Source organism: Rhipicephalus microplus, chromosome X (assembly GCF_043290135.1).
Source record: "Rhipicephalus microplus isolate Deutch F79 chromosome X, USDA_Rmic, whole genome shotgun sequence".
NCBI classification, from domain to species: Eukaryota; Metazoa; Arthropoda; class Arachnida; order Ixodida; family Ixodidae; genus Rhipicephalus; species Rhipicephalus microplus.
In genome coordinates, this window is record NC_134710.1 from 353006808 (window position 1) to 353150986 (window position 144179).

General features: G+C 43.6%; 1 protein-coding gene across 1 annotated transcript; it reads left to right on the plus strand.

The window, feature by feature from the left end:
• The first annotated feature begins 45871 nt into the window (after nt 1–45871).
• LOC119161998 (nose resistant to fluoxetine protein 6) lies at nt 45872–112100 on the plus strand. Its single transcript, XM_075881598.1, has 15 exons — nt 45872–46798; nt 50017–50228; nt 53369–53480; nt 59053–59137; nt 61825–61913; nt 71185–71364; nt 72566–72659; nt 79892–79978; nt 82150–82315; nt 94413–94495; nt 98092–98214; nt 100085–100205; nt 106945–107134; nt 107734–107876; nt 111603–112100. The coding sequence occupies exons 1-15, from the start codon at nt 46138–46140 to the stop codon at nt 111903–111905; spliced, it is 2649 nt and encodes an 882-aa protein (XP_075737713.1). The 5' UTR covers nt 45872–46137; the 3' UTR covers nt 111906–112100.
• Nucleotides 112101–144179: the final 32079 nt, after the last annotated feature.

The window sequence follows — 144179 nt, forward strand, 5'->3', positions numbered from 1 at the left end:
GCCCCTTGTGAAGTATATCATTATCAAGAACCGATGTCGCTACAAGGCTTCGATCACTTGCACGAAAACTGACACTTGCTCAGTAGAATTCGACGACATTTACCAACGTCCGCCTTCATAAATTGGACACACGCCTGCAGCCCCGTCTCTCATCAAGAAAAAAATCACTGCACTTCAAGCTGCTTGAAGATAATTATAAGGCGAAGCTTTCGGAGGTAATTATTGTGATTAAAGTTCAGATAGTACTGAGACTGATTGTGGTTGTGATACTTATATATTTTTTTATTCAAGGAGAGAGTGCTGAGATCGATTGTGATATAGCGGTGATTCTTCTTTATAGCTGATATGAAGTTCCGAGTTGCGGGTTACGTTTTGGCTTCATAATCACAGCTTCATTAGCTTCCGTCTCTGGTGTAGAAGTTTTTTGTTGTATTGCCGCCTTGCATCCGCTTCAAGTTGTCTCAACTGTGCGTCAGCTTGGTGTTTTCCCGCTTAGCTTTTGCTTCCTTAGCCCTAGTCTGTGGTGTAGAACTTTGTTGTCGCCGTCGCCGCTTTGCATCCGCTTCCTTCTCTTTTGTCTCCCGGTAGCTTCCCGTCGACGGCGACGCTGATAGTCAGCACGTCGCGCTTTCCTGCCTTCGTCTTGGTCCATATGAGAAAAGAGAATGTGTGGTATGAAACGTGGTTATACATATATAACGTTGACAGCAGCGCCATCGCATCTACAATGAACCACAGCACCCTCTGTTGCTTATATGTTGAAGATTACAATCAAAACGGTTACCACCAACGCCCTTTGTTGCTTATAAGTTGGAGGCTACATTGTGTTACGGACAGACGGGAGACATAGCGTTGACAGCAGCGCTATTACATATACAATTAACCACAGCGCCCTCTCTTGCTTATAAGTTGAAAGTTACATGCAAAACGGATACCACCAACGCCCTCTGTTGCTTATAGGTTCAAGGTTACATGGTGTTACGGACAGACGGGAGACGGTGGACATCGTGAGGTCTTAAGAAGCTTCGCCCCTAATAACCAGAGAAGAAAGGCACTCTTGTGCCGTCTTTGGATTGGGTGGCCTTTACAAATGCTTATTCGTTTCGAATCGGAATGGCCACCAGCAGCCCGACATGCGACAACTGTGGCTGCGCGAAGTCATTTTTCTTTCTGCTCTGCGAGTGTCCTCACTCATTATGCGTTACTCCGCACAAAATCAACAGCGCACCGCCGGAGCGTCATCCGCGTTGGACCATCTATGGCGGTGGGCTGGATGGTTGCGGTATGTTTACTGTTCCACTGACTTTGTAATTGCCTTGATGCGCGAGCTCCCCTTCAGAGTTCGGTCATTCATTGAAAGGGTCCACGGCGCCTCGCTCAATGTCACCTAGATAATTTCAGGTCTGCTCACTGTGTCAGCCACGGGCTTGGACGCCACTCTATTTTGGCCAGTGTGTTTCGCTGCGCACACCTGCTGATTGAGTCACATAAAATTTACAAGAGTGGTCACTCGGGCCAAAGAGTGGCCGAGCTACGCAGCTTCATCCCAGCCATAAAATGGTAAAACATCCCTCACTGCTTCAAGGAAACACGCGTACTAGCTATTTACTAGAGTACCTTTTGAAGTGCAATATACGTCTACGTGTTTTTGAGTATGTGATAGTGGTAACGTCAATCTAAGTAGGTCACAAAGTTCGGAAGAAAAAGTGTTCCGAAACCTATTGCTACAGACGTCAACAACCGCGTATCATTCACCGATTTTCTTGCGCAGAACATCAAATAAACGTTTTGTTCACTCTCGCCAGACGCCAGACTACCGTCCTTCGACGACATTTATAGTGTAGGATGCAGATTTGGGCCACTTTTTTTTCCGTGCCGTTTACTGGCGTGACGTTTCAGAGCTCAACTAACTCACAGAATGTGTAGATAGCCGCTCCTATAACTGCCGACTGCTTTCGCTGGCGCACGGCCAGCGTGCCCTCGCCTTTGGTGACTGTAAACGCGACAGGCTAAGCAATGAGAAGCTGTACTCTACGGCTACTAAAGCTATTTTTTCAACGTTGTTGTCTCACTCTAGTGGTTTTCAACGATTGGGCAACGCGAGTTTTCGAACTATTATGCTATTGTGCTCGTGAACAGTGGTTTCACAATTGCCTCTGCGAAGTTTCTTGTGCTTATTGCAAGTACGTCATTTGGCAAATAATGCGACTTTGGTTGTTTTATATTTGGTGTTTTTTGTTTCTTTTCCCCCCGCATGCAAATAGCAAAGCATAACGCACAATAAAATCGCGTATGATAAAGGCACGCAACAGGACAGCAGTTAGAAAAAATTTCATTTTCGCGCCATGTCAAATGCGCCACATTGCTACCGTCTCCGCTTGTGACGTCATTTTTTGCTGGTAGTTGTCTCCTTCTCACGTAGATGGCGACGCTGGCATCGAGGCGCCAACTACTGGATCCATGAGCTTCCATGGAAGTTAAGCTGCCTGTTTACATATACCTTAATGATGGCATGAATCTGTCTTTATTGCCTGCGATTGTATAGTGCGAAAACATCGGGCAGGGATCATGCATGAATAGGATGCGAGAGAAGTGTGCATGACGGCGACGTGACGGCAACGTTGTCAACTTCGTGTTCATGAGTTTTTATTGCAATGAAGAAGTATGGGCAGCAGCAGGGATATGCCACAAAAAACTGTGTGCGTTATTGTGCCCGGCTGCGTCGTGGTCTTCGCTTGTTTCGTCTGCCTCGCAGCTTGGCTGCTGCTAGGTATGAACGCCGCCGATAGTATGCCGATTGCGTATTACATTTGTCATTTAGGCCTTAACATAACGTTTCTGGCATTGTGCTGTTTGGCTTAGAGATCTTTTTTGTGCTTTTCACTTCGCGTACTGTTTTCGTGGATTGCTTGACACGAAAGAAAACTTTTTGGAGTGCTTCGCAGCACGTTTGCGAGAAAATTCTTTTTAGCTCAAGAAATCAAGTCGCTGCTCACATTGTTACGTTTTCTTTGTGATGCTAAATGTATTCGAATGCACTGCACGAGGGAAAAGTTTGTGAAAAGTGCAGCTATGCTAAGTGTCGTTAACTGTGCCATTCGCAAATCGCTTGAAGCTCTACGAGCACAATAAGATAGTGAAGTGGTGAATCATTAAAAGTTGATTGATTGATTGATTTGTGGGGTTTAACGTCCCAAAACCACCATTTGATTATGAGAGACGCCGTAGTGGAGGGCTCCGGAAATTTTGACCACCTGGGGTTCTTTAACGTGCACCCAAATCTGAGTACACGGGCCTACAACATTTCCGCCTCCATCGGAAATGCAGCCGCCGCAGCCGGGAATCGAACTCGCGACCTGCGGGTCAGCAGTCGAGTACCTTAGCCACTAGACCACCGCGGCGGGGCAATCATTAAAAATGTTCGCTAATCAAAGTTTAGACGTAATCTTTGAGTAAACATTCCTGCCTCATTAACTGCTTGCATGGCAGCTAAAATTGCTTTGTTTTTGCTGCTGCAACTCCCAGTGAGTGTTTTTCGAGAAAGAGCGATGTAAAGTGTGTAGTAGAAAATTGATGTGAAGGTGGGAAGGAAAACGTAGCCAACATTTTTCTTTCTTTTTTTTTTTGGTTCATGCGGGAGTCATATGCTGAGGCAACTACGGCCGTGTCACGTTGTGCACTGTATGTGTAGTTGTGCATGTTTATTGCAGTTTTCTCTGGTGGGGTTCTTCTTGTACTGTTGCCTGTATGTTTCTTTCTTGTATGTAATTTATAATCATGATATGGCACGTGTATTTTCGCGTCTCGCATGGCAATGAACCTCTCTTTCTGTCTGCGTTTATGAAATATCATCAAAGTGGCCATGGGCTTGCCAAGGGCTTGCATGGGCTTGCTCCTCCAATGATTCTCATATTTTAATTAAAATGCGTTCATTGACGCACATTGGCACCGTGTGCTTGCAATTCTAGCGGTGTAGCTTACACAAATTTCATCAATGCATGGAAACGACGCGTTAAAAAGTATGGCCTCAGAGATGAGAACGCGCGTAAAAATGGTTTTGGAGGCTGTATAATACTTGTAATCACCACAAAATGTCATTCGAGACAGTTTTTTTTTCTGTTGTCTGTCATTTCTGAGGCTTCAATAATTCCACACGCCCGTTTGGTGCGCTGCGAACCCAAATCAGCCGCAAAGCCTATGGAAGTGTTTTCTCTTAACCTTTTAGATTACTCAATGAAGTGCGTATACGCTTGCTTTCCGCGCTCTACAGCCAGATCGCCAAGCCCGATGAAAGTTTTGGTGGCGTGCCAGTCTTCTTATTGTTGTGTACGTGAACTGCAGCGTAGATATGTGATGCATTTTGTGCGCTGGATATTTGCAATCTGTACGTCTGCAAATCCGTATGGTTGGGCGATGCTGCGTGGCGAATTGTCGTGGCAAAAGGACAGATGCTGCAAGTGTTCTTGTTTTCCAAGGACAACCGAAGAACGAAATGGGAGCATGTCGTTCGTCAAGCTGACGTCGACATCCGTTTTCTTTCTTCGTGACCCGAAGGTACGGGTGTACGTGCAACGTATTTTCAAGTCGTTCCGATGGCCCCATCGCCACCATGCTCCAAAATGAAGGTGGCCCCGCCGCGGTGGTCTAGTGGCTAAGGTACTCGGCTGCTGACCCGCAGGTCGCGGGTTCGATTCCCGGCTGCGGCGGCTGCATTTCCGATGGAGGCGGAAATGTTGTAGGCCCGTGTGCTCAGATTTGGGCGCATGTTAAAGAACCCCAGGTGGTCAAAATTTCCGGAGCCCTCCACTACGGCGTCTCTCATAATCATATAGTGGTTTTGGGACGTTAAACCCCACAAATCAATCAATCAATCCAAAATGAAGGTGTCATGTGTGCTTCAGACTTGTTTGCGTAGGCCCTGGCATTAATAAATAAACGTGCGTAGCAAAACATTTTTAGAACAGGCTTTTTTTTTTGCAGGGTCAGTAATCATTTCAAAACTGGCGATTAGCGCCGCGGCTTGTATTACCTGATAATGATAATGATTGATAAAAATGGAAGGAATGTTGTTTCATCACTTAGTGCATCGATTTGTGTATAGTATTTTCTTGCCGGCGTTCATGTCACGTCATTGCAGTATCAATGCGGTCAGCATTTTAGTATAATACGTTTACTTGAAATTAAATGCGTGTAGACAGCTAAGGCAAAGCGCTTTCTTAATTGATTTGAAGGTGTCTAATCTCTACTTCTAGCTAGAATAATTAGGGAATCACTACCCAAAATATAGTGATTAAAGAACCAACAGTTCATTGGAAGCGCCCACTGGTGCTACATGGTTCAATATAGACGCAGTACTAACAGCTTTCCCAGACCCTAAGTTGTATGACCGACTACGCAACACTTCGAGAGGTGCCAGAGCAAAAGGGGAAACGGCGCTTCTTGTGTCGGTCACAATAGAGTTTTTCGAAACGAAAGATTGTTTTCTCTTGCCATGGTCATCACCATAATATTGTGCTGAATACTAAAATTGGGAGACCAGCACACACTCTCCTCAATCGCTACGTGTCTATGACAATAGATGTTAGAAAGAGTACAAATAAAACTGCAGAATCTTTGCAGATGAGCTAGGAATAGTTGCTCTGCATGCTCTAGATCGTGTGTGTGTAATTAAACAAAGAATGAATAAAATTCACCCTATTTATTTAGCAAGTATGTTGGTCCATCAAATTTTGCTCTTATAGATCGACTACACGTTCTATAGCGTCAATCTTTAAACTTGTCGTGGAAGAAATGGCTTGTAGGTGTGTCTCAAAATGCGTTTATGCGCAATGAGTTATTGAAACCAGTGCGTTTTTTTTTACCCAAATGTCAGACTAAAGCTGTTAAGCATGTAAAACTGTGCACGAACGCTTTATCTCTTAACGGGAGACAATTGTGGCAATGGATTCACAGACGCCCGTACACTCGCTCGGGCGAAACGAGGGACGTCACAGCGGCAGTGAGCAGGCCTGATAATCTTCTGGTTGGCATTGTCTCGCTGCTCGCGTACACGGCGCCCGCTGCCTTGTTGCCCGTCTGATTTGTTGCAAGATAACTGCATGACGCCTGCCACAGAGTGCACGAGTGATTTGATGTGTGCGGTTTAACGTCCCAAAACCACCACATAACCAGGAGAGACGCCGTAGTGGAGGGCTCCGGCAATTTTGACCATGTGGGGTTCTTTAACCAAATCTGAGCACACGGGTCTACAACGTTTCCGCCTCCAACAAAAATGAAGCCGCCGCAGCGGGGATTCGATCCCGCGACCTGCGGGTTTGCAACCGAGTACCTTAGCCTCTAGACCACCACGGTGGGGCTCAGTGGACACCGAGGGCAGCACAGGAGATAAACTCATCGTATCGTTTTAGTGAGCATATGAAAGCGTATTTAAATATACTGCTAATACGAAACATGTGCAAATGCTGGAATCATACAGCTACGCTACGGAATCTCTTCTGTGCATACGTACAAGATAAAAATACGAGGTAAACGTGAATATATATGCTTTGAAGAAATGTAATTTTGCCAAGTGTGCGACACAGGGTATTTTTAAAGGTAGTGTCGACATAGTTCACGTCATTCAACTGAGTGCTATGACGTTTCTACGGGTCCGCTTGTGACTTCAGACGTAAAAACTTGTGCTTAAATTTTTATTAAATTGAGCGCTCTCGGTTGCAGCCAGCCAGTAATTCCTGTTACTAGAGCATACAGAACAGCGGTGACCTTGAATGTTTCTCGAGCTGTACTGCACGTGTAGCAAATAATTTACTGACTGTCTTATGCCACGTACAGGCGCATTGCGCTATAGAGCAGAGGCTTGATAATGTAGAATGGCGACCCCCCCCCCCAATAAAAAAAAACTAATCCCGCAGTTACCCACCTTATCATGGAACCTATTTCCCACAAGGTAGTTCACTAATAGAAATGCTAATAAAGCCAGTGCACGCGAGGGCCTCAAATGGGAGATTTATTGTTTTGTAGTTTCCCAGGTTCTCTATGCATGATTACATCCTGCTGATGTTTCGATAGAAAGTGCTTGGCAACTGTTCTCAGTATTGCCTCAGCTAAATATAACACAAGTTATTGGCGACAGTTGTCGAACGTCGTTCTTCGCCGTTACTCTGACTTACTTTCACAAAAGTCAATGTTTCTGACAAAACACGCAGTTGGTCTCTCCAAATGTATTAGAAAACACAGGCATTTTTGAAACGGCACTTTTATATAAAATCTTACCCTGAAGGAAGAAGCGAACTATCTGAACATATTACTGGTAGAATCAATCACGTCAATTGACGTGACAGATGGTAAAGAAAGTTGATGAAATAATACTTCTTCAGGCTAATTGTGAATGTTCCCATTTAACTCGATCACTTGTAAACAGCTGCCACACTGGCCCCGAAGCATGGGCAGAATAAATTGTAGCAAATTTTTTTTTCAATATAGGATAGAAAAAAAACCTACGTCTGTATATGTTGAGAGAAAGAAAAAAAGAATGCGCATTAATTTACAAGAAGAAAACCTAGAGGGCAAATGTGTAATTTTTCATGAGTTCCAGCTGCATACATAAGCTTCTCGTATAATGTTTCATTTTTAAGTGAGAGATGAATCAATGCATGTATGAACAGAACTTGATTAACAGCAACAAATATTATCCCACATATCTGCTTCTCGTGTTTCAATATCTACCAGATTCATGCATTCGTTAAAAAAAGTTTCGTTGTGCTCCTTTGACTCGCCCAGAAAGCTTTACATTGATTTTCAGCTTTTAAGAGGTGAGGCCTATAGCATCTGGGCCAAATGTTTCTTCACTTGAAGTCACCATTTCCTGCATAGCATAAGGTGTAAAGTCACCTGTTGACTGACTATACGTCAAAATGAATGAATAGTGTTTGTTCGCACATTTCTCTCTTTCTATGACTTGGATCTGGAGTCGTGTGCGTGGCAATTACTGTTGTGTTAATGAGGTACTTCGACAAGTACAGGGGCGTTGCAATAGGCATTCGCTACGCCGGCTACTCGCTCTCGTCGCCGTTTCACCGCATGCTGCTAGCACTGTTTGGAGCAGTCATTTGCGTTTCGACAAATTGATCTGCTCTTCGGTGGCATCTTCCTAAACTTGACACCACTGGTTCTCGCACTTCAAGAGCCTCCGTGGTAGAGACACTCAAAACAAGTGAAGAAACCAACCGTGGAAAAAGCCCTTTCTTGTAGTAACCAATGCTTCTCTGGGGGCCGTGAAAAACGTTTGACAGAACAAAAAAAAAAAAAAACGGTGCAAATGCGGCGATTAGGGGCTCCCTTGATGACTCGCGCCAAAAGATGATGGCCGCTGACGAACCAAACGGTGCAGACGGCCACTGTAGGCTTCTTGAGCTGCAAATATATTCACCTGTTCACTGAGTCCACTTGACGCTACAGTTTATCCTCAAACTACGAAGGCAACATCAGCACGAAACTGTGATATGGTGAATCCCAGAATAGCAGTATCAGTAGAATCTCGTTTGAATAACAATGACATCCGTGCACGAAATGAACACAACTATGTAACGTCCAGAAAACGCCAAAGTGGAATAGCACGTGGCAGCACGAACCCCATTTTCTTGGCCAATTCATTTGCACAGGCCGCAGTGGATACCAGAATAGTTACGAGGCCAAGCGAAAACGTTGATGTCACTATTGAAAGACCTTCGGTGTACAAGCCAAGTGAAAAGCTGCAGGGGACGTGCTGCATGCCAGTGGTATCGCAATCTCACAAAAATGCCGCCAACTGCGCTGGTAACCACAAAGCAGGCCAGAATTAAAAGCATGGCGCCCACTTCGCTCAGCTTTTAGTGAAGCCTTCGTACTGGGTTGTGGTTATAGGAGGCGCTTTAGCCGATTAAAGCGATTGAATTATGATGGCGACTTAGGTGGACGCGGCGTTTGGTCGCGGAACAACGCGCGTTCAAGTGGACCTTGCAATAGGCAGTTATAGTGCACCGTTAGCGTGATAGCGGAGGTCAAGAGAATGGCATTACCGTGAAGCAAACATTCATTGTGGACAGCGTCTTATAGTTTAGCGGGATGGCATTTACGTGGTTTACGTGCCCCAGCTGGGATGGTGGCGCCACCTATAGATTGGTTAATAAGCTAAACAGTGAAAAGGTAAAAAATATGAGTATGTTCACCTATGCCACCACGCGAAGCATCGTTAGAAGTTTATTTTAGTAATAATAAGAGTACATAAATATGAACCACGCACAAAAACGGGAAAACATTTATGTTGCCGATTTGTTTACATCGATCTTGTAGTTAGGCCTAGACGCGTTCGAAATGGGAAGCTATCTCAAAAACTACGCCAACTTATCCGTTAATACTTGGTCATTGAAGCTAACTGAAGGGAAGTGAAGCCAGTTTAAACAGTCATTTGCTGTGAACAAGGTGAATCTTTCAACAGCTACGCCGAAATCACTTCGAAGCGGGCGTCCGAGAGCGCTGCCATATTTACGTACACTACGTACACCTATGCAACCACGGCAACGTGAAATCTGAAAAATACTGTGCGTACGGGAAGCGGTACGGGTGACGTACGTATCTGCGGATGCGCACCTCGATAGAGCTACCACGGTACACCCGGTATCCCGGTAAGCCCGGTATACTACAACTCTCTAATAGCGTGTTCTGCGCCAGCGCAGCTGCTCAGCCGCACGGTGGTTCCCCTAGTTGCAAGCATCGGCTACACCAACCGCACGACACTCACTTGCACTTGCTACCTTCTCTTCGGTGTAACCGTAGCGATTCTAGCCTTCACGCACAGCTACGTTGCCTACGCACTTTGTGCAATGGTCGCCTCCGTCTTCACGGGCTCTTTGAGTACAATCAAACATGCTGTCAATGCTGACTACTTCGGGGTCGAAGCCATTCCAGTGACGTGGCTATCACAGGCGTGATAATGCTACCAATGCTCCTATGCAATCCATTCGTAATAGGTACGTTCCACTGTTAGAAACCCGTCTATAGCGTCATTTAACAAGGCGAACAAAGCACCGGTTTGGTAATGTTTCCCATATCACGGCGCTTCAGCATATATCTAACCTTGTTAACAAATATATAGATTTGTGCAATATTTTTCGGCACGCCTTTAGGTGGTGGACAAAAGGTCAATGAATCTTTGTCGATGAAAGACACTTTTTTCAGCCATTGTAATCGCGACTTCAAGTCACTTTTGCACATGAGGGAGAACCTCGTGTTTGTACTATTGAATAAAAAAACACACGTATTTGATGTAGCATGCAAGAGTAAAAAAAAAAAAAGAGAATGGTATATCAGCTTAGAAGCGGGTGTCACAGCCAAGGTAATGCGTGCAGCACGATCTCGCAGTGTCCCAGTAGTAGCTCAGCGATTGCACGAGCCGCATGACGCCATCCAGTTCTTTCTTGCATGGGTGAAATTTTAAATACTTCGGGGAATGACCTCTAACAACTAATTGACACTTCTACTGCAGCGTTCGTGGCTTGACTTTAGCTTGAAAACTATGTAAGCATTGTTAGACACCTGCAACATTCTTACACTAATTGAAGGCCTATAATCAGAAGGCGTTTCAGTTCTTTACATGTTATGGTTCCTCTTTCTTGAAAATTTTACTGATCTCCTATCTTGACTCCCTCCCCCCACCTGCAGTGCAAGGGTACAAACTAACAGTTTGCTCATCTAGACTCCTTCACTTTCTTTTTTATACTTTTATCGCCCAATTAGTAATTACCACTCTTGTGGAAGAACATGACCCCCAAAGTTTTACCTCGGCTACTGCGACGCGAATGCTGTGATAACTAAATGAAGCTATTGCGGTGCACATGGCGTGATGATGAATTATTAGAATAGAACAGTTTCGGTATATTGTGTTCTTTTCACTGTTGCAGTAGCCATAACAGCGTGCTCTGCATGTGTCGTCTGTTTGTGGTATATAAATAAAGACATACCGGTGCCTTTTCAATCAAAACAGTTCTTACACAGGGAAGGAAAAATCAAGAACTACGCAAAAATGTTGGAGGTGTCATTGTTCAGCGATGTGGCCAACAGCTTTTTGTTCCAGTAAACTCATATACAGTGTTATGCGAAAGACACACAGTGGGAATCCACAATTTTTTTAGGTATCCTATCGAAGAAAGGCGGGATTTTTCGTTAAAAATAGCAGAAAAACCTGTTTTGCCAGTATTAAAACAAAACGAGGAATTTGGTATGAAGTGGTGGGAAAGCGTCTAATGAGGCCGCTTTGTCGTCACTTTGTGGCAAGAATCACTTGCTGCGTATGAGTACAGTGACGGAATCAGCCCCAGGCATGTAATTAGGCAATCAAATTCGCATAAACGAGAATTTCAAGTGTGCCAATGTCTGCCCTACCTATTTGTCATTATCGAAATGATGTTGCAGTAGTACACCTAATAGATAATGACATCGCTGCAAAAAAGAAAAAAAAAACTGTTGTAAAGACAATAGCATACGGCGCGAGCAGTTTTTTAATGTATTGCGATAACTAGCACAAAAATAAACAAGAGGCACAAAAAAAAGCATGACTTATCCCTCTGTCACCTCAATTGGTATCACCAGCAGAGAAAACGTGTCTTAGGAAAGGCAGTTTATCATTTCTTTTTCATTCGTTTCGCGAATAAGTCGAATGATTCAGTGCTATAAGAACAAATTGAAATGCCATGCTAAAAAAATTACAGCATATCAACGGAGTGAATGGTGATGAGTGGGGCGAAGCGTTGGAGGGTTTTATCGGTAAACCGTGATTCATCCATCTATCCGCCCGTCCATCTGTCTGTCTGTCTGCACCCGCTGAGTCAGTCACCTGCTGAGGTGGCGACGAACCACGACCAGCTAGGAGGGACAGGCCAACAGCTTTAGGAGCTTCACCCCTAAAATGGCAAGCCACTGAAATGTTGCAGCACGTGCCTCAAGAATGAATGACGCGCGAAAAGATCATAAAGATGATGAGTTCCAACTAACAACTGCCACAGCTCAACATAAAAAGCGCTTAATCAAACACAACGAACGACGCACAGAATTAAATCTTTCGTTCCATCACTCACCGGTACTTTCTGTTCTAGTTTTTAAATGCGAAGTATCTTAGAGCGGTGTGTGATCCGGTCTTTGGCGTTACTACCGTTACTGGGCATGCTCGTCTCCTACGCTTTCTATCCTCTCCTACGCTCCCCCCTCTCTCGGCTCGCAACGCCGATGAAGGCAGCGTGTGCTGCCTATGCTTGCTCCCACCTCTCTCTTCTCTAGGCATCCCTTTGTTTGTCGTTTACACCCCCATTCTGCTTGTGCATCCCCTCTCCCTATTTTCCCCCCTACGCTCCCCCATCTCTTGCCTCACAATGCTACCGCAGGCAGCGTCTGCTAGCGACTTTCTTGATTGAAAAACCGACTACTCGAGCTACACAACCATCCACTGGCCACCCCGTATGTACAGGTATGTAACCGATTGGATGAATATTGTACATAATAGCGCTATCTTGGAAAAAGACCAATCACTGAAAAGAAGTAGGAGGCAGCTGAAAGGTTGGGCACTGAAATTTATTTGTTTATTCAAAGGAACAAGCCACAAGATTAGAACGCTCTGTGCATGCGTGGATAAAGAAGCTGCTGCTAATTTTAGTAAGGACAAGAGATATGACATCAACGAAAAAGAACGGAGGTCATTATGGTAAATTGACACATAATAATCCTAACTTTATCCGTGCCCCTCTCTACTTTATGTGGAACGCCTCCAAAAACTTTCGCGTTAATGCGTAGTTGCTTCTGCCTATTATCTTGATCTTATGAAGGCCAGGATCACATGTGCAGGCTGCTTACATGTGCAGGCTAAGTGCAGGCTCAGTCTTGCTCCATGGACTGCATGTGTTTGCTTGTATGTGATTTCTTTCTTTCGCTTCTCACTCTTTTCACTTCCACGTTTGATCTCCCCGCTGAAACGTGTAGGGTAGCAAACTGGCTTTCCTGGACTGGTTAACCACCATTCTTTCTCCTTATCCACCTTTTTTACCTCCGAAATAATGCCAGTGACAGATTTCCGCTGTGCCTTGTTGAACAATGAAAATTTGCAGGGGGTGGGTTAGCTAAAAGTGGGCTGAGGTTTTCCGGTTCTAATCGAAGTCTTCTGTGTCTCATTGCTCTTTAGCAGCTATTTACATGTTACAGTAGGAGTCACCACTCTATCACAGCGTGCTTTGCACCTCCCCAGGCTTATTCCCTGCCAAACACCGTGATGAACGCCAGCGTTCACGCTGCCGCCAGTTTGAGCGATAGCGCCCACTGCTTCGCAACTGCACATGGTTTCCTTTAGCGAGAGATATATGTCATCATAAATACATAATAAATCACTATATAAATATATTATTATAATATATACGCGATAAGAGCAGTGGTGGACCACGGCGTAAAACTCTAGGTAAAATGAACAAGAACAAGCGAGAACTTTGTGGGATTCGTCTTGTTTTTTTTTTTGCGCAAATAAATGGGACACTTTTCGGGTTTTCGTTGGTGCCGTCGCGTGCCGTTGATGTATATTGATATACTTATATAGATAAATCCCAGAAAGAAAATTAATGCAAAAGAAAAAATTATCCAAGTGCTCGGCCGGGAATTCGAACCTGTGACCCTTCGCTTCGCAGTACACCACGTTAGAAATATCTACCATGATCTATGCATCTGGCAGCGTATTCACGGCGAGCGCTTTATATAAACTATTTACTTGTGGAACAGAGATTAAGGAGTTAATGCAACTTGGTCTCTATCACCCGAAAACTAACGTGAAGGTCGCGTTTTGGAGTAAAGCTCCCAGATTTTTTGTCAATTTGAAAACGGGCCTTGACATGCATGTGTAAAACTGACGCCTTTCTGTAAACACTCGCGACGTGGGACGCCGAGCACGAAATACGTCGAACGCCAACTAGTTGCAGGAGACAAAAAAAAATACTCGACACATCGCAGTTTTGAAAAAAAAAAAAGACGACAGCAATTTACCCTAGTGATGCCAAGCATGAACTAAACGAGGTGCTGAGCAGCCTTCTATGTTTCCCTTCAGTTTTCTGCATGTTTCCTCCTCCTGTTCTTCTATATATATATATATATATATATATATATATATATATATATATATATATATATATATATATATATATATATTGTCACGGGGTCGTGACGTGGCCAAGGACAGAAAACTTCGTGTTGGGATTTAACTGTTTATTTGGGCGAACCTGTGCCCGGTAAAGGGAAAGTCTAATTACAGCAGCAGTCTTGCACAGATAGCAGTGCAAGACTGCTGCTGTAGCACTGCTATCTGTGCACTGCTATCTTGCAAGACTGCAGCAGTCTTGCAAGATAGCAGTGCACAGATAGCAGTGCACAGATAGCAGGCCTTCGATCAACAACTGACAAGCGGCGAAGCGCGTCGGCATTTATACCCTTGCCGTCGAATGTTCTAGCGTTATCGCTGGCGGTGGCGTAGGTTCCAGAACAATCTGTACCGTTCGCACAGTGGGCGTGATCTTATCGAAATGATCTACTACAGTCCGGAACCTTCTCGAAACCTGCAGGCGCGGTTTGCGCCGAGAATCGTGTGGTGTTTCGGAACGATAACAAAAACTTGTGAAATGAAACGTGGCAATATATATATATATATATATATATATATATATATATATATATATATATATATATATATATATATATATATATATATATATATATATATAGTGGTAGTAATTCCTGTTTTTATGTCAACATCACGGCGCTAGAAGAACAAGACGAAGAATACACTATTGAGCACATGCAGGTGCTCCATATGCGACAGTCTGCTGTTCAATATCTGGTTTTGCCTGGTTAATATTGTCATACAGGCCCTCAAACGACAAGAGGAAGAAGGCGTTTCTTTGGTGCGAGCATGAGTGCGCTCTCTGTATACAGCTGGGGCTATGCTGTATGTAGTTTTGCGTGCGTTGCACCTGGTGAACACAACAGCCCTAATGTGTTCTGTACTAAAAAATAACCATAATTAGTAAAGAGCACTGGGTTGCGCATAGTTGTATCTGGCAGCAGCCTGCTGAAATACAGAGACGTACCAACTGTTCCACAGCTGTTATATCGCGCTCGTCTTGTGTATACCTGTGCATTATTTTCGAACGTTGTTATGAGTGCTTGAGCAGCGTGCTGCAAGTGTCGAGGTGTGATGGCGCTCACTTAGCAATCGTTACTTTTTTGGGTGGCGAAATTTGCAAACCTGATCCCCGCCTAAACGTCGCCCAGAATATAGCCCGTGATATACTGGCGGCGTTCACAGCCACCTGAACGGCCTTTATAGTTGCTCTTCCACTATGCAGTTCGGTCTCGCAGTGCGCCTGACTAACTAATGGCGGCCCTATCGAGACACTTGGTGGCAAGGCCACAGAATATTTCACAGATGCGTCCGTTTCCTGTATAACTGGCATTTGCCATTCTAATGTCCTTCGTCACTCTGCAGTGCAGCATCCCTGCGCAAGGCTTTTCAGTGAAAGCTGTTATCAGATCAGAACACGGGTCACGTTCGTCGCCGTAGTTGTCCTCCACCACCACCGTTGCCGATGTCCGTAACCGGTATCGCAAAAAATAAGAAAACTCAATAAAAAAAAGCACCAGGCCTGCGCTGAAGGTGCAGCAGTCACCGCGAAAGCTAGAAGAGCGCCCTTTGAGAGGCCTTTTGTAACACTCTTTGGGTAAATGCTAGAAGCAAATTTGCTGGATACCTACAACACCATGAATATTCATAACTTCTGCACAGTATGTCAGCATTTATTATGCTATCCTTCGTCATTTTTTAGAGAAGTGTCTAATGCGTGAAACAATTTTTACAGATTTTGTGTTGCATTAAGTGGCTGACGATGATGAAGACTTCGGTACAAAGTGGATTTGTGCCACAGTTATTAGGTGGTTAAGAACAAGCTTTTGTGATGTGTTGAAGCACTAAATGAACCACTCGTTGCGCTATTCGTCTTGTGTGACGCCGTGCTGTTGCTTTGCTGGTCTAAAACGCTTTAATACTCATATTAACGCAATTCCTTTACCGACATATAGCCGAACCAAGGCAAGTTTGCGAACGAATGCCAAGCACCAGTGTCGCTCAATGTTAGAATACACGGCTGGCATGCAGTGGACCTGGGTTTGAATCTCACTCTGCCACCACGTCTCTTCGGTTTTTGTTATTTGAGCTTTTTTTCTCGTTTTGTGCGATAGTGGTTACGGACACAAATGGCGGAGGCGGAAACTTATGACGCTGCACGTGACCAGTGCTGTTGCTTAATAGCAGCTTTCACTGTAAAACAACAAGGAAGCAATAGGAATCCAACCATGGCTCACTGTATGCCAGCCCAGGAATCTACCACTGAGCCACGCCGGTGTATGGAACTCGTTTCGAAACTGGCCTTAGGCTGGCTTGGTATCGAGAAAGGAATCGCAGTAATATGAGTAACAAAGCGTTTTAAAGCATCAAAGGAACAAACAGGCGTCACACAATGCGAATAGCGAAACGAGTGGGTCACCTATGCTTCAACAGAATACAAAAGCTTGTTCTTGATCACCTATTAACTTTGGCGTCTGCTCTCTTCAGGTATAATTCTTCATCGTTGTCAGCCACTGTATGAAAAATTGCACAAAATTCATAGCAAGTGTGTAGCGGGTACCATGCTTCTCTGAAGAATGACGAAGGATAGCATGGTGACTACCTGCCTACTACACAAAAACTATGATTATTTATGTCATAGTGGGATTCCAGCAAGTGTGAATGTAGCAGTTACCCAAAGAGTGTTTAGAAAAGGCTCTGAAAAGCCGCTCTTACAGCTTTCACTGCGACTGTCCTGCGCATTCCAGGCAGGCTTTGCGTTTTTTGATTTTTTTATTTTTTCTTACAAAACCACATAATTTTGAAGCGGAATACAAATGATAATTGTTTGTATTGACATACAAAATCTTTATCCTATTAGCTGAGACGCCGTAGTGGTGGTTTCTGAAAATTTTGGCCACCTGGGGTTCGTAAACGTGCACCAAAATTTCAGCACAAGGTCCTCTAATGCACTTCCACCTGGTGCAAAAACCCGTCCGCCGCGGCCAGAATTCAACACCGTGACCTGGCACATCACTCCTGCACCATAACCGATAGATCATTGTGGCGGCTAATATCAAAGTGCTTTGATAGTCGAGCGCATCTCATCTTTACAGTTTATGAAGTCTACGTCAAATTGTGTATACTGTACCGTTGCTGAATAATAAATAAAGTGAAATATTAACAATACACATTTATTTACAGCTTGAGCAAAGTTGTTTATTTCTAAAAAATTGTGGGGCGATGATTTTAGTGGTATGTCATATATTTTTTAGAAATCAGAAAAGTGTATGTAACATGATATATTCATAATTATATTTCGACGACGATGTCAAAACCAAACGCACGGAAAAGGGTTGCCGTTCTGTTACGTCCAACTGGTATTTCCCGTAAAGGGCAAGTGAATGATTTTCAATGAAGGCTTGTTGCGACGCTATCTTGTTGTGGAAAGCAGCAAGTCTATTGACTTGCGTATAGGACTTGCCTTAATTTTGAGTAAGATTGATGGGGATTATGTGTTTCATGCAATGTGAAGAAAACCGAAATTCCTACCTGTTATTTTACTGTACACAGTCAAGCAGTGGCGCAGCCACTGTTGCGCTTCTCATTAGAGTTCTTCTTAACTGACTTGCACGAAAAAGGTGAGGTACAAAAGTAAGACACCTGGACACAGCGCGGTGTCAGTTAAGATGAATGGCCAATTTGCCCAGCAGTCCGTGCCTCTTTTATTGCAGGAAGTCTGGTAGATAAAAGAATACTTGGCTCGTATAACTGTGATTGAATATAAACCTATACATTATATACCGAAAAAGAAGTTGCGTTCCCTGAACCTAACACTGAGTTGTACGGGGGCGAATCTCTGTACTCTCAAGGCATGCTCATTAATCACTGGCAATTCGTGCCTTTCTTGTTTACGCCACTGAAGTTGAATTTTCGTACTCATGCATCCTACAAAGCTTTCCTCTTAATAAGTGGTTCACTAGTGTATATCAGATCACTTGCTCGTTTTCCCAGTGGCTTTTTCTGCGACAAGCCTTCACTTAAAATTATTCTCTCTTCTGCCCCGAGGAAGTAGGTGTGACGTAAATGAACGGCAACCTTCTCTGCGCACCCTGCCCGTTGGGTTGCGATACTGCCATTGAAATTTTGTGATGCACATTTTAAATGAGGCTTTTTTATTTACAAAAAGCAGCGAAGCCTTGAGTTGAGATTCTCCACAACGTTCTGATATAAACGAATGTGGTCAAGTCGAACTATATTTACCATACGAAGCAAATTGTTTGTCTTAGTATTTCGCTCAAAGTAACTTCAGTTACGGCATTGTATTTCTTATTCGACGTAGAGTTCGTGTAGACGGCTAAAGCTGCGTCACTGCAGTAATGTATTTATAAAAACCATGTGTATTTGAAAAAGAAAAAAAGACACACAATAACATCCTGCGTGGTTGTGCTTAGATATTATGGAATCACGAGTTTCAATACGTATTTTATTGCGCAATAATGGTAAACTTTGTTTCGGCCATAGCTATAATAACTTCTAGTCTCTTGTTGGTAAAGACATTTGAGAAGCAGCATTTGGTGCCTATGTTACACAAGCGTCATATTCTTCGTATTTAATACAAGTTACATAGAAAATGCAGCGATTGTATCAAATACGAAAAATAGAAAGCTTTCTATGAAAGATGCATAACATTATTTATAGGAATGCAACCTTAAAATGTGAGACATAAGTCGACTGGTGAGCTTAGTCTTCAGGACGAGCAGTTAGTAAATGAGTAAACGTTCATGAAAGTCTGGTCTTTTTCTTTAGGTGAGGCGAGATGAAGAGAGAATTAAAGGCAGTCCCACTCCACTCTCCGTCGATTATGATGGCGATGCCTCGCACGTTGACTTCCAACCATCATGCGAAGTCATTGGAGTCGGGAGAAAAATTCGGCTTGTCGAACGGCTTAAAGCTGGTTAGCCAGCTTGTCGCTGGTAAATGCCGCCTCCCAGCGGCAGCGACGCTGACGCGGCTGAACTGCAGCGGTGACCGCAGCTCCCGCAGCGGCCGGCCCTTGCCCTCATGTAGTGGCAGATTGGATAATTACTTTTCTCTAAACTTATGATGAATGCTGAAAGAAAATTTCACAAATTGACGTGGGCCGGACACAAGCGAATAATCATTTTCTCATCATCGTATCTCTTTGCTCTTTTTATAAAGGAAGAGCGTTTCTTGGCTAGGTTGGCGAAAAGGCACACCGGCTGCCGTCCATGAAATCCCTGTCCGGAAAGCGTGTGACCTTCCTAATCAGAAGTGAGAGACGCAGGCGCCAACACCTGCCTCGAAAACTTTTAGCCATAATTTAGGAGAGTGGGATCCCCACAGCACAAGGGGAAGTTCCGGCACCAAAGTAGTACACCATTGTAAACCATATCAGTTGGCGTTCAATTGATGGGTGGCCGTGCCGTAGCAGCGTGCATAGATGCAGTTATTCTGATGCTGATGATGTAGACCTGGAGTCGACATCGGCAGAATATTCCGAGACAAAGCGCTCTTTTGACGATGAAAAGTCGAGGAAATGCGTCAATTGAAACGCGTGTGCTCTAGGTTGGGGGAGCCAAGCGCACTTGGCTGATCTGCAAATATCAGAAGGACCGAGAAAGGCAGGCACGGGGAACCTGCTCGGCAGGATTATGTTGTTTATGCATTTAATATCCGCACGTGATTGAGCGCAACATCTGTGTAATCGATAGACTTGCCGATGGACCTGTTAAAATGCTGCAGTACCTGGAGAAGACGTTTACGGAGAAATAATCTGTGGTTTTGATTCCCATCGCGAACCTGGTATGTCACAGGCAGAAGAGTGAATTATTTTAACACTTCCTTGTACTAGTACTTCCTAATAACAACCTAGTAAACATATAGACTTCACGTTGCAAACCTGTAGGTATATGCTGAGGTACCTTTTGCAAGTTTTCTGTTTTCAGTTACCTTGGTACGAGCTGACTGGAACACACTGTAAAGGAGGTATATTAGTATCAGTCGAGGAGCTTTACCTGACATGTTACTGCTCTTTATACGGCCAACTGCCGGTAGTATTATCTACTTATAGAAAAAAATCATTTCGTGCAGCTTCATTGTAGTCTTCTCTACATAGCATTAGCATTGTCTTCAGCAAGTTTTAACTTTCTTGTCCAAACAAACATCTTACGAGCTGATACCAATTTAGAAAGCAACTTAAATACTTAACACACAGCGGTGGCTTAATAGCCCACTAAGCAGAACGGAGATATCAGGGCAATGTCAACTGCTTTCTAGATATCTAAAAACACTGCTATTGTACACATTCCTAGACACATTCATGTCTTACGCACGTTAAAATATGCAGTATGGCGTTTGCCGTGCATCTGCATTTCATAAAATTTTTCTAAAACAAGCACACATCAACACTAGTTTAGTTACACCACAACTGAAGTGCGACCTCAACAACAATTCTTTGCATTAGCAGCTTCTGATTCGACTTGCATTATTAACGCAAATATTCAAAGCTAAATGTTATTTTACCCGCTGTGAGAACTGTGATGACATGAGCCTAATTGAAAAATTCTAGTACCACTGTTTCTGTCCACGGATCAATAGGAATTTTTAGACGGGCATTTGCACACATCAGTCAAGCACTCCATGGCCTGTGTGCGTAATCGCATCTGGCGCAACAACATAAATTTCGCAACACATCGCAATGAATTGGCGCCACTTGCATGAAAACATTAAAGGTCTAGTTTAACGTTGTTCACAGAATATGAATTTCCCAATCCCCATTCAGTTAAATCGAGTGAATTTTTACTCCTACACGCAATGTGGTCAAAAACTTAGTTGCTTGCGAGAAGATTGCTCAATATAGAAACAGATGCTATTGTCAGGAATAAACCGATATGCCCATTTAGTTCTCTGACTGAGTCTCGGTCAATGTCACAGGCGTTACTTATCGCAAGCTCGGGTTTTTCAATTTACGGAAGATGGTACGACCAGCCCGTCCCAGTGTCTGTTCACTGGCGCGCTTTAGTTATATTTATTTGCAAGCTTTGATTTATTCAAGGCATAATATGCATACGCAGTTTGCAGCGTTTTAGCTATACTGTGCTTATAGAGCGCGTTCGAATTCGCTTATACGGAGTTTTTTAAACTTGCTAACTTTTGTACAGCGGAAACCTTAGAAAGAAATTCGACTTGATTTTTTCTCACGACTTATAGATTTAGCCTCACTCTTATTTACGAAAGTGTAATTTTTCTTGGCAAGCTGGAAACCATTGTTCAATACATGTGCACTGAATGGTTTTGTGATGACAGAGTGAAAAACTCAAAACTCTGATTGTCTCTCTTTTCATAATCCTTCTTGGGCAGTATGTGATCCCATCTCATTTCTCATCAAGAATGAATAATTGCTATGTTTTACTGCGTAAAATAAAATATAAGACAGCGCACCGAGAGTTTGCTGAGGGGCCTGCTGTTTTTGTATACCAATATTTCACATAACAACCTGTCATATTTTGAAGAAAGTTTGATGGCCAAGGCGTGGAATGTTAATGCTCTCTGACGATGTTTGTAGTTGTATCTTCTCCACAAGAACCTTGATGGTCATGTCACTAGAACTGGCTTGTCACAATTAAATTTGACTTTCACTGACTAAAATACCAAGCTAAGCCCAAAAATATGGTAACCATCACTTATTTACTCCTACTTTCATAGTAAGTAATTGCATGTAGCGACATATGCAGAGAAAAGAGTGGAAGGGAGGCGCTGTCAAATACGCATCGGGCTGTATGAGCTACACTAGGAGAGCCTGTGGTCAAGTGCAGTACAAGTTTGTACAGTGGCACCATTTATGACACATTTTTGAATTATCGAGAGAGCGAGTGATTGCCTCTACCAGCGCGCATTACCCCCACTGGCTTGCTTACATCTTCGAAGTTGTCATTTGCGAAGGTAATACCACAGTAGGACCAGTACAAAGTGAGGGCGTGCATGAAAGCGAGTTAAGCCAATTCGGACTCGCAGAAACAGTCAAACCCTTCCTTTAAAATAGAAAATATGTCACTATTGGCGCTACTGTATATGACAATCTAGTGCGTTTGGCCATGCTGTTACGCGGTGGAGCTTATATTGAGCGTTAAAATACGCTTACTCGACTTGTGTACACATTGATTTTCAGCGCTTTAAAATGGATAGATAATATTAGTATTGCTTTTTAATAATGGTGCACAAATTTGATTGCCGGTTTTTTTTTTGGGGGGGGGGGGGATCAACAGTGTTCTTACGACTACTTCTACTACTCATTGAGCTGCCTGCAGTTCCTCATGGGTGCAGCATTTTCATTTCTGAGGTGTTCTGCCTGCAGAAGAGAAAAGAAAAAAATATTTAGCATCGAGCGCATATATATATATATATATATATATATATATATTGTAGTGGAGCATACGCACTGACGTGTATGCGCCTTCCAAAGAGAAGGAAAAACCCCGTGCTCTGATTGCACGAGAACCTGGGCCGCCTTTGCGAGACTTGTCGTACGGCTATTTTTCGTCGCAATATCGTTGCGACTTCTCCGGTTCAATAAACGTCATCACATTTGGTGGAGGCTGCTGAGATCCCCAAGCAGACCTGGAGCTCCGCTCTCGCAAGTTGCCCGAGAGACCACTGCAAAACATGACTGACGCAGTCGCCAACCAGCCCATCCCAGCCCAGCCAGCACCACCGGCTGTCCCGTCTACCGGCCCCGGCGCTACTCGACAACGGGACCCACCAATCTTCAGCGGAAGTGGTGAGCAAGATGTGTAAGACTGGCTCTTTTTGTACGAACGCGTAAGCGCCAGCAACAAGTGGGACAATGACTCTAAGCTCGCCTACGTTATCTTTTACTTGGCAGACGTAGCTAAACTTTGGTTTAGGAACCGCGAAACCGCCATCGTCAACTGGTCCTCCTTTAAGACACTCGTCACTGAAGCGTTCGGCCGACCAGAGGTCCGCAAGCTCCGCGCTGACCAGCGCCTGCGCCACCGAGCCCAGCAGCCTGGCGAGACATTTACCAGTTTCATAGATGACGTGCTCGACCTCTGCAAGCGTGTGAATCCATCTATGCCCGAAGAAGAGAAAATTCGGCAGATTCTCAAGAGCATCGAGAATGGCGCATTCAAGATGCTGCTAGCGAAAAGCCCGAACATGGTGGCAATCCTCGTAAGCCTCTGCCAGAGCTTTGATGAATTGCGCCGTCAGCGTTCCATCGCCCGACAGAGTGTCCCACCGCCGGATTCGATCTCGGCCGTCGCACTCACAAATGCCAACGGTTGCCAAGAAAGTCTGTCCAACCAGATCAAAGACTTCATCAGGGAGGAAGTCGCCCGACAGCTCTCCCTGCTGCCGCATAGCGACGCGCCCACCGCAAGCCTGCTTTCGACACTGCAGCAGGCCATACGCACTGAAATTTGTGATGTCCTCCCTACAGTGGCGGCCCCTTACGCATGCACTTCAGCAGCACCTAATCTCTCAGTGGTCGGCTACGCACCACCTGCACCACCTTCACCTCTCAGCTACGCAGCTGTGGTCGCGCGGCCCCCACCGCATCTAGTCGCCTTATCAGCTCCACCTCCTCCGGCCTCGCCTCCAGTTTACAGGTTCTCACCTCGCTTTTTCCGTCGATCTAATGAGGGGCGCACCCATGACAACCGTCCTATCTGCTTCGCCTGTGGCATCGCTGGCCACATTGCACGCTTCTGCTGCCGTCACCCCACACCTGCAAACGCATACTTCGGAACTCCTACCTACGCGCCGCAGCAGGCCACCGCATCTGCATATGAACAGAGGCACTCAGACTCGGATCGCCGCCCATCGACTGCTCGTTTCCCATCCCCTCGTCGCCGATCGCCATCGCCTATGCGTCGTCGACCACCTCCTGAGGAGGAAAACTAATCAGTGCGGTTCCGGAGGCAAGAACTGCAACTTGTGCGCAATTCCCAAGGCCTCCGTTTTCGTCACAAAATGTTGTTGATGTCGATGCTGAGGGAGTCGCCACATTAGCGTTAATTGATACCGGGGCCGCCGTTTCTGTGATGGACGCCAAATTTTGTCGCAAACTGAAGAAAGTGACCACATCTCTGTGTGGCATGGTGCTGTCCACGGCTAGCGCGCAACGCATTCATCCCTCGGCTCTGTGTACGGCGCGCGTCGTCATCCAAGACGTTTTGTACGTCGTACAGTTTTTGTTCTGCCATCTTGCTCTCAGGACCTTATCCTCGGTTGGGATTTCTTATCACGTCATGAAGCTATCATCGATTGTTCCCGTGCCAAAGTGTCCCTTGTGCCAACATATGAATTTCCACCACCCGACCGGTCTCCTCGGCTCTGCAAACTCATCGCTGACAACGACATCACCTTGCCCCCGGAAGCTTCGGTCCCTATAAGCCTTTCATGTGTGGTGCAACCTGACGCCACGGTGGTGTTTACGCCATCTCCTGTTTTTACTGAACGCAAGGGCATCGTTCTCCCATTTGCCGTTCTTACAATTGCGTCTGGTTTAACCGTAATGCTGGTTACCAACCACTGCAACTACCCCATTGGCTTACTTCGTGGTGAAACGTTGGGATATGTGCAACCTGTCGACCATATCGATGATATTATTCTTCCCGACGAAACGCCATGTCACATTGCCAAAATAACTCATGCGTCTGAGCCATCAAGTTTGTCAGCCTTCGACAATGCTATTGACGCAGACCTTCCCCTCTCGCATCGCCGCCAACTTGTTGCTCTCGTTAACAAGTTTCGCTCTTCTTTCGACTTTCAAGAACCTGCTTTGTGCCGCAGCACGACTATCACTCATACTATTGACACCGGCTCACATTCGCCTCTGCGACAGCGTCTTTACCGCGTTTCCGCCGAAAAGCGCCGCGTCATTACGGAGCAAGTAGACGACATGCTTAAACGTGGAGTGATACAGCCTTCTCAAAGCGCTTGGTCATCACCTGTGGTTCTGGTAAAGAAAAAAGATGGCACCGTTCGATTTTGCGTGGACTATCGCCGCTTAAACAAGATTACGAAGAAAGATGTCTATCCGTTACCACGAATAGACGATGCTCTTGACTGTTTACAAGACGCCCAGTACTTTACATCCTTGGATCTGTGTTCTGGGTAATGGCAGGTGCTAATGGCTGAATGTGATCGCCCTAAAACAGCCTTTGTAATGCCAGATGGCCTATATGAGTTCAAAGTGATGTCATTTGGGCTCTGCAACGCACCTGCCACATTTGAGCGCATGATCGATACCATCTTGCGTGCCCATAAGTGGAAAACTTGCTTGTGTTACCTGGACGACATCGTAGTCTTTTCGTCTGATTTCCTGACACATCTTGTTCGCCTCCATGAAAAACTGACGTGTCTAACTTGTGCGGGCCTACAACTTAACTCCAAGAAGTGCCATTTCGCAGCACGAAAACTAACCATCTTGGGACATGTCATCACAAGAGACGGTGTTCTTCCGGATCCCGAAAAGCTTCGGGCTGTCGCTGACTTCCCGTTGCCCACATCACTGAAAGCCCTAAGAAGTTTCGTCGGTCTCTGCTCTTACTTTCGTCGCTTCGTGCACAACTTCGCGTCCATCATCGCACCTCTCACGAGTCTGCTTTCCAACAGCAAAGGTATATATCTGCATGGTCACCTGCATGTGACGACGCATTTCGCCAGCTGCGCCGCCTGCTGACCTCACCACCCATTCTTCGTCACTACGACCCCGCTGCTGCCACAGAAATTCACACCGATGCAAGTGGCATCGGTCTTGGTGCAGTTTTGGCACAACGGAAAGGCACTCAAGCCGAATACGTAGTCGCCTACGCAAGTCGCGCTCTCAAGAAGGCTGAATTGAATTACTCCGTGACAGAGAAGGAGTGTTTGGCCATAATCTGGGCCTTGACGAAGTTTCGCCCGTACCTTTACGGCCGCCCTTTCGACGTGGTCACAGACCACCCCGCTCTATGTTGGCTGTCCACATTGAAAGACCCGTCTGGATGCCTGGGACGTTGGGCACTTCAATTGCAAGAATACGACATCCGTGTAGTATATCGTTCCGGTCGCAAGCATGCGGATGCCGATGCACTTTCGCGATCGCCATTAACCCAAGAGGTGGCTTCTCTGTCACCACTTTTTACCACCTTGTCACCAATAGACACCACTTACATGCTTTCAGAGCAGCGTAAAGATCCATACCTTGCATTGTTACTCGACTACCTTAGCGATCCGTCTGCTGTCCCTTCCACGAGAGTGGTACGCCGACAAGCAACCCACTTTTCCGTGCGAGAAAGCATTCTGTACCGCCGCAACTACATGCCTGGTGGTCGGAAGTGGCTCCTTGCTTTCCCAACTCATATGCGCTCTGACATCTGCATGAATTTTCATGCAGACCCTCAAAGTGCTCACGCAGGTGTCCTGAAAACCTACGAAAGGCTCCGCCAACAATATTACTGGCGAGGAATGTATCGCTTTGTGCAGAAATACGTTCAGTCTTGCACCACTTGCCAACAGAACAAGACACCTCCGCAGCACCTTCTGGCATGTTACAGCCGCTCCCATGCCCGGCTCGCCCATTCGACCGCGTGGGTATCAATCTCTATGGCCCCCTTCCATATAGTCGATCTGGAAACCGGTGGAATATTGTCGGCGTCGATCATCTGACACGCTACGCTGAAACTGCAGCTCTACCGGCAGCGACCGCCCACGGAGTTGCACTCTTCATTCTGCGCAGCTTCATTCTCCGCCATGGGTCTCCACGGGAATTACTCAGTGATAGGGGTCGAGTGTTCCTGTCGGAGGTCATCCAAGCTATTCTCGCTGAATGCAACATCATCCACCGGAAATTTACCGCATACCATCCACAGACGAATGGTCTCACTGAACGGTTCAACCGCACAATTGGCGACATGCTGAGGATGTACACCTCCTCCGACCACACTAACTGGGACGCTGTCTTGCCTTTTGTAACCTTCGCTTACAACACCGCGACGCAAGCGACTACCGGTTTTTCCCCGTTCTTTCTGTGTTACAGCCACGAACCATTCCACCCACTCGACACCATACTCCCGTACCGCCCTGATGCATCGGAGTGCTGCCCGCTTTCGGAAGTCGCCAGATACGCTGAAGACTGCCGTCAGTTGGCTCGGTCTATCACAAGTGAGGCTCAAGGTCTACAAAAAACCCGACATGATGACGCTCATCACATAGCGCCTACGTTTCGTACTGGCTCCCTCGTGTGGCTTTGGGTGCCCCCGCACGTTCCTGGCCTGTCTTCTAAACTTCTGGCCCGGTACCATGGTCCATACCGTGTCATTGACGCAACCTCGCCGGTGAATTACATCATCGAGCCTCTAACACAATCGCCAGATTTGCGCCGTTGAGGACGCGAGACCGTACACGTCAACCTTCTCAAGCCCTACTACGACCCCCTCATTGTGCCTACTCCCTGAGTCGCCAGGATGGCTACTCTTCAACCCGGGGGGTATTGTAGTAGAGCATACGCACTAACGTGTATGCGCCTTCCAAAGAGAAGGAAAAACCCTGTGCTCTGATTGCACGAGAACCTGGACCGCCTTTGCTAGACTTGTCGTACGGCCATTTTGCGTTGCGACATCGTTGCGACTTCTCCGGTTCAATAAACGTCATCACAATATATATATATATATATATATATATATATATATATATATATATATATATATATATTCTCTTAACGTATTCACTTGAAGTTTTATACAACTGCTCAGAATTGTTTGGTTAGTGTGCTGCCTCAACCAGTTTGATTCGCCCCGTGAACTATTTTATGAACGTTGCCCTAATAGTGCCATATTTTGCTTCAATTGTGTCATTCTGTACAGCGAGATTGTGAATAAAAATTGTAGTTATAATAGAATAGGTGTTTTTTTATGTTTCTTTTTTTTTCTTTGACACGAAATTGTTATATGCAGGGGATCACTGACACATCACTGGTGTGTTTTCGTCATGAAAACGAGGTTGTTAAAATGCAGACCAGCGGATGACCAAGAAAAATTACAAGCAACAAAACTTAGTCGGCTTTATACTAGGGGTGCCAAGTCTGCATGCTGGAATTGTGGATGTTGGCGCCGTTTTTTCTTTCGCTTTATTTTTATTCCTTCTTCCTTCCTCTCTGTTCTCTCTACTTTTTCTATTTATCATTGCTTATATTGTTTCTTACTCTCTACATATTCCTTTCTATTCATCACTCCTTCCTTTTTTTTCTTTACCTTTCTATCTCACTCTCTGTTGCTTTGTCTTTCTTTTTGGGTCTTTGTATTTTTCTTGCTTTAAATATTCTCTTTATTTCTCCTCTCTATGCAGTTTACTCTATGCTTCATTGTGTCCCTCTTACCCTCACAGCCCCTTCCTGACCCCCCCCCCCTCTTTCTTTCTAACTTCCTTGGTATACTAGCCTACACAAGGCTATGTTTTGCTCCCAGCGATGCTGGCTTTTGGATTGTGGGTACATGGGTTCAAATCCCACCTTCGCCAAAAAATGTTTTCGCCTAGCATTTCTTCCTTTCACTGTCTCTACTCATTCTTTAGCTTGTGATGGTTATTCCCAGCTACGCCGGAGCAATCAGTGCAAGTGTTTTGTGAACGAAGTATATATGGAAGCCGATGGTGAAGAGAAAGAAGAGGACAAATATAATGCGTACTGGTTCGTTATCACCATATTTTTTTTCTTCACGGATCAAGATCAGTGGCTGGCATAAACAGCTCTTCTGTTAAATGTTTCATTCATGTGAATAATCTGGAGATTGAAGCCTTGCCAACTTGGTTCGCGACTCCATAGTTCTGGGTGCTCTATTCACTGCACTATACTGGAGCACATGTACGAGGCTAAGCAAACGTGCTTAATATCTTTGATGCCTTCTCACACGAGGTTCTTAGCCTGTGGGGTGGTAGTTGTCTTAGAGCAGTGAAGTGAAACACTGCATCATGGCGCTAACTAGTGTCGATTGGGACTTATTTGGTGACAGCATGACACTGCAGTTAGGGTGACCTGATGCTGGAAAAGAAATGCTGGCCGCGCTGGCACCGAGGAGGCGCCCTATACACATGTAGTTACGTGTTCAGTCTTTTGCGTTGTGTTAGCAAGTAGCATCTTGTTGGAGTAGTGCAGCTTTAACGTGCACCAATGGCGTCGCTCTGCCGCCTACTTCCAGTGCCAATAGGACAGAACAAGAAAGTTTTGCAATAAGCTTCACAGAATGCCAACGACGTCGACGGACGTATGCCGAGCCTTGCCAGAGCAAGACACACTCCATCGAGCTTCGCACACTGGCGGCTCACTCATGTTGCGAACCTCGGCCTCTCGTGTTGGTAAAGCTCAGTGTGGTAGTGTATGAATAAACACAAGTGAATATTACCCTATTACTTGGAACGCATATCGTCTGGTTTTTCTCCTCAACTGATGATGCTTAAAAAAGTGCCTAACGAGTACCTTGCAGTCTATTGCGTAGTTGATGTCATCTTTGCGCAGAAATCACCGTGTATGTTCTATGTATGCGTTAAGTACTTCAGCTACCGCAGTTAGTCGTCAGTAGGAAGATCTGTCACTAGGAGTCAAGTTGTATGAATACTCTTCAGAGGGCAGTATAGCTGTCAAGCCCCTCTAGATATTCAACAAGTAGAGTAGGTTGGGGTAAAATGAAACACGAAGCAAAACGCGCCATTTTTTTTTGCTGGCCTCTGCAGCTAATACAAAAGCTACTTTTCTTTGTTTCTCTTTTCTAACGATAAGTGTTGGTCCTTGTAACATTCTCATGTGTAAAACTTGATGTTTGCTCACGGCGTTTGCGCGAGAAAAATTACCCGGCTGGTGTTAGCATGTTCAAGACCAGTCAAAAAGGGGCGAAATCCTTCTCGGCCAAATTTTTGGATCTGTGCTTGAAGCTACTCCTGCGTCATTACAGCGAATTGAATATTTATTTTGTTGCTTTAAACTACGAGCTACGTAACACCAAAAGTTTAGTTCGTTTGGTGCCCAGGAACAAAGCGAGATTTTTTTTTTTTTGAATTCTTGCATGTGATAAGTGCAAAGCACGGCAGAAAGGCATTCAATTGTCTTAGAGAGTGTGTTATTAATTTAGCTATAAACTTACATATTACATTTATTACATATTATATTTATTTGGTCGGAAGGGTTCAGACATACAAGGAAGTGTCATATAAAGCTTCCTGGGAGGAAAACGACATAAAAAAGCACAGATTGCCGTTCAAGATATCACACTCTTCAATCGCACTGCATGAAGGTTTTTTGGTTTTCTTACAAACGCATGAAAATGGCGTAATATCTAAGTGGAGTCATTTACATAGGTGTGTTGGAATTGAGTCTCCTCGCCGTTTTTCCAGTACACTAATGAAAAAATGCAAGCGATAAAAAATCTGAATTTAGGACAGTTTTAAATTTATTGCCTCACAAGGACCTGCGGACAAAGTTAAAAGCCATAAAATTCCTAAATATTTTGGCATCGAAACTATAAAAAGAGGCTAAAAAAGTACGTGAAAACGTAATACCACCTCACCCGGGTATAATCGACGCTGTTGGAGGGTTTCCTGCACCGCATGACAAAATAGCTGAGAGGTGCTTGTTAGGTCTCTGCGCCTTATACCGACGATTTAACGCCAACTTCTTGTCTATATGCGGCACATTTGACACGGTTCAAGCAAAAAGATGTTTCCTTTCTTTAAGGCGAAAAGGAGCAAATGACATTCAGTGATATACGCCAACGCCTCCAAACACCTCCAGTTCTTGAGCACTCTGACCAGGAAGCGCCGAGAGCACTTCCCACGGACGCCAGCAAATTAGGCGTGGGCGCAGCACTTATACAGTGGCAAGATGGCTCTGAAAATATGATAGACCATGCCAGCAGAGCTCTGTCTTTCGCGGAGGAGAACTATTCAACTACCGAGAAGGAGTGCTTCACCGGGGTTTGGGAGGTTCTGAAAATTCGACCATATTTCTACGGCCGCTCATTCAAGGTGGTCAGTGATCACTACTCACTTTGCTGGCTCACTAGCTTGAAATACCTATGTGGCTGTTTGGCACGCTTGAGCCTTCGGCTTCGAGTGTTTGCATGACAAAGTCAGGGAAGAGGCATATCGGCGCACACTGTCTCTCGCGATGTCCTTTGAGCCTGGCGTAATTGATGGCGCGTCTATGGATGGCGCATTCTTAGGATTCGTCAACGTGGCCACCATTTCACAAGAGCAGCGCAGTGACCCCGGCCTGCTTCCGCTTATCGACTTCTTAAAAGGATGACGTGAATATGAGCGGCGAGTGTTTGCCAGAGGACTGCCGTCTGTTTGTTTAAGGAACGACGTTCTATACAAGAACAAATTTTGACCCACTGACGGCCCATCATTGCTCGGCATCGCTGCATCACTGCGAATTGAAATTCTGGTAGCCTGTCATGATCAAGTCACATCCGGTCATCTCGACTACACCCGGACATTTTGCTGACTGCAAAGCAATTACTACTTGCCAAAGCCACCTGTTGCTGTAAAGCATCACGTGGGAACATATGTTTACTGCCAAAGACGCAAAGCTCCCCGCGGCAAGTCGGCGGGACTATTACATTCCTTCGAAGTACCAGTGAAGCCATTCGCCCAAAGTGGAATGAATTTTGTGAGCTCATTGCCAACGTCTGCTGCAGGCAACCGGTGGATCATTGTCGCCACCAATTACTTCTCACTACGCTGAGACTAAGGCCATGTCGAGGGGTGCAGCAGCAAAAGCGGCTCATATTTTCATAGAAAACGTCTTCATAGGAGACTCCAACAGTTGTCACCACTACTACAGAAACCGCGTTCCCGGCAGAACTTGTGGAGTCAGTTATCAGGCTAAGCAGTAGAGCTCACTGGAGAACTGCGTACCATCCCCAAACACGGACTAACGGAGCGCTTTAACAAGCTCTGCATGGGCGTTGACACAGAACAGAAAAACTCGGTCAAACTCTTGCCTTACGTTACCTTCGCCTATTATACCACTCGGCAGGAAACTACTAGAATGAAACAATTCAGTCTAATCCACAGTGGCGAAGTCACTGGATGCTGTGCAGCCGCACGATTGTGATGACAGTTATGCCACCGCTGAAGAACTTGCTCATCATGCCAACGGAGCCTAACAGCTTCCCTGCATGCGAATTTGTCACCGGCCACATAAAGATGCGAAGCGCTACGACCTACGACACAAATCAGTAACCTACACACCAGGCGACAAGGCATGGGTTGGTTCCCGATACGCCAACGCGAACTTTCCGAGAAAGTGTCAATACTATACTTCGGCCCATACCGAATCACCCGACGCTTTAATGACGTCAATAACGAAGTGATTCCCGACAGCGATTGCAATTGCAATCACCGAAAGTATTCACTCGAAATCATGCCTATCATCCTGATCAAACAGGACAACAGCACGTCCAGCTAAATATCCCTTGTCGTGCGGGTGCCAGTGCATATGTGTGCGTTTTTATGAGAGTGCCTACGCTTGGCATCGAGACGATGCCATTTTTAGAGGAAGGCGGATACCACCAGCGTGCTGCGAGGAAGACGAAGACGACAGCGCACGTGCACATAGGACTTAGTAATGATATATAAAGAAAAACTTAATATTAGCCCACACATGGAATATATAACAGCGAAGGCGCAACGGACGTTAGGTTAATTACGCAGGCTAAGCAACAGAAAATACGGGATGCGCAAAGACACAATGTTAATGATATGTAAAATTTCCGTGAGAACAGTATGGTAATTTTGGTGTGCATTATTCTCGGGGGCCACTAGTTATAAAATCAAACCTCTCACATTGTTAAAGCGAGAAGCCGTGCGAATATTCCTGAGACTTGCCAGGTTCGTGGCGAACAATGTATTGTATCAGGAAGCGAGATTGCTAACACTCCTCTGTCAATTCCGCATCCTAACAGTTCAAACCTTCTTGAAGTTGTACAGTTTACCGGCGTGAAGATCATAGTACGCATTTCTCAGTGACCCATACTTCTTCTTTCTTGCACATTGGCCATGATTTCATACACCTCAGAGAATTTTTCTTAAATAGAAACTAGATTGCATAAATGTAGACATTAGCACGGTAATTGAAACTGATTCCTCAACCCTCCACATTAGGATAGAGTATGATGAAATCTTCCTCTCACAATCGAAGTTACAATCTCTTAGATTTCTGACCAATATATTAAAAGATTACTTGGTACATCTAGAAACAAATAATGTGGTATCTACAGATGCTTCTGCGAACAATGAAAAGGCAGGCGTAGGAATCGCTTCTGATTTCCTCGACTGGTCTTTCTCAGTGAGGCTTCCAGATTTCACTCCTATATATGAAGCCGAGCTAGTAGCTATTATTTTAGAACTTCGAAAACTTTGTACGACCGAAACCAGTGCAATCATCCTAACAGATTCACTTTTGGTGTGTGCAGCTCTGACAAACTCGGAACAATATCAGGCCCTATAGCATCGTTTCGAACAATAGCACCGCTGCATTTAAAACTCCTTAAATTAGTGTGCGTCCCAGGTCACAACGGATAAGAATTAAATGAACGTGCAGATGCCTGGGCGCGAGCATCACTCGATGGACCATTAATTTCGGTATTTCTCGAGTTGGAATACTTAGCAGAGGTTAGATATAGGAAATGTGCTATTTTTACAGGTAGTTTGAAAAATATGCCAAGATGAACAGATCATCAGCACCTCAAATTTATATGGAAGTCTCAGTGGAGTCAGTAAAAAAACTTGAAGTTATTATCTCCAGATTCTGGTGCAGCGTTCCCCCAATAAATTTTTATTTACACAGAGCTGGTCTGACACTCTCCCCTCTTTGTTCGTTCTTTGCAAAATCAGAAACTGTTGAACATACTTTTGTTTTATGACGTAACTATGCAGTATTTAGGAAAAGACTTCTAGCTTCTCCGTTCGCGAAGCTAGGTTTAAATTTAACCACAGAAACTGTTCTAACTTTTGGTGCCTCCACTTTGGGCAATTGCCACAGAGATGTATTCGATGCGGTTTGTAATTTTATTCGAGACTCTAAACATTTTTAAACATAAGGAATGCCCACTTCAACAAATACTCAAGAGGAAGCGGGTCGAGAAGTAATTTTCGAAATATTAATAAATCTGAGACACACAAATTAATAATGGTTGGCAAACTCAGCTGCCTGCTCGGATTCGAAAATCAAGGTATAGTTGTTATATTAGTGTCTATTTTCTTGTTATTTTTACTCTCACTTTCTTAATCTTTGTCGTTTTATTACAGCGTCTCCCTTCTACATTTTTCTTTTTCTTTTTATTGTAAGCAAGATTGCAGTTAAAGTCTATATGAGACTATATGTTTTCTTGGCCAATTCCACAGAGTGGGTATGAGCCGTGGCTTCTAGGCTATAAACAAATAAACAAACAATGGCGCACATCTGCACGCTTTATGTTGAAGGCTGTAATGAGAAAAAAAAGAACGCTCAAGCGCGAGTAAATAAAACGACCAATCTGTGGTTTTTCTACCTGTTTAATACGACCTCGGTCTTGGCGTCGCACCAGTATCTAGCCCCTAACTGTTAAATAATCCAATGAGGTTCAAGCGTTCAACAAAACACAACATTAGCACAAAGAAAGACAGGCGGTGCTTGATCTGCAAAGAGTTTTGGAGCATCACACCACCACGTTCTGTCTAGATTCAATGCGGTGAGTCCAAGCACTGGGCTCCTTAAAACTGCGTAAGGGCTCACAGAGTGACTTTCAAGTCGTTCTACTCAAAACTGAAAAAATGAATTTTTTTTCACACTGTCTCGTTTTACCGTGCAGAATGGGAAAAAATGTGACATATTGAGAATTTTTTATTGAATTTTAGACTGTTGTTCTGAACAGTTTAAGTGTAGCAGACACCTTGTACCCCGAAATACATTAATGTAGCACACACCTTGAACACCGAAAAAAACATTCCGGCATCAACGTTGAATTGTAAGGAGTGAAATAAAATGAATCTTTGTTTTTGATGTTTTTCCCCAAGCTTTTCAACGCAAACCCTGTCGGGATATAATGTCATTTTTCGTTTTTCCTGCACCAAATTCTCCAAGAATCAAGCGAATCATTGACGTAAACAGCCCTAAAGAGTACATTGATTGCAGCTAAAAAGCTAAGAGTCTGTACTTGATGAACTGTTGTGATTTCACCGTCCATAGCCTGTCACTCGGGGACTCCTGGTTGTGAATGAGACTTGCGCTTGCCACGCAGAAAAGGGGCAATGATTTTCAGTTCCGGCAGCCAAATCTGGCTAATGGCGACACGCGCGAATCACAAAGAGCCATGCATTTAAAAGCGGGAGAAAACTTCTTTCTTTGTCAAATTTGTGCCGATACTATTACGCGTATGTACGCGCGTGTAGCCCTAATTTAGGTGAACACTTCCTTGTGTACGGGTCTCCAGGCACACTGAAGCTGCATTTTTGCTGTTTTCACCTGGAGTGCCCCCCCCCCCCAACAACCGTAAGAAATAAACTTTCTTGATTCTTGATAGAAAAGTTACAGTGCATGCACAACTCTGTATCTGCTGGTCCACTTAGTGGCCTCCTCGAACAATCACCGAGTGTTTTGATAGAATGTCACACTGAAATCATTACGTACAGCTCTTCCCCCTTTCCTTATCGCCAAACGTAGAAGCAATTATCTCAAGTGACACGGTTGTAAGATTTTCTGATTTAGATCTCAGATTTCAACCACCGAAGAGAAATTTCGTCCTTCCTTCAGCTTTAGTTAAACTACAAAACCGGCGGGTGGCTCTTATACGGTGACTCGTGTGCTCAAGCATAAATTATTAGGAATCCTCACAAAAAACAACCAGTTTCTCCTAGCGACCATATTTACCCACCAGTGCACCTGAACGCCCACGTTACTTCAGGATTTGTGGGAGGTTGTGACAAATTGAAGCGTTAAAATGGGGCTATTTGGTCATGAATAATTATTGATTGTGGTGCGCTACTACACTCTTATAAAGATGTGGTAGTACTTACTAACTTTAGAGTAGTAATGGTTTGTCACATGCGTTACAGCCCAGTTAGTAAGCGCAGTTAGTAATCACAGGTGGTCAAAATTTCTGGAGCCCTCTACTGCGGCGTCTCTCATAATCTTATGGTGGTTTTGGGACGTTAAACCCCACATATCAATCAATCAGCGCCGTTAGTAACGGCGAGGGTGGTAGCAGTTAACTACCGTTGCTGTTACTACCAGCATTTAGTTACTGTTACTACCCTAGCCGTTACCACCCATGGGTAGTTAGTTACTTCTAAAGCTTTCAAGAAAAAAATTAGTAACCTATACTCTGTTCGTTCATTTTGGTGTATGATTTCTCCACTGCTAATGTTGGTCAATCAATGCCTCAGTACTACACATTTGCGAGTAAAGAAGCGTGGTGTGCCATGAAGGCGAAGAATACATAGACCTAACACGGTGACAAGTTTTACGCATAGAGTATGAAGTAAGCGCGTGGTATATATTGCCTGTACTTTGCAGATGCACGTATGGCACAGAGGAGAACTTGTGTTTCAGGATGAATTATAAGAAATATAAACCTACAGCACTAAATTACACTACTTGGTTGCGTATGTTTGGGGCTGTAGCACAAGACGTTTAATCGGCCCTAATTATAAAAAATATATGTCATATATTTTTATTTTAATTAGGCCACAAGAAGGCAATATGTACGGTGGCCGGAACAAGAAACCGAAATCAATCTGAGTGCATTTCAATGCTGCACACGTATAATATATCAGTGGTCAAAAGGTATGTATTGTTTTAGGGGTTTGACGCGCCAAAATAATGACAAAAGTTGCAGACACGCCACAGTAGAATAACTGTGACCGTTGTCGGGGCTGAGTGAACGTCTGGTTATTTTTATCCGCCGATCTTGTAAATTTACTGTAATTTACTAAGTTTATTGTGACTGTCTAAAACAACGTGTGTAGCACTTGCTTATGGTTCGTTAACTTGTAGTTCTCCGTTTCGACAATATACGAATTACGTTTACATATCTTGGTTACGTGATTGAAAATAAGACGTATTTTCTTGGCCTATGAATATTTTCTGCGTCATTTTTCCGTTAATTGATGATACGTCAAGACAATTTCTCTAATAAACTATCAGACACTATTTTGTATTATATAGTTAACAGCTGGGTAGAAAAAATGTAGTAAAGCGCAAGAAAGGTTGTGACGCCTGCAGTTACAACCTCTTTCATTCCAGTTACTAACTGTTTACAAACCTAGGTAGTAAAAAGTTTGCAAGAAATTAGTAACGGTTGCAGATAGTAACTGCTTACTAACGTAGGTAGTGAACAGGCAGCAAGAAGGGTAGTAACGGTCCAAGAAAGGTAATAACCACTTCACTTTACACCTATTTGCTTGCAGCTGCTACCTTTTTATTAACTTTTTGTAAGAGTGTAAGGCGCACTTAAATAAACCTCGAAGAAAACCTGATGATCAAGAAGCTCTTTTTTTAGCTGGAATTCGAGAGAAAACATAAATAAACGCAACGGGTCAGGACATGGATAGATTTTCACAACATTTTAATACAAAAAACACTTTTTGGTCGTTGTTCTCATTTGTTTGCGTTTCTTTTGCTTGTGCCTGAATTAGCAAGAGCATGCACTACAGAAACCCTTGTTTTTTATTGTTTGTGGTAATGATTGATCTCAAGCATACTGACGTGGGAAGACGTATGCCATGGAGACATGGAGAGTAAGCAAACAATGTGATGCTGGCGCATTCATAACCATGCACACTCAAAACGAATAAACACCGCACCATGCACTTGCTTTCGTTTTGCTTGCCTTATACAAGCATGGCTTCGTTGACTGTTTGGTTTCAACACGAATTTCAGGTTTCACTTACTTGAGAAAGTGGCCTCTTTTCAATGACGTAAGGACAAAAACAAGAATAAATAGACTTTGTGATCTGTGTGTGTAGTCCAGTTGGTAGTACATGATTTCTTCTTAGCGCACGAAGTTCAAATGGAGGTCAGAGTTTCAAACAGACTTCGCCGGCTTTGGTTGGGGGCTGCCTTTACGAAGGCATACATAACCCTAATTGGAGTAAGCGACAGCGCATCATGCGAGGTGTCAGGTACTAAACAAGACATCGATGATCTGCGGTGCCATGGTCCTCAATTTGCCTCCGAGAGACAAAAACATTGTGATGCCTTGCATCAATTGGACGATTGGCCACTCTCCGTGCAGATGCTGCTACGGCACTCTCCTCGTCTTTTGTAGGGTCACAAGACAATCGAAGCCCTCTTGCACTTTCTGCGGACTATGGACCTATGTGAATACCGTTGACAGTTGTACAGTGCCACCACTGCATACGCACCAGCACATTTACTGACATCTTTATTGTCTTCTCCCTACTCGCTCCTCTCTCACACATATTTATACTCGCCTTTCCCATTCCGGCCGCGTAGGGTAGCTAACAGGGCAAGTACCTGATTAACCTCCTTGCCTTTTCTCTCGTTGTTCTTTCTCATTGAAGTGTCGGCAGATGGAACCTGACGTCCCGCTGCTAGACAATGGAGCGAGACGCGACGGGCGCCAGCGTGGCCCGTGACACGCAGCAGTGAGTCCCGTTCTCGCCGCCGCCTAAACAGTGACTGGACTGACTAGTGACCCTTTATTCACACATCATACAACATACACGCATCTGCACACGGAATTGGCTACAATACAAGTACGTGTGCTGTTACACGACGACATCTCTTACAACAATTCACAAGTGCATGCACCAAAAGTGCGCGTGCAGCTCCCAGGTGACGTCACCAACACCACACTCCTCCTCTTGTTAGCGCAGAAAAATTCTGCATTAGGAACGAAGTGAATGTGAAAGACACAAGCGCTGAAGACAGGTGCTAAAATTTAGCGCTTGTGTTTAAGGCAGCCATTTTGAGCTTCCTTGAAGCTTATGGTCAAAAGTTGAAAAAAAGAAAAAAAACGTGCCTGATACCCCATATAGAAATCGGTATAACCTGAAAGTGAAACGTGTCTATGCAGAGGTAGTTGAGTGTCTACTGTTTATTGTCACAACAACAGCAACAAATGGAAAAGTCGCGCTAAGAACGAGAAGCAGCTCGAAAACTGCGGCGCACGCCTCAAGAAGAAAGCACGCACGAAAACAGCATGCACAGGACGAACGACTACTAACAACTGTCACAGATCGACACTTACAGCACGTTGTTCAAAGAGAAAGAAAGACGCACGAAACGAGCGTACAAGTATACGCAGCTCAAGCGTGAACAATTGTGATAATTCTTCCTGCTCGTGTGTTAGCAGCGCACTCATTTTGTAATGTGGCTGTGGCATCATGCGAAGTGATGTTCGTCTTCTCGCGAATTACGAGTCTCATAAGCGCGCGCAGGAGAGACCACGCTCCATGAAAGAGGCACTTCGGGGAGGCGATGAGCTTGAGAGTGTTCTCAACGTGAGCCTGCCAAGCCATCTCACCACTGGCAACGAAAACGCGCAAAAGTTTCAGAGCTCTGGGGATTTTAGCAGCGGATAGTGTAAATAAATGGCTTGGTGTTAGCACTCCAGGATTTGTGGCGTAGTGGTTAGCGCCGCGCGCTCAGAATTGAGGGGCTGCTGGGTCGATTCTGCTAGAAAGATGCTTGCATTTTGTTTTTTTAGGGACGAAGTTCCTCATAGCCAAACCACCTTGTCCTGCGTAAGGCGTGTCCGAGAGAAGAGACGAAAAAAAAAAAAAGAAATACACCGTCTCCCGAACAACATAATAGACGGCAATGTCTCATAGAAGTACGTAAAAGCTGCAGTTGAGTGAGTATATTCTAGATGGCGCTGTACCACTACTCTCCGATCGGCTGGTTCACGGGTTGGGCCTGGGTGCGTGAGGAAGGTGTGCCTCTCCCAGTCTCCTGGATTGTCGCCGTACGTGGCATATCGTTGGTGGGGTATGAACGAAGCAGAGCAGCCGGCGCGGAGCACCGCGGCAGCTTGTGCTCGTCACTTCGTTGGTGGGACATGGACGAAGTGCAGTGGAGGGCCTCGGCTGCTTCTCCACGGAGAGCACGGACCCACGGACAGACGCAAGGACACAGAGATGGACAGACAGATGAACACAGAGAGAGACTGACCCACAGTGAGACAGATAGACAGAAGGACAGATGCTTCGACCCACTCATCATCATTTTTTTCGTGGATATGCTGTGATATATTTCCCTGCAATCTTCTAGTACACTTTTTTATGGAACTACGTCATCGTAGCTATGGTGAATGCTGGCATAAGACACTTTTGTGGTAAAAAAGGCTTTTTTTCTCACGTGTAAAACCTAGGAAGCAAAGTGACTGCAATGACGACAAATTGATTGCAAGTTATCCATGACGATGCCTTTTACAGGTCTTTGGTAGCATTGGGTTGTCAAACTTTACCAGCTGCTGGTCCCTACGGTAAAATGTTCTTTATCTGTGCTGACAATTCTGCTGGACACAACGGCATGTGGTTTGTTGGAAGCCTATAAAGGTAAAAAAAAGAGAAAAACAATTAGGAGTACTCCCCTATTCTCCCTACTGACCACTGCTTGGAACTGATGATTCACCTTAGTGTACTGAAAAACAAAATGCAACAAAAATTACAGCGTATCCACGGAGTTAATGATGATGAGTGGGGGGAAGCTTCGAGGGGATTTATCGCTAAATCGTGAATTCTCTGTCTGTCGCTCCATTCATCCGTGAATCCGCACCTGATGAGCTAGTCATAGAACTAGGTGGCTACGTACCAAGAGAAAAGGATGTAAGCCCCTGCGCCTTTAGGAACTTCGCCCTTAAAATACCCATGCAGGTCAAACCACTCCTGAATGTTGTGCACTAAATACAAATCGCATGCGGCAAAGAAGACAAGACGGGGCCTAATCGGATAAGTGTAGGGAGCATAATCTATGTCTATAAGGGAGAGGCTGTCTGTACTTTTCGTCTGTATCTTCTTTTATCACTGGAGTCTTTTCACACCATTACATAAGGCAGGCCAGAGTGATGTAGGCTAACCATCTTTTGAAGTGAGAGTCGTACACATTAAAATTTATTTCACAGGGAAGCTGAATAAGCAAAGCCTAAACGGATGTACATTGGACAAGTTTTCTTTAGCACAAATATGTGCCACGAAAATTCTACAAGCACATCTATCCACATTATTACACTGAAAATGAAGCGTTTGAGGGAAAAAAAGCGTATGCGCGACATATATTCATACGCTAAACTAATAAGGCTAATAAAAATAACAAGCATCACAATTACAAACTCGGTAGATATGTAGCACTGGCTGCTTTCCCGCCCCTCATTATTGGATAGTGCCTGATGAGCAATACCAGTGGTGTGTTTAGGTGGAAACATTACAGGGGTGAATCCATGAAGTAATCTTCCTCTACGTAGGTGCTTCCAGTTTACACCATTGTCAGTGAGGGATGAAGAGTAGAGTATAAATGTGACCGCGGGAAATTACAGTGAAAAACGCGCAACTCTACACTGTTGTTTAATCTCGGCTATACTGGTTCAGCTTACCAACGCGTATTAGCATTGACGCTCTTAGAGTTATTTTTTTTTTCGGCGCGGTTAGTATGGAAACACCATACCATCGTTGTCAGAACACATTTTTTTAGTTGAACTTGTTAAGCATGCGAGCTGCTCACTGCGTTAGGTAACGTGATGAGATTACTAAAGCGTCTAATAGAGCCCTTAAGACTAAAATAGTCAAGTCTTGACCACGATGATACTTACTCACTTACCGTTTGTTAAATCGGCCCTGCTAAAAGACCCTCTTGTTGCCATGGCTCCACAATCATTAGTTTAGGCAGCCCGCAAGTACCCAGTGCAATGCATTGTAAAATCAGAAGAAAAACAATTTTTCATAAAAGACGCTCTTCTCAGAAGGCCTATTACGCCACATGCACAAGACCTTCTATAAAATAAGCACGTACGCCTGTGGGATTTTGGTTCATAATCATATATGGTAATGGAATGTGTGAAGGACATAATATCTGTTATCGCTGGAAAATATGATCTCGGGAGCGCCAAAGAGACAAGGGCAAATTTACAATACCTTTGCTAACCTACTGTAGACGGTGCCTTCACTTAAATTCTTCTCTCAGTAGATTGCTGTGAAAATAATACTTTTATAACAATTACAATGACGAATGAACAAATTAGTGTCAACAATCGGAGATGGAAGTAGTACCGTCCTACATCTTCTCACGATGCGAAGCCATGGTGCCAAGGTTTTTGGGGAAAAAATACTACAAATTGACAAAAAGCTCATTTGCCTCTCTCACACCCCATGTATTATAATTTCACTTCCTCAAAATATTGCAAGTATTGGATCGAAATCAGCGTTCCACAAACAATTTCCAAATATGGATGAAAATGCTTCATAACTTGTTGATCCTTTTTTTTTCCTGTTTTTTGAGCTGGCTGCCCTCATAATTTAACATTGCGTGTTTTTGTAGAATACGCTTTTATGCACATTTTTCACGTGTCACTATGTGCCACGTTAAACAACGATAAACGTGTCTTCATTATAATGCACCTAAATGAATTCAGAATAGGTAATAAATTTGGATTCAGATGAAGTAGGATTCTTACAGCAACGTAGAAGTTAATTTAAAGCACATAGCTGGACCACGTGGCTTCAACAGGAATCACTATGCTTGATGCTCCCGTCTCATCATCAAAATTGTAAATTGCTTACACGAAACGACTACCACATGGATCTGAATTATTACGCTGAAGTTGGTCAAGATACACTCATTCAAGTTGTTTTCGGACCCGCATTTTAAACATCGTACATTTTTTTAGTTTGCAAGCACTGCTCTGATATTGGCATGTTGTAAAGAGAGAATATTGCAAAACTTGTAACCCAAAAAACTTTTTTTTCGTTACATAATATTACCTCAAATTGCATATGCAAGGAAAAGTGTTGCAAAAATAATGACAAATAGCATTTAACAGTTGCAATGTCTACGAATGTATAGCAAATAGACTCCTTATCAATCACTGGTATACTCTGTGGTGGTGTATAAGACATAGTTTTTGTTTGCTTTATTTATGATATTAAGCACTCTTTAAGAAATTATTGTATATTTTTTTCTTGACGAGGTACCAAGTGTGAAACATAACAGATCGAACTCCTATTTTTTTCAATTCTTTGCGATAATCGTAAAAGAGAACCTGCTGAGAGAAAGTAAATGTTTTTCATGTATATTTAATTCATAGTCTTCGTTTTTAATCAAATATAATATTGTATGTCTTAGTTCACTAGCCGAAATTGTTTCTCAGTTACAAATTTTTTGATAAGAGCAGTAGAGAAATGGTGAGACTCGAACATGGTGCACTTCTGCTGCATGAAGTGGCTACTGAGCACTGGGGAATCAACAATTTCCCGCCTACAGATAAGAATGTGCATTGAATAATACTTTTTCAGGTCAGGGACAACAGCTTGTCAAACCGCACGAAAGGCGTGAGAGCAGCATCGCCAGGAGCAACAGTGCTTTTACCTGGGAACTCCGCAGGCGTATAACTCTTTCTATGACATGCGCGCATCCACAAACACCTCTTGTTTGGCCCCTCGACACCGGGTGATGACCTCCGCACCGAGGAAACTTTTCTGTACCAAAGCCACGTTTGGTGATGCGTTCTGGAGTGTTTACCAGTATGGAGGTGGCGTATGAAAAACAACGTTAAAAAATAAAGCGGAATGTATGTTGCTTTACTTTGGGTAGCATTGGTCCTTGCGGCACGTACTGTGCTCTCGCTCCTCGTGTAGGGACCACGCTGGTTTTCTTGTTATTGGAAGAATGAGGGACATCGTGACGCGTGTCTTCAGCCGAGCGTTAGCAGGCGCCTGGGTTTTTGGTCTCTAATTTCCTTAGAGCTATCATTTTTGATGCAGCCAACTGACATGCGTCGAAGGCATAGCACGTAGACGGGTTATCGGTTGCACAATTTAGCAGAGATGAACTCGGTGGGTAGTGGTGCTTTAGAGTAAATGTACTAGCGTGTTAGAGATTGCGAAGAAGCCGCGAAAAAGCGCAACTGTTTTTTTTTCATGGCTGTTATAGCAGCAGACATTGGTTTCATTTCGAAGGTTGAAAGTATGGCAGTCAATTGTTTTGTGAAGAGAGAAAATGATTGCGGCAAAATACTGAGCAGGTGCTCCTGCTCTTGCACGGTGTAAACTGCTATATATATATATATATATATAAAAAGATGTACGACAACAATCATCAATGCTGAAGCGATTACTTGAGCTCATATTTCGCGGTTCTTTACGGGTGGTTTCACCCACCGTGGTGATTATTTAGACTCACAAAGAAATAAGACTAAACAAAAAACTTAAGGCTACGTATAAAAAGACAGCTTATATCTGAACTATTACAGCGCTAACATCCGTGACGAAAACAGCGAAAGCAGTCAACATGCGTTCATTTCCATCCACCTCTACATGCCGTGGCAGCTGATAAGCTGTTCCAAATAAATTGCCATGATCTCGTCCTGCTGTGAATCGTGTTTAGCTATAGCAGATGCTTGCCTATAAAAGATGATTTAATAATCGTTGTTTGTGTATCCGGTTTCTATTTCCCAACAATTGTTCACACTGAAGCATCTTTCAAATTTCCCTCGCTATGGTTATAAAAGCTACCTCGAGAGATGTCATCAGAAATGTTGTTGTGCGAACCATAGGTGGCAGAAGCGTTTCGAAGACGCGACCCATGACGCGTGACCAAAAAGCGAGAGTTGTGATAAACGCAATAGCTACTCTTGCCGGGCCGACTATACAATTTGGCGAATTCACAACCGCCAATTCGGTACACAGACACATTTCCAGAGTGACGACATTTACGTCATAAGCGTACTGGCCAGTACCTATACTGGGTACTTAGTGGGTTGTTAGCAGAAACTGCGAGCTGGTTGTCTTCCCTCCCCCAGCTTACCGAACTTCTATTTTTTACATTGCGATGAGCTCAACGCTGGTAGGAAAACCAGGAGCGACGAGCAGCTCTTGTTTCCCTTTCCACCAATTATATCGCCTCTTTTATTTTTTACCCGCAAAGCCCTCAGCCCGCTCCTACGTCTTACGCCCTCACGATACGCGTTTGTCTGGATACCAATAACGCCTGGCAGAGACTTGTCAAAAGCCCCGCCTTAAGCCACATGCAACGGTGCATTACACGTGACGAAAGCTTGGACGGCGTATGAGACGAGCTCCCTTCTGACCACTGCGATGGCTTGCGGGCTCAAGACAAGGAAATTTATATTCTTATCTCTTTTACCCTTGATCACTTTTTTATTGCTCCCCATTCGTATTGCACAGACTCGCATGGACAAAGCCGGTCTCGCGGTCAGTGGAAAGTCGATATTGGCCGTCCTCCTCAGAAGCCATGCGTCGCTCATTTTTTTCTTCTTGCGCTTTTTCTCTTGTGCGACTGTTCAGCGGCTGTTTGCTTCTAAAGAAACACAACAAAAAGTAAATCCAAAGTGAAAAAGGAGGAGAGGCATCGCGCTGAGCGGTAAGATCTGTTCCAAAAAACATTCTGGCGCAGTGTACCATCACGCGGGGCTTCCGAGTGGCAGTTCGTGACGACCCCGGTGAGAGGTGGTACTCGCGCTAAAGAAAAATTTTTCATCGAGTAGTCCAGGCCAGCACTAAAATTTTTGATGTTGTAATCGTCTTGCTTAAGTCTACGGGTGTCTTATCAGTCCAGCGGTCATCTTGGTGTCCTCGGAGTGCGACAGTATATCGCCTAAAGCAAAATTTAAACTTGTACGTCTGTTAGTCGCTATCCCAATTTAGCTACCGTTGTGGCGGCATTACGATAGACGTGCGTGGCATTGGACAAGGAGGCGCCATCTTCGGCTTTCATCACTGGAACAATGACTCGGACAAACGGACCGCTAACATTGCAATTTTTCTGCTGCTCGCTGCTTCTCTTTACTTGCTCTCTGAAAAATCAATACGCGATTGCTGCTGCACAGAAAACTGGACTCCCAGGATTACCGCCGAATGATAAGGGCCAATTCTCAACAGCACAAGCTACAACAGCGCCTTTACAAGTTGCAACTACCATGTCGGCGCTCCTTTATAACAGTTTTACAGTGCATAGGGAAGACCATTCCAATCGTGCTGTGACAATTGCAAAACAAGAAGAACACATTGACGGACAAGCATTCGAAGATAACCGGCGCGAAGAAATGTTAACTCCTGCGAATGGGGCACCGTCAGTGATGCCTATAACAGCGCAAGAGAGTACTTCCGAATTTGAAGCAACGACTGATCCTACGGAAGTTATCACCGGTAGCCTGGTTGAAACGTCGCTCACAAGCTCCCCGGCTAGTGTAAACGCATCTCATACTCATCGTCCCAGAAAGTCTAAGTTTCTAGAAACCATTCAGTCTGCAATCTCGCGGCTCATGTCAAGCGCAGCGCCGGGGCTCCGAAGTCGGTTATTCCACGCAGATATATCTCCAGAATGCACTTTCGGCCTGTTAAATTTTATGAGCGCCCTCCAAACTCTCGAACCATGGGCTTTGAGACGTAAGTATGCTGACTTTTGACTTGCCTATGTTGGTGACGTCTTCTTCGATGCTCCGTTAATCTGGCGTATAAGTTATTTTTAGTACGGTTGCCTGTCCTGCCTTCATAAAATAGCTTTTATGCCAGCATTACTATAATCGAAGTATTAGCGAGTGCAAAAACATCGAACAAACACGCCATGGTGGTCTGGTGGCGGTGATGCTTTACTGCTGACCTGCAGATCACAGAATAAATCCAGGCTACGGCTGCTACCGCATCATCGATGCAGTTGGAAGTGTTTGAGGCTCGTGTACTTAGATTTAGGCGTACGTTAACAAATCCAGGAGGACAAAATTTCCAGAGCCCTACAATACGGCTTCTTTCGTAATTGTATGGTGGATATTTTCCAAAGTAAAGTTTACAAACGCGTTTGTAAGGCCTGTATAACCAAGGAGCTGAGTTTACAAGGATTCGTTTCCAAAGGCATCTGAAAATCATGATGGGATAAAAATACGGTGAGTTAGGGAGGTGAGCGATAAAAAGGGGACTCTATTTTGCAGTTCGGTATACTGGGACACATTTCAACAAGCTTACACGGTATAAGAGCATTTGTTCATTGGCGAGCGTTCAGAATAACATCAGTCATAACCGCTGTGGTAACGCCGCGAACATATGTATACAGCCGTCTAAAGCTCTAAACAGAGTTCCCTAGAGGCAATTATGAAGTTTGGAGCACGTTTTCGGGTCAGGCTGTCATATGCCGTCGTCACCTAGCGTAACACAGGGAAAACCACATGTAGCATTGCGACCTGTTGCGCGCTCACGCGTCAGAGCGGTCTTTTCCACCTTGTTCTTTGAGAGCCTTGATGAATATATTAAGGGCGGATCACTTCAAATTAAATCACGCATAAGAATAAAAAAAGGAATCAAGCGAAAAATACAAAGAAAGCAAACAAAATAGAAAGAAAAACAGAAAGGAATAGAAATAAACAGTAAAGACGAAAGAAAAGGCTTGAAAAAGCAAGAAATAAAAATCAGTGGAGGAAGGAAAAAAAAACGAAAGAAACGACATAGGCTACCCAGCTCCGAACTTCCTTCAGGCTTGGCAACACTTATGGGGAACCTGTATTAATTTTTTTTCTGTATTTTCCCCATATGACTGAATTGAGGTACACTTTTTCCCGATATGACTAAATAGGTGCATTTTTACATTGCACATAACCAACAACATTTTTTTTAGTCTCTTCGTTCCATCATATCGCGCTGAAAAAAAGAAAAGCCTTGGATGTGCACGCTGGTTAAATATTTGGGCCCCTGGTCCAACCCGAGGGACCAGTCGTGAACAGCGCACGCCCAAAAGAATTTCTGTGAATAATTGCATTGGCGTAGAGTTCTCCCACTTTTTTTTTGAAAGCATTACAAGTCATGGCAGACTGCCTGAGCTTCAACACGTGCGACATTACGATGCACCTGCACCTTTTTTGATGAGCAGTTCGCATGTGACAACGATATCCTATTTGAGATTCAGTTTGTAGTTCGCTTATAGCTCAATGTTAAGATTTAAAAATAACAAAATCTTTTACGTAAGCCAACGTCTAGAGCAAGAAAGCGCAAGCTGCTGGCTGGAGTCGATCAGGACGACAGCCGTTTGTAAGGGATCTTCAAAAGCACGTACCTTCCTTTTGTTTCCGTCTGATGAAAAAGGGACCTTTGGTGGAAGTCCTCAGATGCGCAATTGATGCAACTGTGATGTTGCAGACATTGTTATACAAAATCACTAACCAATAAAAAATAGTTTTACAAATGAGGTCCTTTAGCAGCTTGGCCCGAAAACGGAAAAAATAACCTTAGCAATAGTTATCCGCTTTAGACCATTGAGGTGTCTTTATTGTCAATATTATGCTGATCTGCATGAGTGACGGACTCCCGGAATTCAAGCAAGAAAAAACTGCTGTCATGTTTTCGAAATGCTGGTTTAGGCCCATATGCAAAGTTGTATTTTCACGGAACTGGCATTTAAAACTGGCTACTGCTTCCATAGCCTTTTGTTACAACAGTTATCGCTATTATGAGGAAACAATGTCCAAACCTCAACCAATATCGATATTGTCTTACATATGAGATAATTTCTGAGCGGTGTTGTGAACCTAATTGTTGAATAATCTCGTTCGTAAAGTTGATTTTTTACAGCCTCACTACAATCAGCCTGCTGTTTTTTATTCACAACAGCCTCCCAATTCGTGTTCAGAAATGACCTTTTCGAAACCGTTCCGTCCATATTTTTTTTTGTCTAGAGAAATCTCCTTGGAAATGCTGTCATACTTGCTAAAATGGTTCACCGGTTAACTACAATGGCGAATATATATTTATAGTGACGGTTTTCGCAAGTGGTGATTTTCACGTGCGACTCAAGCGCAAATTTGGGGTTTTGTGCGGAGCCGTTCTAAGTACCGGGCACACTGATGACTGTTTCAATTTTTTTATATGCCTGGGTCACGCGTTGTCAATCTCATTTATTCGCTCGGGTGTACTCGGTATGCAAGACACTTTCAAATCGTTCGCTCACTCATTATTTACTTGAAATGTCGAACAGTATAGGATTGACAGCAAATATAGTTGTTGGCTGCGCACCGAAGTCGTCTTACCTCACATGCCATCAATGGTATCTTTATGTTAGTGAACACAATATCTATGTAGTCTAATGATGCAATTTATAAGTCCGTCTATCTTTTCGTGTTCATTAAAGGAACGAATATTGCTATACAAGTACGCGATCACAAGGGCCAGGGTGCCGTAAGCAAGGAAGAGTAGAGATCGATTTCTGGCCTTCTTGGTGCAGCATATTCTCATTCTTTAGCGCAGTGCCTTCTCACTTACTGTAATAAGAAGGGGCGTACACCAGTGGTCATATGTGACCTTCTTGTTTCCACCTGGATAATGTTTCTTCACTAGATTATAGATGGAAAGTAGCCAATGTGGATTCGAACACGTGGTATCTGTGCTTCAAACTTACCGACAAAATAGTGAACAGGCTAATAATCTAGGGGCCAGAAAGTATCTGCATGCAGCGTTCACAATGTTCACACGCTCGATAAATTGGGTGACAACTTCGATTGGCAGTGGATGGCATACTTTACAGCCAAGGCGTATTTAAATTGGCTGAGAAACAAAATATGTTACATACGCTATAGGTGGTGGAAACCATCTTTTGTTGCATCTGATGCTACAATACGGTGCAGTGGTCGATGCTACGGCGAAGTATCCGACGGGATTCCTTCAGGTTTCCATGGCCGAAATCGGCGCCTACGACGAGTGCATCGAGACCGTGGTACACGATAAGCGCGGTGCCGAGGAGGTCCGTGGCCAGTTCTGCAACGTGCACGTGCTACTCGGTGACGACCTCTCTTTCGTCGACAACGTCGTGCCAGCCATGAGATTCTCTCACAAAAGGGTCAGTGCACCTTCTGATAAATATGTTTTTTTCTCTTGTGTTCAGCAGTGTTTTGTGCATTGCGCCAATTTTTTTGTATGAATAATAAGTGGCCAGCAGGTCGACGTGTACTCGCGAGGAAGACAACTTCGGTGAAGCATTCGCCTAAATATTGCCTAGAATTTTAAGCTTGTGAACAATATGGCAGAGTATGCCAAACTCTATTTCGCCAACACGTGTTAGTGCAGTGCTAAATCGGAGGTAATGAACAGTTGATCTCAACGGAAGAAACGCCCAATTATTTGCACAACAAAACTCACGTGTTAAGCAAATAAACAGCTTAAGTATTCTTAGCAAAACTGAATAACCTACTTTTCTGCAATGCTCGTTTGCCACTATGGCTCATTGATAGTAAATTCGGTTGTTCTCTGTCTCTCATTGGCGATGAACACAGAACACCTATTATTGCTGGAACTATGCAGCTGCCCATTGCGGGTTGTAAAGATACCTAAGTACACTTTAGTGCGACGTCGAACGCCGTCTACGAAAGCGATTATGCGTTGAAATGCTGGTCGGAGAAGAAGAAATGCTGGTCGGACAAGAAGAATGGAGTACTGAAGATTATGACCGTGTGTCGCAGTTTCAGAAGACATTTGTGAAGGCTATTGCACCAAACTGTTCTAGCACCGAAATTGAAGTAAAATAACGGGTTCCTTTTATATAAACAAAAAATGCAAAAAAGTAAAATGCCAGCCGTGTCCACTTGCGACCAAGTGGTGCAATGACGCGGAACTTATAACAAAACTACTACTGACTAGAGAGTAAATTTTAGGCACGTGTCTATTTGGTTCCTTGCGTCAACGTTAATCGTTTATATTTACACACACACACACACACACACACACACACACACACACACACACACACACACACACACACACACACACACACACACACACACACACACACACACACACACACACACACATATATATATATATATATATATATATATATATATATATATATATATATATGTGTGTGTGTGTGTGTGTGTGTGTATATATATATAAGAAAAGGCTCATTTTTTCGTGTTTTGACACAATATTGATGAGATATAACAGACAATCCTGCCAAGGAATGTACAGGGGAAGTTATTAGACCCAATTGCAGTGTAAATGTGAAGAAAGAAAAGTGGGTGAAAAGATAACTTGCCTTGAGCAGGAACCGAACCTGCGACCTTCGAATAATCTATCTATCTATCTATCTATCTATCTATCTATCTATCTATCTATCTATCTATCTATATATATATATATATATATATATATATATATATATATATATATATATATATATATATATATATATATATATATATATATATATATATATATATATATATATATATATATATATATATATTTATATTTATATATATATATTTGTGTGTGTGTGTGTGTTCGTAAACTTTCTTTGGAGCCTATATTTGCCTGTTCTGGCATTAGCGCGTATTATTATTGATTTTCAGCCTTCGAACCTATATGAACTCTACTTAGAATTATTATCACTTCCGAGTACAATTCATGAATTGTAAGTTTATAGCAAGTTTCTGTTCGTAAGAGCTTTTTTAACTGCATTGTCACCTTCAATAAATTACACTTCATTATAGAAAACCATTTTATTTCCACTTGAGATGCCGGCATGCGTCATCCTGGTGGGGCCCATGTGTATGATACTGTTCCCCTCAGTAACATGCGTATGTTGAGGTATCGAAATAATTCGGAGGAGGAGGAGGAGGATTGAAAGAGGAAGGACAGGGAGGTTAGCAAGTTCTCAGACTGGCTGGCTACCCTATAAAATATTTCGGACTTTTTAGAATCACTTGAGCCCCACTTTCTCAAACTGTTAAGCTATACTGTGAGCAGGATTGTCTCACTATGATTAGGGATATAGTCTGGTGAGTCTGTGCTTCAACTTGAGCGGTACTATACTGGACGCTGTCCAATACCGAACTGCACATCACAGTTGACACCGAATATGCAGGCACACCAAACTCTCAGAAAAGAAGACATGCATTATGCGCGGAATTCCGTGCTTGATAATGTATATTTTTCACTCTGAAGATAGATACCATTTCTTGTTTCGCTGTGCGATTGTTTAAGTAATAGTGTTGCCAATAAGTGCAGTTGTAGACGCGCTTCAAATGAAGGCACATGAACTACAGGCGTACCCAACGCAGTTAAGTGGCTTTTCATGCAACGTTGATGGGCACAAGCAGTGCAGCTGAGAGATTTGTATCTGTGGCGTTCGAGCGTACGAGAGAGTGAAGCATGCAGACATCGAAGCATCGGTAGGGCAAACACGCTCATGGAGGTCAAAGTTTTTCACCTTGGACGGCTTAGCGTTTGACCTTAGAGGATGGACCATTGGTCATTTGTTCACCTACTTAACGCCAAGGCCAGAGATGTTGCCTTCAGTACGAACACATGCTCTGCGTTAGCTTCGAGGTGTCTGTGATTGAGTGAGAGCCACTCTGGGCGCGCGACAAACAAATCACTCGGTTGACAAACGTGATTGAGCTGTGCATCATCAGTGCGTAGAAAGCGAGGTTCACTGAACGGTGCCTGCCAGTTGAGTATTTCACGAAATACTTTGAATTAAAGACTACTCAGTGCAATCGGACAAGTATAGGGACTGAAGATTGTTATGACCTTCGTGACCTTGTAGTTTGCTCGTCTTGGACATCAAGCAATACACGCTATCAGCTGCATCGGTGAGCGTGTGCGTATAAAAGACATTGAACTGGTAAATATCACTAAAGAGTGTTATTTACATTTAACCAGTAAAGGCCTCTTATAGCGTCACGCAAGCTTCAAATTATCGCCATGCAATTTTAATCTTGTGATGTAGGGGAATAGAATTGAGTGGCTTCATTATTTCAGAAGTAAAGACGCTGATATCACGTTATTACAGATGTATCGAAAGCTTTTACAACTCAAATTTCCAATTGACAATAGTTGAGGCATGTAGGCCAAACAAAACAACACTCATATGTTTAATGTTGTCTTCTCTAGAGCTTTTTGAATATTTGTGACCAATTTATGTGACAAGTCATTTAGTGTTTGTGTGGTAACATTCTTTTTTGTTTGTTGCCATAGGCCGGAAACTTCAAGGGCTATCTCGCGGATAAGAAGTTGACTGGTCTTCGCATGGGCGTGTGTTTCATCAGCTCATGCAGTGAACAAGATCTGACCAAAATTGGCAGCACGCGTAAGTTTATAGAGCCGCATCTTTGTGGGACAGTGCAAAACGTCTTTAACAAAGTGCGTGACAGGGATAGGTGGCACGATCAACAAGCTAAATCAGCCATCTGCTTCTTCTGGGAAGCCAAGTTTCACATGCACTGCCAAAACGGCCAGTCTTTACACGACCTCTCCTTTTAGGCCTAATACTTTTGCGTTGTTAATTTATAAGCTTGATGAAGTCATAGCCCTCACCATAGCCAATCGTAGGTGTCACTTTCGCGCTAAAAAAGATGGTAAATTTGTAGTTGCAGACTTGAAGAAGACAAGTTGGCTAATCAAATAATCAACTACAGCGACACCCCGCGTTCAAAAATTGCCATACTGTCTACTTCTCATTTTCCCTGAGCGTCTGCTTTTTTTTCGCACAAGAAGTTTCATAAGTACGGCTTTTATTTTATTAGACCATTGCACTTTACAGAAAGCCATGTCTTTGTTGTGGACATGATAGATGGCACGAAAAGGACAGAACAACGGGACACGACCATAACAGAAACGCACTGTACGAAGTGCCACTTAAGATTTTTTTTTCTTTAGTAAAAAAACCATGTTTTTGTTAGCGCCCCAATGCTTGATCAGCACACCTTTACCATCTAACTCAGCGTTACGAACGAGAAAAGATATATATTATATCTATGAATGCTACGGTAATTAAAGTTATCTCTCCTGGATAGTTCACATAGATACCTACTGCTATTCGCCTTCGTAGTTTATGATAGCATCGACTCGTATATACTCTATTCTCGTTTGAAGAATCATTCATTTCTACTCCTAGCAACGTTATCGTGTGCTTTCACTGTAACAACAGGTGACATCAATGAAGCGTAAAAAAGTTAAAATAAAAACTGAAGGCATATTTGTATACGTATGATGCCATGACGGTTCTTTGATTTTTTTTTATGCTCAAGCCTGATTTGTGTTCACCTCTTTACTCGTCAACGACCGATACCAACAACTGCTATCTTCGCAGTCATCGTGAATATAGGGAAAGGTAGATTGACGGCAACTTTTAACAATACTCCTGGAGATTATTCTGATTTGGAGCCCGGAAGCCCCGCCACGGTGGTCTAGTGGCTAGGGTACTCGGCTGCTGAGCCGCAGGTCACGGGATCAAATCCCGGCTGTGGCGGCTGCATTTCCGATGGAGGCGGAAATGTTGTAGGCCCGTGTACTCAGATTTGGGTGCACGTTAAAGAACCCCAGGTGGTCAAAATTTCCGGAGCCCTCCACTACGGCGTCTCTCATAGTCAAATAGTGGTTTTGGGACGCTAAACCCCACAAATCAACCATTCAATCAATTGGAGCCCGGGAATGTTTTGTAAATATTGGGGGATGACAATGCCATGTACAATGAGAATACATGCACAGAAATAATACACACTGTCACAAAAATATTCACACAAAACAGTAATACGTTGTGTTTCGTTCAGGTGCACTGTTCTTAAAACACCAATACACATTTCGTGTTGCGTATCACGCATGCGATGCATTCTCTTAAGCCGAAGAGCTGCTGCAACTCTAAGCTGTCTTCGTCTGTTCATGTGCGTTTTTCTTCTGCTCTAAAACTACAGTATTACGTTCTAACAGATCCAAAACAATACGTTTCTTAGCTCAAGCCACGTAGTAACTATATTATTATCTTCAGATCCGTAGAAATTAAGTAAATATAAAGTTAACCAAAAACAAAAAGTGTTACAAGTAATGTGTTACAACTTCATGTTATAAAACCCAACTTGATGATGCAAATGAGAACTGACTGAGAATAATGCTAAGGAAATTATACGGGTTCCTACTTGTAGTAATTCTGATATAAGTGAAGATAAACTAAAGTGGAGGAATGAACGAGCAGGCAGAAAAAATAACATACATCTCGCCGTAAAAATAACCCTGGGTAGTATTCAAAGATGCCAAGGGTTGACTTGAAGTTCTGTAAATAGGGGGTCTATGTTCGTCCCAATAGACGTTCATGGTTACGCACGCAGCCGCTAGTATGAACGTCTTCAGTCATACTTCTATGATGTATGTGAGAGAAAGAGCAATAAGTGTTTTTACTATACAGAACAGCGCAACACCGCTAGCGGTGTGTTCTCATCACGCTTGACTGAATCGAGAGCTCTAACACAGAACCACCAAGGAGGAGTGAGAGATCTTCTTTTACAGAACAGCGCAGCCACGCTAGGGGTCTTCACTCATACAAGAGCACGCGTAAGAGTGGAGCGCTCACTCTATTGCAGAGTCATATAGAGGGTGCTCTGAGTACTAGCTTGGATATTACGACAGACAAAAGACAAGCCCCGACTATAAGCTGCCTCGCATAAAAAAAAAATGACTTCCCTTGCCGCTATTGCACATCTATACGAAATGAAGTGCGCAGAGGGGTGACTACCGCTGTATAGCTCGATTCGGAGAACGTCGAAAGCGTCATTTGAAGTTTCCAGGTTCGGTTCCTGTCGGCGGCAAGATGTATTTTGTCTACTTTGTCACATTCATATTACATTTACTACAAGTAACATCATTATACTTTCCTTTGAATTACTTTCTGTTGGTTGTCATAAATATTAAATGCGAAGCATTTGTAAGTGCACTGCAAGCACTATCATCATTATTTTCTATCTATCTATCTATCTATCTATCTATCTATCTATCTATCTATCTATCTATCTATCTATCTATCTATCTATCTATCTATCTATCTATCTATCTATCTATCTATCTATCTATCTATCTATCTATCCATCTATCTATCTATCTATCTATCTATCTATCTATCTATCTATCTATCTATCTATCTATCTATCTATCTATCTATCTATCTATCTATCTATCTATCTATCTATCAATCTATCTATCTATCTATCTATCTATCTATCTATCTATCTATCTATCTATCTATCTATCTATCTATCTATCTATCTATCTATCTATCTATGGGGTAGATCGAAATTAGTGTGGGGTGGCAAGAGAGTATGACGAATATATCTGGCTAATCCAGACATAAAAAATTTCGTAGATCGCACGTACCATGATAATTAAAGGGATATGAAGAGTGCGGAGGAAACATGACTGTGCATTATAAAATTATATAGATGCACTGGAACTACAGCTGACATTTCACTAACAGTACGCCAGCATAGGATCTTTTTCAACGGCAGTATCAAGACCTTGCGTGTCCACGGTATAAAACTTAATTTCCACGCAGAATGCTAGGGTTTGATTTCTGCTGGTACGCTGACATTTATTTGTTAAATTTGTCAGGTGAACACTGCCGCTTTCAGTTTTTCTTAATGCTCTCACATTTAAATTAGCAAGGTGTATTCTCACCGTTCGTGGGTATATCTATTTCGGCACAAACCCGCATGTTGCGACCTAAGGTATACAGCTGCGTGCCATACGTGTCTTGGGGAATTCGTTTGACGACGTACGTGACGGAATTTTCACGTTATTCATGGCAGGGCTAGCGAGACGTGTCCATCATACCCTCTTCCCCCATCCATACTAATTTTATGGCGTAGTGGATTGGGCGTTTACGAGCGCTTTGAGATGTGGCTGCGCGTTTGGTTGGCACATTTCTAGCGCTTCGACTACCATGGGTTGGTTCTTCAAGAGCATTAGCCTCTGACTCGGAGTGCTCCCAACCACCTTGACTTCGAAATAAGAGCATTGCGCGATCTGAACGAGAGAATAAATCACGTGACACTCGCCGGTAAATCACTTGCTAGTTGAACCAGGTCAACAGGCGAACTGCGCACACAACGCTAGCGTGCTTTTCGGAAGTGAACTACGCTGGGCAGGTAATACTTCGTGAACCTACGTTGTTGGTGGCGTTTTTGAACGTGTGTGGGGGGAGTTCACATGTACGAAGCCATAATTGCACCACGTGAAAAAGGAGCCAGTGGCTTGCGAAGGCGGAGGAAACGTCAATGCTATCGTTACACCAGCTCGCAGACTACCACGTGATTTGCCTTGAATATATTGGCTCAGACGATGCGCTGAACTAAGACGGCTCTCACTGCATCCAGACATGTCGGAGATGAATATTGAGCTGATCGGCATCGTTTGTCGATGCGGTGCAGGAATATTTACCCGGAAGCTTACCACGCTGCAGCTTCACGGTGGTGCTACAGGTGTGCTGCTTCGAGATCGCCGATGTATTCTGCTGGTACACCGCCGGTCGCACTCTGATTGCGAGCTGCCTTAACCTCGGGCAAGTCCAAGCCAGAGGACCGGAACGGTCAGCCGAATACGCCATTAGTCTGTCTTAAAATAAGCAGGCGATCATGGGAGTACTTAGACGTAGCTTGACAGATAGATATATATATAGATAGATAGATAGATAGATAGATAGATAGATAGATAGATAGATAGAAATATAGATAGATAGATAGATAGAAAGATAGATAGATAGATAGATAGATAGATAGATAGATAGATAGATAGATAGATAGATAGATAAAAACGCTAGATATGCCTGCAGATTGCTGAGAAATTCCTATATAATAACGTAAAAGTTCCACCGCATATCCTTCAAACTTTTTCCTCTAGACACGTGGGGCAGATAGTGGTTTACCATGGACCGTGGTATGTGGGCATGCGTGCGTCCCAGATAATATACAGTTTATGCGCACCACGGAATGATGAAAACAGGCATTCCCAAGGAAAATGAGAGAGCGTGTAATAAACTGACCTTGGCAGCACGGACCCGATGAATGCAAATAATAATTATCCGGGTCCCAGGAAGAATTGAACTCAAGCATCCTGCTTGGCAAACAAGTCTGTTAACACAGAGCCACGGCAGGTTTCTGAACTGTTTCGAAAAAAGACCTTATGCAGGCCTAGCGTTGGTGAAACGTACATATGAATCTTATATTACAGACATCACGACAGGTTAACATAGATAAAATCTAAGCACCATCCATTGCAGTTGCTCTACGAAGCACTATCCAGTGCTACCATATTCGAACGCACAAGCGCTACATGTCACCTTACCTTCATTGGTGTTGGTAATAACTTTGCTGCTGTGGACATCCTTGCACAACAGTAAACAAATGCTAATATAATATAGATGTGACTGTTCGATGTTTGTCTCTGCGAATTACATTTGTGCATATGTTTAGCAGCGTTTCGTAACGTTGCACGCATTAAAATTACGCACAGTCACCTTCGTTCTTCATAACATAGATTCCTGTGGTACGTGGGAAATGCCGTATTTTTTGTATATAACAAAGAAAAAAGCCAGCGCTTGAAATTCTCCTATTTAACTGAACGATGCTGTACAGAAAAAGTGCTACGTATGGGGAGCTTTGCTTGGTAACAGTAACCTGCTTTGTATAAGACCTTGCTCGGTAAGGGCAAGATAATGTGCAATCTGCGCAAGACTTCGAAGAGCTCCGTCGTTTATTTCGACAGAGGTGAAAAGAGCACACCATTGACGCAATCCGTAACACCACCTTGCAATAACATTCTAGGGGACGTGTTTAGAGAGACAATGAATGGACCTGAATAGAATGAGATGATAAACGTGCGTCTTTCTTTTTTTTCAGTGTTTGGAAGTGCGGCAAATATCGTCGTGAAGAATTGCGTCACTAGCGTGTTCGAAGGGATAGACAACACTCAGGCTACCATAATGTAAGTGCATCGTAGTGACCATTTGGCATGCGTGAGAAGAATATTCTTGTCAGCTGACCAAAGCCTATGTGCGTGGTGTGGAAAATATCTTTAAGTGCGACATGTGAATTGTACGGACTATTCAAATCATTATGCTGATGTAGTGTTCATGAAGTCTGCATGTCTTCTCTTACTTGAATGCATCTGCTTTTTTTTAAAATTTCGCTGCTAATATGATGAAACCTGTAGGCACTTGGTTGCCTGCAAAGCATTTCTTAATATAGATAACGAAAAACATGAAATGCTGATGAAAATACTGTCCCTCAATCTTCCCATCTTTATAGGACTTCTTTTTTTCCCTAGTTCTGCCATCATTAAAAAGCGACAATTCCACCGATACTTTTCTGGATGTACATGACGTTCAACTATGAATGCTTGGCTATATTTTATGAACAATCCCAGTTTGTTTATTGATTTTCATTGAGGCATGAGAAGCTGTAACAAAACGGTATAACAGTGACTTTATCCTGCTTGCGGTAGCGGAAGAAAGTGTTTTCCAGACTAAGTAGCAGGAGGGTCAAAATTATTTTAACCACGCACAGTACATACGTAAGACACTTTCTGGCATCACTGTAAAAAAATAATTAGAGAGCACTCTGGTAGTGCTACAAATTGGAAGCCACAAGCGTGGAGGCGTAGCAAGCATTAAAGTTACAACTAGTACAACAGTTTGCTCAATCTTTGCCTCTAAGTCCTCACGAAATGTGATTAGATTTTAAAATATCCTGTACCTAAAAATAACAGCTTTGGCGTTGCAACCGATCAAATCTGGTGACTCGGTGCTAAAAATACAGCCACGAAAAAAAAAAAAACACCTGTGCCGATTCTTCACGTATTCACGAAAACTTCGTCAGATTAAAATGTTCATATGAGAACATTGTGGGAGGGGGGGGGGGGGTTATGCTTGAGACTCACATTCTTAGATATAGGTTTACGTTGCAGAACACCGGGTGGCGGAAAGTTTTTAGCCCTCCACCACAGCATCTCATAATACCATTGTTGTGTGACTCATTCCTGTTGTTTTCCCTTGACATTATTGTGGTTTCGGGTTGTGATAACGCAACAATTGTTTTTTACGGAATATCTCAGGAGTCTTGATGCTGGGCATGTTTTAAAAAAAGCCATTCATCCAATGGCGAAAAGCAAATATGCAATATAAGCTTTGTTGCGTGCCAGGAGCATGCCCATGCAAGGGTAATTCAATACATTTCTAAATGAGATCGTGGAAATCCCTTCGTGACGCGCTCAATAAGCGTGTACTTTAGCTCCCTTTACCTTCCTTGGCGTGAGGGAGACCTGGGACACGTACCGCATCTCCACTTACGCACCGACGAGGAAGCAAAACAGACTTTGCATGTGTCTGTGTGGAAGAGGTTAGTAATAAAGACGATAGTGTTTCTTGGGTACCTTTGACGAAAAAAGTTTGGTCTGTCTGTCTGTCTGTCTGTTTGTCTGTACACCTGTATGTTTGTCCGCCCTTAACGATACCTTAAGCGGCACCAAAGGATACATCAAACGGCCGACCCCATCCACAGCGCCCACCAATATTGCTCAAGATTCAATTATCATACTTGTGCGATTGTCGATGAAAAAGCACTCATTGCACATATGTGAGGCACCATAACAACACATCAATAATATGTGAGTGTGGGTTTTTACTATAAAAGGCATGCATAAGTAATCCTAAGAACCGTAGAGTTTATCACGCTGCGCTCACAACGCAACGCTTGCACGAAAAGGCAAGTGTTTCCAACGCTTTGCTGAGACGACACTGTGGTGGCAACTACCTTTCGCGTTGCGTTCTACACCTTAACACCTCCGAGATGGGCACGCACGCCGTGCGCTTCGTTTCCTAAGATAACTGCCAGATAGCGCTGATGTCTCACGTGTGACGTGACTTCATGCGCTCGTTTGTCTCTGCTGCAGCCTCGAGGCACTCTAACGCAGCGCCTCCAGAATACCATTCACCTATTTTCTTGCGCAGAACATCAAATAAACGTTTTGTTCACCCTTTCCAGGCGCAAGACTATCGTCTTTCGACGACATTTGCAGTGTAACACGCAGATATAGGGCCATTTTTATAACAAAGATCGACTGTGTAGAGGGGCAGAAGTAAGGCGCACTCATTTGCCCCGCTACCTCTGCCCGAGCACGTATCAGTCTCAACACAACTTGTTATGAACACCTGCACCTGTATCTTTAAGACATACGTAATTACGTAAGAGATTGCATTTGTGTTTATATACGTTACATTACTAGGCTGATGCAAAACAGTTTGTTGTCGAAAAATGGTTACATAGAAATCGTGGTAACTGTGATGCTAGACAGCTTGCTACGCAAAATATGGTTCCATTAAAATCATGTTAACTGTTAAAATGTTGTTTGTCGATACAGTTACTTTTAAAATGGGACTAATAGTCACAAAAACTACTGCGAAATTTTATATTTATTAGGGATGCTGAATTGCCTTGGACAACTAATATATATTGGTCGGGCCCCATCGTCACAAGTCTTTCACTGTTCATGTTTCAGTAGCCTCTAACGTTCCCAGAGGTAATCATAAGTATCTGAGTTGATCATACGTTGATACTAACGCATTTTATTTCGTAGAAAACGTACATTTTACGTGGTTTCCTACATTTTTCCAGAGCGTTCTTGACTGTTCTCGCGGGCATCATTGTAGCTTCAACAAGCTTCGACCTGCTCACCAGGAGCTGGAACAAGAAACGCAAGAACTGTAAGTAAAAACAATGCAAAGGCCATGGTGGTCATAATTTTTAGATGCGAAAGATTTCTTTGCGTATAATAAGCACTTAGAGCATGCATCTATCTATCTATCTATCTATCTATCTATCTATCTATCTATCTATCTATCTATCTATCTATCTATCTATCTATCTATCTATCTATCTATCTATCTATCTATCTATCTATCTATCTATCTATCTATCTATCTATCTATCTATTTATCTATCTATTTATCTATCTATCTATCTATCTATCTATCTATCTATCTATCTATCTATCTATCTATCTATCTATCTATCTATCTATCTGCTTACGTCTCGATGCTCTCATAATCATCCCCTTAACTTGGGGTAAACCAAAATTAGTTCGAGAGAGTAATATGGTTTGACGAATACAACTCACTCATCAACACATGAATATAGAAAAAGAAAAGACTTTATTGAACTATCAGGTGGACAATTATGAATAATGTCCCTATCCTGTGGCCTATGTCATCGAGCACATTCCAAGAAACAGTGGCAGTTACCCGGTGGCGGGTATGTGCCAAAGTGGTTGACACTTCAGGTCTACCCTGGAATGGTCAGAAAACACATGTGTGATTTTAAAGTTTGATGGTTAGGAAAAAGAAGATATTTGCAGTACTTACCGGACAAACGCAAAGGATTATTGCTTTTGTCCTCGCAGGGATTGAATCTTAACTTTCTGCGTGTCAATCAAGTCATCAACAGCTGTTGATATAAAAGGTGCAGCTGTTTAATATCTCTCTGTGCGAGCATTTGTACATGTCTTTAGCACAACTTAGTAAACTTTTGCTCCATAAAAATTGCAACACTGTTATCTTAAATGCACATGTTTGGCATAACATAAATTACCAAAATACGTGGCATCTGCTGATTTTAAAATTTTCTTTTTCCCAAAATTGTCCATTGCTGTTTTGATTGATAAGTATATCCGTCAGGCAGTCTAGTACTTATATTTTACTACCAATGATATTGTCAGCCATCCGAAGGTGTGCGAGGCTTCAAAAGAAGTGACTGTGAAGGCATCGAACAAATACCGCATTTCCTTCATCTTTGAGAACTCTAGACACGTTTCTTGAGATAATCTGTATAATACACCAAATCGTCAAACGATCACTTGAATATAAGTGAAGTACTATTCCACAATTCAGCAAACACCACGTTGATCCCGAGACGATGCTTGTTAAGCAAAAAGAGATTTTGGGTGCAGACGCCAACTCTAGATTCACGCACAAAAGAGCATGGAGTCATAGATCTTGAAGATTTCTACTTAGCTCTCCGTTGCTTTTAATCGATAAAAATGAAGTACATTCTTATCTGTGGGGGCCACTGACTTGGCATACGAAATTCAAAAAATTTTATCGAGTTCATGTTGCAAAAGTACAAAAAATGCATTTTAAATTTCTGACATAACGTCTGGAGTTTTCGGTGCGAAAATAAAAAATTAAACTTCAACTTCGATTTTCCCCTTTAATACTAAAATTATGATGATGAAACTTACTGGAATAGAGTTTTCAAAGCATAGTTTTTAAATCCAAACTCAGTCACTGATTCACTTGATTGTTCCTGGAAAATGAACGGTTTCCCTCTCATAATACTTGGTAACGCCGCATTTCGATGAAGTGGGAAAGGTAGCCACGCCGACACCGAGCTGCTTCTAAGATAGGCCACTTCGTTCTTTTCTTCCTTCATTCACACGTTGCAGCTTTAACGTAAACACTCGCCCTTTCACAGAAGAAACCCGCTAGGCCTGCATCACGTGTGTTAAGTTTCACGATGATGAAAGCGCTTTAGGCGGGCGATGGGAACAAGCTGCGTTTGCCTAAAATGGTCACCGCAAGATACAAGACCAGCGATTGAAGATGTCACTTCTATTAGGTGATAGACGATGACAAAAAGACCGGTGTAACGAGCCAGGAACATCAGGTACTAGCCACGCTTACGAAAGGGTTACCACGGCCATAATTGTTTCTCCTTTTTTGTACAACACAATATTGTGCAGTAAATCGTAGGCGAAGTTGGAGCAGTCTTGGAGTGCCAGCGTACGGAGCTGAGCTAGACGACGTGCTTCCCCTGTGCGGCAGAGAGCCTGGGCAATGGAAGAGTCCGCATGAGAAGAAAACGCAGAATGGTGTAAATAAAGCAGCGTGGTAGTCTGACGTAAAGAAGATAAAACGGACTGTAGCCGGAGGTTTCATACTTTGCTGCGTTATAGGCATAGGTGATAAATGGAAAGACGTCATCCCGGTTCTTGTGCATGGAGTCGACGTATATTGAGAGCAGGTTTGTAATAGTTCTGTTGATGCACTTGATGAGACCATTTGTCTGCATGTGATACGGAGTCGGGTGGCGAAATTGACGAGCTCAGAGACGCAAGAGGTCAACTAGTACAACGGCAACAAATTGGGGACCACGATCACTTAGATAATACGAGGCGGTTCAAGTCGCAGTATTACAGCAGACAGGAGAAACCTCAATAGATCGATGGCCGGGGCCATTGGCAGCTCTTTGGTTTCTACATAACGTGTCATGTGGCCTACGCAAACTATATTCCAACGGTTGTTGTTCCATGAGCGCGAAAATGAACCGAAAACATCCACTCCAACTATTTGGAAAGGTGATGAGGCTGACGTCATAGGTGGAGGAGACCAACCGCGGTAGTACTTGGCCGCTTGAATTGCAGGCGTTTATCACAACTGGCCACATTCTCTTTTGTATTGCGTCGCATAGTAGGTCAGTAGAATCGAGCCAACAGGCAGTGGTACGTTTTGGCGAACCCCAAGTGCCCCACTGATGTGTCGTCGTGCATAGCATATAGTACGTGCGTTCTGAAATTCTCGGGCGCCCCTAAAAGAAAGCGGGCACCATCAGCCGTGAATTGTTTTGTAAAGCAAGTCATCTCGGCGATAAAGTCATGGCTACATATCACTTGAGCAGCCGAGTCAAAAAGATAATCCAAGCAGCGGTTCATGCGCTGTTCCTCCAAGCAGGTGGTGAGGTCAGGAAAATCAGCATCGTCAATGGCAGCTAGAAAGTCGTCTATATTGTCGGCATCACATAGAGTGGTTAGTAGTGAAAGCCTCGAGAGACAGTCGACGTGTGCATGATGGTGGCGACAATTGCAGCATACTTGGAAGCTTAATTCCTGCAAACGTAGCGCACATCGTGCGAGGTGACCAGAAGGGTCACGAAGACCAACCAACAAACACAGTGAATCGTGGTCAGTCTCCATCGTGAAGTGCCACCCGTAGAGATGTGGAAGAAGCCTATGCAAAGCAAAAACCACAGCGAGGCACTCTTCTTCAGTAATGGTGTAGTTCGTCTCAGCCTTGCTTAACGAACGACCGGCGTAGGCGATGGCGTGCTCAGCGTCATCGAAGCGCTGAATGAGCATGCGCCGAGACCGATGCCAATCGCGTTGGTGTGCACTTCTGTGTTGGCAAAAGGGTCTAAATGGCGCAATATGGGCCCAGACGAGAAAAAGAACTTAAGTTCACGAAACAAAAAATTACACTCTGCTGTCCAGATGAACTCCTTATCCTTGTGCAGCAATGAAGTGAATGGGTAGGCAGTATGGGCAAACTTGGGCACAAATCAGCGAAAGCATGTACAGAAACCCAAGAAACTCCCTAGTTAGCGTTGTGACTATGGTTGTTTGAAACTGCTAATTGCAGCAACCTTCTGAAGCTCTGGACACATGCCTTGTTTGTCTACAAGATGACCAAGTACCAGTGCTTCTAACTGGCCGAAGTGACATTGTTTGGAGTTTCGGGTAGGGACAGTTTGTTTGGCATGTTAAAACAACGTCAAGTCGATGACTCGTTCAGCAGAAGCGCGTTCAAAAATGACGATGGCATCGAGGTAACACAAACAAATCTCCAATTAGAGACCACGCAGTACCATGTCCATAAACCTTTCTAATGTTAAAGGAGTGTTGCTCATACCAAACGGCATGACATTGAAATAAATCAAGCCGTTTCATGCGAAGAAAGCGAGTTTCTTTTTGTCAACAGAATGCATGGGTACCTGCCAATAGCCTGATCATAGGTCCATACATGAGAAGTTAGACGCCGAACGAAGATAGTCGATAACGTCGTCTATACAGCGAAGCGAGTGCACAACCTGTTTCGTCACCAATTTCACACGCCGGTAGTCCACGCATAACCTCTAGGACCCGTCTTTTTTCCTTAAGGATGACCGGCACAGCGCAGAGGCTAGAAGAGTTTTGGATGACGGCCTTAACCAAAATGTCTTCCACCTGTTCGGCGATCACCTTGCACTCCGATGCAGACACACGGTATGGTTTTCGCCTCTTGGGATGCGCAGACCCCGTGTCAATCCTGTAGAAAGCCTATACGTATTGAAAACAAGAACTTTAGTAGCGTCCTTGGCGAAATCAAACAATGAAGCATGCCTGCTTAGGACGCTGACCGGGGCTTGACGCTTCTCAGAGGGTAGTGCCTTGTTAACCATGTTCAGAAACGTCAAGGAGTCTTCGGAGACACAAGAGTTAGTCCCATGCGCCTGGGTTTCATGCGAGGTGTCATTGCTTAAGGCGTCTATGTTGAGGCTTGTATCCACTTCAAACGAGGCAAGTCGCATACCGCTGGAAGCAAAACAAACTGGTTGGATCAATTTGACACCCACAATGTACTTGTGCCACTGGCCACGAAGAAAATACAATGAGGCACGAACACTTCCTTCTTTGCGATGGTTGAAGGCATCGGATAAACGATAGCATTGAATACGTCGTTGTCGGTAACTTGAACACTGTCGGTAACTTGAACAATAACTTGAACAGGTACGACGGAATCTTCACAGACGGTGGGGGTGTTTGAACAAGTAGCAGGTTGGTCAGCAACAAAAGGAAAGACAAAAAGCTCGCCGGTACTGCAATCAAGAGTGGTACCACACTGTTGACGGAAATCTAGACGCAGAATCCCATTAGGCGCCAATTTAGCGAGCATTGTGAATTTGGCTTGAAGGAAGTTGTCAGAGAAATAGACTTTCGCGGTACACACGCCAAGAAGTAGTAGCAGTTCTTCATTAACAGCACAAAGTGTGATTGCATTATCGTACTTGAACATCAGCTTACGGCCTGATTGGGTTTTGAAATCTATGCTGATAACAGAGACACTTGCTGCCGTGTTCACTAAAGCTGGTGTTGTAAAATTGTTCGCAGAACCTTGAGTCTTGTTATGACGCATAATCACTGGTGGAGGTGTAGAGGCATGTAGCTGAAAATGACTGGCTGCTTCACTTCCAACGGTCATGCCGCCTAGTTTCCCGCCAGTGGTGAAGTGGGACGTCATCGGGGAGATGGGAATTTTCAGTAGCGGGAAGGTGGTCGCGTCAATCTCCACACAGATGCCTGTGAGTCATTGCGGTGATTCACCCGATGGTCTGGCCTGCTCTCAGAGTCCGTGGGCCAGGTTGTCTCGTCAACGTGCTGATTGCTGCACCCGTAGGGAGTGCTGGGTCACCCATAAGACGGTGCTGCTGTGTGACATTGATCAGGGCAGAATCAGGTGACATGACCGCTGATGCAGCAGTAAAAGCACATGGTACTTTCACAAGATGCGCTGATATCCGCAGAAGGATGAATGGCCCGGCCGTTCCACACCTGTTAAACGGCAGGTGGTCTGGGTGCGTACTCATCATACAATAGACACTTTTCTTTGGGCGTACGGGGAAGCTGCGTAAGCTGTGAAAATTACGTTGCACACGCTGCAAGTTAAGCATGCGACGACTTTTAGCTAAACGTACCTTGATGCGTTTGACTCAACTACATAATTTGTACCCGAGATGCAAGGGTTTGGAATGCTTATCAGCGCCACCCATTCTAGAAGTATGCAAGGTCTCAGTTATAACAAGGCCTCTGTGATCTGCGCGAAAAAACATCCTGACTGCCAGGGTAAGGGCCACCAGCGTACAAGCCAGGCTGTGGCGTTCGGTGTGTAGATATTTAGCATCGTTCCTAGGTGCACTAAATGTGCACGTTCAGCTTTGCTGTTTCGGAACTTGGATGCGCAATGGAGGAACGGTGTCTGACCGGGCACGGCCGCACTGGATCGACCTCAGTGATTTATCCAATGCTGCTGTGGATCAGGCTTAGCGTACCCCGCAGCAAGTGGTCGCGTTCCAAGTATTCATGACTTTAGATGCACTACCAGCACATTGAAGACGTGAGACCTCGCACAATGACCAAGCTGCGTTACGTTGTACCAAGAATAAAATAACGTACAAAGCTGCCGTTTAATTTACGAGTTCATTCGTCGAGAGGCTTGGCATAAAAAGATGCGTTCCCGCGCGCAACCTATCAATGGCAATTTTTTAGGGTTTTTGTGAGATGCCAGGCAATTCCTTCTAAATCATCAGGAGGCTGGAATGCGATGCTTGAATTTAGTTTGTCTGGCATGAAAACATCGACTTGCATTGTGAAGTAGACATTCCTTGAATTAGGTCTTCTGTTGCTGTCTGTGTCGCACGCCACTGCTTTCACCATGCACTCTCGTTCTGGTTTCTTCGATGTCTCGCGAAAACGTAACGTATGAAGTGTTGCGTTACGTACGCAGCCTCTAGTTTCGGACGTGCGCGTGCTTCTCTGATATAGATATCCTACGTACTGCACATGCTTAGTTCTCTTCCGCGGCAGTGCTGCGTACGTGGGCTCCTTACGTACGCCCAACTAAAAGTGTCTAATGGGTACTACGGACGCATAGTGTGGCTTTCTCCTCGAGGACGAGGCGTATAGTTGTAGGCATCAAGGGATGCGGCGTTGATATTCATAGCGCCAAAGTCGCTGGAAGGAAAGGGCTTGCGGATATTAGGTGCCGGCCGAGAAGCCGCCTCACGTCTGTCCATCTCTTCGCGCAGTACTTGGCGAATCACTGACGTGAGGTCCGATGGGGCTGTATGCACGTCGACATTGGCGACATTAGTGACGTTGGGCAGGCGGCCGAACTTGGGTGTAATTTGCTGAACCTTCAGCGCTTCAAACGTACGGCAGTGTTTGATGACGTCCCTTAGACACTCAAAACTGTCTTTTTCGATGAGGAACTGGAAGTCGTTCTCCGCGATCTTTTTTAGAAGATGGCTAACCTTGTTCAGTTCTGCCATCCGGGAGTCCGGTGTCTTGAACAATTTGAGCACCTTCTCGATATACGTCATGCATGTTTCTCCGGGGACTTGCGCTGGCTGCATAAGAGTTTGCTCGGCGCATATCTTCTTCGCTGCTGGATCCCCGAAGCAATTTTTGATTTCATCAAAGAACTTCTGCCACGCAGTGAGGCTTTCTTCATGGTTTTCAAACCATGTGGATGTGGTTCCTTTAGAAAAGAGTACCACATTGTTGAGCTGGCTGGTGGCATTCCAGCCATTAAACCAGCTCGCCCGCTAGTAGGAGCTGAGCCATGCGTCAACATCTTCCGCAGCTTGCCCGGCGAAGGTTGTGGGCTGGCTCTAGGGCTGCCACAGAATGCGGCAAGCAGGTGGCTCGTTGTAATTGTTGCCGTTAGACGCCATCGCAGGTGGCAGACCAGCAAGTCATTGACTTCAGCGAAGCTCCACGTATTGTGCCTCAGTGGTGGATGAGTCGTCTTTGTTCGGGACGCCGTTATTTTACCGCGTACCTTCAATAAAACTGTTAGGTTGGCGCACCTTTATTCAAGGACGAATGGCGAAGGGCAGCCGCGCTGACACGGAGCTTCTTCCAAGACAGACGACTTCGTTCTCCTTTTCCTTCGTTTACATGTCCGCTTCAGGGTAACAGTATGATAGCCTGAGGGTGGCAAAAAAGTGGAACTCACTCAGACTCACTCAAGAAATATATTTTGCGCTTTGGACTCACTCGGACTCAGACTCACCAAAACTTTCTTGAGCCTGACTCACTCGGCCTCAGATTATCAAAAATATTCATCACTCGGGTTCAATCAGAGTCCGTCTCGCGGCTCAATGTGTGTCTGAGTGAGTCCGAATGAGTCGACTCATAAGTGAGTTCACCGACCTATGACATTGATGACCCGACATGTGCTCATAATGGCTCGACGTTCACTTGTGTAAGTGAGACAGGGCTAACCATGGCTTAGTGCGAAAGCGTCGAGCTCATGGAATCCCTCTTTCTCTCTTTCTACAATTTAACAACCAGGTAGTAGTGGTAGAAACATTTATTGCCACTTTTGAGCGGGGGAACCAGGGCCTCTTATGGCACGTGAGTGCTTCCTAACGGTGAGGAGGTACCCTTACAAAGCAAACGAAAGCACTAGGAGTGCGATCCTTCTCATAGCGCACGAGATCATCCAGCGCTGATCAAAAGCAGTAGCGCTGAACATGATAGTCTCCCAGTACGACACTACTACCGCCAAAGGTGGAGGATGTGGGAAAATGGGACATGTGAGGAGGATGTGGAGGAAATCACCTGGTTTGGTCTGGGTACCGGGCGTTTAATATTACAGGGTATGGAGCAGTTCGGGTTTGTCGGCGTCACCAATGTGTGGCCTAAGCTATGTTTAGGGATTGGTGGGGGGGGTGTATATTCTTTGTTGATCCCTGTAATAGGATAGAAAAGCACGGAAACAGAGCGAACGCTCCTCGACCTGTGGAGGGGCTCCATTTCAGGCCTCTAGTCCTGAATAATTGTATCACTTTGTATATACTATGTAACGTTTAGGTCCTGGCATAAATATCGTGCTACCAAGTATAGCTTACGTCACTGGAAGACGCAGTACGAGGTTGTCAAAAAACCTGATCACGATAGTTAGATGCCATCAAATATTTTGGAATCCATTATTTAGAGGAGGCTGGCTCAGGTTGCGATCCCATTTATAACGCTCTATGCTAGCCACTTGCACTTATGTTTCATAACTTAACATCAGTGAAGCTGGCACATAAATTGAATAAAAAGCAGCGCACCTAATAATATTGGTCTGTCTCGCGTGGCTTAAATTGGATTTTTAAGTTATGAAAACAGATTTTAAACAGCGTATTCAAATCACACCTCCCATTGCAGAAGCAGTATTGGCAAAAAAAAAAGCTGATTTAGAGCAGGTTACGTATCGTACGTCACTACAAACATGCTCGCTGGCCCAGATGAAGTCGCCAAGTAGGCTCTGCAGATCAACAATTCAATGCTGCCGTGTAATGATACCAGTGCTAACCTTGAACAGAATCAACAGTCTCAACAGTGCATTTTTTTACTTTGCCACTTCAGAATATATTCGGTGTTCTTATTTTTCTTTCTAGCTATCCCATACAGGTGCATCTTAGCCTTTTCTATAATAACAAACACTAAAGTCATCCTGAACGTCAAGATGGACAAGAATTCTGAGACCACCTCATTACGTTTTGTACATGGCATCCGCTTTCTGAGCATCTTCTGGATTTGTCTTGGACATTCCTACGCAACAATTACCGAAAACATAAGTAAGTTCTCTCCGCAGTGCTGTTTTTTTATTTATTTCCATTACCTTTCCACAAAACTATTTGAACGAAACTTTCGCCTGAACTTAAGTGCAGCGTCGGTGAACAACTGGAAAAATGGCTTTCTATATAACGATTAAACTTGTGTCACTCTCTATGCAGCTTTGTCTTTCGACAACTTTCTAAGTTTATTTGGCAGGTGAAGATTGCGTTTCAGAGATGGTTATTGTTCTAACAATGATGCATTTGCCATAATGCGCACGCACGCTGACGTGTTAGTACTCTGCACATGAAGAGTGTTGAATGATCTAATGGCAGAGTGAAAAAGTAAAAAAAATGAAAAGCAGAAAGCTTGCGCTACTTTGCAGAATCATGCTGCATTTAGCTCTGTGACTGTTTTTTATGATTAGTTAGATGTGTAGTTTGATTATCAATAATTACTTTTCACAGTTTGAAGCTTTAACCATAGCTTCTAGCATGAAGTCCACTGGCTGCAAAATATAAGTACACGTGGCCTTTATTTCTCATATAGAACACCAGCCATAAACACGCGAACAACCTTTCCGTGAAAACAAACTAAGCCAGTAATTATGACATACAATGCGTGCCAGACATAACGTGCCCCATTTATGCAAACAAAACCTCGTTCTTTGGGCTAACACAGTACTAGGTTAGATAATAGTGCAGCACAAAAAGGGTCCAATGTAGTCGGAGTTATCTTTATTTTGCGATGGAGAGTTTAATGTAGACCCCAGTTTGAAATTCAGTGCTATACTGTTGCTTTTGTGAAGACTTTCAGCAACTTCCTACGCGCTAACACCGTCACCATTGCTCACATGTGCATAGAACTTTAGCCTCGCTGCAAGACTTTCATGGTGACATAGACTTAAACTATGAAAATGGTTCTTGTGTGCTTCTTTTCTCACCAGGGAAAAAGAAATCGATCAGTTCGTAGGTATATTCAATCTTCAATAAAGGCACAGTTGTGTAAAGCATTAGTTGCAAATTATTAATCAACAGTAGCCGCACCCTACAATAGAGTAACTACCCAACATAACCACAAACGACCTAAATTTTAATAAATAAACGTTGATCATCTCTTTTCTGGTCAAGTAAATAATATTAGCACTTCGTTTTTGGGTTCAATTAAGCCACGTTTGTCGCCGTATTCAACAGACCAGCACGCTCGCTGTTCCTGTTTCAGCTAGAGTCATTAATGCTCTACACTACTTCGAGCGCTGGGAAACCCTGATCGTTACCGCAGGCTTCTTGGCTGTGGACACTTTCTTCTTCTTCAGGTATGCTTCATAACGTATGTCTGTCAAAAAAAAAAGGATTCTGTATCAAATTGCATGACACTTTGATCTCGGCAGGAGAGGCTTTCCCCTTCCCGAAAGAAACTTTAGTAGAGAACAGGCATTAAGTATCAGATTACTTTAGACGCGTTCGTATATAATTGCCGCTTTATTGCCTACAAATTATACAGAAATATACAGACGTAGGAGGAGGGGGAGTAACTGATACTGTAAGAAAAAAAAAAGAGAAAAGCGAGCCACGAAACTGTCTGCAGCAAAGAGCTGCACCTTAGCGGTTGCTCATAAGAATGAGATAAGGAATGATTAAAAAAATTCGACAGATCCTACGTACCTGGGAACCCACGTTATGCGAAGCATGCAGAAGAAATGTGACCGTGTTGCAATTTATATTGAGCGACACGTCATGAAATGACGCTAAAATGTGCAAATGTCGCACACACAGACATATGCTGAAGACTTGTAGATGTTTGTATAACCAGTTGTTTGCATTTGCGCAACGATGCCAACTGGAACATGCGTATTAGAAACACCAGAAGCTGATATGAAGCGCTGATGCTCGCGAAGATGCTTGCCCTGGACACTGCTACATAAATCAACTTAAGGCCATGAAAACTAACCACATCTTACGTTAACCCGACTTGACGGCTGTATCAAAATAGTACGTACGTAATGTTTCAAAAATTGGCTAGGCAGCAATGAAACCATTATTATCGTTTCACGAAGATTAGCGTCTACTTGAAAAGTAGTTCTGAGACTTGGCGTAGCTCTTTGGTAAAATGCTTCATTGGCACTCAGAATGCTTGGATTCGATTCCAGCTGGGACTCGTCGGCTCTACGCTAGCGACGTCGGATATTTCTTAACACTCACGCGCTAAAATTGCCAATGTGTGTTCTCGTCGTACCTGAGCAGATACCAAGTGTCAATCACCTGTGGCATGTACCCGCATACCAGCGGCACATACTCTTCCGGGGGTATGTGCCACTGTCTGGCCGGAAGTGTTCGACGACGTACGCAATGGGATTGTGAAAGTATTCATAACAACGTAAAAGATTTACCGGAAACAACATACGTAGACGCGGCCAAATACAAAGGAAATGACAACATGACTATAGCAGTAGTGGACTACAAAGGAAATCATAAGGTCAGCGGCTCGGTGAGAACGAGCTTTGCAGAAGAGGCGGAGGAAGCAGCTATTGCAATAGCCATAGCATCCACCTCGACTTCACTCATTGTTAGCGACTCGCAGACGGCTGTGAGAAACTTTGTACGAGGGCGAATATCCCAAATAGCTTCAAGAATATTGGTTGGATGCAAAGACCAACGAACAATAGAAATAGTCTGGGCACCCGCTCACTCTTCCTTGCCCGGCAATGAGGCTGCACACCAGACAGCTCGAGGACTTACAGACCGAGCCTCTGGATTGCCCTGGTCGAACGGGGAGGACGATGAGAGATTTGAGCGGATGACCACTTACAGAGATATTACGCAGTATTACAGGCTAAGCAGGAAAATTTATCCTCCCGCATACTCGTCATTGAACAAAGGACAGGCGGTGGCGTGGCGCCCACTCCAGACCCACACGTTTCCCAGTCCGGTAACAATGAACCGCTGCGTGCCGGAACTTCATTCGGACAAGTGTAATTTTTGCCACAACAGGGCGGACTTGAGCCACATTTTATGGGCATGCCCGCAGGCCCCCATGAGAGGCGACTTTCCAGACGGGAGTGGATGGGATGCCGCGCTCCTCAGCTCTGACTCTCAAATACAAGCCCGCTTAATACGGCAGGCCGAAGACGCCGCCAGGGCCCATGGGATCATGGCCGTCGTCTAGGTTTGGTCCTCCCTTCTCCTCTCGCACCTGAAAGGGGAAGAGGACCTTTCTGCTAATTAAATAAAGTTTGTTCATCATCATCTCGACAAGCGCTTCGTATTCTTCAAACCATCTTACCCTCTCCTGCTAAATTGGGTTCACGACAAATAACTTGGGTTACCACGAGAGCACCCAAACGTAAGCGGCTAAATAGATAGATAGATAGATAGATAGATAGATAGATAGATAGATAGATAGATAGATAGATAGATAGATAGATACGCCCAAAGTCGCCGAAGTTCGCTAAGAAATGCTTTGAATTTAAAATGATAGAGCGAGGAGGAAAGATTGAGAAAAGAAAATAATTGGTTGAAGGAGTTTACGAGTGGGTAGCCGATCGGCTAGAGCTGCACTGCGTCAGGAGTTCGTGAACGGTGGACTGATCGCTGAGAGCTACGCTGGCGCCGTAGATAGCGGAATACTCAGCCATTCAGCACGGAATCCACCAAGCGATTCCGAAGACAAGTGCCTATCCACTATCAAGAACCCCAGTGTCAGGGAGCAATTGTCGGCTGTCCAGAGGACCCATGATGCCCATAGGCTTGGCCTGATTCTTACAACGTGGGAGTGACCCGCTGTGCGTCTAGTTCTGCACCTCATGAATAAAAGTAAAGTATCACATGTCACAAACAAACAGCTAGAGAAAGAAAACGAAAGACTACAGACCGAAATGATAAACAAGAGCAGTATCAGAGGCTGAACAAAATTGAGGTGAAAGGTTGGCCTGGTGGTTGCAATGAAACGGCAGCTATCAACGCTATGGGTTTGAAAGGGGGTGAAATTATTGGCTACTCGGATATTATTATTTGCCACAAGGTTGAAACATCGAATAGTAGGGTAAAGAGCCTCATTGTTTGATTCACGCGCCGTTCAAAACGTAACGCTCTTCTCGTTTAGGCAAGGAAGGTGCGGCTTACTGCTCACACAGTTGAGTGTAATGGCCCATGGACATACGTGTTTATAAATGAACACCTCATGCGCGGGAATAAGCAATTGCTGGGTGCTGCTATTTCTCGAAAAAAGACTTGTTGGTTCGAAATATGTATGGAGCAATAACGGCAAAGTACTTGCGTGTCGAGGAGATGCTACACCAGTACTGCGCAGTCTATCGATGTCTGATGTAGATTGCATGTATTCTGCAAGTCCTATCGCAGAAATTGAGACCAATGAATTGCATGATTGATATGTGGGGTTTAACGTCCCAAAACCACTATGTGATTATGAGAGACGCCGTAGTGAAGGGCTCCGGAAAATTTAGACCACCTGGGGTTCTTTAACGTGCACCCAAATCTGAGCACACGGGCCTACAACATTTCCGCCTCCATCGGAAATGCAGCCGCCGCAGCCGGGATTCCAATGAATTGCATGCGTGAATGTTTTCTTATAGAAGAAGTTTGCACACTTTCTCACAGAAATGCTTTTTCTGCACACTGATGTTTACTTGAATCATAAGCAGTTCAAAAATCATGTTTGCTCTCAATTCTGATCTTGCCACACCTTGCAGTGCTCTCAGATCAATGCTCGCTCAGTGTGCGAAAAAATTGATGAGTTTGCAGTGTTGAGAAATTGATTCGGCTTCTCATTCCATGTAAATAAGTTAACTGAAACATAGCACACAGTTCACAACGTGTTCACCCTACCAATGTGTCAAACATTTTTATTAACCGCCCAAGTGGACGTCGAGAGGGAAATGTCTCGCTGCTTGTGCTCTCTGATATTGAATTCTAATTGACTCCTGAATTTTTTTTGTCTCGGATAGTTACGAAGTACTGTCTCTGCTAACAAATAACACTGTATCGCACTGATGCAACACCACTTGGTGTTGCATCAGAATTCTTCAAATGCGTAGAGAGCCTCCTTCAGTAAGTCATTGAAAATAGATACACCGTTTTCTGTGGTGGACATTTAAACGTTGATATACTAGGTCAAAGTGCATTTAGACTTGACTTCGACATTACTATGTATTATATTGGAGGCTCAAATTTGAATAATATTCCAACTCGTAACACGCAACAGTCTGTGACACTTCTCGACACATTTATGACACACATTGCACTGTCCCTTACGAGATTGGGGTGTTGTTTGCAGTAACTTGATTGATCACATTCGAATATTTCTATGCGCATTGAAAGAAACCACTAAACATCTATCAAAGTGTGTTCTACGCTATCAGCCCATAATCAATAACAGTCTTGACACGTTTCGTGCTGGGATAAGAAACTCGTAATGGGATGAAGTATATCGCACAACTGAACCAGATACTGCGTATGAGGCATTAATACGTCATTTTAAAACGTTATATTCTGAGAACTTCCCGAAGAAAAAAGGTTCACGGTGCAGAAAATTTAGAAAGCTGTGAATTATCCATTCCCTGCTTTATCGCATTAACGTAACGGATTAACTTTACAAAAGTTTTGTTTAGACCAAACACTTAATAATTTTTGTGCAATATGAAGTGTATTGAAATAAACTAAACAAGGACATCAGAATGGCTAAGATTCAATATTACGCTTATATTTTCTAACGTAGCAATAGTCGTAGTGATGTTCTCTGGAGGCATATATATCTACTATTCTCAATCCCGGTGGTACAAATGAAATTCCCCATAAAGTGACTGTCGACGGGGCTGAAGTGTCTGGTACATCGCTGGCAGATTCTTTCAGCGGGTGTTCCTTAGTTTAGTCACAGTCTCGTGGTAGTCTCGAGGCACTACACTTTGTTTAATCGAATCACCAAAGCAGTGCTTATCTTTCTCCTGTCGACAGCCTGAAAGTCATCACAACGTTTTGTATTCTCAAAAACAGCAGTTCCTTGACCTATAAATTCGGCCGGTTAAACATGTTATGGACTTCATTGCACATTTGGTGCTCCATATTAACTCGATAGCGTTAAAGAGCTCATGTCGCAGTAAAACCATTTCCGGCGTCAGCCCCGTTGATTGTGAGCGAAAAATTGTCTGTGCGTCTGTGACTAAAAAATCAAGCTACCAAGAAAGCCACGGGAGGCCGCTACTTGTCCACGCGTGCGTACGTGATCACAGAGAAAAAGACGCACATTCGAAGAAAAAAATTGCTCAAGGTCACGAGACGTGGTAGTTTCTTTGCCCTGACACTGCTTCCTGCTTAGCTTCCCGCGCTTTTGTCGGGACGAGAGAAAAGATAATGCAATTGCAGCATGCGACAAACCTTTGTAACTTCACTCACACTGAACGTATTTTTAAAATTTTTGCGGCATTCAATTCGTGAGGCCATAAGCTCTTCCAGTGATTCCATTTCATGGGTTTTGAAAAATTGTTTCAGGGCCTCTTTAACGCATTTTGTTCGGCAGGTGCCATGATGAAAACAAGCTCATTCTACGATAATAGCGTGCGCTGGTCCGATCTACTGTGTGCGTGTTTGTGTGCGTGCGTGTATATGTAACAAAACATATGAATAGGTGTGCACCTAGCGGTTAAAGAGTGCACTGGGGGCCGGATTTCGTTGTCGCGTTCCACTCCTAAAGGCGAAGCTTAAGGATCCTACCATTTTTTTTAACATTTGCCTTAAAACAGCTACATTTCCAGTTCAAACGCAAATTGCTAAGGTCTTTCCTGTTTTGAAAAAAGAAATAAGAACAGCGTTCTCAATTATAGACCGATATCTCTCCTTCCTGTTTTTGAAGTGATTAGAAATAGTCACTTTAACTCGTCTTTCCCGTTTTATTGAACGACATAATTTTATAATGCCATCCCAGCATGGTTTCAGAAAAAACCGGTCTACTGAAACGGCACTACTCACCAAAAAGAACTTATTTTTCAAACTTTTGTCGAAAAACAGCAAATATTCACCCTTATTGTTTACTTTAACAAAGCTTTCGACAGCCTTAGTCATAAAAGAATTCTCGCCAAGCTTCAATACTATGGAATTAGAAGGCATGCTCTTCAACAGATCAAATATTATATGTCTCACAGACTCCAGTATGTTAGTGTTGATGAGTACACCTCCCAAGCACTGTGCTTTACGTCAGTTGTGCCACAAGGAAGTATCCTAGGGCCATTTTTGTTTATACTGTGTATTAATTATATTGTACACATTCACTCCTAGGCATATTTTCTCATGTAAGCCGATGACACGAGCAATTTCTTTAACGGCGAAGATTCAAACAAGTTACCGGAAAATGCTAACGAAATGCTTCGCATTCTCGACTGATGGTCAAACTTAACTGCTTCGTAATTTAATGCGACTAAAACAAAAGCGATGATTTTTTGTCCAAAAAGTAAAGCCGTGCCAAGCTCTCAATTTTTAAACTATGGATCTAAAAACATAAACATTGTGCCAGCTTTCAAAACCCTCGATGTTAGGTTTAATAAAAAGTTTATGTGGGACGCTAACGTTAATCACCTATGCTTATCTGCCCCACGCTTTATTGGTCCTTCATACCATAATAATCATGTCATTCCTACCAAAATCAAACTGTTGATTTTCTAATCTATGTTTATGTCACAGATTAATTATTGCCAGCTTGTATGGAACCCTACCTCGTTTACAAATTCAGGAAAAGTTTATATTCTACAAAAAAAAGTTTACACCTCATTTACGATTTACCAAGAGCTTACCCTGTTGCGCAGCTCTTCCAGACCATTGCTATTCCAAAAGTATTGAGTCTGTATAAATTAGGCCTAGCTATCCGATATGAACATGAAATAAAACAAAGTATATCAATGCCTAACGAAATGGAAGACCTGGACAAATATGTTCCTATATACCCTTTGAGGCTGATGGAAAAATTTAAGGTGAAGTCCTGTTGCACAAATAAAGCTGCCCAAATGTAAAAAATAACTTTACCCTGTGTTTTAAATGTTTTACCACGGAGTGATGCTGACATTGATATATGTTGTACGTCTGAGCTTCTAGTTTTTTTTAAATTAGTGCTACATCTGATCTTTCAAATGTGGAGTGGCCTTTCATGAAGCATTCCGAGTGCTCGTTTTGTTTCAAATGCTGATGACTCTCCGTATGTAATGAATGATCTTTATTTCTTTTTATTCCTTAAAATGTGTGTACTACGACAACGTGACGCTGGGCCTTAACCAGCTGGGAAGCCTATTCCAGCTCTGTCAAGCCTTTTCTTTCCATGCCCTCGGCTCTGTGAAGTAGTAATGAAGTGAAATTAAATGAATGAAAAATAAGTGGAATCCTACGCTGTGTACTAAGTAATCGCAGTGCTTCCAATTCTGAACATTGAATGCTATACGTATTCATGTATTTTTGTCTTAAAAATTAAGAGACTATTGAGTCAAAATTTATATTTTGTAACTGATAGGTTACAGTCTTAAAAGATTACTGAATACTTTTTGTCTTGCAGTGGTTTTTTGTTGTACTACACGCTCATGAAGCAAACTCGCAATCGCATCATTGTAGGTGTGGTGGCAGTCATCAGACGATTCATTAGGTGAGTAGCACTAGGAAGCATTGCGCTGATTGATTCAAAGCGTCCCCTTCCTATCACCATCAAGGGTGCTACGTAAGCTGACACGTTTGTTACATTTTGTTCATTGTTTCTCGACACGAGGATAAACGTTTTAACCGCAGAGTTGGACCAGAATGTTCAGATAAAAATAAGTGCTGCACATGGTTTTCGTTGCGCTCAGTACTGAGGGTATGGGACGGGGGAAGTATTATTAACTAAGACGATGAGGTGAGAAAGGAGAAAAGAAAGCCTAGCTGCTTTTTATTAACAGTGAAGCTGTTTATAAAACTGTTGCTTATCCAATGATCTAAAAAACTCTCATCATCACGAAGAAGTATAGCTGCACACCACTGGTCCTCTAAAAAAGAAGAAGGCAACAGTTGCTCTGCAACAAATCGACAGCGGTGAGCCGAAGACCCCCTAGCACGTACAACTAGAGAATACTAAAAAACGGGAGAGCCAACGGCGGCTGCTGGACGACCCTGAATCGATGAAAGGTTCACGCCAACGATGACGTGCCCGTAAATCAATGAGATGTTCGAACGCTTCGCTTCAGCGTGAGGTACTCTATCTGGACTCTGCACATCCGTGTCGTGTGTGTGACTGTCTTAGCTTTATCTCCAGCCTCTATGAACTGAAAATAAACGTAAGAACGCCACCGTGTTGCATACCCAATACTTAGCAACGACATGGAGGTATCCTAGAAAAACGTGCATCATCTACCTAATGCCTTCAAACAACCTAGAAGCAACCAGATTGATTTACAAAATGGTCCAATTTAGCTGCTTCGAACACTTCCCGGCTTTGTGCAAGCTTCACCATTTTTAAAGTTTTTGTGAAAAAAATATTTCTTTTTATTTCTTTGTAAACATAGCAGACTGTTAGAAACTGCACAAAGAAACAATTTCTGATACAAACTCAATTACCAAATGTGTCCGGTACGCGTAAAAGTAGAGAGAACCACGTTACTCTCTATTTCCTTTCCCTGGGGGGGGGGGGGGGGGTAGAAGGGTCAGACAGATGTAATAAGGAAAATAGGATACTTTTCAGGAGAACAATAAATATAGGTAAATAAATAGACTATTATGGCTCGTGCTACCTAAGTTTTTATTGGAATACCAATATCTTTACTGTGAAAATTTTATGCGATGAAAATGACCGCGTGTTTCACCTAAGCAACTATATGGCTAAGATGTCAGGAAGAACTCGGAGGCATCGAAGCTCCCTTAGAGGCGCGTTGGGGGATGATAATTCGAAAATATAGGTTGCCCTATCATCCTGATTATGAAAACTCAATACCATTAAGTATGTAACCACCAGACAAAGAGGGACACAGTAGTAAGCCCAGCTGAAGCTGCGGAAAAAGAACTGCTGGTGAAGATTCTATAGGCATAGAGTTTCCCAATATACACTAGAGGGAACTCTGGCGCTAGTGTCTATGGCAGCTGCAACGCACGGCGCTTCAGTGAGCATGGAAATGATGGGTAGTACACACATTTGTCTAAACTTCGTACTTCTGGCCTGCTTTTGGCTACGTGTGTGTTCGTATGGCTTAAAGCTGTTTTCTCACGAAACAAAAATTAGCAAATGTTTAGCAATTGCGCTTCAGCGCCCTATTTTTTCGAATTAACTTTACAAATTTGGTCACGAAGTTCAAAAGGGTTGAATCTTTCTTTCAAAACAAAATCGAAACACAGCATTAAACGAAGCCGCAAGTACGATTCGCCGCCCGCAAGTACGAAGACTAGGCAAATGTGTACTACCCATCATTCCCATGATCGCTGAACGATCGCAGCGCCAGAGTGCCCTCTAGTTCATTTCGAGAATCTCTATGCCCATAGGTACTGTTGAAGTTGGGGATGGCCTGATAGGCAGCAAGCATAAGTTAGAGGGTGCTGGGTAGTCGACGCTATGCATAGTCCCGTGCGACAACAGAACAATTACGCATATCACACTCACGGTCAGGTAAACAAAGCAAAAACACAAAAGCTTGCACAAATGGTACAATATGGAATGTAAAAATTTCTTGTATTTGTTTTTGAAAGAGACGTAGTAGGTTTGGTTTTAGTGTAAATATGAAGACCCTACTTCCCGCGCTTATAAAAGTTTCCAAACGAAACATTTGTAGCAAGCACACTTCTCTTCCCTTGCAGGCTGACAGTTCCATTGTTCTTCATGATCATGTGTATGTACTTGTTGCCACTCATTGCATCAGGACCAAACTCCAAGGAATTTTACAACAAATTCTATGCCGAAATTCACAAACACTGGTGGGACCTGCTTCTTCAGGTTCGCAATTGGAGAGGGGACCAAGAAAAAGTGAGCATTCTTTCTTTTCTTCTTTTTTTCTTTTTTCATAGAGTTTCATCAATGATAATTAGGGGAAATCTGGCGCTAGTGTCTACGTGGGCTCCTTCAGCGGCGCTTGTACCCCTTGAAAATAATGAAAAATACAGGCTTTGGACCTGCTTCGGATGGATTATGTGCTTGAGATTTGCGACGCTTGTTTACCGAACGTAAAGAAAGTGATATGAAGCTATATATAGTTGAAAACTGATTGACTTTCTTGTATGTAAGTCTTGTTGCAAAAAGTTTCCTTGACCATGAGGTAAAAGTGAAACCTGGACAAATCGAAACACCTGGGTATGCATTGCTCCGCCATTGCGTTCCAGATTTAGTATCAAGATATAATGAATCATTTTTTACAATACATCAAAACAAACATGCTTGTTCTATCTTCGAAATTGCCCATTATCTATTTATGAAAATAAAAGTACAGTGTAAAGTGAGAAACACGTAACGTTTCGTCTGCTACGATGCCAGGTGCGTCTGTTCAAGTGGTTTGCCCCCAACACACCTCCAGTTTTGTGGTGAAGTCGAGTCCGAGGAGCATCACAGTGCGTACTTTGTTTTACTATCGTTTAGCAGTCAATTTAAACCAGTTTTGCAAGACGCACTAACAAAAAAAAACGTTAACTAATTGTAATATTCTGCACTGACATGAGACGCTAGAGTTATGTGCTGTGTTGAGTAGATGACGCTTCGCCTAAACTGTGAAATACGACTTGTAAAGCTCCAAAAGCGCAGCAAATACCAGACCCGGTGGTCCTCAGTCTTTTTGAACAACAAAGGCGCTGCTTCAGTTCTTTAAACCACACGCCACTAGCCAAGCTGTGTGATGAACGAAACTGTAACTGTAGGAAGAAATTCGCAGACAGTTTGCTAGTTAACGCAATCGAATCCGAAGCCTGTACCTCCCATGATTCTCACGGGGTTACACGATGGCAGCGCCAGATTCTTCTCTAGGTGTTATTATATGAAACTCTGCCTTCTACTTCTTGTTCCAATTATTATTATTAATAATAATATTATTATTATTATTACAATGCTAAAACCTAACAAACTCCCAAATAGCAAGTCGTTATTTCACTAATGGCCGAGTACCTGCGTACGTCATCCGCCTCATATGGTGCCCCGGGCATATTGCGGAAGTGGGTAACCATAGAACAGACAGTGCAGCTCGAGCTATTACTCACAGAGGGACTATATTTCGTACAGATACCCTTTTGCTACTCCAGGCTCCATACACTTTCGAGATATCTGTGAATGCCAGCTTCAACATTGATGGTGATACTCCCCGCCGAATTCTCAGCTGAGTATAAAGAAAGCGCATCATTGGCGCCACCAGCAGACAAATAGATAAATGCACCTGCATTCCAAACATTTGATGCACATAACCGCATACACCAGTTCTTGCCCGTGGTGCGAAGAACAGCAAACGCTAGCCCACATTACATGAGAATATGAGGTAAGGCCAGTGAAAATTATTATGCCTCAGATTCCGGCGAAAAAATTCACGATGGGCCAGGGAGAGACCTTGCACGCCAGTGAAAAAAGGTGACCCAAATGGCGCTCCTGGACCAGGCGGGGCGGGCTGCTGAGGCCAGTGGAGCCCTGCGCAAGGGGCGTCACCCACCTGCTTCTAAACCTTATTTGATTTTTTTCTCGATAATAGACGTTTTTTACATCTCATTTTAGTGTTAGTATTATTATGATCAGTTTCGCATACGCTGTTTAAGAATTTCCGTAGAATTCCTTCGTTTTTCAATACGAGTGACGCAGACGGCATATTTATGAATTGGAGCGCGAAAATGTAGGGCTAAGAAATTGACGTCTACTGGCGTCTACTTTAGTGATATATTTGTGTACTTTAACTCGCGCAGTTACATCAGAGCCAATGTCGTCTTTAGTCACAAGATTTCCCGTGCATGGCACATTCATTGCGAGGAATGACTCATAGCAGTCTTCATACATTTAAAGAACAATGCCGCATTTAAATATGTGAGCACTGTACCGCCGTGATTTTAGGGTTCGGCAGCAACATCCTGGGCCTACTCGCACAAATGTGAAAATTGAACTGAAGAAAATAAATGAGAAGGACTGCAATTGTGAAGCCACAGTTTCGCGTACTAAAAAAAAAGGAACAAATATTGCGGTCTTAAAGATGCAAGCTTTAGCTTGGCATCAACTTAGCGGTAATTGCGGGGAAAAGGTGTGATCACTACTTCGGGGGGTAGTGCACCAGCGGAGTCAAACTGTTAAAGACTAAAAGAGCTAGCAGTGCCACTACTCGCTGTGTATAGGCCTAGCGCCGCGATGGTGTATGCAGACCAAGAACAACACGTGACCACTGCGAAAACGCGCCATGCGTCTGAATGTGTTTTAAAAGAAGTTTACTTTTCGTAGTAGGCTAAGAAAAGTAAATTTCTTTCAAAATACTATACCAACCAGCCCAAGTAGCCACTCTTTTGTCTCAATGTGCCAAAGGCCGCAAAGTCTGTTGCGCCTGATGAGACACGTGAATTGTTAATAGTGTCATATAGACGTGCGCACTTGTAGAGGGAGGGGGGTTGGGCCGGAAAAGGTGGTCCTATTTTCCATTCTGATAATATATATATATTGGGCATTTGTTAAGTGCTTCTCATTTGTATATTATCATAAATATCATCATCCGTTTGGTTTTCTTTCCTCATCTTCACCGGCTGTCATCACCATCATCATCGTGTGTGTGCGTGCTCCACGTCAGGTTGACTGTTCGTGGCCGAGTCATCAGGCTCAATAAACGCCGTCTAAAACAACACTTCTAGGTGGTGGAGGTAGATTTTAGGTCCTCAGTCATCTAGCACCCACTCCAAATTACTGGAGCTTCATTCAGGCCGCCGCTTGCACCCACTGTCCGGCAGCATGATGCACAATGAGCCTACCGACACTGTTGGCATTTCTACCGAGCCGTCGCAAACCACACCTTCTGTTTTTGTACACGGCCACCTGCGTGATCTCTTCCCTTCACGGACCTTCGCAAGGCAAGGAAGACGAGGAGGACTGGCTCAATGAATATGGCCGCGTGAATGTTGCTAATTGCGGGGACGAGAGCACTAAGCTTTTTTCTTTTCAAGCGGTTTGCGAAGACCTAGCACTTCAAACACATCGTTGATTTACCCTACAGTCTAAGCCGCAAGGGATGAAAAAGGCTCTGTAGTTCATCCTTTCTTTTTGGGAGGGGGGCAACGGCATCGCCAACACCATTAGTCTCCAAAGAATGAACGATTCGTTGTTTCGGAAGTAACTGTCAGAGGACGAAGCGTTTAGTCCTCAGTAGTTTTGAGGAACGAGATGTCAAGGAGTATAAGTTACCCCTGTATGGGAGAAACTGACGGCATAGGGTAGAAGTGTTAGTCCCTTCAATTGCTCCTTCTCGAAAAAAAAATCTATTTATTACAATTTGTGGCTGAATTACCGAAAACTGGGAGGTTTCTTAAGGCACTTGACGGCATATACAAGCAATAGACAAGTAAATTGAGTAATAAACTACAAAAAATTCCCGGCAAATACACAGAATTCGAACTCATAATCATTGGATCAGCAGTCGCGTATGCTAACCACTATTCCACACTCCAGTTCGTAAGAGTTAAAATTACCGGGGCACATGTAGGCACCGTCTGGACGCTGCAAGTTCTGGCATGTTGCTCAAGCTTTATTATAAACGATTACTTATTGGTATTAAGCTTTGAGTGTTTGGCAAGCAAATATTTGGTGATCTCCTTCGTGCAAATGTCAAATGCGTTGAATAGGTATTTCTGCGGGCGTAGTTTAGGCGCATTTAAGTGCTGGATGAGCGTATACGTATATACAAATGTTCCCGTATATGTAGCCGTTGCTGTGCCAAGGTTGCTCGCTTCATAGATACAGAGCGCGGTTGGTATTGTCGTTCAGCGAAAATGTCTGTTTAATGATAAAAAATAAATGAGAACTTGTAAAGAAACAGCCAAATTTATTCCAAGCCAAGATGGTGCAGAATGTGTACACTCTAGGAGAGACAACAAAAGAAACAATGCTTGATTGGAATGTATGCTGTCCAGCCGACTTCACAAAGTGGAACTTCCCCATCGACAGCTTGAGAGCGTGCTCGTAGCTGCAAGATATTGACTTTTCTCGTAAGGCGCGACGCTTTCATTCATCGTTTCTCCAAAAAAATGATTGCAGAAGCATTCATTATTTCAAACAGAACTGTTCGCGCAATTGTGGTTACGTGCAATTGTGTGAAAATTAGACGAAAACTGCTTTTTCACAGAACCCATCATGATGCAATGGAACAGTTCAAAACATGTTATGAAGTTCAAAAAGCCCATGATCTAGTTTAACGCTTCAAGCTTTCACTGCCATACGCGTGTGGACCCACTTATTTATCAACGAAGCTTGCACTTCATTTTAAAGATATAAAACTGAACCATGCCTAGCATTGTTACAAACGAATGAAATCACTGCCGTGGTCACCGACTGCCTGTGTTAGTGGTGTCAAGCCAAGCTGGACATGCAATGTTAACAGCTGACCTTCCTAAATTTGTTGTTTACTCTGTAAAAGAATACATTGTGTGGATTTTAAGTGACAAAAAGTGCAGAAATCTCCGAAGAACAATGCCAAATATTTCGGCATTGAAAGCAAAACTATTTATGAACAGCTCTACTTGCTTCAGCTATAGACGACGTTTCGATGGTTCATGAACAATTGTAATTCTATAGCAGATGGGGCAGCCCTCGCAACGCTGTGTACATGAGCTCACTAATCATACAGGTATTCTTCGCGAAGAGCGTGGGTGTTAAATAAAAGGTCCTCTTTACATATCAACAGCGCAGAGGTAAATCTTGCGGAGTGATTACAGTCATATTTACACTCACCTTTCAGGTGATATTCCAGTTGGCGCGTAGCGTTTCGAAAGCGTAACACTTGATTCCATTCCAGTATCATATCACGTTTCCTACAGCAGAAAGATGATTCGGTGTGCCACAAGAGACATCAATCACAACCACGTAACGATAACACATCCACAACACACCGCTACACCAACGAAGGTTACCCTGACGAAAGCACCACACCACGCATTGATAAAACTTGAGCGCGAGCACTCGTTTTTTTTTTTTGCGAGGACTGCAGCTTACACATTTGCATGTATTTATGCTATATAAACAATATTACTTTGCTCCTGACGTAGTTGCCACGATTCTCAAGACCATTTACACTAACTAAAACGTTTGACAGCTCATTTCTTTAGGGAACTATTTGCTTACGCGCATGCTGACCATTCCTTCGAGGGCGCCTCTGCGCCGGCAAGTTCTACGGGAGAAAGCGTTGCTCCGCATGGTCTAACAGTTTCTCCCTTTGTTTAAACACAGCACTCTCGTCTTGCAGTTATTTTCTCCAAAGACTAGCTGGTGGTTTCAGGTACAAAATGCAGCACTTACTCCCATTTTGCTCCCTTTTCGCTCCTTAGAGGCTTAGAATGTGCAGGGAAACATTCCAAAAGCAGCTCCGTCATGTTTTTGGCACACCGGTCATTCGATCCACAGCAGCGAAGAGAACTCTCTATGCTCACCAACAACATTCCCGGGAGTCGTACACGTCGTACATGAAGGTTGCTTTTGCACTCTACCGGCGTGCCTATTCATCCATGCCAGAATCGACAAGGTACGCCACATTTTGAAATGTATAGGTCCTATTGCCTTTCATGTCCTGGCTTCTGAGAACCTTCCTACCACCACCGAAGTTGTTGCGACATGTCAGCGCTTCGATGCACTGGACTCGGTTTGTCTATAATCAGATGTTAGCGAGCATAATTCTATGGTTCATAGACCTCATAAGGCACATTATTTGAGAAGAATTGTAGCCGATGGATTTCTCGCCTCTTTCGCAGTGTTCGACTCATGCTACTGGTGTGGCCTTGGACGACATCATTAGGGAGGAATTTATATCCTTGACCGTCCCTGCACCCGTCCGGTTACCTAGATCTCGGCGCATTTACCAAGGCGCAAGTCGCTGCCCCTTTTCTCACCGACGTAAACATGACGTTGGAGCGGCCACCGTCGTCAATCGCTGCCACGCCTCCGCTAAGCTTCTGTTCCGTACCGCCTGACTGTTATTCTACCCACCTGACCACCCTCTCTCCAGGTGCTCCAAATGCCTTCTATAGGCGCCACCCTGGCGCTCGTGCCGCCCAGTATGCTATTAATGCGGTTATCGCCGCCCCATTTCTCGTTCCTGCTGTAAACGCCAGCAAGACGAGCATCGTGATTACAACATGCATCAACGGGATTCGTCTTCTGGTGTCTTTTATTAAGGTCGGCGTCATTCGTCGCCTTCACACTGATGTCCATCTCCGCCCGCATCTAATGCACAGCGAAGCAGCCGGAATGGCAGACACCACTCACCATCGTGCCTTTGCCGCTCCTCCTCCCCACTTCGGCTTGATTTATTCAACACTGACATCAGTTCAGGAAACTAAGTGATGCAGTTTTTGGGAGAAAATCTGCATTTCAAATTAGGACTGATAATCTCACTGACACCGACTAATTTTCAATGATGACACCTAGAATATGCTTCATCTGACTGCTGCCAAAGGTACCGAATTACCACCGCATCAAAAGAAAACCGTAGCGATTCTCTCAAACGATGTCAACCATGACCAGGTCTTGGTCTCACCATCATCTAGTTGTGTCGGTAAAGGCATCTTTGTCGCATCCGGTGTCGTTCGTTTTCGCTAGGAGCACAGTTGTCAAAGGCGTGAGTCCAACAGCAGAGAAAATTTTACTTCGGCACAGCAACACGCTGCACCCCTTTACTGCAGCTATCAACAACGTCTCCACAGCTTCACAGATGCAATAGCTGTTTCCTGTGTTAAAGAAATGCACAGGTACTTTTGATGCTCAATTCTTGACTTTGGGCCGCACTACCACTACACCGCATTGAATCCAGACCGTCGGAACACCTGTCGTAGACCACCGGCCCTACTGCGTGTCTCTTGCTGAGAGAAAAACTATCCAAAAAAACGGGGCGGACATGCTTAAACGAGAGGTGATTCACCCTCTGCTAGTCTATCGCCATAACCTGTTGTTCTTGTTCGTAAAAACGATGGCTCCGTGCGTTCTTGCGTCTATTACCAGTGCTTAACAAGATCACTCGCAAGGACGTGTATTCCATGTGACGCATGCCCTTGGTTCCTTACAAGGTGCGAAATACTTTTCAAGCTTCGACCTGCGTTCAGGATACTGGCTAACTGTCATGCGTGAACAGGATAAAAAAGAGACATTTGCAACTCCCGACAGGCTATACAAATGGAAAGTTATGCTTTTTGAGCCGTGCGACGCGCTTCCGAATCTTGAACACATAAATATTACCATGCTCTGCGGCCTGAAAAACCTGCCTGTGCTACGCCAAAAAAAGACTGAAGGAAGCGCGTAGTTTCCTTGGTCTCCAACACTAAACAAAAATAACGCGAAATATTCTAAAAAGTGGGTGAACCACTTGTCCTCTAGCGAACTACATTTTCGGGGTTTTTTTTACCACCTACCAATCGAAGTAAAAATTTACTCTCGTACTGAGTTTTTGAATGTAGGAAGGGTAGTACTTATTTACCCCACTGAGGTTTCTGAGCGAGTATGGAGAGAGTAAATTTTTACTGCCTTCAGAAGGTTTTTGAGGTAATTTCTGGGAGTTATTTCAGGTGGTGAAAAAAATTGATGGGTGCATTCGCCAAAACAGCTGACAAATTTATTAAATACCCAATGACGTCAGAACTGATGACACTTAGATTGACATACAGACAAGCGTGAACTTGAGGTGGGCTGCTGGTCGCAAGGAGTCACACCGACATTTTATTTTAAATCCGATCTCACCTTTTCGATTATCCAATAATCAGCTGGCATATTGGCCTATAGGCCTCACCAGTGTTAGCACTGCTGATGCACAAGTCTACAAAATATGCCTATTCACACATAAACCATGGCCGCTCAAAGATTTTCACTAAACGGCGATGCACAAACACAGTAGCAGCACGTATTCATGACAACCGGTGTAGAAGAGTGGGACAGACGGCGTACTGGGCTTTTTCGAGGAGCACGGCTATGCGATGAAACACAGCTGGCGATCACAGAATACGCCTCCTGTGCGAATTTTGTCGTCATTTGAGACACAAATGAATACGATTCCGCTATCTGCGGAGTGTTGCGCGTACGGGCAAATGTATGTACTTCCAACGAAAGAGACGGGCCACCATCTGGGTTTTTTTCATGCTCACCGGCAGCCGCTTGTTAGTTCCGTCTGCCTCGTATCGGCTCTAGGCTTCACGCTACTTGTTTTAGAACAGTTGATCCATAGGGTGGTCGATTCGGGCTGCCCTTTACTCTAGCAGACATCGTATTCTGTGGAAGAAAATCTATACGAACATTCTTTCATTTGCCCCGGTGATGCACTCACACTGGCTACTGGCCTACTCACTGCCGACGACATAGTGAAGCCTCTTGTTTATTGCTTCGAAGTTGTAAGAGGTCACTCTCCTGAAAGGAACCTCGGATGATGACACCAGCTTGATTTCGTTACTGCTGGCAGCTCTTTGTGATTCCTCACGAAAGCAAGGTTTGGAGGCTCGCACTCGGCAGCGCACGGCCACATCACGATGTAAGAAACTCGTTCGATCCATCAGCTCAACCAGACACATATATCTCGAGCTTCTTACACTGTTTGTCTCCAGGGCCGTCACGCAGAAAAAGCCAACGATTTGCAAAAAATTGCAGGATAACTTTCAAGCAGGTTTTTTTTTTCGGGTTCTCTTTTTTCTTTCACAGAAAGGTTTCCTCGCTTGCTGAAGTTATGCTTCTCCCAGTTAGTGGTGGTGGTAATACTATGTCTTGTACCACCTTTCACTCCAACATGAGGTAGTAACTTTAAACGCGAGAGAGTTTTAAAAGGTCATGAGTCACGAAAACCCCAAACTCGGATAGTTTTTGCTTACAGTGCGCCTCCCATTTCTGCTTTTTTATACGGAACTTCACATCGATAGATGCTCCACTACACCAGCTACTTGCTCCGACATGCTCTTTGTATGGTTCTGAAAAATGTCAAATGAAATTCGACCTGTGAAAGTCTTCTCTCACGTCGAAACCGTTACTCTACCATTTTGATGAGGCCGCCCCGACTACTCCACTTACGGACACTAGCGGACATGGTGGAGGTGCCGTTCTTCAGAAAAGTGACATCGCTTTACATTGGAGAGTAGTTGAATATGCCAGCCGAGTACTAACTGTGACTAAGCATAACTATAGCACTGAGAGGCAAGTTTGGCCAGTTCGTTGGAATTCACAATGAACTTTGTTTACAGGGTAAATTGCTAAGGCTTATACCGTATCGATTACAGACAAGAGCTGTACTAGTTAAGCAGCCGTTTTTCTGCATGAGAAGAATTTTGCTTACTTATATCAATCTTCGGTATCTGTACGTATGACCACGCTGCCAGAATGTCAATTGTGTCTTGGGCACGTGACAATTTTGTTTACTTCGTACAGATATACGTCACTATTCAATTTTTATGAAAATGAGTTGAGAGTCGGCGCCGTCTTTTCTTTCTCTTTTGCTCTTTCCCTGTGTCTGTGTTTCTGGCGTTGCGCTGTGACCTGTGTGATGGATAGGCCTTTTTTTCTAGTGGACCCTGACTTCGGTTAGTTTATATTGAATAAAGTTGTGCTGTTTCAGCAAACCAAGTTGACGATAAACTATAGCATAACTGAGCAGGAGTGTTCATCTGCGGTTTGGCCAGTGCTAAACTTCCAGCCCAATTTGTACGGCCGTCATTTCACAATCGTTACGTACCACCACGGGTTATGCTGGCTTTCCACATTGAAGAACTTGCCTGGAAGCTGGGTCGGTGGATTCCGCGTGTACAGGAGTATGACTTCGACATCGTTTGCAAGCCTGCTAAAAAACGCCAAGATGTCGATTCCCTTTTCCACTGCCCCCTTCCACTTACCCAGCTCGGAATTGGTCAGAGTTCGGCCATCAATACTACTGCAGCACCTTCACTACCCAGCTTTCCTCGAATGACGAGCCCACATTTCACTCCTGCCAATGTTCTCATGCGTCCTATAGACGCATTATGTGCCACCTCTCTGGAGCTTCCCATCTGCCTAACGCGCGGTGTCATAGTCAGCTCTAGCTTCTTCAGCTGGAGGAGAATGGTTTTCTCCACCACCACAATTACCGCCCTTATGGTCAGTGCTGTGTTCCTGTGCTACCACTCTCTCTTCGAATGCAAGTGCTTAAATCCTTTCACGACGACTTGACTGTCGGCCATCTTGGTTTTCAATAACACTCACGACCGCATTAGAATTTGCTTCTACTGGCCTGGCAGTTTTATTCGCGTTGCACGATAAGTGAGTTCCTGCTTCTCCTGCCAACGTCGTAAACTCCCGATATCTGCACCAGCTAGGCATCTACGGCTGATTCCGTGCCACACAACTCCATTTTAGGTTGTGGGTGTTGATTTTTTTGGTCCTCTTCCCGTGACATCTCTTGGCAAACGATAGATAGTGACCGCCCTAGACCACCTGACACGTTATGCTGACACAACCTATGTGACTACTGCGACACCTTCGGCAGTTACAGGGTTCGTTTTTCATGCTCTCATTCTGCGCCATAGGGCTCTTCGCATATTACTGAGTGACCGTAAAAGAATGTTCCTGACATAACTCCTAAATGATGTACTGCGCGCTTGTGGAAAGACAAGGGAACTTCGAGCTACTACCCTCAGACCAGTGGCCTCACCAAAAGACTTCATTGCACTCTGCTGCTATGACAGCCGTGTACATCAATCCAGACCACAAAAAGCAGGATACTCCTCTCTCATTCCTCACCTTCACCTACCTAACGACTGTTCAGCGTGCCATCCGACATTCACCATTCTATCTCAATTATGAACATGCCCCATTTCTTTTCTCGGCGTTTTCTTTTTCAACAACTATATCAACTCCTCTGTGTCTTCCAGCAAAAAATGCTGTTTAAGATTAGCCTGGTGTCACCATCGTGCCAGAATGAGCATGGCAGTGAGACAAGAAGTTCGCAAGATCATATATGACGCATCTCACGACGTTGTAATCTTCCGACCTGTGGGCGAGGTGCTCCTTTTCACATCTATTCGCACACCAGGTCTCCGTGACAAGTTCGACCCACGCTTAATTGGGCCTTATTGTCATCGAGCAGACTTCACCAGTTCATTATCGTGTCACACCCTTGTCCCCCATCAGACTTGCGTCAGCGCAGCACTGAGATCGTGCACGTTTCCTGCGTGAAATCTTTCAGGCAACGTTCATCATCACTTTGGATTGTGACGGCTGGGTTGGTCGCTTCCATGAGGGGAAAATCAGTGTGGGCAATATTTATGCGCTTCTTCTCACCTGTACAGTATCATAATCATCATTATCTGTCTGGCTTTCTCTTTCCTAATCTTCAACGTGTGCCATCACCATCATTCTTCGGTGTCTGTGTGCTCCGCCTGGGTTTCCTGTTAGCTGCCGAGTCAGCTGGCTTAATAAGCACCGTCGAAAGCCAGATATCCTAACACACACACACACACACAAACACACAAACACAAATATATATATATATATATATATATATATATATATATATATATATATACCATACTTATTGTAAGCATATATATATATATATATATATATATATATATATATATATATTTATATATATATATATACCATACTTATTGTAAGCATATATGTATATATATATATGCCTACATCAAGTATGGTTTCATTTACCTACCCCCACTAGATGCAAATATCGCGCTGCGTTAGTGATAAATGTGCCACTAATTTCATGGTGGCCTGCACCAGTGATAATACAGGAAAAAAATCCAGCCAAATAAACTCATGAGCGTAGGCTTTGTAGCAATCTGCATTGCAAATATTGATTCCAGGTCCCACTGAAAGAGCTGGGCTGCCTCTTTGAGGCGCAACTCATGACTTCACGTTACGTTCCTTTTCAAACAACCTTTCGTGTTTCTTCTCGTTGCAGACAACCTTGGTGCAGGTGTGGTACCTCTCGGCAGATTTTCAGTTCTTTCTGGTCGGCATCATTGTTATCCAGGTGTTTAGGACGTAGGTATATCTCTCTCTTTCTTTTTAAAATGAGACATGCTTCAAGAAATACATGAAATATGTCGACTCTACTGTGTGTTCTCTATACCGCATCTATTACAACGAAAAATACCAAGCCGGTATGTCTCCTTCACACACGAATGAGGAAGCACTGTCTACAAATGCATGATTCCGGAGCACTAAGAATTATCTCCGAAAGAGGAAAATAAGGAATGTCAAACTTTATCAGAGGTTCAGTAATTATAGATTATTAGAGTCTTACGAATTATCTAAATGATTTTACCACTCAGTTTCAGTGCTTGCACAAAAAGAACGAATGATTAGGTGCTTAGTATGAGAGGGAATTAAAAGAAATTGATTCCTTCGAGCTATTACTGCAAAAAATGTTCTTTTTTCCGTATATTAGAAGACACCAGTCTTTCATAATGGCAGCAATGACAATTAGAGTTTATTGACCCCCGTTTCATTTCATAATACTTTTGCAATGAGGTAACATCACAAAATGTGGTATTTTGGAATTTATATAAAAAACGGTGACTCATGCATACAAATATATTGATATTTGTACCTCGCGATTGCTTATGAAATGCGGTAAATATATCGCAACAAGAAGCAAAGAAAACGCTTTTGTGAAGTTGTGACAAAGTTTCAAATACAAGTGATTTTGGCGCCAATGCGTGCCGCCTACTTTTCATAAAATTGAAAGTTGACAGTTCAAAGTTTATTTAGCTAAACACATGTATTGATTACAAAAAAAAAACACCTTTGGGACCCAATAGATTTCTTGAAGGGCTACTACCGATGTAATCTCAACTTAAAAATCTATAGCACTTCCTAATATGCACATTGTAATGAGATCACTTAACAGAAGTGTCTAAATTATGTGTACAATTGTACACATAACTTAGCATACCTGAAGTACGTTAAAAGAGGAAGTGTGGTATTGGGTTGCACTTTTGATGCTGCACTTTGCTAAACGTTTCGATTCATTGATTGATATCTGGGGTTTAACGTCATAAAACCACAACATAAATATGAGAGACTACGTCGTGAAGCGCTCCTGAATTTCGACCACTTGGAGTTATTTTACGCGCATTCAAATCTGAGCACACAGGCCTACAACATTTCCGCGTCCATTGAAATAAAAAATGCAGCCATCGCAGCCGAGATTTTATCCCGCGACCTGCATGTTAGCTGTCCTGTACCTTAGCCACTAGATCACCGTGGCGGAGCTTGCAAAAACTTTCAGAGTAGTTTTTTTGTTAAAAAAAAGCTACTAAATTAGAAATCAACCACAAGAAGTTAGCGGAAAGTTTTCTATTCATTTTTTGGGACTTAGGCGTAAGAGTATAAAAGATTGGGTAATATTTTCACCCTGAAGATAAAAGTCTCCGTGAAGTCATGCAAAGACTTGTAAATGTTTGCTCTAACAAATACTTGCGAACTATTAACTATCGTGCGGTGGCGCGAGTTTCACCACACTTCTTTCATTTAAGAAGAATTTCTTGACAAGAATTAGCGACTTTGAGCCTATCTATCTATCTATCTATCTATCTATCTATCTATCTATCTATCTATCTATCTATCTATCTATCTATCTATCTATCTATCTATCTATCTATCTATCTATCTATCTATCTATCTATCTATCTATCTATCTATCTATCTATCTATCTATCTATCTGTCTATCTATCTATCTATCTATCTATCTATCTATCTATCTATCTATCTATCTATCTATCTATCTATCTATCTATCTATCTATCTATCTATCTGTCTATCTATCTATCTATCTATCTATCTATCTATCTATCTATCTATCTATCTATCTATCTATCTATCTATCTATCTATCTATCTAGCTAGCTAGCCGAAAACTAGTTTTTGTTCTCCTGGCCATTTCGATAAGGGTATCGATACTAAAATTTGTATGGCATAACATGGCTGTATGGCGAGCATCACTGACTAGTCTATACATCAAATTATAACATAAAAATCATATTACGTATGCCATGATTTCCAGTTCATTGTTTTGCTGTTCTCTTAGTGGTTTCGTTCACGTGATAAACTGCAAAACTGGCATGGTATAACATGACTCTATGGCGGACATAAGTGATAGACCCTAACGTGAAAATTATGACTTGCATTTTAATATAAGAACAATGGCTACATGCCATGCTCCTTATGCGCCCACGGCCGTTTCGCTGGGTTCACATATATCAAGTTTTGTATTACATGACATAAATTGAGGGTGAAGGTGTATGACTGGTGCAAACAAGAAAATGATGTCATGTGTTTTATGTAAGAACATGACACATGTCAAGCTCATGGTGCACTCCTGGTCATTTCAATATCTGCACTTATAACAATTTTCGTATTACAAGACGTGGATAGATGACAAAGGTATATCACTGGTACAAGCCCAAGAATCATGAGATGCACGTCGTGTAATAGCATGACTACATGGCACGCTTCTGATGCGCACGCATCTGTTTCGCTAGCTTTCCATATACCAAATTTGACATTAAATGACGCGAACGAGCGATGAAGGTAAATGACACGTCCAAACATGAAAATCATAAAATGCGTGTCATGTAACAACATGACTACATGCTACGGTCATCGTGCGCTCGCGGGCATTTTTCTGGCTCTAGATATACCAAATTTGGTATTACGTGACGCAAATGAACGACCAAGGTAAATGACATGTCTAAACATGATAATCATGACATGCGTGTCCTATAAAACATGACTACCTGCTACGCTCATCGTGCGCTCGCGGGCACTTCGCTAGCTCCAGATATACCTGTTTGCTAATACGTGACGACGTCGATGGAAGACAAAGGTAAATGACACGTCTAAACATAATAATCAAGACATGGAAGTCATGTACGGCGTATCTCATGTCCACGACGTAGCGGTGTGCTGATTTAAAGTGACGTATTAACCTTCCTCATCCATGCTTCGTATGTGATCGATTCCCACTGTACCTAGGCAGTCGTAACAATGACTATTTCAAAAGTACTTTGCGCATTTATATTTTCGCAAATAACTGCGGGTTATTGAGACGTAAAATAACTTCTAACTCTCAGTTCAGTTTTGAAATAAAAATACTAGCGCAAGTCGTGATGTGTGTGGGCGTGCCGCTTGCCAGTTTGTTTTCCATTGATTCATGGTGTACATAGGTGTACATGTCTTTAAAAACTCCATTGAGAGCATGTGAAATTTTGAACCTGTAGAAACTTACGTGACAAATTCAGAGATATGAAAAATTTACGATGAACAGAAACGAGATAACGAGAGAATCTATTTGCGAAAATTATTTAGTCGGTGGTACCCGGGAACATACTCAACTAGGTAAAGGCGCATAGAACTGTTCAAGGAAAACAAGTTACCTCTTTCGAAATTCATGTATGACATATTGCTTGTTCTTGTTCTTTGACTAAATCAGTACTTCTGAAGAGTTTACATTAAAGAACGTCACCCAGGCACGGGAAAGAAATTTCTAAGGTGGAATAAATATAAAGCTACGAGGAATAATTCAAAAATGCATGTTACTGGTACTATTTCACACGGTATTTTCTTTTTCTATGCAGAAAGAAATGGCTAGCTGCTACGACATTTGCACTGTTGTCACTAGTTTCGTGCTCAATCTCTGCCTGGCAGATATACGGCACAAACTTGAAGCCCTTTGTTCTAGCCGTGGCAGATACCTTCAGGTAAGAATACAATTGAACTACCCGTAACCGCTACCTTCCATAACTAGTGGGTGTTTAATTTCACAAACAAGTGAAGGAGACGCGCTGTCTACAGACGTGGAACATAATTGTAAAGTAGGATTCTAGGACAACCAATCCGCATTATAATTGTTAGAGGTACACTGTATTAAAAATTAGCAGACCACCAAACTCTCCAGCGATGAATGCCGGAATTCCAAGTGCTCAGATGAAACCTCTTCGGGACACACTATGTAGAGATGCCATTACCTTTCCCGCCCATGTCAAGCCAGTTCGCCTGTTTTACTAAACCTCTCAAGAAATGCCCAGTGGGCAAAAATGCAGTAACAACCACAGCGTGTCATGCAGAAAACTAGCCAAGTAGAGAAGTAGGCAGCGGCAATCATTAGGCATTTGTTTTTAAGAGTAGTCAACTTCCACACTTGAAAAGGTAGCGCTACTGGACATGAAAAAAAAAGGAAAGCCACTCACACAGAAGAAAACATTTTCGTCTTTGTGTCAGTGTGTCTTACCTTTGCCGTGTCCACTAGCGTGGCTTTTACAAGTATAAATTTCGAGCTTACCGAAAAAACAACACTGTTTAATTCAATTTCTAGATTTTGTACTTGCAATCACAAGTGCTTTTTGTTTAAACCCACTGCACTCTAAAAACCAAACAACCAAAGCATCTATTGGAAAATGAAAAGGAACGAATAGAATAGTGAGTGGATATTGCAGAGCACACACTGTTGTCACCTTATAGTTTCAACGGACAATGACTACTCTGTAGACAGCGTAAATTTTTCGTGAAATACTAAAAGAGGAATGAAACAAAGCAATAAAATATATATATTTGTGCCAGTGAAACGCAGCGAATGCTCAGAGAACTTATTCACAATGAAACGCAACAAAAGTAAAGGGTCCATGAATTGTTCTTTGGCCACACTTCATTAGAAATACATGAAATAGTGGCCAACGAACTTTTATTTGGCCATTTAAAATTTGTATTTAAGTTTGTTTCTATTTCTTGTGTTAAAATTTAGTGATTCACACGGTTAGCAAATAGCTTTTGTAAATGTTCAGTTGATCAAATACATCATTTGAAAGAGTCGTATGGAAAATTCGCCTATAGATCAATAACATATTTCAACATCATGAGAGAATGTCCTCCATCATAATCATCGTGATATTAGACAACCATTCGACGCACGTGCTGCAACCAAATCATTATGAATGATCTTGTGTCAAAAATTTCACTCTCAGTTTATTTGAGAACCCCGAACAGGTAAATAAGGAGAGTAGTTAATCACACAAACTGATGCCCTGGACCCAGTGAAGCCTCTTACGATGTGCAGCTCGTCCTGTAAACTGCTGCCGTCTTTCAATCCCCAATCAGGGTAGTGCAGTGCACGTAAACACCTAGGCTACCCATTTTCTCACGGGGCTGGGAGGGATCACATAAGGGGTATTGAATTTGCATTGAATAGAACACACATCACTGACCTTGTTCCTACCATATCCACTATAACGTCCACCATCTTAATTTAAAAAATCCAGCCAACTTTCGTGTTTTTAAAATGAAGGAATGACAGATTTTCAGAATGGTTCACGCTTAGTCTATCAATGCAGTGTCATTCTTGAAATTTTTCATGTCAGCTCGAAAGTCACCGTACCGACCGGTGCAACGTTCTACGAGTTCCGTATTTCTTCCATTGGGGTATCCTTTTCTCTTAAATTTGCTGCTGTAATTTATTCTGCAATGCCTTACAGTACTGACACCATTCAGTCTCCCAAAGTTTAAGGCATCGCAGTTTAAAAGCTGGAATAAAAACGATTTCGTTCTCTCTTTTTCCCCCACTCTTTTGCATTGCAGCACTGTTGCTGACACACTAAACGACTACTATTTGCTGCCATTCTACCATGGTGTATGCTTTTTTTCCGGCTGCATCACATTTCTTCTCGTAGAGAGGTTCGGCCAGGTGAAGATTTCAAAGGTAAGCTTACATACACCCCAAGATTTCTCATGCTTCAGAATTGCATACATACGTTCATGGCTATGTTAGACTGAGAAACCTTGAAAATTACTGCGATATGGGGGTGGTGATGCATGAGGAATGTTTTATTCCGTCCGTATGTCTGAAAATAACCACTATAAATAAATATATTATTACAGAAGATCATTTTCTCTACAGATGTAGGGAATTTCAAAGCTGCTTCATTGATACCTAAAGTTGAACGACCCAAATTCACCATATGATAATGAGGGGCGCCGTAGTGGGGTCCTCCATAAATATTGAGCACCGGGAGTTCTTTAACGTGCAACTAAATTTGAGCACGCGAGCCTGGACCATTTTCGCCTCCATCAAAAATGCAGCCGCCACAGCTGGGGTTTGATAGTGTGCCCTGACGTTCTGAATGCAAGGACGACAACGCTACGCAGCCAGGTTGATAAATTGTGAAATATACCAGTGGGGCGAAAACTACATCGCAGGACATCAGTCTAAAAAGTCTTCGTTGTATTGCGTGGAACTGGAACAAATAAAGTGCTCTATAAAACAAGTTGTAGAACCAGCAGGAGTAGAAAGAAAAATTCAACTTTCCAAAAGTGTTTTTATACGCAGGACCAGTTACAGTGTTCGCGTTGTTACGCGATTTTCTTTGGCAGTTTCCAATGGCATTTCGACACTGCCAACACTGCCCGCAAATGGAATTCCAGGGACGACCTCTACCTACTAATATGCACAACGTTCATGAATCATACAAATCCCAAAAGAGTTTCTCTTGATTCGTCTTGATTTTCTGTCAAGAAAAAAGTGTTCTTGTCAAATATATTGCAGCTATGGCAGCTGCATAATTGCATTATACTGGTGTGCCCACGCAAACACCGTGGCTCCTGAACATTGAGCCGTGTGTCACCTTCGGCACACAAGGTTGTCTCTTCAAGGACGAGATGAGATAGCGGACAAATATAATGTCACAGCTAAAAGCTAGCATTCCAAGATAACGCAGGATAACAAAGGGGACAACAAAGTTAGAAAAAATAAATGAAGAATAGTGTAACACTCGAACAGCGTCAGGAAAGTAATGGTAGCTCAAATGCCTTAGCAGAGCATTACATAAACGCTAACGACATCACTTGCTGGGGTCTTGTTGCCATTAGAATGAAAGACAGGCGTATGTATTGAGCTGCGTTATTAGGAATCATGCAAACAACTTATTTGCTAAACCCGACGAACATGACTTCAAGGAACCTTGTGGAGACATGTGCTACACTTCCAAGAATAAATAGTCGAATGCCATTGGCATTGGTCTAGATACTGATGAAGAGATGCGTAGGGCTATGAGAATCATATTATTTCATTAGTTGTTATTTACATCTTGGTTTTTCTTTCAACAAGTGCTGCCCTCCAAGTCATGTTTCATATAACGTAAGGCCATTTCTGCAAACATTGGACTACGTGCGAGAAAGTGCGCAGGTAAGCTTTGTCGCCGATCTTTGTTGGCTATAGTGTTTGTCATTGCGTGATCTGGCAATAAACGGCAGAAAAGGTGCTGGCTATCTTAATTTATTCATTTAAATTTGACAAGTGCGGTAGCGGATGTGTAGATATATGACGAAACCCTGCACAGGTCTACTGGCGGCCTCTTGTACGTGTACTCGCTTGTGTTTAGGCTAGAGTACAGTTAGCTGGGACCACATGTGTACACAATTAGGCACTCTAACAAATAGTTTCTGATGATCCAAGAAAAACGTGACAAGCACTATGAGCTTAATTTGTGCCAGGGCCAGGCGTTCACGTTAAAAAAAGTGTATAAAGAATAAAAAGCCATAATTATGCAGGATTTGTCAACATCTCATCAGGATGTCGTTAAATCTTGCATAAATATCACTTGAAGGCATTGTTGGAAAGAAACAAAAAATGTTCTAAGGTGTTTACCGTGATGGTCGTTGTTTTTTCTGTTTTAGCATCCAAGAAAAACCCCACCATCTACTTCTAAAAAGAGCAGGTGTAGACGCGAAGCACCAGGCGTTAACGCTTATACTGGCAGCGAAGTTGACACTGTCACTCATCGCGGCGTTGCGCAGGAGGTGAACCCGCGGAGGCGTAAAGTACGGAGTGATGGACCGGTGCTTTTCACAGGGACATGCCAATCGCTGCTAACGGGCGATGAGAAAAAGAAGGCTCTCGTTGGACATAGTGACCTGCAGTTCAATTTTAGTTAACAGGCACGCTGTGAATTTTCATTGATTAACAACGCACATGACTAATCTCCCACAGGCACTACATTGAAAGCTAAGATCCAATACTCATATATACCGTGTGACCAGTGAAAGTTTGTCCAGCAGGAGCTGTTCGTTTTTTAATCAAGAAAATTGCTAGCAGACGCTGCCTGCGTCGGCGTTGCGAGGGGAAAGATGTGGGAGTGTGGGAGAGAAGAAAGTTGGGAGAGCACACGCATGCACAATGGTATGTAAACGCCGAGGAAAGCAATGCCTAGAGGAGAGAGAGGGGGAGAGCAAGCGTAGGCTAGCAGACGCTACTTGTGCCGGCATTGCAAGGTGAGAGAGGGGAGCGTGGAAGAGGAAAGAGAAGAGGTGCTAGCGGATGTGCGCAGTAAGAATGGTCACACCACACACCAGATTTAGCTGGACGCTAAGATACTTCGTATCTAAAAAAAGCATTGCACCTTCCCATATTAGAGAGAATACACTTTCAGTACTTCATTGCAGCAAAACGACTAGCTAAGGGCTCTGAAAATTAGAACATCTTCCTGCTGTCGACCTTTCAGATTGCCATGTAGTGTGGCTTCTACAAAAACACTGGCCCGCTAGGCTGCACTTTCCTGACATATATACCGGACGCTCCGATTCATATCATGACGGCTCAAAGTAAAGTGCGCGAATTCGCAGAAACAGCTTACACAAAAGATATTAGCAAGCTGTCATTTGAGTCAATAGCTGATATCAGACATACCATAATCCAGATAGTCTAGCCAAAGGGTGGAGGTGTTCAGGTGTTGATCTGTAACGAAAGGTTTGTTACGAAATAAAATTGTCGAGAAATTTACCCCAAATCTTCAGGTAAGCATATTTCTTGATCTGGTGAACTATTCATGAAGGATAAATCTGCGAAAAAGACAGCTTTACTAGCATCACCGTAGGAGGCCTTACCTTTGTGTCAGTGAAAGGTTTCTTCATATTCATGAATTTCATGCGTTACTCTGATCCCTGATCCGGGAACCCCTACCTGCCGAAACAAACGTTAATATATATATATATATATATATATATATATATATATATATATATATATATATATATATATGTGACGCTATGATGACGTCGCCCAGTCATCATAGCGTCACGTATATATATTCATTGTTTAAAGGTTGAAGCTTATCTTTTCACCCTCTGTTCTTTCTTCACTGTTACATTACAATTTGGTCTTATAAATTTCCGTATGCTTTCTTCGGTATTATTGTCTGTGCCCCGCGACGGTGGTCTAGTGGTTAAGTCTAGTGACTCGGCTACTGACCCGCAGGTCGGGGATTCGTATCCCGGCTGCGGCGGCTGCATTTCCGATGGGGGCGGAAATGTTGTAGGCCCGTGTGCTCAGACTTGGGTGCACTTTAAAGAACCACAGGTGGTCGAAATTTCCGGAGCCCTCCACTTCGGCGTCTCTCATAATCATACGGTGTTTTCGGGACGTTAAACCCCACATAACAATCATCAATCAATTATTGTCTGTTATATCTCGTTATTATTGCGTCAAAAACAAAAAAACGACTCTTAGGTATACACATCTTTCCCTTATTTTTTAACAAGGGCCTCGAACTGGCAGACTTGGTGCCTTTAGGTTGCGTACGAGGGACTATTGGTCAGCTGCCAGCTCGTAATAAGTTCACGTGCTACGTGACGTCAAAACAGGCTAATAAAGAGTTTTACACACTCGCTGCTATAGCTACTGATGGCGCTGACTGACACCCCCACGTTTAAATTCACATATAAACCCAATAAAGTGGCTGTGGAGGTAGCCGCCTTGGTAGCTCAGTGGTAGAGCATCGAATGCGTTATTGGAAGGTTGGAGGTTCGGTTCCTGCCCACGGCAACTTACCTTTTCACCCATTTTTTTCACATATACATTACAATTTGGTCTTATAACTTCCCCTATACTTTCTTTAGCAATATTGACTGTTCCACCTCATAAATATTGTGTCAAACACAGAAACACGAGCCCTTAAATGTAGACATCGTTCCCTTATTCATTAACGAGGGCCTCGTACGGGCAGACTTGCTGCCTTAAGGTTGTATACGAGGAACTATTTGTCAGCTGCCAGCTCGTAATAAGTTCACGTGCTACGATACGCTAAAACAGGCTCATAAAGAGTGTGCCCTAATCGCTGCCATTGCTACCGGTGGCGCTGACTGACACTCCACTGTTTGAATTCACGTATAAACTCAGTAAAGTATCTCTGGCGATAGCCGCCGTGGTAGCTCAATTATAGAGCATGAAATGCGTTATTCGAAGGGCGCAGGCTCAGTTCCTGCCCACGGCAAGTTCTCTTTTCACCCGCATTTTCCTTCACATTTACATTACAATTTGGTTTAATAACGTTTGCTATACTTTCATTGGCAATATTATCTGTTAGATCTGAATATTAATGTGTCAAACACAGAAAAACGAGCCCTTGAGTATACACATCTTTCTCTTATTCATTAACGAGGGTCTCGTACTGGCGCACTTAGTGCTTTTAGGTTGTATGCGAAGGACTATTGGTCACCTGCCAGCTCGTAATAATTCAACGTGCAATGTGACGCCAAAACAGGCTAATAAAGAGTGTTCTACACGCGCTGCCATAGCTACTGGGGGCGCTTACTGTCACTCCCAAGTTCAAATTCTCATATAAATTCATTGAAGCGGTGGGGGGGGGGGGGATAGCCACCGTGGTAGCTCAGTGGTAGGGCAATGAATGCGTTATTCGAAGGACCACTTTTCTTTCTTCAAATTTACATTACAAGTTGGGTCAAGGTTTTCCTTATCTACTTTATCATACATTAAGTAGTAAGGATACAGAACTGTTCCTATATATATATATATATATATATATATATATATATATATATATATATATATATATATATATATATATATATATATATATATATATATATATATATATATATATATATATATATATATATATATATATATATATATATAGCGTAAGGCATACTTTATTTTCAAACTCCGAACATTAGTAGCCGCCATCATCGAGGACCGCGGAAGGCTCTCCTGCCCCCGAGAAGTAAGCCAGGAGGAAATTGGTGACAAAAATTGATAGCTGGAGACCATGCTTATTTTTTCTGACTGACTCGTACGTGTACACTGTCCTTTCTTCTTTTTTTTCTCTTCTTTTTGTCCCTATTTTTTTTTTGCACATGCACATACAAAGTGGTTCTGTTCACCTACCACTTGATGACCATTGAGGGGAAACGGACGAAGATGAAAGAGAGCCGACCGACCCATTAAGGGGAAACCCTTTCTTTACGCACGCCGTCACGGACCCCTCCTGCCACCGCGGCGACAAACTTCGGTGGCTCGACACACGCCGAGAACTGACCAGCACGGGATTAGAACCGGATGTGGATGTACACAGACATTTGATTTTATTCTCAGTGTTGACAGTGGTTCTTCCTCTTATTTACTTTCTTTTTTCTTTCTTTTTTCTTTTTCCTTTTATTCTTTTCGTCCTTTTTCTTTTTTGTTTTCTTTCCTTTCTTTCTTTTTTAGTTCTCTCTCACTTTCGCAAACATCTTCCAAGGCGAGAGGGACGCGGCAGCAACGAAGTTTAGAAGTTCATGTTAGTACAATTCATCCCCTGATGAAGGGAGGACCCCTCCCGAAACTGTTGGGAAATGAATATATTTATCCTTGTTGACAACGCTCCCGTTGTGCCATATCCCATACATTATATATATATATATATATATATATATATATACTGATAGATAGATAGATAGATAGATAGATAGATAGATAGATAGATAGATAGATAGATAGATAGATAGATAGATAGATAGATAGATAGATACAGTGGGAGCCTTGTGCGGACTTTTCAAATAGTTGATTCTATGAATTTCAAGGTGGTTCCTGCGGGATTACACATATAACTTTTTGAGCACCCACAAAGATAAGTGGAGAGCTCACACAAGAACATGGGATATGAGAGACGACGCCGATTTACCTCCTGTGTTCTTTTGTATCCAAAATCATTGGTAACTATGCTGCCAGTGTGACGAAGCCCCTGTAAGTTCCTCGAGGTTATTGGCGTTAGAAATAGCGCAAGCTCAGACCGAAAAGCTGCCTGACTTGAAGTATATGTTCTCCATCTCTCTCACGGCCTTATAGAGCTAGGTGAGCCACAGACGCAGAAAATGTACGATATACGCAAAATGTGTGTTTTCTATATAATTATTTGAGGTTTAACATCCTAAAAGCACTATATGATTATGAGAGATGCCGTAGTGGAGGGCTGCGAAAAATTTGACCACCTGGGGTTCTCTAACGTTCACCCAAATGTGAGCGCACTGGCCTATAGCAATTTCGCCTTCATCAAAAATGCAGCCGCCGCAGCACTGTGTTTTCTAGACGTAGTATTATTTTCTAGTGTTTGTGCTCGGTGTAGTTCAATTTTTCAACTACCAATACATGGTTGGTGTTTTTTTCGCAGATAATTCAAGCTTCGCTTTGGTGTATCTGCTTGTTCTGCGGCCTGTACTGTATGTTCATGAAAATTGAATGGTACCGAAGCACCGAACGGGCCTCAGAAACCAGGCGCTTGTTAGTGGCCTTTACGGACCGCATTCTCTGGTCTGTCTGCGTGGCCTGGTTCACCTTCAGTTGCTCCACTGGCCGAGGAGGTAGGCCTATGTACCCCTCATGCAAAATCTGCTTATTCTAATATTTGGCCTCGCTTTCTTCGAGTGATTCTCCAGACGCATGAAATCTACAGTTATTTCACAGGTCATGAGTCAGTCTAAGTTGCTTGGCTTAATAAATGTTGGTACTTATGGAGATTCGCGAATATCCAAAAGGAGTATCGACGAAGTTTATAAGCCAGCCTTTTTCTTTTGCTTTTGAAGCAATGAAGAGAGAGTGTGAGAGAGTGAAATGTTAATGTAAAAATGAAAAAAAAAAGATACAATGCCCTGTCTGGTGAATCATTATAGAGATGGAATGATACTTATTATGGTTGCTTTGTTTTACCAAAGTTGCTTTTATGTAACTACTGGACAACAATTTGGGTGTTCAACTCGTTTTGTGCAATCGAATTCTTTGTCTGCCATTTAGCTTCCTAATAAATATTTATTTTATCATAATGCTTATTGATCATGTGAAAATCAGACATTCTTGTAATCTATATCATAGCGAAACTTTGACAGGCATTTTTATTACAGAAAATTAAATAAAACCTGTCTGAATTTGCTATATAACTGCTATTTTTTCAAAAATATTGCAGGTTTTGTGAACCGCTTCTTGTGCTGGAGTCCGTTTGTGCCGCTGAGTCGGTTGTCGTTCGGCGTGTACCTCATACACTCACCCTTCTACATCCTCATGTACCACATTTCCAGGGAGCGAATTTTCTTTTCTCACTTCACGCTGGTGAGTTGCAGCAAACTGTGCACCTCAAGTGAAAGCTTGGATGCACTACAATGTGCGTGTCTATAGCAGCGTCCGGACGCTGTTATCATTCATAGAGACGTATAAATTTCTAAGGCGAAAGCCTCACATGCCTCATCAAACACGAAAGTTTACCATCAGTGGTGGCGTCACCAGGAGGCATTGGCAACATTGGTGCCAACGCGAGAGATGCAAAAACTCACCACAAGATGGCGTCACCAAATGACACAGCAGATCGCCAAAAATTGCGTCGTCGCTATAACAATGAATATGTGACGTCACTTGATGATGTCGTCACTTGGTCAAAGGTGGGCCAATCACGGAGGTCGTGCATGCAGGCGTAGACAGCTGGCGATGCCTCCAATCCCCGAGGCAGAGCAAAATGATGTTATAGATGCGGAAAGCTTTCGGAGAGGGGTGGAGCATGATTAAAACGAAGACTGAGAACACTAAAAAGCAGGAAATGGCTTTCGCCTTTGAGCAAACTTAGGCAAATGCCTAAAGAGAAACTCCGGCGCTCTATCGATATTAACCGATTTCAATAAAACTTTTAAGATATGTTTTCGTCGGTACCATGATGTTATGTACCGAATTACACAACCGTAAGTCATTTAGGTCTCTGGAAAACAAATTTGAAATTTGGTGGCTGATTCTGGAATCACACTTGTATATACTGGCCACCCTATGTATGTGATGTCAGGGCCTCCTCTTTTTTGAAAACCCTGCCTTTCCCAGCATAAGGATGGAGCGGGAGTTTTCTTCTACGAAGCGACGACAACGTGAGCACAATGCAGTTTTGTCAGCTGCATACAGCTTTTGGTCGTCATTGACGTCCAGTTTTACAATATTGAGCAATGAGAAAATAGATTTTGGGCATGTCAGAGGCTTCACGAGCCGGCGGTTTGAAATAAAAAAAAATTGACTCCGTATCTGTATGTAAACTGCAAATGTCGGCGAAAGACAATAGTCACGTGTGGAGAGAGTGAACAATTAATTTGATGTTCTGCGCAAGAAAATCGGTGAAGGGTATTTTGGAGGCGCTGCGTTAGAGTGCCTCGAGCGTACAGCGGAGGCAAACGAGCGTATCAAGTCACGTCACACGTGAGACATGAGCGCCACCTTGCAGTCTTCTTGCTAAACGAAGCACGTGGCTCTTGACGGGTGTGCGCGCTCGTCTCAGAGGTGATAAGATGAAGAACGCAAGGCGATCGGTACGTGCTACCACCATCGCGTCTTAGCAAAGCGTTGGAAACACACATTTTCGTGCAAGCGTTGGATAGTCAGCACAGCGTGATAAGCGCTTCGTGTTCTTAAAATTACTTATGTGTGCATTTTCTAGTAAAAGATTCACATGCAGAATATATACGTGTTGTTATGGTGCCCCAGACTTGCTCAATAATTGCTTATTGTTTGGCGATTGCACAAGTAGGAGCGCTAAATCTTGAGCAACATTGGTGGGTGCTGCAGATGGGTTCAGCCGTTTCATGTACCCGGTGCCGTTAAGAGTGGACAAAGAGACAAATGTACAGACAGACAGACAGACAGACAGACCAAAATTTTTGCGGTGAAGGTCGCCGAGAAAGACGATTGTCTTTAAAAGCAATGCTTCCGCTCTAAGATGGTAGTTGCAGTCATCGTTTAACTTCTGGTACGTTCAGTCGAGCTGGCACAGTTTGATTCCGCTTCGGATGATATCGCCTATTTGCTTTTCGCGCGTCACAAGAGGTACGTGAGCTATGTTTATACCCTGGCTAGTCATGGCAGGGTGTAGCGGACCTCGTGACGTCATCGGTGACCGATTCTTGTGACGTCATCCGATACCCATCATGAATGACAGAGCGGCTCCATGTTTCTGTTTCTGTTTCGACTCGTCGTTTATTGCTTTAATAAAATAATTGACGAGTGTCTGGGTAAAATGAGCCACCCTAGCTTTTGCAGGACTGTCACTACTACTTGAAAACAGCATAATCTCAGTATAGTCGAAAATGCACCGGAGTTTTCCTTTAAGGCAAGCTCTGATTTTTTTCTGTTTGGTCCTTGCTTCGAAGACCTGTCTTACTAGATGGTTGCGTAAGTCGACCAAAGGGGTGATCGCCTGTATTCAAAACAAACGCTCAGAATAGATAGGAGTATTTTGAACAGATTTTAGACGAAACCTTCGCGCGTAACATTCTCTGCTGCGACAAGTCGACATTCTAGCGATAAAAAATATTTATTTGCTTTCTCACTTATTTGAGCTTTATTCTATTAAACCTGAAATAAACTTGCTGATAAAGTTCAAATTTAGAGATTCCGAGTGGGACCCATAAATGACAGAGGCCGAGCTTGAAGCAGTTTTTCATTTGTTTAGAACGCTTGCGTTAACTGTGGGGGAATGATTCTGCATGAGTTGTGCAGTGTTGTTCTAATATTCCAGTACTCGTTAAATTGCTCCAAATTCATGGAGATCGCAGGTCATCTGCTGAGAAGGTTGCATATAAATGCGATAGCTTTAAAAAGCTCTTTTTCTAGAAATTTCGGCGTTGGCATGGGAGTCATTGATTGTAAGCGAAAATTCACCAGCTGATGTGTGACCAAAAATAGAGGATAGAAATAAAATAAACCAAAATTTCTGGGTCTTAGCGAGTGTGGTACTCAGGGCGTTTGCATGAGAAGAAAGTGTTCTACAACACAGCCATGTCTCTCTTGGGGAATACCTTCAAAACAACTTCCTCTGCTTGGGAACGAGGTGAAAATATGCTCATGCGTTACAAACACATGCGTCCGCGATACAGGCGTCCCGATACAGCATGTAATCTCACAGCAATATTGCGTAGTTCAAGTGTCAATTGCCATCAGGTGTTAGAACATGCAAATATCGCAACGACTTGGTGGTTCAAAGCCGGCAGCCCAATGCGAATATCACACACGTTACTGCACGCATTCCCTCGAGCATACGTAGTGGGTGCATAGCAAGTTCCAAAAATTTCAGGCGGATCATCACAAGTAGCTTAAAGCATGCTACTCATTACAATAATGCAGCCTTATACAAAAGCTTCACTGCCAGAAACCACATTCAACTTTATCGACTACTAGGCATTAACTCGAAATGCGAAGTTCTCGAGCAACGTCATGCATGATGTTGCTCTAGAACTTTGCATTTTGCATGCAATAAAAAAGCATGCACTTATTGGTTAAAGTGCGCACTATGAACAGAATTTTGCTATATCGCTCAACTTTTAAAGGTTAAGCTTATAAATTTTTTATCCTAACATGGTTATTTACTGCTTCCTATTTAACATTGTTAATTACTAGATGGGATGTCCTCATACTGTTCCTATTCAAGAAATTGAAGTATTTTCAACAAACGACCTGTCAGATTCAAAAGTGTTTTTTGTCAGGACAAAGTCTGAATGCCATAGTAGTTATTAATAAATGCACTGTAACACTTGACTGTCACGTTTTCTTGTAAATCGCAATGCGGATTACGAAATGGTTTGGGAATGCAGCCTCAGGAGAAAAAAATTACCAGTTGCAGATGGATCGACACTTTTCTGCAACTATATATCCTTTAAGATTGGTATAACTGACAGTTCAAGCGCACGAATAAACAGAAAGGAAGCGCTTGTCCTCTCTTCCTTTCTGTTTATTCGTGCGCTTGAACTGTCAGTTATACAATGCATATCCAACTAGCCCAACTTTCAATTCTCGTTTACGATTAACCCGCAGGTGTCTCAGTGCTTCGCTGTCGTGGTGTGGAGCTACATCCTCAGCTATATTCTTTTCATCGCCTGCGAAGGGCCAACGGGGCATCTCGAGAAGCTGGTATTCATGCCCGTGCGAAGAAGCGAAGATTCGCGATCAGACATCACTAAGAATGGTGTGCATCACAACGACGTCAACGGCAACATGAAAAGCATACCTGCCCTCAGTGGAGAGCAGAGCAAGTCCAAGAAGTACCTCAATGAAGATTCGCTAGAAACAGGAATTGGCATAAGTGAAAACGAGAGCACCGAATGCTGCCGTTTATAGTGACATTGACAGGATTGAGTTTGTTCCTTTTTTCGCTGTCTATGTAAGGCAAAGCGTTTTGCTGGGTCATTCATGCGAAGCCACGCTACCTCAGCCGACCGGTGTGCCCAAACCACCATTGAAGAAAAATGGAAAGTTGTGAAAAAGCAATAAGCGTGCCTCCATGCCACAGGGTGCTCGATGAACACCTTTCAAGATGTATTGATCTACTACATTTTGTAAATAGCCTTTAGCGAACCAATACCTGTATGTTAAAATTCAGTAAAAACAAAAAGCAACCCTGTTGTCATTGAGATTCATTTACACAATACTTCGGTTGTTCAACTCAAAATTTACAGGAATTACTCTCGTTATACTCGTAGAGCTGCCTGTATTAGCGCGGAAAAATGATAGAGTTTAAGAGCCATTCCAGTTCTGCTCACGACGGAAGTGTAGTAGGTGTACCCTTAGTTAGTGCGAGCGCCGTCCTAACAGGTAGACATCTGTTATGTGCCTGCTAAATAGATAATTTTATGGTTCTAGCAACAGTATTCGAAACAATGCGTGTCATAAGACTGCGACCGACTATCCCACTAAAACACAGCTGTTGTTTTACTGCTCTTTAGTCACAGAAACGCGATGTCAGAGTCAAGAATGATTTAAATCCTTAGCAGTATTACAAGTTACCGCGAAAGTTTAAAAATGATTCAGGAAGGCAACAATTTTTTTCTCATAAACATTATATCGATCTCGGCAACGAACACACGATTCAGTAAAAAAGCACGTGTACCTTCAGTGGATGGAATAAGATATAATGTGTACCTTAGACAGCACAGACTACGAAAACTACGATGAAAGCCGCAAGATCTTGTGAAGCTTGCGGAGAAGCTGCATAAAAATAATGGCAATGCAAGCGCGTTGTAAAAACGTTCTCACTAGTTTCACATCATGCGGTTGAATTGTGAACTCCTCAGGTGTACATGTTCTCATCATCTTGGTAAAAACTCAATACGAAAATTAAAAAGTTGGCCAGTTCTCGTGCTGGTGACGACTGCACGTTTGTTAAACAGTACGCGTTAAAGAGTAAGTGTTGGTACGTTGCAATTGTAGCTACAAAACCCAGCTTGCTTGCTTGAGGGTGGTAGACAGAATAAAAACAATGGCGCATACCACGTTCATGAAAGAACTCTTCAAACATAGGCGTTATTGTAATAAGAGAACAAAAATATGCGTCATCACACAGTAGCCCTACATCGGAAGTTGGACACAAAGGAATACGCTAACTTCAACGGTGGCACGCATTAGACTAACACCGTTTGGTGACAATTAAATTTTGTCACACAATCTGAGACCAAACAGTGTTAAAAACTGCTACAAAGGGTGTTGTAGATATTGCAAAAAGCACTGGATGGGATTCTAAGCTTAAGGGCACTGTGCTAAGTGGCTACTGCACATACTCACCACTTCTCCCTGCCCAAATTTTCACCCTTCCATCCCCCTTTTCCCTCTTTCCGTACCAACTGTGTAAAGTAGCAGGCTAAAGCACAGTAGCTGAGGCCTACATCTCTACCTTCTTTTAATTTCTCATGCTCTCTCTGTCTCAACTATTATCACGCCGAAAAGCTTATCGATAATTTTATTATAAAAATGAAAACAAAGTTGGCAGTGATTCACCTTCCCGAAGAAACGCCATTCATAGAAACGAGACGTGCAATAAAGATATCTGTGTCACCACATGCGTGTGTTTAGGTAGCGGGTAATTTCGAAATCAGACTATACAAGGCGCACCCGATTTCGTAAGAAAGGATATCAAATGTAATATACGATATCAGCGTACGTGTAGAGTATCGTTGATTATGACCTACAACACAGTGATTGTGGCTGAAAAGACACCAACGCTGCATGACTATGTATACAAGCAAAAAATATGAAGCAGCTGATGCTACTTTTATGCAATATTTTTTTACTGGCATATAAGAATTCATTTTATGGTATATCGACATCGGTGTGCAGCCCCCGCGTTTTCTGGGTCACCACGCGGAAGCCCTTATAATGAATACTGAATATATATAATACCATTCACCAAAAACCCAATAGCTCCATTTGCCATATTTTGTTGGGTGCTAAAAGAAAACCAGTCTCATATCCAAGCCTTTGAGGTTCTAGGTGCTGGTCCTTTATCTTCGTTCTGCGATGACTTCACAATGTTTCTTGCGCTGTTCAGGCATCGAGAGACCCCTTATAATGCCGGTAAGATGGTAGCACTCACCTAATCAGAGTTTATCTGTTACCCGAACGAAGAAAAAGAAAGTACCAGCGGGAACTCGTCATCTGAACAAGTTCGGCACTGTGCTTTTGTTCGGAAATGACCGACGAGCACGAATGCGTCTTACAACCTGTGAATTTATACCCCTGTAATTTAGTTGCTTATCAGCAACATGATATATTCTTGCCGAACAGTAATACAAAACCGGCATTTTAAAACAGACGGCTAACGTCACGCACGTGCAGAAGAGCATGTTGTGCTAGCGAAATTGGGTTGCCGCTGTTGTAGATTGACGAACAGTTTACGTTTTTTTGTAAACGTGAGTAAGCAATGTCATAAGTATATCCCAGCAAATTTTTTTCCTTTACCTTGAAGCCCCGCTGCGGTGGTCTAGTGGCTAAGGTACTTGGCTCTTGTTCCGCAGGTTGTGGGATTGAATCCCGGCTGTGGCGGCTGCACTTCCGATGGAGTTGGAAATGCTGTAGGCCCGTGTGCTCAGATTTGAGTGCACTTAAAAGAACCCGAGGTGGTCGAAATTAACGGAGCCCTCCACTAGGGCGTCTCTCATAATCATATGGTGGTTTTGGGACAACCACAAGTTGAGGGGCCAGTCTGTTCCAAGGAGCTTCGTCAGCGGTGATATGATCGTGGCAAAGTTTTGTATGACGCGTCGGAAATATGAGCACAGTCCCGCGAAACGACGCAGTTCTTTGACGGAGGCAGGTTGGGAACTCGGCCACGGCCGGAAGCTTGACTAGGTCAGAAGAAATGCCATCCTTGGGCACGACGTACCCTAGGATGGTGAGTTGTCGTGCTGCAAAGCGGCACTTCTTCAGGTTTAGTTGCAAGCCGGCATTGCTCACACGTTCGAACACTTCTTTCAGACATTGGAGATGCGTGGAGAATTCCGGAGTGAAGACAACCACGTCATTCATGTAACACAAGCACGTGCTCCATTTCAAGTGGCGCAGAACGGTGTCCATCATGTGCTCAAAGGTCGCAGGTGCATTACATAGACCAAACGGCATGACATTGAATTCGTGCAAGCCGTCGGTTGGGATGAAGGCAGTCTTCAGTCGAGGGTCATCAGACATGGGTATTTGCCAGTATCCTGAGCGCAGATTGAGAAAAAAAATCGGCTCCGTGAAGACTGTCAATCGCATCATCAATACGCGGCGGTGGGTAAACATCCTTGCGAGTGATCTTATTGAACTGTCTGTCGTCCACACAGAATCGCATAGAACTATCTTTCTTCGGAACAACAACAGGAGACTCCCACAAACTGTCCGAGGGCCGAATAACGTTGCGTCGGAGTATATCGTCAACCTGCTCGTTAATTTCCCTACGTCCAGCAGGCGGCACGCGGCATGCTTGTTGCCGTGATGGCCGATGGGCACCAGTGTTGATACGATGCGTAACAGTGGACGCACGCCCGAGAGAACTTCACCCAACAACAAAAGAAGAACGATATTCTTGCAACAGGTCCAGAAGCCGAGAACGCTGTACCGACGTAAGGTCGGCAGCAATTTAGGGGTTAAATACATCAGGAGATGATGGATTAGAAGTAGAAACAGGACTGATGGTACGCGAATTGAGAACGCGCGTCATCAAGTACGTCCAACACTTGTGCATCGTCGACTGCTTCCAGTCTGCCGAGACATTCCCCTCGAACCAAGGTAACAGTGTACGAAGATGGGTTGCTGACAAAAATAGCGGCATAGCCCTGGAGGATTTGCACGGTCGCGAAAGGTACTAGCAACCCTTTCTTTCTGCAAGCACAGGCGGATGGGGAAAGGAGTGCAATTGTGTCTGAGAGACCAGTGCAGTAAATCGATAAACCCGTCGTCGAGCTTGGAGGTACTATGGCATATTCTTTCACGAGAATCTTGCTCAGTGTCTTAGGATTGTCTTTTGGCGTCAAATGCGAGAAGGGTAAGAGTTCAATTTCGGCGGCGGCACAATGGATGACGGCGTCGTGGCGGGAGAGAAAATCCCATCCCAGGATGGCGTCATGAGAGCATGCAGAAATGATGATGAATTAGGCGGCATACAGAACATCCTGAACGACAACGCGAGCTGTGCACCCTGCTGTAGAATGAATGCGCTGTGAACTAGCCGTACGAAGGGACAAACTAGAAATTGGCGTCGTCACTTTTCAAAGTAAGCGGCAAATGTTTTCGCCCATAACTGATACGGCAGCTCAAGTGTCAATAAGAGCAGATGCATAAACACCACCCAAAAGCACGTCAATGACATTAGATAGATGGCTATGTATGCTCATTGGGCTTTCACAATACAATAGCGTCGCAGTGCTTGCCTCGGGGACTGCAACGACTAGTTTTGCCGCTCGTGAGCACCCAAACTTGGCCGCATAGGGAGCGGGGAACGACGTCGTGTAGACGTTGACCTTCGAGGAGATGTGGCTAGGTGAGACGGCGGTGGCATAGACGGCGGTTCGTCGTGTTAGGGACGGCTGATCAAGCCAGCAACAGGCGATGAGACGGGGGAGGCTGTACGTGAGGGCAATAACATGCTACGTGGCCTGCGTAGCCACAGGAAAAGCAGATGGGCCAGTTGTCGGGTGTGCGCCACCGGTTCACCGGGGTAGGTCTTGTCCATGTCGCAAGAACCGACGGACAGAACGGTGGCTGGAAAGGCTGCAGGGTGGGCTGCAGCTGAGTCGGAGGAGTTGTGTCAACATATATAGCCGGCATACTTGCTGCAAAAGACCAATGTCGTGCGGCAGCTTCGGTATAAGTCAATGGGGCGGGCACTGGAACTACTAGAGGCGGCCTGGCAACCACTTGGGCATAACCTGGGGCGCATGAGCCGGAAGTTGTTGTGGGTGGTACGCAGGCATGACCTCCGCTACTTCCTGCTCAATCGCTCAGCGGATGGGTGGAAGAAGGGTAGCGGCCGATTGTGTAACAGCCGTGGGTGGATAAAGGGCAGGAGAGGGAAGTTGTGCGCGATTTCCTCACGCATGAAGGACCTGAGGTCGGCCAGCAGCACCACCTGGTCACAGGTCGCCTCCAAGCCAGCAAGCCCGGCATCTCGTGGTGGGGAGTGATGCGTAAACGAACGCTGGCGGTGGAGCTCCTCGTAGCTCTGGCGCAACGTGATGCCCTCAGCCACTGCGCCTGGGATTTGGTGAGCAGCATCGGGAAGGCATCATCGTCAGCCCCTTTTATGATGTTCCGGCTCTTGTCTGATTCGGACATGCTGTCGTTGGATTTTTCACACTATTCCAGGACATCTTCGATGTAACTGGTGAATGACTCACCAGCCTGTTGAGCGCATTCGCGTAAGCGCTGCTCGGCTTGCAGCTTACGAACGGCAGGGCAGCCAAAAATGTTCATGATAGCGATCTTAAAATCGAACCAGGTTGCAAAATCGAACGCTTGGTTGTTCTACCACAAACTGACAACGCCCGCGAGGCAGAACACCAAGTTGGCCAACTTGCTGCCCTCATCCCATTTGTTGGGGACGCTCCCGCCCTCGTAAATGGAGACCCAGTCCTCCACGTCAGTACTATCGGCGTCAGTAAAGATGGGGGATCGCGAATCTTGCGGACTCCAGGACAAGGGGGTGACAAGGAAGGAGGCGTTTGCGAAGAGGCGTCAAGGGACATGGTAGATGGCAGGGTACGTGATCGTAGCTACAAGGGCATCGAGGGGGATCGCAGCACTCTCAACCAATTTATTAGGGCATTTACTAGCCGGCACACAGCGAGCATACACAATGGCGACAGTCATTCCCAAGTACGGACCACAGTGCGAGCGGCGTCCTTTTTGGGTATACCCACTCGAAAGCGCTTGAGAATATATATATATATATGTATATATATATATATATATATATATATATATATATATATATATATATATATATATATATATATATATATATATATATATATATATATATATATATATATATATATATATATATATATATGCCTTTTCCAGTCGTGTTTTTGGACAGGTTATTATAGCAGGCGGGGGAAACCGAAAAAAAATTTGCCAGATATGACGTACCTGGGAATCGACTTTATGCGAAGCATGCGGAGGAAGGGTGACCGTGTTGCAAAAGTTATTGAGCCACACGTTATGAAATGACACTAAATATATATACAAATGTTGTAGCAAAGGCATATGCTGAAGAGTTGCAGATGTTTCTAAAACCAATTGTTTGCATTTTCGAAACGATGCCAACTGCAACATGTGTACGAGCAACACCAGAAAACTGATATGAAGTGCTGAGGCTCGCGAGGATGCTGGCCTTGGACACTGCTACATAAATCCGCTTCAGCGCATGCCAACCAACCACAATCGACGTTAACCCAACCTGACGACTGTATCAAAGTAATACATGTGAAATGTTTATAAAATTGTGTAGGCAGCACTGCAACCACTATTGAGTTTTCACGAAGATTATCGTTTATTTGAAAAGTAGTTAACGAGACCTGGCGTTACTGTGTGGTAAAATTCTTCATTGCGACGCAGAATGACTGGGTTCTATTCCAGCTGGGACCCTGACATGTATTACTTGAATTCGTCTGGTCGACGCTACCGATGTCGTATATTTATTAACGCTCGCGTGTTAAAATTGCCCATGTAAGTTCTCGTCGCTCCTGGGAATACACTAAGTGTCAATGACCTGTGGCACATACCCGCTTACCAGCGGCACATACCCTCCCGGGGGTGTGTGCCACTGTTTGTCGGGAAGTTTTAAACAACGTACGTGACGGAATTGTGACATTATTCAAGTCTTCACGCGCGCGTCATATTCGTCAAACCATCGTACCTTCCCATGCTAATTTTGTTTCAAGCAAAGTTAAGGGGGAACGATGAGAGCACCCAAACGTAAGCGGCAAGATAGATAGATAGATAGATAGATAGATAGATAGATAGATAGATAGATAGATAGATAGATAGATATGCTGAAAGTCGCCAAAGTTTCCTAAGAAATGCTTCGCTTATAAAATGCCGCAGTGGAATAGGCCGCATTCACATCATGGGTATTGGTGTTGTGGTTGAAGCAGCGACTGAAGCCAAGAAACTGATACTGCATCGGTTATCAATCTGCCATACAGTTGTACGACGGCTTCGTTTTCCTGGTGTGGAGCTACATGCTGAGCTATGTTTTTTTTTCGTTGCCTGAGAAGGCCGCACCAGGCATCTAGAAAACATGGCCTTCAAACTTGAAGGGAAGAACACTGCAGTGATTCACACTACCGAAGATGACAAGAGTACTTCAGACGTTATGAGAAGTGAAGACTTTCCATTTATAATAATAGGAAAGGAAACAAGAAAAGATACACCACGGTAAACTGTGCCTCCCAAGTTAAACTTGGCGGCTCCAGAAAACTTTAATACCACGAGTGCGTTAGGTTTGTGCTACTCAGTTGCGAAAACACATCCTTGTTCAATAATTGGGCTGTTTTGTATTAGCTCCAATCCTGTGGAATCAAATAGGGGATAAATTTTTGAATTGGTTGCACATGGGACCGTCTCAGTCCAAAGAGATCTCTTTACTACAGCGAACGCCGCCATGATTTATGCAATACGGCAATAGCTGTCGAAAAAAAGTATATAATTTTTCCCGGTGTCCCTATTTGGGGAAATATCTGTCTTTACTACTGCCTTATAGTCTGCATGATACCTGGAAAAACGATGTCATATATATTAGATCCATGCACTTGCCACACCTCCATGCCCCAGCCGTGCCCGAATTCGCTAACGGCGTCCAATGGACACCCGAGCCCGACGCTAAAGGACAGCATACCCACCAGGCCTGATAAGATTACGAAAACAAGAACGCGGTTGCCGTCCCCTCGGGACGACATTATGAGGGTATGCGGCGGCGGAGAGAATATATTGTTTTCCGATAATGTGCAATTGTATTCAGCATAACGAACTGAAACATGCAAAGCGTGATATTATCGTTCTATAACAAGTGTGATGTTATTAAACATATCAAAGAGACACATATATAAGAAAATGACAGCTTCCTTTGTAGCTCTTATTTCTAGCTGAGTTCTTTGAGCCCTATTTTTTTTTTCGAGTGAAGCAGAGGCCGTGATTCACCTAGTTCTCAAGCGCTTAATGTTCCATAATATTTGTTCCATAAGTTCATGAAAACTACATTGGAAGTCAACCCCCTCGTCCAGGGCACGTGTTAAAATGTGAGAGCGTCCGTCAGCGCCACCTGTTGCCATTACGACAAGTGGAAGACAATTTTTTGTTGCCTGTTTGACTCACGTGGTACGTTATCTCATTACAAGATGGCAGGTGACGAATAATTTCTGGGGTATCAATTCAAGGTATAAAGTCTGCCAAAACAAGGCCTTCGCTATTGATTAAGGAAAGTGTCAATTTAAGGGCTCGGTTTGTGATGCTAGAAATGATAATATTAAGAAGTAACAGACAATATAGATACGGAAAGTGTAAGGCGTGTTGTTAGAAGTAAGTGTAATGTTATTGTGAAGAAAGAAAAGTGGACGAAAAGATCACTTTAATCCGGCAGGGTCCAAACCTACAACTTTCTAATAACGCGTCTGATGCTCAACCACTGAGATGTGGTGGCAGTCATCGTCCCGTTCATTTTAAAGAGTATACATGTGCACTTAAACGTGGGAGCGTCAGTCAGCGCCACCCGCTGGCATTACAGCGAGTGCGCAACATTCTTTTTCAACCTGTTTGGTGTCACGTAATACGTCACGTAGTATAACATTCACTATAGTTTCCCTGGTAAAATTTTCTGTTAGATCTCAATAACATTGTGTTTAACAACAAAATTGAGTAATTTAATTTGCACTTTTCTTGTTCTATAGGTTTTATTAAAGCTCCCACGTGGTCCCAGAACTCCTCGCTTCTCTACTAGGCATATCTACTTGCACCGGCCATGCCTTACAAACCACCGGCCTATGCAGCCACACCAACACATGTTCTGCTTTCATCTTTTCTTGGGGATTCTCTCAATGGAACTTTTTCCACAGCACTGCCCCCCTTACTTGCCCGACTTTGTTTCGGCAAAGTTCAACCCATACTGTCACGAATAACCTACGTGGTTACCATTTGGATAATTTTTGTGTATCCACTCCTTAAGAAACCGCTACAGAAGCCTTCGAGGAAAGAAATCAAACCAAACAAATTCGAAGGGAAACCAATGAATGGGCGGCGAGGTGGTCGCGGCAGGCGCTAAGTGCTTTAAATGATTTCTGGGGCAACGTCTATTTTTGGGGCTTGATTCAGGCTTTGTACATGGCCTGACTTGTCACTAACAAAACGGAGCCGCCCGAGCCCGGCACAGGCCCTCTAGAGAAGAGGATGTAAGCATACCCAATCCCGGCCCGTGGACCAGGCCACGTTCGGGCTTTCGGACTACCCAGACTTCATCCAGACCAATAATTTACATCTGATTAGCTCTGGGCTTTCTCCCTGCCTTGCTTCGCTATAGTGACACTGTCTGAATATGCCACCTCATCTGTATTTGTGCGGAAGTACAGACCATCAGTCGCAGAACGTTGACTCTCTGGCATCAATTAAGGCCGACGACGAAAAGTAGAAACAGTTGCTTTTCCTGAAACACACCTTAATTATGATGCTTACGAGCAAGTAAAGAGCACAAAACCTCTACGAATGAGGACTGTGTCATATAAAAAAATTGAATGAACGTGATGAGTATGAGCTGTAGAACGACTTACAACTCATTTGTACGTTGTGCTCTTTGTGATAGATGAAGAACTCCGAGTAAAGAAGTTCACGCACGTTTCACCTAAAAAAATATTGATACCAGCTACTGTCTCATGGGTATCAATTTGAATAAGGAACGCAGTAGCAAGTACACAAGCGTAGCATCGTGCATTCTTCCATCTGCAGCTATTGCCACCATATCTATAATTGTCACACCTACCGCACTCTAATAGGCCCGAGCTCTCCACTGATAATCTTGATGTCAGCTTGCGACGTGTTTCCACTTTAGGAACAGGTTGTACGCCTACACGCGTTTTCCTGGAGTCTTTTTCGGCAGGTTCAGTGACTATTTCTATTGACTCTGCTTCATCCAAAGTCATTCCTTTCTTCGCCGGAAGTTGCTTCTGTATAGCGCTTGAAGGTACACCACAAATAATTTGGTCTTTAAGTAGCCTGTTCAGAGAATCTCCAAAATCGCGACGACAAACTCATGAATGGATTCTCCCTCCCGCTGGAAGCTGTTGAGAAGCTGGAAGTTTTCTGCCATTTGATTGTGGCTTGAGTAGTAGTGGTCATTCCGCACATGGACTACTCCATCATAAATTGAGGCATTGGGCATTGCATGTGTTATCCTTCCCAACAGAATCAGGACCATCGAGGTGCTAAATACAGCTGCTAGAAGCGTCATCTTCTTAGTAGCATACGAAATAGCAGTAGCTTAAACATACGCTTCTACTTTGACTAGGTAAGGCGCCCACATATCTGTGGTGTCTTCAACGTTCGGGAGCATGTAAGAGGTCATCGTTGTCATCTGTACGGCTGTCACTGAATGCTCAGCTTCGGGTTGCTGCTTGACTAAAAGGGTGTTCGCTTTGCTCGTCGCCACTCGAGCATAGTGGCGGGAGTCTGGCTGTCGTCTTGAAAACGCAGAGACGTTGAGGACGACGTGTCAGCGAAGAACAATGAAGAAGTGTTTATTGCACGCATATATGTAAAACAAATGGAAAGGGGAAGGATGCCATATAAAAAATTAACTTGGTGCATGTGCAATGACAGTGTGCACGTAACGTGGTGGTTTGACACTGCATTTGCAACAGATGGATAGATAGATAGACAGATATATAGACATAAAGTATTCTGATGACCTGCAGTATGCAAACAGTATAATTTTATTAGTAATAATTGCTGGTGTTTATCGGCTCAAAACCACCATATTGTTACGGGGTCAATGACTTCTGTACAAAATGCATTTACAGAGGAAAAACCACAGGCAAGAGTCACATTGGCTGATTGGCACACTCGCGCACCTGTCAGCTGATTGTGTCCTTCCTCTTCCTTTACTTCATCTCCGTAACAGGACCACGGGCGTTGGAGCGCCGTCTCGGCGCGAGTTCGGAGAAGTGTGGCAGAAGTAGGGTTTTATGCGCGAAACACGGACAATGTCAACAAGTGATGAAATCGGTGGCGTATTGGAGTGCGATGGCGCTATGCCGTAGTAGACGTCGTTAACTTTACGGAAGACTAGGTAGGGTGCTGCGTATCGTGACAAAAGTTTTTTGGAGAGACCTACACGGTGACATGGTGACCAGAGCAGTACGCAGTCACCTGGGGCAACCGTCATATTACGATGCCGGTGGTCGTAGCGGGCTTTTTGCATATCCTGTGACCTGGTGAGACGAGACTGGGCCACTTGACGAGCCATGTGAGCCCGATCAAGGGCTTCGCGAGCGTACTCAGAAGCAGAAGGCTTGAGAGGTAAGGTGGTTTCAAATGGCAATATGGGGTCGTGACCATAAAAAAGATAAGAAGGTGAGAATCCCGTGGTGTCATGTCGAGAGGAATTATATGCGAAAGTCACATAGGCCAACGTGGTGTCCCAGTCACGATGATCTTCAGTGACGTACATCGAAAACATCTTTCTCTGTAAGCGAGCGGTTGAGATGTTCAGTTAGGTCATTAGTTTGTGGGTGGTAGGGGGTAGATAACTTATGCGCTGTAGCACACGATCGAAGGAGGTCGTCGACAACTTTGGACAAGAAAGAGCGTTCGCCGTCCGTAAGCAGCTGTCGGGGAGCACCGTGGTGTGAGATGACGTCATGAACAAGAAAACTCGCAATGTCAGTTGCGAAACTGGTTGGCAAGGCATTTGCTATCGCGTAACGGGTCGCATCTGTGGCGACAGCAATCCCTTTATTCCCCAGTGTCGTTGCCGGTGAAGGGCCAAGAAGGTCGAGTCCCGCGCGATGAAATGGCTCAAAGGGGAGTTCGATTGAGTGAAGATATTCAGCTGGCAGCAAAGTTGGTCTTTTGCGGCGCTGGGAGATGTCACAACTGGCGACATATTGATGCAAGCTGCGGTACAGTCCTGGCCAGAAGAACCGACATCGCACGCAGTCGTATATGCGGGAAACACCGATGTGTTCCGCTGTTGGTGCGTCGTGAAGTTGTTCAAGTATGGCAGGTTGTGAATGACGAGGAATGACAAGCAGAAGCTCAGGGCCTTCACCTCTGACTTTGCGGTGGTAGAGGATGCCGTCATGCAGCACGAACATACGGGATTTAGTGTCATGGCTGTCAGACTGAACGACTTCGATGATAGTGCGCACTGATTCATCCTGTCGTTGTTCAATGCGCATATCACCGATGTCAGTTAACGACGATAAGCTGCGCTACAGGTCAGTCGCAACGAGATCAGGAGGATCCACCGGAGGTCGAGAAAGACAGTCTGCGTCCTTGTGCGATTGACCGGAGTTGTAGCTGACGCTAAACGAAAATTCCTCGAGCCTCAGAGCCCTGCGACCAAGACGTCCAGTCGGGTCCTCCAGAGAAGACAGCCAACAGAAGGTGTCGTGGTTTCTAACGACGGAGAATATTCAACCATATAAATATGACCGGAACTTGGCGACAGCCCAAACTAAGAATAAATTCTTTTCGGGGGGAAAAAGCAGGTGACGGGCGTAAGCTATTACGCACTGTCTGCCGTGGTGCCGCTGAACGAGAACTGCGCCAATACTGTGGCCACTGGCGGCGGTGCAAACTGCTGTGGCAGGAGAAGGATTAAAAGTGGGCAACTATGGGGGGCTTTGTTAAGTAGCCGTAGAGAGCGGTGAACGCTTGAGCCTTCTCAGGGCCCCATGAGTATGTGGTATCCTTCTTCAGCCAATCTGTGAGTGGCCTGGCAACGTCGGTGAAGTTTTTCACAAAATAGACGAAAGTACGAACATAAGCTGGTGGAGCTCCTGACGTCGGATGTAAAACGGGGCACGGCAAAGCTACTGACGGCGGAGATCTTTTCGGGATGTGGTTGGACGCCATCGGCGTTTACAAGATGGCCCAGAACGGTAATCTGACAGCGACCAAATTTACATTTCTTGGAGTTGAGTTGTTCTCCAGCTGTTCTGAAGACTGCGAGGATTGCAGCAAGACGGGTCAGGTGGCTATTGGAAGTAGACGAGAAAACTGTTACATCGTCTAGATAACAGAGACAAATAGACCACTTATAACCACGCAGGAAAGAGTTCATAAATCGTTCGAATGTGGCAGGGGCATTACTTAGTTCAAAAGGCGGGACCTTAAGCTGGTATAAACTATCCGGTGTAATGAAGGTCGTCTTTTCGCGGTCCATCTAATCGACAGAAATATTCCAGTAGCCAGACCGAAGATCAATACACGAGAAGTACGAAGCGTCGTGCAGGCAGTCCAATGCGTCATCAACACGTGGTAGGGGGTATACGTCTTTTCGCGTGATCTTCTTGATGTGACGATTGTCAATGCAGAAGCGCCAGGTACCGTCCTCTTTCTTCACAAGGATGACAGGGGTGGCACAAGGAATACTGGACGGTTCTATGAAACATTTTTTGAGCATTTCGTCAACTTCCGCTTAGATAACTTTGCGCTCAGTGTGGGAGACACGATAGGGGCGTCGACGACTAGGACTGGCATCACCAGTGTTTATACGGTGCTGAATGCTGAACGGTGGATGTTTGCCCTAAAGGTCTGTCGTCGATATCAAAAATGTCGATATAGGACGTGAGAAGGTGATGAATGTCGTTGGCTGGCGCAGGATTGAGGTCAGGTGCAATCATCTTCAAGGAACGATTTGGCATGGAACAGGTGCTATTAGCTACAGTACACTGAAGTAAATTGATCTCGATTGTGAGAGTGGCTATTTCGAATCCGTCAGCATTAGTTACGCTGGCTTGAAACATGCCACGAGGAAGCACGTGAGGGCACAAGCTGAAATTGAGAAGTGGGATCGAGGTACAGTTGTCAGTGACAGTCACAAACGTATGGGGAATGGCAATGTTGGGGCTCAAAAGGACGTCGAGTAGAGGCGGTGGATATATTGGCCATTGGTAGGCTGTGGCTGTGCGGTAAAAACGGCGTAGGTGGCTACCTGAGTTGACAGTCACACATCCTTAAGAGGGCACTGGTGTGGCGGGGTAATGTGGGGTTCAGCGACTATCTGTGGCAGCTCTAACTGAAGGACGCCGGCAGCACAACTGATAAGAGCAGATTGATTCTACAAGAAGTCCAGGCCTAGGATAACGTCCGAAGGGCAGTGGTCAATCATGGCTAAAATGGCAGAAGTAGTGTGGTTCTTTATACTTAAGCGGGCAGTGCACAGACCGAGAACCATAGACCTGCCGTCATCGGCCACACGGAGCTTTTGTACAGACGCTGGTGTCAGAACTTCCTTTAAACGTGTGCGTAGGCTTGAACTCATGATCAAAATGCTTGCGCCAGTCTCTATAAGTGCTTCTACATGTACGCCATCTACTTCAACGTCTATTACACTTTGTCTAGTGAGTACGGGGAGATGATTTGCTGCGGAAGTCATCAATGCAGCACCAACTCCGGCGGCTGTATTTCTCAGTTTTCCGAGACGATGTGGCCGGAAGCCACGGGGGATGAGAAGTGCCATGGCTGCGGCGCACAAGACGATGACGACGTATTTGCGGCGAACGAGACTGGTGCCCACGTGGTGAAGGCGAGCGGTTGTACCAAGTGTTCTGAGAATCGTCAACGGCATTAGACTCTTCGGAAGGTGAAAAAGTGCAGGCGGTATCATCGAAACGAGTCATATTGGTCGTTGCATGAGGTGCTGAGGACCATGTGTTACGGCAGTAACGAGCAATATGCCCAACGTGGTGGCAGTTGAAACATATAGGGCGGCCATCTGCAGTTCACCACTCAGCCGGGTTGCGAGTACGTGGAGGAAACGGTCGGTTGAAGGAGGACATCGCGAAAGGGCGTTCGCTGACTCTGGGTGCAGTGACATGGCACACGGAATGCACTCCGATGTTTTCAAGCTCTTGGCGCGCGATGGCTTGAACAAGGGGAACAGTAACAAGAGTGGTATCGGTACTGCACGAATAGAACGCTGAGGGCGCCATTGCTTTCAGTTCGTGACCAACAATGTGTCAGGTCTCCCGGCGGTGACGGGCGTTGTGTTGTGGGCTGGTCCTCGCTAGCCGATGTTGCAGCGGTGTTTGGAAGTCGGGCGAATGTTTGCAGAATGCGGCGAATGTTCACTTGCTCAAACTGACGACACTCTTTGATGATTACGTCTACGGTGGAACAGCACTTCATCAGAAGATGGAACGCGTCGTCGGCAATCCTTTTTAGGACATGCCAGAACTTGTAACCTTTTGTCATGGCACTTTCGGCCTTTCGGCAGAGGGCCAGCACGTCTTGAATGTATGCGAGGTATGATTCTGTGGGGTATTGGGCACAGCAGGGCAATTTCTTATTGGCAGCGCTCTTCCGACTGGCAGTTTTGCCAAACAACTCTCGCATCTTTTCTTTGCATTGTTCCTAGCTTGTGAGTTCTTCTTCGTTGTTTTCATACCACATATTGGCCATGCCTCTCAAGTAAAACAGCACATTAGCCAACTGAAGTGTGGGATCTCATCTATTCGGCACACTCACTCTTTCGAACATGGCAAACCAATCGTCAACGTCGATGCCATCGGTCCCGCAGAATGTACCGGGTTCCTTAAGTGGCGTGAAAACGCATGGTTGCGACGCCGTGTTCGTCAGAGACGCTGACATTGACGCGGAGGGCTTAGCATTGGCCATGGCTGGAAAACAGATGTGACGTTCGCTGTGGAGCTCTGTTCCCTGATGGTTACCCAGCTCCTCTCACCAATATGTTACGGGCTCGGTGACATTAGTACGAAATGCATTTACAGACGAAAAACCGCAGGCAAGAGTTACAATGGCTGACTGGCACAATCGCGTGCCTGTCAGATGATTGTGTCCTTCATCTTCCTTTTATTCATCTTTGTCACAATATGAATATGAGAGACAGCGTAATGAAGGGCTCCGGAACTTTCGACCATCTGGTGCGATTTCACATGCACCTAAATATAACCACATGGTCCTCACGCATTTTCGCCTCTATTAGAAATGTGGCTGCCACGGCCAGGATTCAGTCCCGCGACTTGCGGGTCAACAGCCCAGTGCCTTATTCAATAGCCCACTGCAGCGAGTAGTACACAAAGAAAGGCCTCACATTTAGAATGAGGATCCTAGCAGTGATGGAATCCCGATAATATGCTGGCACTCACGTATGCGGTCACATAGCCATGCAGGCTCTTCGTACTTCTTTGGAAAAAGACTGTACACGCAGAGATCAAGCCGGTGCAACGGCAACTGTGTTCGTGGTGCCGACTGTCTAATTTTATACCAAGATAGTAAGCATTACTTATGTACAACTATCACACAATCCTCACGTGAATTTCGGTTAAAGCGCTGTGTACACTTTTATAGCAGTCAAATGAATAACACAGAGGTGCTCTCATGACCCAAGAAACTACATATTGAAGCATTGCTTCACCCCGGAAACAGCACTAATGAATATTACGTATGATATTAAGAAAACTGCGCGCGAAAGATGAATCGCACAGGGGGGAATTACGGCTCGTGATTACTGAAATCGACACAGAAATTGGAATAGTAAGTCTGTAAATAATATGCATGGAACTAAAATATAGAGTAACTTTCTCAGCAAAGGACAACGCTTGCGATAGGAGGGGACACTGGAAGTTGAAAGCAAATATGGACTTATGAAAAGTGGTAACCACGGAGCCAAATCATGAACGACTGCGGATGCTCCTACCAACGGCCCACCCTGTCACACAGGTGACAAGGGGCAAACCTCAACCATCCGTTCCAGAGAGTGGCCTGGACAGATGTGAGCGGCGGTTGCTGCTTCACGTGCGTACCGGCAGCGCCTGGCCTGCGGTACCCATATATTCCACGGGTCGCTCTTCATCTCCAGCGTGCCGAAGGTGCGGTGATGACAAAACGCTGCAGCATATTATTTGCTCCTGCCCTTACCTGGCCATAGAGCGTTGTGTACTGGTGAGCCACTATCGTGTGCCTGGTCTACCTGCCACCACGATGGAAAACATTCTTTTTCCCGCGCTCTCGAAGAAGCAAGCCCTCCGAGTCTTCCTCGACTTCTGTTCGTGTGCGGACTTCACCACCTTATAGACGGACACTTTTGCTTCGCACTACTTACTGTGCTGACAAGACGTTTTCTTGCCATTCCATACACTTTTGGCTTCTCCCCTCTCTTCTTCCTATCATCTTTACTTCCGCCTTCCCCCATCCCTAAAGGCTTGAGCCGTGCCCCCGTGACCGTAGGCAAAAAATAATGTCCTTTTTATCTCTTCCTCTATTATTAACCTTCTATCTATCTAAATCATGAGAGTGAAAAAACTAAAAAGATAACAAAGAGGTTCAGAAAACTCTGAGCGCATTCCTAAATAAAGCGTGCACGTAGCACATAGGCAGAATAACCGCTGGTCATTAAGGGTAACTCCTTAACGAAGTCCAAAAAGCACAGGACCGGTTTGATTAGCGGACCGTGGTAGAGGCCTTCACCCTGCAGCGGGCGTAGTTGGACTGATGATGATGTAGTGTGCGTGCCTGATAAGAGAATGATGTGCACACAGGTGCTCCATCTTGCAAAAATACGTTGACGCTCCTCATAACGCTTCACTCAAGCAAACCCCCTCTCCAAGAAAGAAAATGTAGCATCGACAGCTATACTAAGTGACTGCTTCGCATGCAACTGATTCACGCAATGCTTGGCATCTGCTCAGTTTTTTTTAACGAGACAGTGTTTTGTGCCAGCCTCGAGTAAGACTGCACGGACGTTTTTCTGTCACGAGGAGGAGGAGGAAGGACAAGGAGGTTGGCCTGTTCTCATTCTGCCACGATTATGACGTCGTTGATAAAATGAATACTAGCCAAACTAAAAAGAAGAATTGAGAAGTTTCCCTGCCTGGAACCGAATATCTGACTCCTCGACCTAGTCGGTACGCACCCGATGTCCAAGCAACTAATGGCGAATTCCACCGGCATAACCGGAGCGGCCGCCTAAATCTAGGAGCAAACACTCGGGTTGCGCCAAGCTAGATCTGCGAGTGGAACACACGAATGCCCCGTGTGGGGTAGCTCAGAAAGTACTTTACGCATACGTCACTAAAACGGGACCGGAAACTACTTTTTTCCGCTTTCTACGTTTCAATGGACACTGTAAAGTGCGCATTTCAACCACACCGTTGCGGAAAGCAGAAGTTGTTGTGATGCGCAGACGATTATATACGAGTACATGGCAATCTCTTCGGCTGTGCGTGGGCTGCTTCTGGGCTTGCTTACGAATGGTGGGAACGAGTGGAGAGGTAAGTGCCACATACTTCTAATGGCTTCTGCACGTATTTTTAATAACTACTTGTCACAGATGTCCTAACAATGGACCGGTATTTAGGTGCGCGTAGCAACACTCGCAATCGGCGCCCGCAAAAAAGCGGCATGTTTCAAGCAAAATTTTCACTTCTGAGCTGTTGCACGCCCGTAGTCGCAAAAGACCTGCTGTTTTATAATTTCCCACACTCAGCAATAATTTTTGTTCAAATGCACGGTGACCTTCATGTGAATGCACGATCATGCAGGCCTGGAAATCGCAACAACAGTACATACTTCTTAGTGCTATTTTATCTCATTTGCTCTAATGCACACACACACTTTTGTATTTCTGCACTTGCAGATGCTCTTCATTCACACGTCACTGATACTTGGACACCTACACAGAGCACATATTTGGGAAATGGCAAGCTGTCTGTTCAACTGTCTGAATATAACCAGTTTATGTTGTGTATACAGTCGCTTACATATGTATATGACAATGTCTTGACCAACATAGGGTGATTGCGCTTGAATAAAATCGGTACACCTGCCTCAAATATAACGTTGAACTCCTCTTTCCAACTTCTTAATGCAGATTCTACAGCATTCAGAGGGGCATCGTGTAATGTTGGCTAGCCAAGTGCTGCTGCACGTGGTAAGTACGCATGCAATAAATTGGTGGTCCTCGGAGCAGCAGTAAGTCCTCAGAGCAGCAGTAGTTCAGATCATTGCACCCATTCTAAATGAGCCATGAACTACTCCAAGCGATTTCATCGCTTTTTATTCCAAGTCTTCCACATAGTGGTGCTGAAATAATGTTTCATTCGATGAGCTGACATCTGCATGAAGAGATGTGATGTTTACAAGGAGTAATTTCAAATTTTCTCTGAGAAAATTGTGCCTTTAAAAATATTTTCCGATGTCTAGTAATAATACAAGGTTTTGCAAATGCCTTTTTTATGTTTACTGTTAAAAATAAAATGTCTTTTCTCCTGCCTTCAATATATGTTGCGTCAGAAATGTGTTGACTACTAAAAATTACAGTAAGCATTTCACTGCTGAGAAAGCAAAGCCTAGGTATCAATCAGTTGACTACTAAAAATTACAATAAGCATTTCACTGCTGTGAAACCAAAGCCTAGGTATGAATAGGTCAACAAAGTACCACCTTATACATAATCTCATCTCATTGAGCCAGTCTGGAATTGCGGCTAAATGTTGCATGTGCAAGGTCATTATTATCATCAGCAAGGAGCAGAAATATCTAACCAGGATGTTAAATTTCTCAGTAACCTTGAAAGTTCAGAAAGCTTTCCTTGGTGTTGAATAATCACTCTCTTTATTTCAGCCTAACTAGTTGTCAGTGTTCTTGTGTGTTTTTGCTATAGGAGATTGTTGAACAGTTTTTGTGGCCAAGTAACATTGTCGTTCGCTTGAATGTCCACCAATTTTATGTGTTGTTCAATGGGTTAAGGCATTAATGTGTTTTCACTTTACAAGGCAAGCGATGAGCGCAGAGTTGGAAATGGTGTTGGATTACTGAGCAATTTATTTTGTGGGTGAATAGTCCAGCTGCGGGGTGTGAGTGGACACGTGGCAAAACGAAGCTGCTGTGTGACGTGTACGCCTCGTATTTCTCTCAAGTGAGCCCAATGAAAAAATTTTGAAACAAGATGACCGTGTTTGAAAGAATTGCCAGAAAAATTGACGAAAAATTAGGCGTAACGCGGACTGGCGAGTAGTGCTGCTCAAAGTATAAGACTGTCCTAAAAAGAAAAGAAAAATGGCAGCCACAAAAACAACTCGCCGGGAGAAGTTCCGTACGAAGAATAATTGGAAAAAAAATAGGTGGATGGATGACAGTGTAGAGCCGCAGGTAGTGCGAGATGCAAGTGGCGTTGTATCAAGAAAGACATGCCCACAGACACCGACACAGTCAGTCTCTCAAGACTATTCGAGCCCATCGTCATAAATTGGTGCAGACAATACATCTGGTTCTGTTGCGCAAGATGACACAGCAGATGTAAAAAAAGCGCCCAAATTTAGCTAGGGCACTTCACATGCGAGCATTTTTTGATAGAGTGGAATAAATCGAAAAACTTCGCTCCGAACAAAAAGCTCAAAAGAAAGAACGGCGCCTCGCCAAGACACTCAGGCCAGAAGAAATGCATGCTGAGAAGATGAGCCTTCTTCGTCAAGTTTTTGGCTTAGAAAACGACGGAAAAAGTATCAAAATATCTTTATTGTATGCATGGAATTGCTTGACATCATGTTTACAGGTGCCTCGACAATACATTACCAACCTTTCCTGGTGATGACCAGTAACGATTGCTAGTCACTTTAAAAAATGCTTGCATTCATTGTTCATCGTTGACTGAAGTAAATAAAGAGCACAAAACTAACACAGTCTTGCCAACACCTACAGTGCCCTTTCTTTTGAATAGTTATTAAAGCAAAATATTTACAGTAGTTATGCACAGAAAGTGGACATTTATGGCTAAGTAATGAACATTCACTGCAGTTCGTGCTGTTTGAAAACTAATGCTGAACATTCAATAAACCTGCGTGCAAAAGAAAAGCTTTTGTTGTGAATAACAAAGCTAAGAACTCTCTTCAAGTCGTACAACTGAAGCTGAGCAGAAAAACACTCAGTTTCAAAGCGCTAGTTTAGCAACAGATTTTGTATGATTCTATGTTGGTGAAGACTCACAAAAACATCAACGGATTCAGCAAAAACAACCACTCTAGAGCACAGTTTCAATTGGCCCTTTCTGACTGCTGTACGCAAGAAGGACGAGCATCCAGAAAAAGAAAAAAACAAATTGGTTCGCAAACTTTTGACATGGTTGAAGAAATTGAAAACGAAGACATAGAAGAAAAAAATCTAGTAGAGAACAGGGAAAGAAAAGCAAAGCGAAAAAGCAAAATGATGCAGAGTTGCACTAAGTAAGAAAAAAAATCGTCACCTGTGAGCTGAACTTCGTTTGAATTTTGAGAGTAAATAAATTGTTCCTCCTTTCCACACTGTGGTGCACAATTGCGGAGTAGAAAGTGTAATTTGACACGTATTCTGTACAACTTATTTACATGTAAATCGTACAGCAACATGCCTTATAGTACTTTACAGTGTACTTACTGAATGTTCTGTTGATAAATAACAACAATATAAAGAAGCACAAAAGAGACAGCCTTCAATGGCTTCTTTAGACACCCCTACAAAAAAAATGTGGCTGCATGCTACACAACCAACAGCAGCTGCATTTTATGGAAAACACACTCTCGTTTGTGCTCTTCATTTTGGCACAGCAATATATCACTTTATTTTTGTGGCCCACAGCTTTCAGCTCTATCTTCAGAAAGATTTTTCCAGGGGTTACTTTGGGTGCCATCATCAAAGTAAAATTGAATATTCCCAAGTACAGCATTTATGCACAAGTTATGCAAAATATAACACAATAGCATGAGCTTATTTATCTTGTCAACCAAGAAAATGTTAAGATTCAGAAGCTGGCGGAAACGAGCTTTAAGGTTAGCAAAGGCATTCTCAATCCGCACTCTTGTGGTGGAAAACTTTGCGTTGAACTTTTTCTGCTGATCCGTGAGCCTGCCATTGTTTGCGAATGTGGTCAACAGTTAATCTCGCAAGGAATATACAGCGTCTCCTAAGAAATGGAAGTTTCCTGTGGCACAAACTTGAGGAAGCTTTTTTGATAACTGAGAATTTTCATATACCCTGGCATCATGGATCTTACTCGGATATTCATCATTGACATCCAGAAACCATTTTGCATGGTCACAGACTGGCCATAGTGTTATTGATAAATAATTGTGCCGATTGACTTACATTGATCGCGCCTTATGAAATAGACAGCGAATGCTTATGTAGCTGCCATCGATGCATCGTACGACACCAGGCACCCCAGACTACTGCAAATAAAGTTAATAATTAGCCAACAGCTATAATTCTTCACGGTATGGTACTTGCTCTATATATTGAACATGCTGTTTGAACTTAAAAACTTTGTTTTGATGTTTCATAAGCAATAAAGCTGTGTATTTTTTATTGACAAAAGCTTTTCATCTTACAATGCAGGAATTATGCAAATTTCATTATCACACCGTCACCCTATGCCTCTTCAAAAGACTGTGAGGTTTTCCTAAATGAATTATGCAGTAATTATTATTTGATAAGTCATAATTGTGTGCTTCAAACGGTAACAGCCCAAAACGTCACGCTATGGAGCTTTAAATAACGTAATAAAAGTAGCAAAAATATTACTTATTGTAAAATCTGATTACACAAAAAATTACGAATTGATGTTAGAACGAGAGGGGTCTGATTTGACATCAGATGCTTAGAAAATCAGGCGTTGATGTGCTGCGAAAAGAAGCGGATTGGAAACGTTTAAAAAAGCACGATCACTTTTTTATATTCCCGTTCGTGTAAATATGCTGTAATTCAAATACTTGGGTATCACATTAGTCTACTTGTATTGAGTATTTTCCTGCTGCCGCAACCATGTTCGATACTGTTCTCCCCCTTTGACATATCCGAGAAACAACCGCTACTATGTATAGAAATTTCTCACGTTCATTTCTAAGCCATTTTGTACCTGCTCTAACTTCGTGAACAGGCCCCGCAAGTCATCAGGAAAGGCTACTTTCGTCTTGGCTAACTCCACAAGGTAGTCCATCACACGCTCAATAACTCTAAAGGTTGTTGTTTAACCAAGCCCGAAGCAACCAGCGACATCGCGGATGCAGGCTTTATTTAAAGCACACCATAGAACAACATCTAAATAAGCTTTCAGCTTAACAAATATGGACGTCGGGAGGCGCAGAAGTCACTTTAAGGACAATACTGAAGTTACTAGCGTGATTTCAGCTAGTAAAGGTGTGTTCTGAAGCTCACCACAGGAACACTAGGATGTGCTCATCGGCCGTTTTAGCTGGTGACCCCCATTGTTCCAGCGAGTGCACACCGGCGATGCACCAAAGCCGTTGTACCAGTCGGCAGCGACAGCCCTTGAGACTCCAAAGTTTCTGCGAAACTATAACAACAATTATGGGACTGTTTAAAAATTCGCAGTAATTATGACACAAAAAAAGTTATGAGTTGCTCAGAAGTATACATACATATTCCTTTGAGTATGCGTGCACAACTTGTTCGACGTAGCCGATTATCTTCGGCCGTGTACACAGCGGGCTGTGGAACATTTCCTTATGTATCATTTCGTGCAGCACGTATGGCTTGTCATCCTCGCTGCTGCTACTGCTAGAACTATTTCTCTCACTGTCCCTCAAAGCGAGAACCGAACCAGCAGCAACACGCCCAGCTGAGTCAAACGATGCCATTTTAATTGTAAAGAATTTTTATTATTATTATTATCATATATTATTATTATTATTATTATTATTATTATTATTATTATTATTATTATTATTATTATTATTATTATTATTATTATTATTATACAAACCTGGCAGTTCTTTAAAAAAATATTGCCAAATTCTCTCCACAAGTTTTCTTTTTACCCCGTTTTACTGCAATGATTCCCAGCGCAAGCAACGCCTGCAGTGTTCGAGAAGCTTCACGACTGCAGTAGACCACTTTGTTGACCCCTTGCTGCATGCTATCCACTACAGTGGACAAATTTCTAAAATTCTTTAGCAGCTGTGGTACCTACGAGACGCACATGAGGATATTGTTGAATTGTTGAATTGTTTAATTTTTTTGGCAACAAAAGAGGTTGCCCTTATCGCTAACTAAAGTGGACAAAAGGCTTTTCGTTTGCCAATGGGACAGTCCCACTCTTTTTTTTGCACTCTTTTTTCAAGATGGCAGACTCGTACTTAGGCGGGAAAGTCAAGTTCTTTACTTTTTTATAGCACCGATGAAATCGTAACTTGGTGAATTTTAATGAATGCATGCAATAATCTATATAAATACATATATATATATATATAGTCACTTACTGTGAGTATTGTGTCTTAGTGAAGTGAAGATATATTTTGCACAACCAATTTCACAATACATTTAGGGTGGGGAAGCAGCTGTAGTGCCTCCAATACGCGCATGGGCATATTGATAACTAAATTGAAAAAAGAGGGTTTTCATTCACCCCGCTGAATTGTGCCTCGGTACCACCCTCTCTCCTGCACTCTTGTTCAAGCAAATAGACTCGTACTTTGGCGGTTGACTCAAGTTCTTTCTTTTTGTACTCTGGTGACCGGCATATCACGGGATTGAATTTCGGCTGCGGCGGCTGCATTTTTTATGGAGGTGAAATTGCTGTGGGCTGGTGTGCTCAGATTTGGGTGCACGTTAAACAACTCCAGGTGGTCAAAATTTCCGGCGCTCTTCACTACAACGTCTCTCATAATCATATGGTGATTCTGGGATGTTAAACTCTACATATCAATCAATCAAGTTCTCTCCTTTTTTTGTTATAGCACTGATGAAATCATGAAATGATATATCTTAATAAACTAACGTTAAAAAAGCTCTTGTAGTCTATAAATGTAAATATTGCGGCTTAGCGAAGTAAAAGTAACTTGTCAAAATAGTAGTTGAAACCTCTATTACTCTTACCGCTTTTAGCCCCCTTTACTCGGAAAATATTGATTGATTGATATGCGGGGTTTAACGTCCCAAAACCACCATATGATTATGAGAGACGCCGTAGTGGAGGGCTCCGGAAATTTAGACCACCTGGGGTTCTTTAACGTGCACCCAAATCTGAGCACACGGGCCTACAACATTTCCGCCTCCATCGGAAATGCAGCCGCCGCAGCCGGGATTCGAACCTTACTCGGAAAATAGCATCCCGTTACTATCGTCGTGGCAAAACAAGTTTATTTGTTCGTTTTTTCGGACAAAACTGCTGGACTGCTGAAAAATATGTTTGCAACTTTTACTAATTGAAGCTCTTGGGCATGTTATCCACTGTTGTGGACATTCTGTATCGTATAAAACAAAGGTTTGATTTTACCAAAAGTTGTTCTCTGCATGCTTTTACTGAATGCCAAACAACAGAAAACCAAACATAGGCGCTGTTTAGAGGTGTGAACTTTCGCCATGCAACAAAAGGTGAAGATTACGTCCACTTCGCGTACATAGCGGTGACGTAGGTTCCAGAATACGATAACACTACAATATCTGATGGCACATCTATAAATGCCGACGAATCTCACAGCTTGGCAGTTGATCGATGGCCGACGCCCTCTTCGCCACTATCAGTGCCAGTGGATATCGCTGTAATATGACTTTCAGTTTACGGGCCACACGTTCAGCCAAATAAACAGTTTCATCTTGTAATTACCGCCTGCTTCCTTCTTCCTCACAACAAAAACTTGACCAAATCAAGCGAGTGCTGGGCGTGGAAAACGGTAGCTTGGGATATTCTCGTAAGGTAGCAAGATCTGGCGAATATGCACAAAGACACAAAACACCATGAATTGTGAGTGCCGTGTTATAAGCTGTTTCTTTCAGCAGGTAGTAAATTTTAAGCATTAGCGCCACACAATGCAGCACATAGCAAAAATTGCCAAAATTACGCGCACGCATGCTTTGCGCTGCAAAGTGCAAGTGTCCTCGACTGTCCTTGGCAGATTTACCTTATGTCGTTATCCGCAGTTTTTCTTTTGTGTGTGTGCGCGTTTGTAAACAAGTTTGACACGAAAGTTTTCCAATCTGCGAAGAGCGTCGAGATGTCTAAAAACGTCCACAGCTGTCTAGGCGCTCAGTGATTTTTTTGAAGATTTGCTTTCTCTTTTATGAAGTTCATTTACTTGTGGTCATTCTACGAAGAAAATATTATCGATGTATAAGCGCCTCAAAGTTGGTCTTGAAAAATGAACAGTTCGCTTTTTGTACTGTGTTCTCTTCATTCAGTGTGCGAAAAAGTATTGACAAAGACGCATTTCGTCGCGACAAATAGCACTTAGTTGTGCGTTTTATTGAAATAGAATTGTAGACAATGCTTCTCTCCACGCTCTGTATGAGCATTGAATATTATAAAATATTCGGCAGATGTGACAACTTGCGATAGACCGCGAGGATGACAACCGTACTATGCTGTAACAATGCAGGTTTAGCTTTGAGAGCATTGGTTGTCAGTGGTGCACAACAATAAGTCAGAACATGCTCAGGGACACAGCTTTTTTGACAGATTGAAAACCATGATGCCCCAAGCGTTTTGAACAATACTATTATCTGCTCCTAATAATGGTCAATCTAGTGGTATAAAGTCGAATTCTTTCAGGTGCACCGGCATTGTACGCAACGTATGAATGGGCGACAAGTCATGCCTAAACCAGTAGCAGACGGCTGGGAAAGGACGATGCAGCGCAGGGAGAAGAAGAATTTGATTGACTATGTTTTGTATGCTTCACTGCATCGGGGTCCTTCAACCCTTTGCATAGACCTAACACATCCTCGTTTAACACGCCACATATATTAGGGCTTTTACTCCCACTGGCCTTATCTTAGCGAACGTCGTACCTAGAAAATAACATCAGAGCAATTACTTCAACAAACTCATCAGTCCCAAGAATGCACCAAGAAAAAAAAAAGCTTTTGCAAAACTGTATTTGACTGCCTGCTCTTTAAAACAGACGCGAAAAATTTATGAATATGAAAAGCTGAACGGTTATTTCAAAATGTGCTGGTACACGATTGCGTGCTCCTGACCTTCTGAAGTCTCTAAGAATGAGTGAAAGAAAATTATCACATCAAACGTACTTCAATATGATCTACAAGGCGTTCACTGTTGAAAAATTGTACTATAGACGATTTCGTTTAAGCTACAACTACGAAAAAAGAAGCTTTCACTTATCAGAAGGACGCAGTCGGGTGCTCATGCAGTACGCTTCCAAGCGCACGTGCAGTGCTCAGTCATTTTCGTTCACTCGTTTTGCGAATATGACTAGACAAGCAGCGCCACTTCTCAGGGATTCGTGAAAAAAAGGCATCCTTATTAAGCCAAGACAAGTTTGGACGAGCATATATCAAATTGTAATGGACTGTTACCTTTAAAATAACAGTACCAGAAAGGTACCCATGGACTGTGGAGGATAAAGGATAGTAGTATTTCTCGACGTTTACGTTTACGCATATCAGTTAATAGACGATGAGACGGATAAAATCTTGCTACAAATGTACACCTGATAAACAGTACGATCAACTGCGCACCTGATGAGGCACTGTACGCAGATATTCTGTTTTTGACTTCACAAACAAAACTACAGTCTTTTCGCCAAGGCTCTTGCAAACTTGAACGCATCCGATGCAACCGTTAAAGGGCCCTGCAACACTTTTCGAGCATGGCCAAAAAACTCTGCCGAACGGCAGTGGAGGCTCCCAACAGCACGCGAGCCAAATATTTTAGCATAGTACGTGCCGATGAATTCACAATAAATTATAAAAGTCAACTAAAATAGCTTTCTCTTCTCTCGGCAAATGAAGGAAGACGCTCGAAAATCACTCGTAGCAAGCCCATCTAACAGACAATCAATGGCTGATTTGAACATCGCGTGCTCAGTCGTTACAGAGGTCGTCGCAAAAGGCTGCGACTTCTCCATGCGTGCTCGCGCGATCACACTGAAAAGGCCGCGCATTACAAGAAAAACAAAAGGCTCAAGGTCACGAGGCACGCGTGACGTGCATTCTTTGCTCCTGCCATCCTTACCTGCTTAGCTTCGAGTGCTTTCGTCGGGACGAGAAAAGCGAGAATGCAATTGCAGCATTCGACAAATATTTGTAACTCCACTTGCACTGGACGGATAATGAAAAATTTCCTGGTTTTTATTCTGTAAGGCAACAAGCTATTCAATAGAATTTATTCTATGGTTACTTGAAAAATTGTTTCAGAGCCTCTTATAATAAAGGACCAGTCAACAGGCTCCGACATCTATATAGACCCCCTAAGAAGCACAAAATTTGTAGAGTAGACCATGGTGATCACTTTTTCCGAATATTACAGCACTGCACGCAACGCAGAGCTTCCATTTTGAAAAAAAAGTCTCCGCTCCTTTCCTTCTCCTGACGAATCCTCTTTTCCCACGAAGGGAAGCAATGTCGTCGATTGTGACTTCACGCAGGATGTCCCGTCGCTAGCCTAAAATAGTCACAACAGGCTACGTCTTCCCTCCCTGTAAGGGGGAAGGGTGGCGAGGACGCCTAAAAATTTGAAATCACCTGAAACCACTGTTTTAACCCCTGTAACGTCCATATTATAGCACATAGCACATATTCGAATAATTGTTGCTGTAACATGTTTACAAAGCAAAGGTGCACGTGTTTCTCTAGTCCCTTATACGCATGTGCTCTCCCGTCCGGCCTGGGTTGCGCAGCGACAACGAAACACTGAAGAGCATTGGCACGCAGTTCTACGCAGTTCAATATTAGAGGAATAATTATGGGCAGTACAGCAAGCCCAGAATCAATTAGTCACATCAAATAACCACAGAAAAAACAACGTAAACGCTGAGAACCATGACTCCTGCAAAGGATATTCAGATGCGTACGAACTCCTTTAGAGATGCTCGTTGCGTGTCCTTAGGAAAGTCATGGGATGCACAACATTGAAAAAGCCAATGCGCGACTGTCCTAAAGAAAGTGAATGGGACTTTCGAAAGGGAGTGCTACACTGCAAGTGAGCGTTTCGCGTGAAAACAGTAAACTAGCACCGCTATGTGCCGCCGAAGGTAACTGTTGAATGGATGAATTAAAATTCAACAGTTTTCTGCAAGAAGAAAAGTTGTTGTGGCGGCAAAACTAAAACCCATTTCTTGCATACAGCTGAGGTGCAGGGTAGGGGGCGCCGCGGCCTTCAGGTGGCACGAAAAAGCAGTTTCGCAAAGAAGTACGGTTTTTGGCTCTTTGGGCCTATAGGTTAGAAAGCGCTCGGTGGTACGTTAGTGTCTGCTGTTGACTGAACGTGCCCCTTTTTTAAAGTGACATTTACTTTTGAATAATTGAAAACCACATAAAATTGATTATTTATCTAGCAAAGAGACTTTGTAAGCATTGATTTACAGCGAATAAACTTTGCAAGACCAATTCACGGAGAATTGCTAATGAGAGGTTTAGAAACCGAACAGCAAACCGGCCTTACTGGAGAGGTGTTTTTTTTTCTAAAAGAGCCAAACTCAGAAACCAAAACTGTTCTTTTCACGGGAACGTAAATCACTAATAAATATCGTCCACATTTAAGCATTTGTAGCGACAATAGGCAAATATATTGTTACGGGAAATAAAAAAAACAGATTTAAATAATACAAAGCCAATCCCGTATCTGTTTGAATCACACAGAGCGAAGTCCAACAAACAAGCGCTGCATTGAAAATCGTTACCAAAACAGCCAATATGGCCGCGCCAAAGCAACTTTATACAGGTTGTAGTTGCTTTACTATTGTGCTATGGGTAGCAAACCAGAGTCGTCTACCGGTTAACCTCCTTGTTTTTTTTACTTTTCTCTCTCCTTCTGCTTTCGTTCTACGGCAATTTTTTTCTTGGCTGGTTTCACACCGAACGACGTGATTTCGAAGGGCAAAGCTCAAACATAAATATAAGAAGTTAACTTTCGCGCTTCGCTGTGCCACTTAGTTTTTCCTTGAGTTTTCGAATGAAGAAACAAGCTCTTCATTCGCTCAAGGACAGTATTTTTTAAATCAAAGGTAAGTGAACTGAAGGTATCCGGCATCGATTGATTCCTCGAATAAGTGTTCCGAAATGGCTGGGCTTAAAAAAAGAGAAGCAGAAGCCAAGAAAAGAAGATAAAATATTTTTGAAGGCTTTAAACAGATGCTAAGAACAAGATAACGTTGTCCAGACTCCAGAAGGGTGTACTTGTTGCCTGGAAAAACCCATCGTTCACAATTCTAGACATCGTCTTTACTCTCATAGAACGACCGACAGCACTTATGAAAGTATTGCTGACACAAACATTGCTGAGTGGTACGTCTGCTTCTTTTAGATGTCAGCTTTTTTTCCGCGGCTATTTCACGCACGTATGAAATGTTCTCTCTATAAAAGCCGCATCTAAGCTCTACTCATGAATATCGATGATCATGTGCTGTACAGATTTTAGCCTAAAACTAGGTGTGAACTATTTTCGTGATTGGAGCACACTGGCAAGCAACAAAAAAAGCTTTGGAGCAGAACCAACCATATTTTCAGCCGCGAAAATCTGTACGTTTCTCAAGTTCTTTCAAAGGAAACCCAGCTCTTTCCAACAAAAAAGCACTGATATATTGCTGCATCTTCGTATTTATTACGTCATCCGAGGTCGCCTAAGTATGGTAGTTTTCCAGTCATGCACGTTCAATGGTTACTGCGTCGCACTGCTAAGCCTGAGGGCGTGGTAGCGACGTTCAGACTGTAGTGACTAGGTTTATAGGGACGCGAAATTGAAAATTAGACATGCATAGGTGCGTGTACGAAAAGGCTAAATAATTGTAGCCGGCTGAAACCAGCCATACTTGCGCACTGTGTCGTGTCTCGTGATTATATAGTGCTTTTGGAACGTAGGGCTTCAAAAGTTATGTATTTGTATGCTAGTCACACACTGTGTCACCCTGCTGCCTTACTTTTTGAATCGTACATTCAACTTGCAGACAGACACATGTCCCATATCTGCGTAACCTCAGACGGCATTGAAATCGCAAGTGCGCTAACCAAACTAAAAGCGAGCAAATTGCTCTGAATGCTAATGAGTTCTATCTGCTTTTATTCATTCTATCGCATCTTGAAGAAGTTAGCCTAAACGGCTACCGCGACTAAAACAGCCCCTATGGTCATGGTTGCAAAAACGTGCCAATTAGAAGCTAGCATTTGGGAGCCACGCGGGTGCATTACAATGTCAAAAATTGGCAGATTCCACGTACAGTGAAAATCGATTATATGCGAAGCACGAATGAGAAACGTTTATGCCAATTTAAGATAAGCACAACCTCACGAAGTGGACGTAAATTATGTCGTAGGTGAATTCCATGTCATGATTATCACGTGCGCGTGTGTCATTTACATTCGTCATCAATTCACGTCAAGTGATACCATATTTAGTATATCTGGAGATAGCGCAATGGCCGCCAGCACGGTATGAGCGTTGCATGCATTCATGCCTAACAAGACACGCAGGTCACGAATATCAAGATTAGACGTGTCATTTATATTTATCGTTCATTCGCGTCACGTAATACCAAAACTGGTATATGTAAAGCTAGCGATACGGTCTGCAGCACATCATGAGCGTGGCATGTACTCATGTTCTTACATGACTCACATCTCATTATTATCATGTTTGCACCAGTCATATATTTTTGTCTTCCATCCACGTTCTGCAAAACAAAATTTGGTATATGTGAAACTAGCAAAACGACCGCGAGCGCACCATGTGTGTGGCGTGTATTATATGACATGCATGTCATGACTTCCATGTTAGGGTCTGTCACTTAAGTTCGCCAAGAAATCATGCCATACCATGCCAGCTTTGAAATATGTCATGTGAACGAATCACACGCAAGAGCAGCAAGACCTTTACCTGTAAGTCATAGCATACATGACATACACGTCATGATTTTTTGTGTTTTGATTAGTCACTTACGCTTGACATAGAGTCATGTTATGCCA

Excerpts from the sequence above, each read along its gene's own strand:
- LOC119161998 (XM_075881598.1), top strand. The coding sequence starts at position 46,138 with ATGACTCGGACAAACGGACCGCTAACATTGCAATTTTTCTGCTGCTCG. Across the intron at positions 50,229-53,368 it reads TGAGATTCTCTCACAAAAGG|GCCGGAAACTTCAAGGGCTA; the intron begins GTCAGTGCACCT and ends TTGTTGCCATAG. Across the intron at positions 61,914-71,184 it reads GAACAAGAAACGCAAGAACT|CTATCCCATACAGGTGCATC; the intron begins GTAAGTAAAAAC and ends TTTTCTTTCTAG.